The sequence below is a fragment of the Dermacentor variabilis genome, chromosome 8 (assembly GCF_050947875.1).
Source record: "Dermacentor variabilis isolate Ectoservices chromosome 8, ASM5094787v1, whole genome shotgun sequence".
NCBI lineage: Eukaryota > Metazoa > Arthropoda > Arachnida > Ixodida > Ixodidae > Dermacentor > Dermacentor variabilis.
In genome coordinates, this window is record NC_134575.1 from 123,697,397 (window position 1) to 123,823,426 (window position 126,030).

The 126,030-nt window shown below is 46.7% G+C and overlaps 1 protein-coding gene across 1 annotated transcript; it reads right to left on the bottom strand.

Moving 5' to 3' along the window:
• Positions 1-48,620: 48,620 nt before the first annotated feature.
• Positions 48,621-110,663, bottom strand: LOC142591257 (angiotensin-converting enzyme-like). Its single transcript, XM_075703596.1, has 13 exons — positions 110,414-110,663; positions 78,027-78,185; positions 76,620-76,722; positions 76,351-76,494; positions 75,699-75,890; positions 66,583-66,680; positions 63,786-63,955; positions 59,198-59,322; positions 56,731-56,829; positions 56,402-56,546; positions 49,897-49,995; positions 49,705-49,827; positions 48,621-48,928 (listed from the first exon to the last, which is right to left on the bottom strand). The coding sequence occupies exons 1-13, from the start codon at positions 110,636-110,638 to the stop codon at positions 48,676-48,678; spliced, it is 1,935 nt and encodes a 644-aa protein (XP_075559711.1). The 5' UTR covers positions 110,639-110,663; the 3' UTR covers positions 48,621-48,675.
• Positions 110,664-126,030: the final 15,367 nt, after the last annotated feature.

The window sequence follows — 126,030 nt, forward strand, 5'->3', positions numbered from 1 at the left end:
GAGAGTTAAACCACAGCCCTTCAAAGCTGTACAGTAAATGGGTAGCCGTAGCAAAAATAGGAAAACAGCCAGGAAGTACAAAATAATGGAAATGTCAAAAGCGGCACAAAAATGTGCAATTGTACTACTGGCCGAATTAAACATAATAATTTAGGAATGCCATGAAATCGTTCTTAGTTTTCAGGAATGTGGCCACACAGAAAGTGTTGCAACAGTGGGTATGTTTAATACATATTCAATTTAAGTAACTTCAGTCTAGTGTGAAGGTTCAAATAGAGTGTAAATTGTGTTTGTGAAATATGTCTAATTATTGTCCACTGGAGTAAACGAGGCTTTAATACCATATTGCAAGTTAAGTTGTGAGATTTTTACAAGGTGCTTGTGTGACAGAGACCGCCGAGCTAGACTTTGCCGCTTACAATTTATTGTTGTAGGCGGAGCAGTTACAGTTTGTGTGCAACAAGGCAATGTGAACGCTGTTAGCTGCCCTCAAGTTTCTTTGTGGGGGATATAGTATAGGTATAGTATAGTGGTGCAGCGGTGGCGTAGAGGTAGAACACCCGCCTCGCGTCCATGAGGTCCGTGGTTCGAATCCCGGTGCCGCGCAATTTTCCACCGGATTAAAAAAAGAAATCCGCGTGTTGATAGAATTGCATAAACAGGCCTGGAGTATGGCCTGAACTCGGTGACCAAAACCCGCAACGCACTCCCTCACCAGAGCAGGACTGGCCACCCTGGTGCAGTACTTGGCCACAACCTCATATATAAATACAACAATCAAACCGCGGCCCTCAGTCCCCAGCAGCTGCGAAGCAACTGACCACGGCGTCTGCCAGACATGTGGCGGAGCAGAGGGTGCCAAGAATCTCTGGTTCCGGACAGGCCGTCATTGGAATCTGATCTTGGCAACGTTTAACGCTAGAACATTATCTAGTAAGGCGAGTCTAGCAATGCTATTGGAGGAACTAGAGGGCAGTGAATGGGATATAATAGCGCTCAGTGAAGTTAGGAGGACAAAAGTAGCATATACAGCGCTAAAACGCGAGAACGTCCTGTGCTACCGGAGCTCAGCGGAGAGACGAGACCTAGGAGTCGGATACCTGATTAATAAGGATATAGCTAGTAACATACAGGAATTTTATAGCATTAATGAGAGGTTGGGAAGTCCTCTTGTGAAACTTAATAAGAGGTACAAATTCAAGGTCGTACAGGTCTCCGCCCCTACATCGAGTGATAATGACCAGGTAGTCTAAAGCTTCTATGACGACGTGGAATCGGCGAAGGGTAAATTCAAAAGAAAATACACTATACTAATGGGCGACTGCACTGTCACGGTAGGCAAGAAGCAGCCTGGGGAAGAATAAGTGGGGGAATATGGCATAGGCTCTAGGAATAGCAGGGGAGAGTTATTAGTAGAGTTCGCAAAATAATATGCGGATAATGAATACCTTCTTCCGCAAGCGGGATAGCCGAAAGTGGACGTGGAGGAGCCCGAGTGGTGAGACTAGAAATGAAATTGACTTCATACTCTGCGCGAACCCTGGCATCATACAAGATGTAGACGTGCTCCGTCAGGTGCGCTGCAGTGACCTTATGATGGTAAGAACTCGGAATAGCCTATACTTGAGGAGGGAACGGGATAAGCTGGTACATAAGAAGCCAATAAATGCGTTAGCGGTAAAAGGGAAACTAGAGGAATTCCGGATCAAGCTACAGAACAGGTATTCGGCTTTAACTCAGGAAGAGGACCTTAGTGTTGAAGATATGAACGGCAATCATATAAGAATCATTAAGGAGTGCGCAATAGAAGTCGGTGGTAACTCCGTTAGACAGGAGACCAGTAAGCTATCGCAGGAAGCGAAAGATCTGATCAAGAAACGCCAATGTATGAAAACCTCAAACCCTACAGCTAGAATATAACTGGCAGAACTTTCGAAGTTAATCAACAAGCGTAAGACAGCTGACATAAGGAAGTATAACATGGATAGGAATTTTACATGCTGTCAGGAACGGAGGAAGCCCAAAAGCAGTCAAGAAGAAACTAGAAAGTGGCAAGAATCAGATGTATGCGTTAAGAGACAAAGCCGGCAATATCATTACTAATATGGATGAGATAGTTCACGTGGCTGAGGAGTTCTATAGAGATTTATACAGTAGCAGTGGCACAAACGACGATAGTGGAAGACAGAATAGTCTAGAGGAATTCGAAATCCCACAGGTAACGCCGGAATAAGTAAAGAAAGCCTTAGGAGCTATGCAAAGGGGGAAGGCAGCAGGGTCAGATCAGGTAACAGCAGATTTGTTGAAGGATGGTGGGCAGATTGTTCTAGAAAAACTGGCCACCCTGTATACGCAAGGCCTCATCACCTCGAGCGTACCGGAATCTTGGAAGAATGCTAACATAATCCTAATCCATAAGAAAGGGGACGCCAAAGACTTGACAAATTATAGACCGATCAGCTTACTGTCAGTTGCTTACAAACTATTTATTAAGGTAATCGCATATAGAATCTGGAACACCTTAGACTTCTCTCAACCAAAGGACCAGGCAGGATTCCGTAAAGGCTACTCAACAATAGACGATATTCACACTATCAATGAGGTGATAGAAAAATGTGCGGAATATGACCAACCCTTATATCTAGCTTTAATTGGTTACGAGAAAGCGTTCGATTCAGCCGAAACCTCAGCAGTCATGGAGGCATTGCGGAATCAGGGTGTAGACGAGCCGTATGTAAGAATACTGAAAGATATCTATAGCGGCTCCACAGCCACCGTAGTCCTCCGTAAAGAAAGCAAGAAAATCCCAATAAAGAAAGGCGTCAGGCAGGGAGATACGATCTCTCCAATGCTGTTCACTGCGTGTTTACAGGAGGTATTCAGAGACTTGGATTGGGAATAATTGGGGAGAAATATTAATGGAGAATACCTTAGTAACTTGCGATTCGCTGATAATATTGCCTTACTTAGTAACTGAGGAAACCAATTGCAATGCATGCTCACTGATCTGGAGAGGCAACGCAGAAGAGTGGGTCTAAAAATTAATGTGCGGAAAACTAAAGTAATGTTTAACAGTCTCGGAATGGAACAGCAATTTACAATAAGTAGCGAGGCACTGGAAGTGGAAAGGGAATACATCTACTTCAGGCAGGTAGTGACGGCGGATCCAGATCATGAGACGGAAATAATCAGAAGAATTAGAATGGGCTGGGGGTGCATTTGGCAAGAATTCTCAGATCATGAACAGGAGGTTACCATTATCCCTCAAGAGAAAAGTGTATAATAGCTGTGTATTATCAGTACTCACCTACGTGGCAGAAACCTGGAGGCTTACGAAAAGGGTTCTACTTAAATTGAGGAGGAAGCAACGTGCTATGGAAAGAAGAATGATGGGTGTAACGTTAAGGGATAACAAAAGAGCAGATTGGGTGAGGGAACAAACGCGTGTTAATGACATCTTAGTTAAAATCAAGAAAAAGAAGTGGGCATGGGCAGGACATGTAATGAGGAGGGAAGATAACCGATGGTCATTAAGGGTTACGGACTGGATTCCAAGGGAAGGGAAGCGTAGCAGGGGCGGCAGAAAGTTAGGTGGCCGGATGAGATTAAGAAGTTTGCAGGGAAGACATGGCCACAATTAGTACATGACCGGGGCTTTTTCGAGAAGTATGGAGGGGCCTTTGCCCTGCAGTAGGCATAACCAGGCTGATGACGACAGTAAGTGAAGTCAAGTGATATGGAAATGTGCACAGCTGCGCACTATCTGAATATTTGGTGGATATATTTCATAGCCTGTTGCAACACAAGTGATGAGGAGTTATTTATTTTAAACCCCTTAGAGAGGAGGCCTATGCCCACGAAAGTCCCAGATGCGTCGTGCATCCTTTTATCTGTTGTCATGAGTAATATACGACCCACGTGCTCCTGGTGTGAAGAAGATAACGATGCCGGTCGGCAAAAAGAAGGAATGTGAAAAGATGACAAAAATTAAGTCACCTGAAGAGAAAGCACGTGAAGCGCGAGGAAAGGGGGAAAAGAAGAAAAGGGCGAAGACAGATCAGCGGGCATTGCTGACGTGGGCATTGACTGGTGGAATCACATCACGAGCTGTGCTCTGTTAACGTGATTGGGATTCGTTGGGGACCTGGACTGGGGTGCGGATGTCTGAGAGCTGCCCGGCAACAGCTCCAGCTCATGAGACCCGGCTGCGGTGCCGTGGCAGTGCTCCTCGGCTTCGGTCCAGCCGCGTGAGGCTGTCAACTGCCACCGTCCAGTGTCACGTGGTCGACCGCCTGGCCACGTTATCGATTAGGCACATTACCGAATACAACGTCGTCCTGTGCCACGCTTGTCACGGAGGCCTTACTGCCACTGCGGGAACAAGCCCCGTGAAGCAACAGCAACGGAGGCGGACGCCTGCGTTTTGGCGGAGTTGCTACAGCCGCGTCTTGTGACAGGTCCGACCACATATTGCCTTGTCGTGACTGTCAGACAGTTTTTTGCTTTATTAGGAACTGAGAAACTACAGCTTAAGCGTTGGTTTTTTGCGCATAAGTAGCGAGGGTATGGATTGAGCATGCGTTTGTAGAGTTATTCTCTGTTGTATTCTTTCTTCATTTTCTGTTACTCGTTTCAGTGTTATAAATGTTTTTCTAACATTAGTGAGTTGTATCCTCTCTGGTTCTCGATCGCCTAAATTCGTTACATCGGTATCCATAGACAAAGTTACTCAGTATTGCGCATAGGTAGCTGCTCGTAGGGCGGCCTCCCGCGTGGCCCGTAATTCGTTGCGCTATCGTGGTTGCCATATCACCTGAAGATAATGGCGCCCAAGATGGCCGACAGACACTTTTAAACCATGCTGGGGTGCATCCCGAGACAAACTTGGCTAATTCTCATGTGGCCGGCAGTGAGACACACACATACAAACACTTGCGCGCTCGCGCCGAGAGAGTAATGGTTTTGAAGCAACGAACATATCAGTTAAGGGAAATGAAGGGTAAAAGTTATCTGTTATGAGTATTTTGGTAACATATCACTATGCCTTCATGATTACGGATAACATTTTTTGTTTTAATTTTTCGCAGGAAGAGACATGAAAAGAAAGCAAGGGCGGTGTATAAAAAATCAGGATGTACCGAATGGTTCGATGTAGTTTGCTACATCTGCATTCAAAGAGCCGCTAGCCAGGTTCCTTCTGAATTTTCTGTTCTATACTAGACCTGGCAAAGTCCTATTTATAGGGAGCGTTTTATCGCAAGAATATTTGTAATTTCTTCACAATTAGAAGAAATACGCAGTACATTACAAGACAAATGTCGCGTCCTCATGCTGACAAACGGCGAGCTTCACTGCCAACAAATGCACAATTTCCCTTTACGTAGACCAGCGTCTTCGAGCGACATTTCGTCTATGCCTTCTCTCGTTCAAGCTTCGAGGGACCGTTTTACGTTTGCGCACGAGCACCACCAAATATATTTTTTTGTCACGAGATGTTGTTCAAGGGAATTTCGCAGACTGTTTCTTTTTTTGCGGTAGTGAAGGCCGGGGGGCGGCGCTACGTAGTGTCAAGCTATGAACGGAACGTGGCTTGGAGTCCGATATTTTGATGTAATTACATAATTTGCCAAGTTCAGGCGTTTGTGCCTATCTATCTATCTATCTATCTATCTATCTATCTATCTATCTATCTATCTATCTATCTATCTATCTATCTATCTGTCTGTCTGTCTGTCTGTCTGTCTGTCTGTCTGTCTGTCTGTCTGTCTGTCTGTCTGTCTGCCTGTCTGCCTGTCTGTCTGTCTGTCTGTCTGTCTGTCTGTCTGTCTGTCTGTCTGTCTGTCTGTCTGTCTGTCTATCTATCTATCTATCTATCTATCTATCTATCTATCTATCTATCTATCTATCTATCTATCCCCTTACGCACAACCCGTCGGCCAAGTTGTCTACTAGCATCAACCACTAAGTATGTACTCTTCGTCGAGACGAAGTGGTCGTTCCATCACCGTCATTCAATCTTTTCTATTTTCTTTTCATCATTCGGTCATCATCATGCCTTCTTCGCCAGTCCAGCGACCCAAGTTGTTTAATAACTGAGCCACTAGGTATGCGAACATGGTCAGGATGCCTTCGTGGTTACTGAACCTTCGTGATTTGAAAATTTGCCGTGCGAATCTTGTCATTATATCTTCCTGACACCGTCATCGTCATAGAGTCAATGTGCATTTATTCTCATGTAGTAATCGTGAACGCATCGTGGTCGTTAGATCGTCATCATTCCAGCTTCGTCTTTCGGCTTTCACCATGCCGTTGTCATCACGCTATAATTGTCACAGTTTTCACAATACGTCGTCGTCACGCCATCATTGTTCTACGCTCGTTGTTGTCCCATCGTCCACATACCATTGTTGTGTAATCGCCATTGTTGCCTCATCGTCGCAGGGTCATTGTCGAGCATTCGTTGTCATGCCACCTGGCAATGTATCGGGGTCGTTTCATCGTGGTCATTGTAACTTCGTCATCTGACACCCGTCATGCCGTCGTCATCACACACTCATCGTTATTCCATTGTCCTCATGACGTCTTCGTTATTCTGTGTCGTCGCTATACCGTCGTCATCATTAGAGAATCGTCATTTCATTTTTGTCCTACCGCTTTTATGATTCCATCAAGGTCATTCCACCGTCGTCGCGGCTTTGTCTTCATACAGTGGCCATCATGCTCATGGGGGACCTTGGTAAGCGAGTGTCAACAAACTGAACCGATACCGGAGAGTGTGTAGGTCGCATATAGCTTAAGCAATGGAAGACCCAAAGTGGCCAGTAGACAATTTAAATAAACGGGATCTTAGCAATACAATGTGTCGCTGGATTGCTTGAACGTTTCTCATGTTACCATCGACAGTAATCTTGAGGGGGGTTCTGCCCTAATTTTCTGCTTTGAAAGGTAATTATGCCTGACAATTAAATAGAATTTACCCTGAGTATACCTCACTCGAATCCAGAACGAAATGTTTGCGCGTTTTTAGACCGAAACTTTCTCTACCTCTTCGTTCGGTTTTCCTGCTGCTGTAGCTGCTTCTGCGGGCTGCTGTCTTGCCGAATATTACTTGGGTAATACTGAAAACAGTGTTATCAGGACGTCGTCGTAGTGCAGTTGTGATCCTCGGTGCTTCCTGGCTGCAGTCTTTGCGATTGGCCTGCACCATACACTGCGCATACAAGCAACGCATATTGTGCGACTCAAGGCAGTTCTTGCCTAGTGCGTATGTCATATGTATGCCATACATATATGCCAGCACTGCGCTGTCGACGTAATGTCATTGTCATTGCGGCTGGCTCCTGGCTACAGCCTCCAACGATTGGCTAGTGCCGGTCATAGCTCAGACACCGGATATAATGGAAATCAAGGCAGCCCGCCGCTGCAGGTGATGGACGTAAACGTAAAGGTGAGCTGGAACAGGAACACGCAGTCGTTATGCCATCGTCAAGATGCCGCCGTCGTAGTTCCACCATCGTCAATTTTTGTAGGGACTCTAATGACGTCATAACACTGTCGTCATTCGTCATTATTTTGTCGTCACACCATCGTCATCATATCACTTATGCAATTTGTCTTTGGCATCGTGTTGTCGTGATGCTGTCGCGGTCATTAGTTGCCTAATTTGATTTGTCATCCCATCGACTTCATGCCGTCGTCGTCATCCAATCGGCATCATTTCAGCGTAGCATCAGGCTGTCGTAACGCTGTCGTCGCGATGTTATCCAAAGTTGGCATGCCAACGTCATCAATTGTCGTCATGCTAGGCCTTCGTAATGTCATTGTCCTCATTACATCATCGTCATGCGGTCGTCATAACGCCGTTGTGGTCATTCCATTGTCGTCATTTTGTTGTAGGGAGCGCTATTGTCATGATGCAATCTTCTTTCCAGCATTGTCGTAACCATTTCTGTCATGTTGTCGTCATCATATTGTCATAATTTTATTTTCGTGATCATTTATGTTACCATGGCGCCATCTTCATACCAACCGTATCATTCCAGCAAGCGCAACAATTTGCCGTCGTCGTCATAAAATCGTCGTCCCTTCGATGTCGTCATCCCGTGGTTGTCATACCATTGTCGTCACATTGTCATCGTGCCATTATCATTGCACTGTTTTCATGCATTTTCAGTCATGCAGTTATTGTCAAGACGTTGTGGTATTCCCTAGCGTAGTCATTTTGTCGCCGTGATTCACACTGTCATAATGCCGTCGTCGTCATACAACGTTATCACTCAAGCAACATCATGCAATTGTTTTCGTGCCGTTTTCATACTGTCACAGCTTCTCGGTTATATTGCGTGGCATGCATTAGCCAATGTTAGATCTCAAGATTGTTTGTAGTGTGCCATTGCAACTGCTTGCTGCACTGTTGGAAAGCGTGATTAGGATTAGTCTTGAATGCAGGCCCATGGATCAGATGCACCACAAAACACGTCAAATTCGAATTCAATTTTGTTTTTGTCTTAAGAAATTGAGCCAGCTGCTTACGATACGTTCGCATACTCAGGCAGCACGGTTCCAGCTACGTTATCTGCAGTGTGGATATCATAAACGCCCTTAGCGCGTTAATAATTTCCGCCCGCGAAATAAATTGTACCGAGTTGGCAAGGAGATGAACATATCGGACGGCCGCCGCCAACAGCTCAGATTGCGTGTTTGCATACAGCCGGCGTCACAGCACGTCCAGTCATCCTGCCGAAGCGATCATTTCTGTTCCCGCTCACGGCGACATGAAAATCCGCTACAGCTTTTTTTAGATGAAAAAAATGTTCGACCATTACGATACTGCGTTATGCGATATTTCGTCGCAGCTCCACACGTGTTTTCATTTCGCAATATATTGGCTGGTGCAGACAATCTCTCTCGTTCGGGGCATTGCAAACGGTGTGAAGTGTGGCGCGACTGCCTCGCTCATCGAGAGATCGCGAGAGACAGCGCGTGGGTGGAGCGTGAGAGCGATTCATAGCAGCCATCGCAGAAAGACCTCCCGATGGCGTCACTGGTGAACAGACGACGCGGGCTATTCTGCCGCAATCTCGTAGCGAGTTTCGCCGCAGAACATGTCTCGCGCGGCACTACGCTTTTGTTCTCACGCTGCAGCCATACCCTCTTCCTCCGCTTTCCCCCCGCTCTCTTCGCTATAGCCTACTGGGACCAATTGGGGCTTGACTGGAACCGAGTGGTCCCAGCTGGGGGCTGACTGGGATCACGTAGGCTTCAACTGGGACCACACATGCTCCAACTGGCAGCCCAGTGGGGCCAGTTGGAGGCCATAATATATACAGGACCAATCAGAGGCCAATTTGGAAGAGCCAATGTACATGCATGCCACTTTGATGAGACACGGAAATTGACTCAAGAAGCCAGGCTGTATATAGCATTTGCATATATTTGCTTCAATGCTTAGTTGTTCATGACGCTACACGAGCATGCCGACAGTATTATATTCTACGCAGGGAAAATTAACCACTTCCTGCTCATACAGTGTAATATGCATCTACAACTAGCTTTAGCGGCAATTTTTGTGAAGGCAGCATGCGAAAATATGTATGGAATATGTCATCTCCCAACTGATTTATGACGATGCTAACTTCTCAAAGCAACAAATGCCTAGTTCTGGTTATCTGGGGTTCTTTATAATGTGCATCCCAAGTTCAGTACGACTATTTTCACCTCCTACCCTGTAAACATGTAGCTACCACGGCCAGTAATCGAACTTACAACAACAAACATTCAGTAACAGAGGACTCTGTGGCAATTAATAGCCACAGAGCCTCCATGGCAGGTCTGTTATAGTTTTCAGCTGTTTGACATTGCAGCCAATCTTCAGGCTTTTTGACTCTCCTGGTAAAAAAGAGCACACGTCCTTCGCATTATGATTAAATGGTGTAACTAAGAGCTATCCCAATGAAATATCTACAATACACAAGTACAAATCAAGAGTAATATTTCACTGTAATTATTGTTTATTAGAACAAGTTCTATATAAAAACAGAACAGAAAGATGTGGGCATTTATTTTATTTATTTTTATTTATTTACAAATACTGCTATCACATGTCACCGGGACATTGCAGGAGTGGTACAGGTTTCACATAGAACTATATTATTGGGAACCTACATGATTACAAATGTGAGTGAACAAATTAACACAGAAAACAGCACAGTATCATTCGGAAAATATATGATTAGGTAATTCTTGCACAAAGTGATCAACAGACAACATATGCAATGTACCATCTAAATTGTTCCATAGTTCAACTGTGAAAGGAAAGAAATTGTGAAGCAGTCTAAAAACGGCATAAATGGCATGATAGGCTTGTTTGTACGGCGAGTGACACGTGCTGAAGAACTGGCAACAATAAAGAGGGTGTTAACATAAATATGCCTGCTGATGATCTCGTGTAGAATAATGCGATCGCATGTGCGTCTGTGTTGAAGTGTGTCAAGTGATAAGGTGCGGGGGTGAAATGTGGGCATCATTAAAAGCTCCCAATTTTGTGAGTTAGATATTGGGGAGCATTTTAGTTACCACACTCAAAGATTAAACTTGTTCTCTTGAGCATCTAGATGATTACAATCAATGGTGTTTAATGGCACAAAGGCTACTATGACCATACAGAGCCAGAGTAGGCGAGTATCCAGAGAATTTGCACATATACAAGCACATACACCAGAGTTCCATATCATAAAGGTGTTCTAAAGCACTTAACACGCATGGTGGATAAATCCGCACACACACGCACATTATATATATATATATATATATATATATATATATATATATATATATATATATATATATCGAAACTAGGAATGCTGTGGCAAGTGCTCTGGTGTACAACTCCAAGAATTTGTATAAATGTACTAGTCAACTACACTGGCCTGTTTCCATAATGTCGATGCAGAGGCGACTTCATACAATAACAGTGCCTGTCGGGAACTATGTTTCAGTATGCAAAGGCGCAGAGGGCAGTTGCCATGGGGTTTGGTACCCGGAGCTCATACTGAACACTCAAGTTGTCACTGAGAATAGGTTTAGGCAACAATGATGCCACGAATTCCTGAGATAAATTTTATTTGCTGTCAAAGCTTTGTGTGGTAATGCCTTTTAATTCCAAAAATATTTGACAACTTTAATAAAGGGTGTTTCAAGGTCTCTGCAGAAATAAGTGTTCCTTTGAAGTCATGTTTTATAATTCATCGCCTGTTTTTAAAAAGGGCTTTAAAAGAAAGTGGTGCAAAAAAATTGATTGCTCAATCTCTATGTATAAACATGGAAAGATGCCAGTCTTTACCTCACTTACATGGCTGGACTGCACATTTCGGGCCTTGTGAATGTGGAAAGCTTTAGTCGGACTTGTGTGAAATTTTTCACATACTGCAAAAACTCTATCTTTGCCAGCGATGTCTTTAAACCCAAGGATCTGAGAAAATATTACACATTCCCCTGAAGGAAGCTTTGCAGCAGCTCAGTCTGTTTTGGTTGGTCTTTTATACTGTTTGCTGTGGAAAACATATCGAGACACTGCAACTTTGTCATATTCCACAATGGGACCGACTATCTTGCAGCCAATATGATTCATTACCAAATTTATTACTGGCTGCAGTACTTTTTGTGGCTTGCCAATCAATAAAACAACTGCCCCAGATTTTGCAGCATTACCTTTGGTTAAAAATTCTCTAGTCTGAGGGAGAGTCGATGCTTCAAGACTAGCGAAAGAGCTAGCCATCAACAGCCGTTCTATAATTTGGATTGGCACGCCTTTTGCAGATGTGACTAGCTCCTTCACATGCCCAATGTTTGATTCAAATACAAAGCAGGAATGTGACCAAAGTGGTCCCTGTAGTGTCACACTATTGGGCAATTGCAAAAGTTGGTGCACATTAAATGTCATTTCTTTTTCTCCATAAAGAAATAGCACACCTACTACAAACATCACTAGTAGGCTAGCGCTCTCACTGACATCACTGCGGCTAACATTGTCCATTAGCAGTAGGGATACTCCTCTAAAAGCAAGGTGAAGTGCCTAAGATATTCGATAGGCAAAATGCCATCTAAACAAGGCAGTGAAAACAGCAACAGTCACTGCTGCCACTGTGAAGAATTCCAATACTTCCGCAAGGAAAGGGTACGCTGCAGTCTGAAACACAATGGTGGCTTGATGTTGCAGAGCCGCCTGTCTACAGCACTCAGCTGTGCTGGGCTCCGAATGTCGTAGGGCTGGCCCACACTGGAGAGCCACCGTTCTGTAAACTGGCGTGCAACTCCCATCAACACACAATGCATGTAATCCGGCGTGAATCCCCAGACTATATCAAAGTGTGGCATATTCATTAATGGAGTGGGACCCTTTATGCCTTGAACAATTGTCCCTGTGCGTGCTGCTGTCTTCATGGCGTCAATGATTTCTTCCATTGTTCTGTCTGGCACTGGCTCATCGATTGTATACTTGATGGTTCCTATTCCAAACCAAACAACCCAGAGCAAAAATCAGCAGGTCAATCCTACATGCTAATAACAAATTCTCGATGGTGTTTCAATATTCAAGCTGATGTACATAGCAGCTTTTATGCGGCTGCTCCTCCCTTATCCATGAAGAAAAGTAAACTTGACTTCAAAATGGCTACAGCTAAGACTGCGATACTTTATTGGAAGCAGCAGGTGAGAAATAAGATTGTGAAGCACCACATTACGCACTGCTATACAAACAATAAATATTTCTGGAAGTATTATACTGTAAATATGTCATCATCAGCATCATCGTCATCATCATCAGCCTGCATACGCCCACTGCAGGGCAAAGGCCTCTCCCATACTTCTCCATCTACCCCGGTCATGTACTAATTGTGGCCATGTTGTCCCTGCAAACTTCTTAATCTCATCCGCCCACCTAACTTTCTGCCGCCCCCTGCTGCACTTCCCTTCCCTTGGAATCCAGTCCGTAACCCTCAATGACCATCGGTTATCTTCGCTCCTCATTACATGTCCAGCCCATGCCCATTTCCTTTTCTTGATTACAACTAAGATGTCATTTACCCGCGTTTGTTCCCTCACCCAATCTGCTCTTTTCTTATACCTTAAAGTTACACCCATCATTCTTCTTTCCATAGCTCGTTGCGTCGTCCTCAATTTCAGCAGAACCCTTTTCGTAAGCCTCCAGGCTTCTACCCCATACGTGAGTACTGGTAAGACACAGCTGTTATACACTTTTCCCTTGAGGGATAGTGGCAACCTGCTGTTCATGATTTGAGAATTCCTTCCAAACGCCCACAGCCCATTCTTATTCTTCTGGTTATTTCAGTCTCATGATCCGGATCCGTGGTCACTACCTACCCTAAGTAGATGTATTCCCTTACCACTTCCAGTGCCTCGCTACCTATCGCAAACTGCTGTTCCCTTCCGAGACTGTTAAACATTATTTTAGTTTTCTGCAGATTAATTTTCAGACCCACCCTTCTGCTTTGCCTCTCCAAGTCAGTGAGCATGCATTCCATTTGGTCTCCTGAGTTACTGAGCAAGGCGATATCATCAGCGAATCTCAAGTTGTTAAGATATTCTCCATCAACTTTTATCCCCAATTCTTCCCACTCCCGGTCTCTGAATACCTCCCGTAAACATGCTGTGAATAGCATTGGAGAGATCGTATCTCCCTGTCTGACGCCTTTCTTTATTGGGATTTTGTTGCTTTCTTTATGGAGGACTACGGTGGCTGTGGAGCCGCTATCGATATCTTCCAGCATTTTTACACATGGCTGATCTACACCCTGATGCCGTAAAATGCCTCCATGACTGCTGAGGTTTCGAATGAATCAAACGGTTTTTCGTAATGAATGAAGGTTACATTGACTCGTGTACTTGTCTTTATCGGGCGACACGTTTTGCCGCCTAACAAATGTTATCGCACAGCGCGGGACGCTCCTGCATGTATCCGAAGTTTCTGGAAAGTTATCGATGCTTCTATCCGCTGTCTGTTGCCGCCGAACCTTGTGTTATGTGATTTCATCGCTTGACACGAATGGTGTAGAACTTTGTAGAAGGCATGCGGGTCCCAACGGTTAATCTGGAACATTCGATGACTGATCTATAAAAGCCGACGCGCTTGACCCGCTGATCAGATTTTCGACGATCGCCGAGCGTGTTCGCCGCTATCGTTGTGCTATAAGTGTAGCCTGTTTTGTGGGCACAGGTTCGCCCAATAAAAGTTAGTTTTGTCGTTCACAGTATTGCTACTGTGTTATTCAACGTCACCACCACGGGACAACATATAAGGGTTCGTTATATTCTGCACATTTGTCTATCACCTGATTGATAGTGTGAATATGGTCTATTGTTGAGTGGCCTTTACGGAATCCTGCCTGGTCCTTTGGTTGACAGAGGTCCAAGGTGTTCCTGATTCTATTTGCGATTACCTTAATAAATACTTTGTAGGCAACGGACAGTAAGCTGATCGGTCTATAATTCTTCAAGTCTTTGGCGTCCCCTTTCTTATGGATTAGGATTATGTTAGCGTTCTTCGAAGATTCCAGTACGTTCGAGGTCATGAGGCATTCTGTATATAGGGTGACCGGTCCTTCTAGGACAATATTCCCACCATCCTTCAACAAATCTGCTGTTACCTGATCCTCCCGAGCTGCCTTCCCCCTTTGCATAGCTCCCAAGACATTCTTTACTTCTTCCGGCGTTACTTGTGCGATTTCAAGTTCCTCTAGACTATTCTCTCTCACATTATCGTCGTAGGTGTTACTGGTACTGTATAAATCTCTATAGAACTCCTCAGCCACGTGAACTATCTCATCCACATTAGTAATGATAGTGCCGGCTTTGTCTGTTAACGCATACATCTGATTCTTGACGCTTCCTAGTTTCTTCTTCACTGCTTTTAGGCTTCCTCCGTTCCTGAGAGCATGTTCAATTCTATCCATATTATAGTTCCTTATGTCAGCTGTCCTACGCTTGTTGATTAACTTCGAAAGTTCTGCTAGTTCTTTGCTAGCTTTAGGGTTAGAGGCTTTCATACATTGGCGGTTCTTGATCAGATCTTTCGTCTCCTGCGATAGCTTACTGGTCTCCTGTCTAACGGAGTTACCACCGACTTCTATTACGCACCCCTTAATGATGCTTATATGATTGTCGTTCATATCTTCAACACTAAGGTCCTCTTCCTGAGTTCAAGCCGAATGCCTGTTCTGTAGCTTGATACGGAATTCCTTTAGTTTCCCTCTTACCGCTAACTAATTTATTGGCTTCTTATGTACCAGTTTCTTCCGTTCCCTCCTCAAGTCTATGCTAATTCGAGTTCTTACCATCCTATGGTCACTGCAGCGCACCTGGCCGAGCACGTCTACATCTTGTATGATGCCAGGGTTCGCGCAGAGTATGAAGTCGATTATATTTTCTAGTCTCACCATTCGGGCTTCTCCACGTCCACTTTTGGCTAACCCGCTTGCCGAAAAAGGTATTCATTATCCGCATATTATTCTGTTCTGCAAACTCTACTAATAACTCTCCCCTGCTATTCCTAGAGCCTATGCTATATTCCCCCACTGACTTGTCTCCAGCCTGCTTCTTGTCTACCCTGGCATTGAAGTCGCCCATCAGTATAGCGTGTTTTGTTTTTACTTTACCCATCGCCGATTCCACGTCTTCATAAAAGCTTTCGACTTCCTGGTCATCATGACTGGATGTAGGGGCGTAGACTTGTACTACCTTCAATTTGTAGCTCTTATTAAGTTTCACAACAACACCTGCCACCCTCTTGTTAATGCTATAGAATTCCTGTATGTTACCAGCTATATCTTTATTAATCAGGAATGCGGCTCCTAGTTCTCGTCTCTCCGCTAAGCCCCGGTAGCACAGTACGTGCCCGCTTTTTAGCACTGTGTATTGCCGCCTGGTGTTTTGAGCCAGCGAACATTCAGCATTGCGTGCCCAGCAAAATGGTGAACAAGACGACGAAGTCGAAGATCCCGCGCCAGCTGGAGAACCGTCGCTCAGTGCTTGGCATTTTTGTTTCTGGCTGATCGTACTGTCACTTACTCTTGTGTTAGCGCGTGACAAACTGATGGAGGTGCGGGGTAATCTATGCACCACACCACCCCCCCTCAGCAGCAGGAGCTCCAGCCCCGTACCGGTGGTTACGCCTGTACACCGCGCCAGCAGAAGGATCCGTGGACAAGCCCCTGAGTTTGGTCTCCTCCCAGAGAAAATGGCAGCTCCGACCACGCCAACAGGTATGGAAGGCCCAACGCCGATTCATTGTACGCTACTGAATCCGCGAACGCCAAATCCCTTCCACGGCGCCATACATGAGGATGTTGAAGATTGGCTGGTCCACTATGAACGTGTTGCCGTGTTCAACAAGTGGGATGACGCAGAGAAACTGAAAAACGTATATTTCAGCCTTAACGATGGTGCACGTGTTTGGTACGAGAACCGTGCAGATGCCCTAAATTCATGGGGAGAAATCAAACGCCGGATTCTTGAGACGTATGCGAGCGCTGATCGCCGGGAGCGCGCTGAGCGTGATCTCCAGTCCCATATACAAATGCCGAACGAAGGTGTCGCAATGTATGTCGAAGACATGACGCGTCTCTTTCGACGAGCCAACCCCAGCATGTCGGAAGAAAAAAGGTGCGGTACCTGATGCGTGGAGTTAAAGAGCAGCTGTTCGGCGGTCTCGTGCGCAGTCCTCCCAAGACTGTGTCAACATTTCTTTCCGAGGCCGCACCATGGAACAGACGCTTCGGCAGCGGGCACCATCATACGAACGCCAAGTGAACGCTGCCTCACCTACGGACTTCTTCGGAGCTCTCGGGGACCACGTCGATTTCTTTCGAGAGCTCATTCGCTCCGTAATCCGCGAAGAACTCTAAAAGCTGTCGGTACTCTCACAGCCGACGCTCAACTCCTTGTCCAGCGTTCTCCGGGACGAAGTCCAGCAAGCGCTAAGAGAACCACCCTGCAACACAGAAGCTCGACCGCTAAGAACTGACAGCTGCCGTATGTCGTATGCGCAAGCTTTGAGGCAACCTGCCCCACCTCCCTCCCCGCTTCGCACCGCGTGCCCGGTCATACTAGATCCCGTCCAAGCTGCCTCGTATTACCAGGACCACCGAAAGTCCCCCAGGAAATCAGACGTGTGGCGGTCACCTGATCGCCGTCCCCTTTGCTTTCACTGTGACGAAGCTAGGCACGTCTACCGACAGTGCTCCTATCGAGAGCTCGGACTACGCGGATTTTCAGCAAACTCGCCGCGACCTAGGTTCGGCCAGCGTCCTCCTGAAATTGAACAATACGTGGCCCAGCAGTGCGGATCCCCATCAACTCGACACCAGTCACGCTCCCCTTCGCCGCGGCGGTTTTCTCCGACTCGCCGTACGTATTCGAGCGTGGTGCGGGGTCGGTCGCCCAGCCCGCGCCGGGAAAACTAACAACAGCGGCCTTCGGGGGCGAGGCCGCTCAGTCTGGACGTGCTCAAGGACCCCCACTGACGCGTACGCGGACCGACGATACATCGACGACGACAGTACCTGCTGATTACAGAAAAAGAATTTCCTTGGACATTCCTGTACTGCTCGACGGTCGTGAATTGACTGCTTTAGTGGACACTGGAGCGGATTATTCTATAATCAGCGAAAAACTGGCCACCCTTCTGAAGAAAGTGACGACGCCTTGGAATCAAACGCCAGTTCGTACAGCTGGCAGGCACATCGTCACCCCACTCGGCATGTGCACGGCAAGAATACAGATTCGCGGCTCTACGTTTGTTGCCAGCTTGAGCATTCTCCCTCAGTGTTCTCGAGACCTAATCATCGGCATGAACTTTCTCAGGGAGCACGGAGCTCTCATCGACATTCGACAACGCCTCGTCACTTTCTCGACAAAGAGCGCCGCAGCGACGACCAACACCATCCACCCTCGAGCACCTCTTCGTGTCATCGACGACGCTGTCACGTTACCACCAGCTGCAAGTATCGTGGTTCAGGTGGCATGTGACATACTCTTACACGGTGAAGCGGTCGCAGAAAGCAATCGCTCTCTCCTGCTTTCTCAAGGTGTTTGCGTAGCAAGAAGCCTTATTGATCTCCATGATGGCCACCGTGAGGTTCTTGTCACGAACTTCAGCTACGAACACCGGCACCTTTTCCCCAGTACTGCCATCGCCTACGCCTACCCGATCGCCGATGTCACTGAGTGACATCGGCGATCCGAGGCAATCCGAGTTTCCGAGGCAATCGACAATGCTGAACCATCTATACGCAACGTCGACATTAGTCCAACGCTTCCTGAAGAGAACAAACAACACCTACGCGAGCTGTTGCTCCAGTTCGACTCTTGCTTTGCACGGTCGTCGAAGATACGTCAAACGTCGATTACGAAACACCGTATCATCACCTATGTCGACGTGTCCCCCATACGGCAACAGCATTATCGTGTTTCCCCGACCGAACGACATGTGATTCAAACGCAGGTGAAGGAAATGCTTCAAGACGGTGTAGAACACCCTTCATGCAGTCCCTGGTCATCGCCAGTCGTTCTTGTTAAAAAGAAAGATGGCACGCTTCGGTTTTGTTTTGACTACCGGAAGCTAAACAATGTCACAAAGAAAGACGTGTACCCGTTGCCTCGTGTCGATGATTCTCTGGATAGACTGAGGCGCGCGAAGTATTTCTCCTCTATCGATCTGAAAAGTGGCTACTGGCAAATTGAAGTAGATGAGCGGGACCGCGAGAAAACTGCGTTTGTGACTCCGGACGGCTTTTACGAATTTAGAGTACCCCCTTTCGGCCTCTGTTCCCCGCCAGCCATATTCCAGCGAATGATGGATACAGTTCTCGCTGACCTCAAATGGAAAAGCTGCCTCGTCTATCTCGATGATGTCGTTATCTTTTCGGAGACTCTTGACGAGCACCTTCGACGCCTTCGGAATGTACTCGAAGCCATTCGATCGGTTGACCTTACACACAAGCCAGAGAAATGCCATTTGGGTTACGAGGAACTTAAGTTCCTTGGTCACTTCGTGAGTGCGGCAGGTGTTCGGCCCGATCCCAAGAAGACTGATGCCGTAGCTGCTTTTCCCACTCCAACCGACAAGAAAAGTGGCCGACGGCTTTTGGGCTTGTGTGCCTATTATCGACGCTTCATTGAAAATTTTTCGAAGATTGCAGAGCCGCTATTTCGCCCTACACGTGACGACGTGCCATTCCTCTGGACGGATGAACAACAGACTGCCTTTGCGGAGCTACAACGTCGATTGTCTTCTCCTGCCGTGCTGGGTCATTTTGATGATGATGCTGACACAGAAGTACGCACTGACGCCAGCAATATAGGTCTCGGAGCTATCCTGGTGCAACGGCAAGACGGAACTGAACGAGTTATCGCCTACGCGAGCCGCACTCTGTCACGGGCAGAGTCCAATTATTCCACCACAGAGAAGGAGTGCCTCGCGGTTATTTGGGCTACTACAAAGTTTAGGCCGTGTCTCTACGGGCGGCCATTTAAAGTTGTGACCGATCATCACGCTTTGGGCTGGTTGACCAACCTCCGCGACCCTTCTGGACGATTGGCACGTTGGAGTCTGCGATTGCAGGAATTTGACATCACCATCGTATACAAGTCCGGTAGGAAACATGAAGATGCTGACACACTATCAAGAGCACCTGTTGAATCTCAGAATCCTGACGAGGAAGACGACAGCGCCTTCCTGGGAGCCCTCAGCAGACCGGACCTTCTCGCTAAACAACGATCGAACGCTGAGTTGAGGCCCATCATTGATCACTTAGAAGGCGGCATCGCGCCCATTCTTCGCCCACTTTCGCGACGGTTGTAGCCATTTTGCCTTTGAGAGGGCATCTTATACAAAAGAAACACAGGTGCCGGCGACAAACCACATCTTCTAGTAGTACCTCAAGCCCTTCGCGACGACATACTATTAGCCTGGCAACGACGAGCCGACATCTGATCACTTGGGCTGCTCAAGGACTCTGGAGAGGGTACGGCAACTGTACTACTGGCCTAGACTGACTGCTTGCGTCAAACGCTACGTGAAAAATGCCAGCGCCGAAAGTCACCACCCTTCAAGCCTGCAGGCCTTCTACGACCCATCGACCCTCCGCGTACGCAGTTTGATCAAGTTGGAATGGACCTTCTTGGATCATTTCCCTTGTCTTCCTCCGGCAATAAATGGATCATTGTCGCAACTGATTACTTGAAGCGTTACGCTGAGACGAAGGCACTACCACGCGGGACAGCGTCTGAAGTTGCCCAGTTTTTTATGCATCACATTGTGCTTCGCCATGGCGCACCATCATTCATCATCACTGACCGAGGGACGGCATTGGCGGCGAAGCTTCTGGACGACAACTTGAAGTTGATTTACACGAGTCATCGAAAGACCACTGCATACCACCCTCAGACTAACGGCTTGGCAGAAAGACTAAACAAAACACTGGCAGACATGCTCTCTATGTACGTCGATGTGCAGCACAAGATGTGGGACGAAATCCTGCCGTACGTAACGTTTGCGTACAACACTGCCACACAGAAAACTGCACGATTTACGCCGTTTCGCCTCGTTTACGGTCGAGATGTTCAAACTATGCTAGACGCCATGATTCCATATGAAGACATCGATCAGCTCGACCAGTTAGCTCCTGACGTCGAGGAGTACATTCAACGTGCCGAGGAAGCACGTCAACTGGCCCGTGTTAATATAAGACAGCAGCAGTGTACAGATGCCGTAAGGTACAATCTTCAACATCGACAAGTTACCTATGAGCCTGGTGACCAAGTTTGGGTTCGGACCCCCATTAGATGGCGAGGCCTCAGCGAGAAACTCCTGAGCAAGTACTTCGAACCATACACAGTACTAAGGTGTGTAAACGACGTGAACTATGAAGCGGTTCCAGACGGAGACCTACCATCGCCCAAGCGCCATTTACCACGCGCAGAGACTGTACATGTCGTCCGCCTCAAGCCGTATTTTGCACGGTAATGGTACGTCTACTGGTGAAACAAACTTTTGTTTTTTGCTGTCGTCGCGTCGTCCTCCAATGAACTGCGAAGTGCTTCTTTTTCTTTTTTTTTCCCGACGACAGAACCCATTTTTTTGCCTCGTGTGCATGCCCGTATGTGTGCTAGCGCGCTTCCCCCCTTTTTTTATGTCTTACCTAATGTGTGTACATTCCGTGTACGTCTTGTATTTGAGCATCGAGTCGATGCTTCATAGGGAGGGGGAATAATGACACCTGGTGTTTTGAGCCAGCGAACGTTCAGCATTGCGTGCCCAGCAAAACGGCGAAGAAGACGACGAAGTCGAAGATCCCGCGCCAGCTGGAGAACCGTCGCTCAGTGCTTGGCATTTTTCGTCTCTGCCTGATCGTACTGTCACTTACTTATGTGTTAGCGCGTGACAATATGCTTCTTTTGTCCTCCTAACCTCACTGAGCCCTATTATATTCCATTTACTAACCTCTAATTCCTCCAATAACACTACTAGACTCGCCTCACTAGATAACGTTCTAACGTTAAACGTTGCCAGGTTCAGATTCTAATGGCGGCCTATCCCGTGCCAGGTATTCTTAACACCCTCTGCTGCGTCACAGATCTGACCGCCGCCTTTGTCAGTTGCTTCGTGGCTGCTGGGGACTGAGGGCCGGGGTTCGATTGTTGTATTCATATAGGAGGTTGTGGCCAAGTACTGCACCAAGGTGGCCAGTCCTGCTCTGGCGAGAGAGTGCGTTGCCAGTTCTGGTCACCGGGATCAGGCCGCACTTCAGGCCTGTTTGTGCAATTTTCTCAACACAAGTTTTTTTTTTGTCCGGTGGAGAATCGCGCGGCACCGGGATTCGAACCACGGTCCTCTTGCACGCGAGGCGGATACTCTACCGCCCGCGCAGGAGTTGTACGCCTCATTTAACCGAGAGTGGGGCCTTATTTGATCAGTCAAGGTGGACCAACCTGAGCTCTGTTATACCGCACGGATGGCACTCAACTAGAGAACGTGGTATTTATGACCTGAACATGGGTGGCCACACATAATAGAGAAGATTTTTTAGGACGGTCCCTGTACAGTGATAATTTAAAGGAAAGGACATAATTAAAAAGTTCGAAAGGAAAACAAAAAAGAAGGAAGACCGCAGGTGATTTGAACTCGTGACCCTTGGATGTTGCCCGGAAAGATAGCTCAGTCGGTTTTGTCCGTCAGGCTCCAGGTTACTTTGAAGCGCCACAGCTCCTGTCCAGAGCCTCATACTTACGTGGAAAGGGACTGGTGTCCGCGATGGTCGATTTTGGAGTGGTTGGAAGGCATACTTTCTTGGAAAAATGGCCGCCCGTGGATAAGAGCGAACTCGAGCGGCTTTAGAGACTTTAAAAAGCTTGATCACGTGCTATGCGAGCGCGGCACTCTTAGCTTGGGAAGCTAGCCCGAGTAACTATCTCAAGCACTGCTACTCACGAGGGCGAAATACCTTCGTGTAATTAATATAACCCTAATAAGACTACTTTCGAAAAAGAGAACGGCCAAGAGGGCTCTACTACGAGTGCTATGACTGACAATTTTCTCTCTCTTTTTCTCTCTCTCTCTCTCTATATATATATAGACAAAGCAACAGCGCTCGCATTCGATCCTATATATGAGATGAATATATATATATATATATATATATATATATATATATATATATATATATATATATATATATATATATATATATATATATATATATATATATATATATTCATCTCATATATAGGATCGAATGCGAGCGCTGTTGCTTTGTCTCTGCGTGTAGTAGTTAAGAGAACGAATTTAAGGGAGGAGAAAAAAAAAGGAAAGTTTCTGAAGCATAACTGCAGCGCCGTGGTTTTAAAGCGAACCCGCGGTAGAGAAACGGAAGGAGATGTAAGCGTGCGTAGTCATGATACGCACACGACAAACTGCCTTAAAATATTTAGAGACTTGAGGGAAAGCTTCGTGAACAACCGATAACAGGGCAATCAGCACTGTAATACGACGCGAGAAATTATTGAGACGTGGAAAATTCCCTTGAACTTATTATGGTTTGCGAGACAAATGCTTGGAAATATTGAACTTTTTAAAATATGAGGAGAATATGCGCTCACCGAGAGGACAGCGTCCACACATGACCACACCAGGCATCTTACTGAAACATGGAGCGCTTTGTGGCCAGAACAAAGCCCCCTTCTCTGCCGGCCATGCGCAGAAAACGTACGTTCCGATTTCTCAAGGCTTCGCGAGCATAGTATAGCTCTAGAGTCTAGGAAAAGCTGAAACAGGTGCGAGCACACCTGTTTCAGCGCACCTGTTTCAATTATGTACTGTTCTATTAAACACATCGAAATTAAGAGCTTACATTCCATTGGAAGGTAAGTTCTTCCATCTAGCAATCAAGTTGAAAGGCTAAAGCCTACATTCCTTATCAGATACACGCCTTATTGGTGACTTGTTTTAGTGGTTTTAATGATTAACTGTGTGTTATGTGTTATGCTAATATTTAAACCTGTCTGTTATAGTGGAAGGCATTCATGCCAAGCACGAGCATATTGCCAAAGGCCATGGCAGGATGGGTGAGCTGTTTCATGTCTTCTATACTTCTGGGACAATTTCTGGAATACATGTATTATTTCTAAGCAACTCTGTTTTCTTTAGTGCTTTACTAAGTGTTTTACTGTACTTCATTCCAGAACAAGCCATTTGCACCAGACAAGGTTAGTCCATGGAGAGTTGTGGTTTGGCAGAAAATATCCTATGCTTCTCTTGTGTGATTATAGCCTTAATTACTGAGCAGATAATCTTTTCATAATGACCTAAAGTTTTAATATCTAACCACAATAATTTGATGCTTTTTCTGCAGAAGCAGATCACGTAGGACAAAGTCCTATGATAGAAGGCAAGTGCTTTCAGTTCCTCTTACATTCAGCTATAAGCATTTTAAGGCAAATAAATTTTCCGTAAACTATTTGCAGAGATGTGTGCCTGTGTAATATGGGCACTATTGAGCCAAAAGCCTTTGAAAAATTATTCTGAAGAAAGGTAGACAGCATATAAACACATTACCCGTTGCAGAGGCTCAGTGGATATGGAATTCTGCTGCTGAGCACAAGTTCACAACTTCGACTCCTGGCCATAGTGGTCGCACTCCAGTTCGGACAGTAAAAATGCTCGTGTGCCGTGCTTCGGGTACATGCTAAATAATGGCCATGTGACCAAAATTAATCCAGAGCCCTCCACTACTACAGCATCCCTCATTACCCATTTTACATTTAGGGGCCCTGACACTTGCGTCCCCCTAATGTAAAGCTCCCTGTTAAATACTGCAATTTTAGGTATTTTTAACACATAAGTTTAATAGTGTGATTCTTAATTAACTAGCATGCACTCTAGGATTACAGATGACGACTGACATCTTCCTAACGACAACGCCCAGGGGGGGTGACACATCTGGCATACAGAGTACGTTTTTTATTCCCATTCTCTCTGAACAATGCTTTCGTGAATGCGAAAATATTAGTATGCTTTAAGCTGTCCTAGCGAATTCCATCAGACTCATTTAATCCTGCTTCTGCTGCTACTTGCTGTGTGACAAGTACATTTGCTTTACTCTTACCTGAGTGCTCACATGCACTTTGTATCTAACAAATAAATGTAAATGCCTGGAGACACCCGTACCACCATTCATAAAGCAACTGATCAAATGTTTAGTTTTTATGCCGAATTAATCGCCAGAATTTTTTTCTCTGCTCTCTAAATGTTGTATAGCTCAGCTTGTTTCTTATAGCAGCCATGCAATTTTCTTGCGTCGAATGTAATGTAATTGTGTCTAGATAGCATTACTTCAATGCTAAGCTTCTTTCAAAACACTTCTTTGCACACACAGTGACATTAAAGGAGTCGCAAAGATTTGATTGTTTTTATTCTTATCTAGTGCCTGAGAAAGACTTCGTACACGTCCCTGATGGATCAGTGAGTACCATTGCACACTATTTTCACATTCTTTTCAGGTTTAGTGCTTCAAAAGGTAATATTGGCATGCTAGCCTTTCAAACAGCCCATAAGGTTGTCACTGTCCTAACGAGATGGGGAAAATTGATGCTGCCGAAACCGTATTCACCCATTTTGTATGGCAGTAGTTTTAACCTTACTTATCATTATATTGAAGTTTATTCCCTGATGTTTCAGTCACTGAAACGACCCACCGCCGTTGCTGAGTGGCTATGGTGTTGGGCTGCCAAGCACGAGGTTGTGGGATTGAATCCCGGCCACGGCGGTCGCGTTTCAGTGGGGGCAAAGTGCGAAAACATCCATGTACTTAGATTTGGGTGCACGTTAAAGAGCCGCAGGTGGTCCAAGTTATTCCGTAGTCCCCCACTAAATCGTGGTTTTGAAATGTAAAGCCCCATAATTAGTTTTTTAGTCACTTGAAACTGAAGGTTGGTGGGCATGTTGAAGAACATAATTTCTGATGAGCAAACCCTGCTTTCCTTTTTCAGTCAATGAAAGCACACACAACCCAGCTGCATTTCACATCCTTCCTTTCAGAATTTTTATTTCTGTTCTCTCAGTGCTCTAAAAATTACATAACTGGAGAAATTTAGATAGGACAGCTGGTTGCAGATTTCATTTAGGGAGATCCTTCTTTTCGAACAATGTGACTATGGATGTTTCTTGTTCCTTTCAGTTTCATCTGGCAGAAGGTGTGGTCATCTCTGCAACCCAAGCAGCAAAAATATTGAACAACAAAAAACCAACCCTTGTATGCAAGGATACTGCTCAAGCGATATGGGGCACAGACGGGCTTGTCAACAGGAGCGTGAGTGGCATTGCTGCACCCAAGCAAAGAGCTGCTGGGGAGCTGCCGAAGGAGCCACTTACGCCTAAAAAAGTGAACATTGTGATAGGTATAATGGAAATATTTACTTTTTATATATAGATTCAAGTAACCTTGAAATGTCTATAATGGCATATCATGTGTCCAGATTATGGCTTTGTCTATAAAAATCTTAATTTTCTTGACATTTTCCTAACATGGAACCTAATGCACTGCTGCGCCTTATTTTTTTTGCAGCCACAGTCCGCTACCGGGGCCAGCTGAAAGGTGAAGACACCACTGCAACTGTGGCCTCACTAACAAAACTCCTTTCCGAAAAAATTCAAGACGTCAGAAAATCTCACAAGCGACTGGCGCAATCGAAAGGAATGGAAAAGCTCGATCTGTAGGGTGTCAATAAATCAACTTTATCAATGAAGTGGCCTAATTGCCCTTGTTTAGCAGCAGCTCTGAATGCAAGAGTACCAATGGGCACCTTGAATGTATGGGGCTGCTGCAAATAATAGTGCCCACTGGTTCCAACTGGTCCCAGCTGAACTGGTTCCAGCTGGGACCACAGCCAACTGGGAATTTCACCATAAGCCTGTTCAATGGGGACCAGTTGGGAATAAAGTGGGACCACTTGAGATATTTTCACCTGGGAGACGAAAAGCAAATGTCGACCGTCTCAGCGACGCGGCTCGGGCGGCTTGCAAGTACTACGTTTCGTTTGCTATTCGCATGGAGGACACCGAGAAAACAAATTGATTTAATCCTACATTAATCATCTTGCCTGAGAATAAGCGCACTATGGGCACGTTGCAAGTGCTAGGCGGCGCCCTGTCTTTCCGACCCCTAGCGCCATCAGACGAATAGTTGCGCGAATGCAGTAGGATTACTCACGGCGTCATCAGCTCGCGCTGCGTGTTTGGCGCCCGGTCAAACGGTAGCGATGGCGCGAAACAGCGTGCCAATATTATTTTAACCGGGTTTCGGGAATTGCAGGATCTTGACAGCTTTTTTCGGGATAAGAATTTAGAGAAAGGAAGTCGTCTATTTGAAGTGGGGCACGTCTACGACGTGAGGAAAGTGTTGAACTCGCACTGATCGGAAGTGACTGCTAGGAGTATTCCGCAAACGAAAAATAACGCACCAGCGAGATGCGTGAAGCTCAGCGTAAATTACTTCGTTATCTACGGTGTGGACGCATGAAATTATAGGTGACTGATTCTTGAAGATCGGCGACAGCAGACAAATTCTAGCGGGGAGCTGCGATTGCCGTGCTGGCATCGCAGGGAAGTGCAAGGACACCGCGGTAGTTTCCCTGTACATACAGGACGGCAAATGCGAATCCAAAACATCTCATCCAAGAACGTGGGGCGTACGAACGACTGGTAAGACCTACCCAAGGTATTGTAACGTTGCTCTCCCCAAACACAAATAAAGGTGAGGAACTTACCAGTTGTGTTAGGCTACGCTGGGAAAATATTTTCGCCGAAGTTAGTGGAAGTGCGATACATTTATGTTGCGATTTTTCAGTGCGTGGAAAGGAGGCTGCAATAAACCACGTCGTCAAAAATTTTGATGACCTCAACTGCCCTTTAGTTTATATGCTGGGCGCAAAAGGGTGTACGCCAGGTCAGCCAGCTGCAACCCCTCCCCAAATCTCTCAGCAAGCCCTAGCGCTGTTTGAATGGGACAGGATTGGGAAAGAGTTCCACAGCTTTACTGCGGTACAGTGTGGAAACAAACTACTTTGTTTGCTGCATATCCTGGTACGCACTGCAGGTGTCCCGTTGCTGCCATCATTGCTGTAAAAGCAAAGAATTCAGCGTTACCGCACTTGGCATAACGCCGGAACATAAAACAGCTGATGCCGTCGGACGAGCGCTATCCAGCGGTGACGCCGTTCTGCTTCATACGGTCGGCTTGGAAACCTTAAAACTTTGTTGCTCGTGAGTTGGTGTACGTACTGTAGCAGCCCACTACGCAACAGCTCGGGTTCCACTTCGGCATTGCTCAGCAGTCATGGAGGCATTGCGGAATCAGGGTGTAGATGAGCCGTATGTAAAAATACTGAAATATATCTATAGCGGCTCCACAGCCACCGTAGTCCTCCATAAAGCAAGCAACAAAATCCCAATAAAGACAGGCGTCAGGCAGGGAGATACGATATCTCCAATGCTATTCACAGCGTGTTTACAGGAGGTATTCAGAGACCTGGATTGGGAAGAATTGGGGATAAAAGTTAATGGAGAATACTTTAGTAACTTGCGATTCGCTGATGATATTGCCTTGCTTAGTAACTCAGGGGACCAATTGCAATGCATGCTCACTGACCTGGAGAGGCAAAGCAGAAGAGTGCGTATAAAAATTAATCTGCAGAAAACTAAAGTAATGCTTAACAGTCTCGGAAGAGAACACCAATTTGCAATAGGCAGCGAGGCACTGGAAGTCGTAAGGGAATACATCTACTTAGGGCAGGTAGTGACGGCGGATCCGGATCATGAGACGGAAATAATCAGAAGAATAAGAATGGCCTGGTGTGCGTTTGACAGGCATTCTCAGATCATCAACAGCAGGTTGCCATTATCCCTCAAGAGAAAATTATATAATAGCTGTGTCTTACCAGTACTCACCTACGGGGCAGAAACCTGGAGGCTTACGAAAAGGGTTCTACTCAAATTGAGGACGACGCAACGAGCTATGGAAAGAAGAATGATAGGTGTAACGTTAAGGGATAAGAAAAGAGCAGATTGGGTGAGGGAACAAACGCGAGGTAATGACATCTTAGTTGAAATCAAGAAAAAGAAATAGACATGGGCAGGACATGTAATGAGCAGGGAAGATAACCGATGGTCATTAAGGGTTACGGACTGGATCCTAAGGGAAGGGAAGCGTAGCAGGGGGCGGCAGAAAGTTAGGTGGGCGGATGAGATTAAGAAGTTTGCAGGCATGGCATGACCACAATTAGTACATGACCGGGGTTGTTGGAGAAGTATGGGAAAGGTCTTTGCCCTGCAGTGGGCGTAACCAGGCTGATGATGATTGCTCAGAAAAGGCAACAGCTACGCGCGAAACAGTGCACAAACAGGCTTTCCGAACGCAAGGGGGCCGGTAGTATCCTGCCGGTTCCGCGCTCGCCGCTGCGAGGGGGGCCTAGTAGGCGCGGGAACTATGTTCGCAATAAGACCAGAACACGATAGCCTCGCACCCAGACTAACCGAACGCATACTCTCGCACTCGGGTTGCCCGGTCGAACGGCGCCATTTTGTCCTGGGCTGCCAAAGTGTGCTCGCCGGCGACCGGTAGACATGGCAAGCGTTAGCTCTAGGACTCTAAAGGGCGGAAATGTGCCCGTTCACGCGAATCCAAAGTACAAGAAGTCATCTGGGCATCATTGCGTCGTGTTTGGATGCCAAAATAACCAGCGCAAAAGGCGCAGGCTGCTTAGCGCTGTTTGCAAAGAGCACAACACACGTAGGGAATCGTGCCGGTGCGGTGTTTTCAGCCTGCACCGATTTCCATCCGCAACGAAGAATGCCAAGCTGCGGCACCGGTGGATAGCTGCAGTGAATAGGAAGAACTACCAACCCAGTGAAAATACACGAGTGACTATTCGATCTGTGTATATTTTGGTGCCACGTTCAACTTCGCGCTTTACGAACGTAATATGTGCAACACGCAGGTTTGCTCCGAGCACTATCTGAACAACAAGCCTAAAGAGAAGAATCCCGTGCCGGTGCTTCGCCTTGGCTATTACACAAAGGCAAGCCTTTTCGTGTTTTCAGTAATGCAGAGCACTCGATAGTTAAGCGGAACAGTTGAGTTTGCGGTTAGCGATACTTGCAGCTGGTGCACGGCATGACCATTAAGCGTGAACGACAAGTTGTAGGCAATAGAATGTTGCCCTGCTGGTGAGCGTTATTGCTATGAAAGTAAAATGAAGTCTGGTCGTCACGTAGCACGCGTCCCCAAAAACGTAAACGACGACTGCTCGTCGCCGAAGGTGTTCTTGCAGTGGAACTGTCTTTACGAGCTGGCGTTGCAGGTGTCATTCGTAACGAATTCATATGAGCCTCCTGAGCTCTAAACTGCGTGCGGGCTGTTATGCGGGGCAAAGCGCAAGATTTTTCCGTTCTTATAGCGAGGAAAATAAGGTGTATTGTTGTATTTTGTAACAAAATTTTCCTCGTTCTCGCCAGTTTTTTTCTAAGGGAGCGCCAACAATCCGATATGGCTTCGCACAAGCGAAACAGGTCTCATACCAGGTAGCTGCAGTTGGTGGGGCTAATTTCTTGGAATGCAGGTGCGGTTGTTGTCTTGTACCAAAGGGGTCCCTGATGATGCAGCTTTAAAAGTAGGTATGGTAATTTTATGTGCCCTGTCATGGTTTGTGCAACAACTGTACAACACCTGCAGCTGTCATGCTCACCCTGTTACAGGGGCTTTGACTGAACACGTAGTTTAACATTATAACTACTGTAGTTCCTCATTTTCCAATGAGTGCAGGTTTAGCATCATATATGCTGCTTGTTCGAGTGCTGTAGGCTTGTGTTCTGAACGTTGTACGATAAATTGCACGATACAATTGGCCTGGTGTATTTTCTATTTCATTTTGAGAGGACTTTAAATCTTCGCAACAGTGATGCCATGGGAAAGAACTACAGCCCTTCTTACCATAACATATATATTGTTGTCAATGTGCAGGTGGTGAAGGGCAGGCGTCTGCTAATGAGGCAGGCTATAAGCCCAGTCAAACGACCTCGCCAGTTGGTTGCCAAACGCGGCCAACCCACTAGTGACCATGACAAACAAGACCAAACTGAAAGTGCAGAGGACAATGTTCTGCGTGCTTTAATAATATATGGCACCAACACAGTGCTGTATATTCCTTCAAAGGTTACGTGCCAAAAATGCGGAGATATTACAGCTCACACGTGTTCTAGCATATAGCGCGCGGTTTGTACAAACGTAATAGCGTACTTGCCCGATGTATTCGCTTCTGCAGTCTGCACAGCACTCAGTGTGGCCATTGCGGACTTGCATGAGGTTGTGAAGTTTGATTGGATCGAGACAGCGAAAATGACAGGTTAGAAAAAACGCGAAACACGCCTTCCACTCAGCTAAAAAGCCGAAGTTTCGCTTTTGCGCCGGGTCGCATCTCCCGGCGTGGCAGCCCAGACCTGCTACTTCGCGGCGCTTAGGATAGATGGCGCGACCGGCACTCATCATTATGGCGGCGCGCTTTGAATTCACGGTGTTCAGATGTATAGCGAGCTGCAGCCAGAACGCAAACGCCGTCGGCTGTCCTTGCTGCGGTCAGTGAGCTGGGTCTACCGCCTCGTTCTGCTGTATTTCGTTGGGGCGCAAATATAAGAACGTGCACATAGTGAATCTTAAAAAAGCCTAGGTCGTCAAAATTAATATTCAGTCCCCCATTACCGCGTGTCTCACAATTAAATCATGGTTTTAGCGCCCCTACCCCCAAAAAATACGCCATGCTAGGCGTGCAAGCGTGGGCGTTGAATGTGGGTGGATTCTGCGCGAGAGCGCTATAGCACCGAGGATATATCTACAGTGCCTACCGTTGTTTGCGAACGTGGTGCAGGTCTATATAAAAGAGGTGATGAGATTCAATTTAGAAGGGTGCTAACTTTAATTTCTCCATGTTGCCGAAGCAACGGAAAAACACTAATTCGGAAATACCTAAAGGTTAAAATCTGAATGGCTTGGTTTTGTGTATGTTTATTTAGTGGAAGGTGAGAAGGGCAAATATTACCCTAAGTTGATTATATAACTCTAAATGAAAACGTAATAAAGGCTAAGTAGGGCTGACAATCAGAAGTGATTGCGTGTTATAAGTAGTGATATAATCTTATAAGCTATTTCTTGTTCTGGGTGTAAAATATGCTTTCTGTAATGCAGCTTAGCACCATGAATGACCCAAACAATAGTACGACGAATAGCCTACGAAATACAGTGACTGTCAAATGATACTTGGTTTGAAATGTGCATTCTTGCGGCTCGAAGCGATTCATTTTACTATTATGAGTAACCACTTGTTTTGTGACGCTTTAGCTAACATTGTTTAATCTGGACTTTTATTGTGTTACCGAGCTGTAAGCAGTGCTTTCTGTTAACTTGTATAGAAAACTGCTCTCCTCTGTAATGCCAGTTAATCTTCATGGTAAGATATTTCTGGCAGAATTCACCTTTCAGTGACTGTCGACATTCATGCTATTAGTGTTCATGCAATGCAGTGACACACCGTATTGCCACCTCCAAAACACGTCTTATATAATCTATGTACGTGGCTATGGTGTTGGGCTGCTGAGCACGAGGTCGCGGGATCGAATCCTGGCCACGGCGGCCGCATTTCGATGGGGGCGAAATGCGAAAACACCCGTGTGCTTAGATTTAGGTGCACGTTAAAGAACCCCAGGTGGTCAAAATTTCCGGAGTCCTCCACTACGGCGTGCCTCATAATCAGAAAGTGGTTTTCGCACGTAAAACCCCAAATATTATTATTATTATTATAAGCTATGTACTGCAGCCAAGCTCATCTCCCGCGCTTCCCTCTTGACAGGCTGCGACATCTAGCGGCCTAAATGCGAAGTCCGCGGGGAGTCCCTCTCTTTTTTGCGTGGCTTTCGAGATGTGCGACACGCAGTTCGTGCTAACACTGAGAATAAATCTCGACCTGCATGCTATCAATCGTTGCGCAGTGCGAAGGAGTCAGGGTACTGTGCTTGAGGAAGCCACGTAGCATGGGTGTGATTTCGCTTAGCACGGGCTTAATTTTATGTTTTTTTTTTCATTGAATAGCGGTGGCAAGAGCTCATACAAATAGATTTAAGGTTACCGAAGACGACTAAGAATGGTATTCGCACTGGAAATAATATCATCGCAACTAACTGATCTGTATTGTATGTTATGACTACTGCACAATCACGAGGCAGAATCACGGAGCAAGGTAACTCAGGAAGAGAAACTTGCCCCTCCACCGCAGTCAGATAATGCACAGCTTTAGTTAAGTGTAATAGCGTGCATGGCGACATAGCAGGATCGAAAAGGGAATGCGCAGAACGCTAACGACCAATACCGCTTAGATGGAGCACGCTATTTCCAAGATTTAAAGATATGGGTTTCCGTAGTTTACGTAGTTTAGGTAAAACATAGCGGCGGTCCCGGCCGCCCACATATAAATGAATTTGGCGTTCTTTATGTAGAATTCAGTCCGTTCGTAGCAAATGACTGTGTAAACGGCTTTCGTTTATCCTCAGGTCGCTTCGACGACAGAGTATTAAGAGTATTATGAATAACGTTGAGGAGATTTCAAGATGGCTTCTCATTTCGAATGCATCCATGCCTAACGAGAGAAATTATCATAATTCATCGACATACCCTTTGAAATGCAGTGTTGACAGATAACCACCTAGCCTACTTGAATTACTCAGGTGTGCTATACATGCTTTTAGTTTTAGCATTTTTGTATACTACTCTATAATATTTTTTCCCTTCCTCAATACTTTTCTATCTACCTTGTACCGATAGCTACGCTTGTAACGGATCCGGTCCGTATAATCTCCCCGTCTTTTTCTTCACCAATACTTGTTGCCAATACTCCAAACGTGTCTTACTTATTTGTATCGACTGCTGACTGGTTGATGCTCTCATTCACTTTAAATCCGTACCCTCCTGGAAGATGTAGATTACGTGCGAGTTTCACTGAGTCAATAGATACATGTGCCTCATCTAGTCGCGAATATTTGTTCCCGTATGTTTTTCTCCATAGGCAACCAGTTCGAGCCTCAAATAACAAGGCACTTCTCTTGGTGTTATCGTACAGATTTTCCTTTCTAATATTTTAATACGTGGTTTACGATGTACTTTCTAGAAAATCAAATGAGGAACAAATCGTGCATCCAGTAAAAATAACATTTTATGACAGTAGCCAGCGTGCTCAGCGTAATCCAGTTATTGCCTAAGTTTAAAGCTATTGCAGCGCATGCTCTCCTGAGCAGAAATATTTTAGCATCCTGATGGCAGTTCAAATCGGCTTTAACTTTGCTGTGAAGCGGACCGTCAACTATGTTTCCTGTCTATAATTAACCCTGACCTGCATTGCGCTTTCAATTACGGTTGCAGAGATACGAAAAAAAATCACGATATGTTTGTTTCGTTAGTGTAGTTTCAAGTTGACTGAAAAGTTTGATTGAACCTTTATCAATACACATCTCTAACCTGACAAAATGGGCCAACAGTAAATTATCTCAGGAACTTGAGCTCTGCGATCACTCGCTCCGACATCTTCAGCATAGACAGTTATAAGTTACGCTAATTAGAAGTCACCACGGACTAAAGGTCAGCCTCTTCTGTGGAGAGCTAAGAAAAATTTAAGCATTTACCATGTTCAATTGCCTTGTTTACACTTTGCGACTGCATTCGATGGCGGCGAAATGCGAAAACATTCGTGTACTTAGATTTAGGTGCACGTTAAAGAACCCTAGGTGGTCCAAATTTTCGTTGTCCGCCACTGCGGCGTGCATATAACCAGAAATTCGTTTGGGCCCGTAAAATCCCATAATTTCGTTCATTAACTTTGTGTTTACATTTCATTGAGGGAACTACGTGCTAGCGAAATTACGATTGCAAGCCGTAAAACAAGATCAGAACGAAAAACCACGCAGGTTGATGAACCTTTCTAGTGGCGGGTAGCACTACGCGTGCATGAAATAAAACACATGTTATGGTTATTTTTCTCGTATGCCTTCGTCTGCTTAGTGCAGGCATACCCCAACGAACGTTACTGTCTCTACGGTTCAATCATCAGCGGACCGCTTGCTTCCCAATTGTCTTTTAGGTCGCGATCGCTACAGAAGCAGGCCGCGGTGGCCTGCACTTCGCTATTTTCCGAGAACGCGCGTTTCGCTAGTTTAATTAGGCGAAACACAGATGGCGCTATTTGTCCGTCTAGAAGTTAGAGCAAGCGGACTCGCGTAAAGCGCGTGAGAGGAATGGAGGGGGGGGGATGCGGGTTTTCCGTCGTGGACGATAGGCGGGTGATAATTTTCCTGATTGCTTGGTGCGTAATATAAGGGAATGAAGCAAGTCCAAAGTCGATTGATTCGCAGGTTGAGCTCAATGAAAGCAGCTGCACATTAGTGCGCAAATGTGCCGTTTCTTCTTGTTTTGCTTGCTACTTAAATTTTGATTACTTGAAAACTTGGAAAGACAAAGCGAAAAACTGGCGGCAGAAGGGCGTCAGGATAAGCTAACACGGACTTTAGACAAACCCATATGCTACCCATCGTAGCCATGGTAGGTCAATGATCGCAGCGCGAGGGTTCCCTATCGTTATATATTTGAACGAAAGTTCGTGGTCCTTGCACTGACATGTCGCCTTTGAAAAGCACAGCTGATGATGATGATCTATAGCCATCCCCTGTGAAACGGAGCGGCCAGAAAGTAGTCACTTAGGCTACTTGTGTAAATCAGGTATGCTATACATGTTTCTCCTAGCATTTTTGTCTACGTCTGTTTAACGTTTCCCTTCCGGAAAACTACTCTAACTTGTACCGCTGCCTATGCCTGTACCGGATACGGTCGCATCAATATCTTCCCTGCTTTTCTTCCAACAAGTGTTCTAAACGTATCTTGCTTATCTCGACTGCTGACCGGTTGGTGCTTCCGTCCACTTTAAATCCAAGCTCTTCTGGAATCCAAGGGCTTCTGGTCTAAGTCTTTTCGCGAGCATCATGATTCGACTTTATTGCGTTGTGGGCTGCAAACGTAGCGACTCGCAATATGTCAAGCTGCAACATCGTGTCCCTCTCCAAGGCAGCAGATGAGCGGACTTGCTGCAGCGCATCGGACTGCAGCTATCCGATCGACGCCAGTATTTGTGCGTTTGCGGCCGTCACTTTACACCTGAGGATTACTACCGCAATAGCATTTCTCAAATCCGGTATTCGGGTAAACGCAAGAGCAAGGGGACAGGGCCTGGCCATTTCACCGTGCCGTTCAACGGGATGAGCAGAAGCGCAAATGCGTATGATCTGCATGGTGCAGCCACCTGGTAGCACAGAGCTGAACCCCACAGAGTAGCAGTAACGAAATGTATTCTTCTTTGCTGCTGGTGTAAATTTTTCGCAGGAGTGTAATAATCAACACGTTGTTTTTGTAAATGTGTAAAATGTTTTACACTTGGTTACAGCAATATTAGCGCTTTGTATAGTTTGTTAAGCTCTGCCCCAACAGGTGGCTGGACCGTGCAGACTGATCAGGCCGCTCACGTACGTCTACGCTAAAGTTCCTTCATCAGCCTTAGTTTGTGCCTCCAGCCATCCTGCGAAACGCCCAGCTCACCTGTGGTTACCGGAATACCAGACACGTTCGGCGCTGCGACAGAATGCTCTCAACGCACGCTGCTTCGATAGCTCTCGATTGGAGTCGACTGCCAAGCACCCGGCGGAGAGTTTGGAGAGGCTTCGCGCACTCGCTTCTAGAGAAACGGAAGTCGACGACACGCGGTGCCATCATGACGCATAGCCAGTGAAGGCGGAGCTTAGCCCCGATCACTCGGCGAACGAGTTGAGAAGAAAATGCGTGACTATGGAGGAAGGTAACTTGTAATCGTCCATGGCTCTCTTAATATGACTGAGCACGAGGTCGCGGGATCGAATCCCGGCCACGGCGACCGAATTTCGATGGGGGCGAAATGCGAAAACACCCGTGAACTTAGATATAGGTGCACGTTAGGTGGTCGAAATTTCCGGAGTCCTCCAATACGGCGTGCCTCATAATCAGAAAGTGGTTTTGGAACGTTAAACCCCTTAATGTCATTTTTTTAATTCTCTTAATATGAAACATTTCACCCATATTGTGGGGCGAATGATGAACTTTAGCTGTACCCTACACGTCTACAAAATTTGTCCGAGCCGTTTCAGGGGCCCTTTAAGGTATATATACTTGTGCACTTTAGCCACGCATTTATTTTGATTCATGTTTCTGAGGCTTTTTTAGAAACTATTTTTGATCTCCGCTCCTCTTACATCCAATGAAGCCCAACCCATGTTACAGGACGCTCCCTTATTTGTAGTTTTACCGTTGCATCTCCAAGCCAACCGGCTTCCCGATCTTTCGTTATCCCATTAGGGCCCATTGTACTAGAACTAGTACACTTGGTTACACAACGCTACATCTTGAACAGCTGAATATTTCGTTTTGACTATTTCCGTTTCTTCTACTCATACGACGCGCACACACACCACAGCACAGGGTAGAATTTACGGCTTCATTTATATCTAAAATGTCGCAGCCAATTTCAGCAAAACTGCGGACTCCCGAAGAATGTGAATGTGTACTCACTTTTCATTTAGTTTCACTCGCCTGCTTTGTATATTTGTGTTGTGATTTTGCGGTGTTTAGTACATATGTTTAGTGTGATAGAAACAAACTGTCGAATATACGACTTCATCTTTAAGACTGGAACACATATTGAAGGTTAGGTTTACGTGATAAGGTACACAGGATGTTGGCAATGACAATTTAGTGCTTTGCTTTCTTGTATTTAGTTGTGTTCCAGCATGGATACGGAGTTTTTTTTCGGAAGAAAGACTTTTGTAGCTTGTGCGATGCTCTACACGCAGTTATAGTGCAGAAAACATAGAACAATGACATCGCGGTGGTGCCGCCACCAAGGACTGAAGATACGGGTGAAGAGGAAGGTGAAGACGACACCACTGGTGCTCTAGCCGTGAATGTCGTCTGCGGCTAGTGTAGGTTAGCAAAGCTTGCAACAATATCCGGCCAAAATGATTTCATTGCGATAGCATTATCAAGGCTAGCTTATCCACACTGGCGATGTCAGCATTGCCGTTGCCGTGCTTGCTGGGTGTCCCTTGTAAGGGTTGGGGTCGGGCATGAAATTGACGGTAGCTGGCCCTTGCCGTCGTCCGACTCATCCACGCTGAGGACGTCGTTGAAGGAAGAGACTAGTTTTCATCGAGAACGAGGAATATGGGATTTATTTACAGTAACTACTTGAGAAAGTTAGCGTTCATCAGTCTAGCATGACTGAAAGAAAATGCACACGGAACAGCTGACGACGGCTGCTTAAATAAATACACTGTGTCCCCCATAGATCCCTAGGTGAGGAAAAGCGGCCTTTCAACCATCGATCAAAGGGAGCGTCCAAAGTCATCGTGGCCGACCCGCCTTTGAGGGCGAGGGTTTACACACTCACTTCCGCACAGGTTTCAGTGACCACACCGATGTGAGAGGGTTCTCGCAGACAAGGCTCCTGCCTCGAGCAGGCCCCTCTAGATCCCAGTGTTGACTCCGCCGACAGTGGCCGCCGCATCTGTCCATTGACTGACGACTTCTAAGACCCATCAGACGGCGCCACAATACTTCTTACAGGAAGTCCCCCGCTCCAATCAAAACGTGAAGGCGACGGTGACTCCACCGACTGCGTCTAGAAATCCCGGCGCCGTTCGGTTGGGGATGCGGCGCATTGTGCTCCTTAAAAAGCGAGTCGTCGCAGCAGACATGGTGGCGCCGATGGGTTGTTGACTCGACGCATTGTTGTTTTCCCAAAGAAAGTCATCGCAGCGCGCCGGGCAGGTTTCGACGGTCGCTTCTCCTCTAGTTCGCGAGCCCCCGCAGGCCGTTCGTAACAGCTCCTCCATGGCCCGGAAAATCTCGACTGGCCTGTGCTGATAACCGCTGTGCAGGAAGAGAATGGCTGGTGGCAAGGGGGGAAGCGTTGGCTTGCAGTGACCAGCTGTGAAATGATGACACCGCCTCAAAACATCCAACAAGGACAGCAACTTCAAAGCGAACCCCACAACACGACTCTGCGCCGACTAGAAGTACCTTGGACCTCAATTTAGACGCGCTAGGCTTCAAAGGAAACATAAGTGCCGAAACAAAAAATTCTGCACTTCGCTATGCAAATTTAGAAGGAATTTCGTGCTTACAAATTGGGCATTTGTGCCGGGAGTCCTGCTGTATGAGAGGGGATTTTCTTGGCATAACAAAATTAACAGTCACAACCCCAAAATTTCAGCAGGATCCCTAAACGCTGAATTCAAATTAGCCTGCTGAAATCATCCGCATTGCTGTGCAACTTTCCCTTCTTATATCTAACGGAGAAGTACTCTTGGAGAGTGAGGTTCCATCGGAGCAAGCGGCCATTTTTGTGTGACATTTGATTGAGCCACGTCAGAGGACAGTGGTCGGTCTCGAAGATCAACCTCGTTCCGTACAAGTAACACAACTTGTGGGCGGCGCAAACTAAACACATACATTCCTTCTCTGACGCGCTGTAGGCTTCCTTTCTTACAGTTAGTTCACGGCTGGCATAAAGGATAGGATGTTCCTCCTTATCGTCGCCGACCTGACTAAGTACCACAGCCATACCCCTGTCGCTTGCGTCGCACTGAACTATGAATTCCTTTGTGTAGTCTGGCGCGCGAAACACAGGACGAGATACCAATAGCGTTTTCAAACTTTGGAAAGCGTTCTCTTTGTCCTTATCCCAGTGTACGCTACTTGGTGCTCCCTTTCGGAGGGCGTCCGTTAAAAGACTTGCTATTTGCGAGTAATTCAGAATGTACCATTGATAGTACCCCACATGTCCCAAAAATGAACGAATGTCTGTTTTCGTGTGCGGCTGAGAAAAATCTCCAATCGTAGCTATTTTCAGCTCGGCCGGCCGTCTCCTGCCCTGACCGACAACATGGCCCAGGTAAGTAACCTGCGACCAGCCAAACCTACCCTTCGCCTTCATCGTTAACCCGGCTTCCCTCAACTGTGAGAACACCTGTTTGGTGTGCGATACGTGCTGTTCCCAGCTGCACGAAAAATTGCTACATCATTAAGATATGGCAAGGCGAAGAACTCCTGCAAGTCCTTTAGGAGAATATCCTTTCAGTTAGAGGTGCTAAACAGCGTGTTCTTCTGCTCGAAGCTCAGGACGAGACGGCGGAAAGTGCGGGCAGGTGAGATAGATGCGGCATAGTGGGGCTGGCACTTTCTGAAAGGGGAACTTGCAGTATCCCCGCACGAGATCTGTAGTTGAAATGTATTTAGCGGCGCAAACTCTTTTGATCCGTTCCACAATGTTGTTTATCGGGTACAGTGACCCCTAGTGATTGAATTTAACTTCCTGTAATCAAGACATGGACGACGGTCCTTATTAGGGGTTTCTACAAGTATTAGCGGTGACGTGTAGTCACTCTCAGCGGGCTCAAGAACTCCCAACTCTAGCATGCGCTGTATCCCTGCCCCCATAATTTCTCTCTGTCGTGGAGATACCCTGTAAAGCTTTCATCTTACGGGTTCGGTTGATGTCAGCTCTATTTCATGCCTTAGTAGTTCGGTTCTACCTGGCCGATCGCTGACTCTGTCGGGTCTGTAGGCTGTAGGCTGCTCGGGTCTAAGAGCGTGCGAGCATACCGAATGTTTTCCCAATTCTTCCAGGCTGATTTACATACGAAGCCTCGCATTCTTGCCGTAATAGAACTTAGCGTTCTTTTGAGCTACTCCCATATTCTTTTTGACTAGTTCTTGGGTGGCGCTAAGCCGTTCCAGCAGATTTAGCGCGTATTCCACCACTGTTGGACTGCCTCCTCTTTCTTGCCACATCTCTTAACATTCCCAGTGGAGAACGGAGAGTCCTCCCATACACTAGTTCTGCTGGTGAGAACCCTGTAGCCTCATGAGTAACTGTTCGCAAAGCAAACAAAGTGACCGGAAGACAATTCTCCCAGTCCTCCTTGTGCTCGTAACAGAGCGCCCCCAAAACTCGCGTACTGAATTCCACCTGTCTACACTATTAGACTGAGGGTGACAGACGGAACTGTGCATAAACTTTACCCCGCACTTGTGTGAGAACGTAGTAGTCGGTGCGCTGGTGAATACTGTCTTTTGATCCACCTGAATTTCGGCTCAGATCCCAACTCGTGAGAATGCGGTCAAAAGCGAGTCTACTACTTCGGTGGAGCTGAGCTCTTTCAGGGGGATTGCTTATGGAAACATTTTGGCCAGACACAGCATGGTAAACAAGTACCTGTAACCAGATTTTGTCTTGGTGGAGGCCCTACCGTGTCTATCACAAGTCGTCTCAAAGTTCTGATATTAAGGGCGCAATCTTTAGTGGAGCTTTCCATGTTTCTCCTGGTTTACTCTAGCGCTGGCAGGCGTCGCATGACCTTACAAAGTTTTCTACGTCTTTGAAACAGCCAGGCCAGTAGCATTCCATAGGCAATCTTTCCTTTCATTTCTTTAGGCCTAGGTGGCCAGACCACCCATTTCCGTGACAGAGACTCAAAAGGTCCTCCCTGTACTTAGTAGGTATGACTAACTGATCTAGAATCTTGCAATTTCGGTCTCTGTAGTGCTGATTCAAGAATCCTCCTCTCTCTGGTATCGTCACGTTGCGCCTCGCAATGGGTTCTTTAACTGTGTGAAGCAATTCAGCTAAGATGTCATCATTCTTTTGCTCGGCGGCCAGTGACTCTCTGTCCACATGTAAGAGCTGATCAAAGTTCTGTGATGCCGGTGATAGTAACGACTGTCTCGCTTGCGAGTACGTCAGCGCGCTCTTCCTGCATGCGTGAACTTTGACATCATAGTGATCCGCTCTCATTGAGCTGGTGAGCTGGCAGGCTTTCTTCAACCATTTTTCTGGTCCCTCGAGCCTAGCTCGGATTCGGTTATCGAAGTTGCCTCTTTTGGTACTTCCGCAGGAGCAGCTTTTGCATCTTCAGCCGAAAGCGACGCGATTTTACGAACTTGGCCTCGCGTCAACGCCTGTACTACGCCCTCTCCCAGTTTAAGCCATTTGTCACGCAGTAACTGATCCAAAAGATTCGCAAAAATGTAAGGGTACTGCAGCGACAAAAATTTGGGAACTGCAGCCTCGGTCACGAGCTCCTCGAACGGTCCACAGATGTTGACTTTGGCCATGGGCAGACACACGCTGTGTTCTTCTATAACCTATTTTATCCATGCTGTTTCTCCAGTGAAGTCATCTACCATCACGTAAGACGGATGGACAATGTCCATAGTGGCGGCACAGTCTCGCAGCGCCCGGCACGGTTTGGCATCAACTTGTAGGTCGTGAAGATATCGGCTTAAAAGTTCCATATCCTCGCTTTTTCATCCACGTAGGAGAAAACTACGCTAGACATCCCGCAGTTTACTGCGATATGTCCCAGTTTGTGGCACATATAGCAGCGGATCGGTCTAAAATATTGGAACTTTCTTTTCTGCTCTTTTTCTACGGTTTCCTGGTTTCATTTCTCCTCGCTCTTTTCTGACGGCTTTTCCTCCGCGTCTACAGGCTCCGGTCGTCTAGTCTGTGCACCCTTTTAGAACAGAAATGGTTTCCGCGGTCCATTTCGACCGTCCCAATTTCCGTCCTCGGCGTCCAGCTTCGTACGCGTTGCGCACACTTCGGCTGATTCAGGCGCCCTTTCCACAGTGCTTACATTTCCTCAGTCTTGCACACACAGCTTCACAGATTGTGGGATGCTTTTGTAAAGCTGCTCTTGACACATGCATTCAACAATCATGTCTCTGCCCTAGTACGCTTCCGAGCTTTTCAACCACTCGACTAGGTTGGCCTTTAAGCTATATGTAAACTCCTGATATTGCTTGTTATCCTTCTTGCCTGTGCTTCTAAACCTTTCCCGAAATACTTCGGCTTAAAGGCGGTACTTCTTCAAAAGACTAGCCTTAACCTTTGCATAATCATATGCATCCTGCGCACTGAGTCTGAAGATTACTTCCGCAGCCTCACGCGGCAACGTAGACAGTAACCGCTGTGGCCATTTACTCGGACCGAAGTTCAACTTCTCGCAAGTCCTTTCAACATCTCCTCGGAACAAGCCTATGTAGTTCCCGACCTGAAATGGCGTTAACGGCCTTTCCGTGCGGTATGATTCTGCCTCACTTGATCGTCCCAGAGCCTCTTCACTTCCTTGAGACAACTCCAAACGTTTTCTGTCAAGCTCAAGTTGCATTTTTCTCGACTCGTGTTCCTCTCTCTCTGTCCCGTTTCTCTACTTTCCTAAGAATTTCTAGCTCAATTTTAGTCCTCCTCATTGGCCTTTTCGGAAATCAGCTTCAATAATTATCATCTTAGCATTTTCTTGCGTACCTCTAGGCCCGGTTCCTCACCAACAATCAATCAGTGTCCTTAATTCCATGATTGCTGCTTTACTGCCTTGGTCCTGCGCGCTAAACCCACCTAGGTAAACACAACCTAGCTAACAATCAAGAAACCAGCTTCCCTACTGTTCTGAACTGAACAACCACAAAACGAAGCCTAGAGAGTCAAAGCAAGAACCAAGCAGTCACCGCAGACACAGCACCACGTCGCAAAGTCCATCTCATCGCTGTCAGCCAGCTGTAAGGGTTGGGGTCGGGCATGAAATTGATGTAGCTGGCCCATGACGTCGTCCAACTCATCCACGCTGAACACGTTGTTGAAGGAAGAGACTTATTTCATCGAGAACTAGGAATAAGAGATTTATTTACAGCATCTACATGGAGAACGTTACTGTTCATCAGTCTAGCATGACTGAAAGAGAATGCACACTGAACAGCCGACGAAGGCTGCTTAAATTCAATCTGTCCTCCCCAGATCCTTAAGTCAGACAAAGCGGCCGTTCAAACATCGACCGATGGGAGCGTCCAAAGTCATCGTCGTCAACCCGCCTTTGAGGGGGAGGGTTTACGCACTCACTTCCGCACAGGTTTCAGTGACCACACCGAGGTGAGAGGGTTCTCGCAGACAAGGGTCCTACCCCGAGCAGGCGAATCTTGATCCCAATGTCCACTCCGCAGACAGTGGCCGCCGCGTCTTTCCACTGACTGACAGCTTCTAAGACCCGTGAGACGGTGCCACAAAACTTCATCTTCCAGTAGTTCCTCCACTCCAATTAAACCGTGAAGGCGACAGCGACTCCACTACTTGGTCGCCGACTGCGTCTAGACATCCCGGAGCCGTTCGGTTGGGGACGCGACGCATTGTGGTCCTTACAAAGTGAGTCGTCACAGCAGACATGGTGACGCCGATGGGCTGTTGACTCGACGCATTGTTATTTTCTCAAAGCAAGTCATCGCAGCAGGCCGGGCAGGTTTCAACGGTCGCTTCTCGTCTAGTTCACCAGCCTCCGCAGGCCGTTCGTAACACGCTATATGTGTGTTTGGATGCTCACTCACGGGGGATGGTCAAGGTCACTACACCTAAAAAATCGGAAACCAGCTGCGATACCGATTTTGTCAGACCTGAGCATCATGGAGATGAGAGAAGGGTACGACCACTTTGTGCCTCGAAAAAGAAGCTTGAAAAATTTCATATAACGAGATAGGAGTAGAATGACAAGTGCCTTGACCTTGAAACCCCATGCGCCCAGTGTACTAGATGTAGTACGCCATTGTAAATTGAGAACCAATAAATATACCTTGGCAAACTTCTGAAGAGGTGATATTTGTGTTATTTCATTATTCGCAGACTGACGAAAATCACAGCGCCAGTTCTATCGTTTAAAATCGGTTAAAATGTCCCTGAAACAGTTCGGAGAAATTTTTTAGGCTCGTAGAGTATAGTTGAAGTAAAACCGTTACACAATTTAAGTGAAGCGTCTCACACTAAGAGAGCTATGGACGATTAAAAGTTACTTTCTTCCCTAGCCACGCTTTTTCTCATCAACTTTTTTGCCGCGTAATCGGGGCTAAGCTACACCTTCACTGGCCCTGCGTCATGACGGGACGTCGTGCCGTCTACATCCGGTTCGCGCGCTGGCTTCAAGATATTGAAGCCAGCGCGCGAAGCCTCTCCAGCCCCTCCGCTAGCTGCCTGGCCGTCGATCCCCCGCGACAGCTATCCAAGACGCGCGCGCTGCGAGCATTTTCCCGTAGTGCACAGTGTGTCCGCTATTCCGGTAACTGCAGGCTAGCTGGGCGTTTTGAGAGGTGGGTTGAGGCGTAAACTAATGTTTCTCGATAATATGGCCGCTATGATAAAGAGCTTTTACCGTAAATGTCAGTGGCCCGCATTGCCTCCACGGTGCATCCACTTGGTGGCGCAGAGGTTAAGCAGCCAAACTGAGAACGAATATTGCTGTTATCGTGTGTAAAACATTCTATACATTTAAAATGGCAATGTGTTAACAATTACGCTCGTGATGAAAATTCAGAGTAGCAGCAAATAAGCTAACACTTGGTCACTTGTATATTATGTCTGTTTGTCTGGTTGCGCTCTGTGCCACCAAATGGCTGCACCGTGCAGGAAGTTCAAGTTAGCACCTCCGCTGATCCAGCAAGACGCCCTGGCCCAGCCCGATTGCGCTTGCGTTTACCCGAATACCAGATACGCTGAAACCCTCTATTATGATCGCATTCCTCCACCGGGAAGAGACGGCTGCAAACGCGTAGATGCTGGCGCCGATCGGATACCTTCAGCCCGATGCACGGCAGCCAAACCACTCGCGTGTTGCCTTGCAGTTGGACACAACGTCGCAGCTTGACATAATGCAGGTCGCTCGATTGCAGACCACAACGGTCTGCAAATCGCGAGGACCGCCAATGGTCCTCGCGAAAAGGACGCTCGAGACCGGAGCTGTCCGGGCAGATCCCGTCAACACAAAAGACGTTGTAACACAAGCAGAATGCACCTGCTGTGCGTCGGAAGTGTTTGAGTGCTGTGATAAATTGTCATTGTGTATGCTCTGTTACTTCTTTTGTAGGAACAAAGTAACGAACATTCGAACTATTAGCAACAACATTTGGTCACCATAAAGTTGGAAAAATTATCGATGACGCTACCTGGTTGGCGCTACCTGGTACCTGAGTACGTTTGTACAATATCGTCAAAATTATTTCAGGGCCCTTTAAATTACAACCTCGACAATGCATCCCGTTTCAAGCCCAGAATGCCATTTGCGAACGTTAGTGCTGTACCTTGATTGCAGCGCCAGCTGTGCAGAACTGCGGTGAACCGTGCAGAGATAGCGAACGAGGTATAGGCAAGCTGACTCAATGACGTCGTGGCAGAACGCGTGGTTTTGTCGCGAAGAGTTCTATTGCGTCTTGAAACAGCACGGAGGCCACGCGATGGAACCTGATTAAAGAAAAGAGGTGATAATACAAAATACTCGCACTCAATCTCAGTACTGCTGCCTCTGTCGAATCCTTTAAAACTATTATTATGCTCATCCATTCCACTACTCAAGTTGCCAAACCTTGCGCAGTAATCCAACATGGACGGGAACGGTAGGACATTGAGAAAAGTTCTAATAAAACACTGCCCATAAACAGCCATGGTGACAGAAGCAGCAGTTCGATTCACGATCAACGGAAAGTAAGGAAATTAGACGTGGACAGAAAAGACACTTGCACACTTGTGATTTACACAGGTGACATAAATGTGTGAAGGTGGAATAAAGTATAGCATTGGGGAGGCTAAGGAGTACTTATCTGGGCAAGTCGGTTTGCAAAGTCACTAAACGGACAGTGGTGATGGGAGCGAAAAAAATATTTTTGCTGGGATCAACCACAGACAAATAAATGTGATGTCTTCGGCAAACTGATAATGCAAATAAACATTGATGAAGGAACGAAGTTGAAGGGAACGTCAGGCAAAATAAAGCCAGCAATGTCGGCCCGACACATTATTTTGTCAAACCGAGTTTTAGCGTCTTCAACTACACTGCTCAGCGCACGTTGTTGCGAAAAGACAGCAACTGCAACAGCAACGTGAGGCCGTGCGCTCGCACGTTGATACGAAGACAATCAATGTATCCGTTACTATAAACGACCTAATGTTGCACGAGCATACACACCAAAAAAAGCAAGGGGACAGACTGGTTTGGAATGTATCCGTAGAAGTGCGCATAATTTAAAACTCCCGTGGAATCAAGAGCACTGGGTCAAGCCCACCGCATGCCGGCTCACGTGTTCGACTGACTTTTAGAGCGCAGCTCTTTGGCGTCCGTTCCTGGGTTTCGCGTCGGCGTCGTCGTCGGCGTCGTCGTCGGCCTCGTAACCAGCTCCGCCCCCCTTTCATCCCCCAAGCGCTAGCAGCGACCGACTGATACCGCTGGATGCCGCTGACGCCGCTAGAGAGTCAAGATAACGTGACTGCATAGAACACCGTCGCCGCCATGCAGAAAGAGGAGGAAAGGGTCCCCCCCCCCCTGTTCTTGTGTGGCGGATAGCTGGGGTTGACTCACTATCGCCGTCAGCGGCATCAGTCAGTCGCTGCTATCTCTTCCCTCCTCCCTTTATCGTGTTGTCCGCTTGCTGCGCGCGCTTCTGCCCCCATCGTTTGCCGCTGGGTGTACACGCCGCCCCCCTCCGCTTCCGCTTACTGCTGGTTGCTCTCGACGGCGGCGATGAGCCTCCGCTTCGGCGGCGCGAACTGCAGGGTCTTCTCGGCGGCGGCGATGAGCTTCTGCTTCAGCCTCGCTTACTGCTGGTTGCTCTCGACGGCGGCGATGAGCCTCCGCTTCGGCGGCGCGAACGGCAGGGTCTTCTCGGCGGCGGCGCTTAGCCTCTGCTTCCCCCACGGCTGTGACAACCTCGCGAGGCACTTGTATAGATCTCGTCTTTGAGAATCAAGCATTGGTGTACCAAGTCGAACATATATCAGTCTATTTCTCCGACCACAAAGCTTCCTTCATGACTGTCAAGAACTGTTAGTGGAGTCTTTGTTAAAGGAATACGTGTGAAAAATAAAAAAAAATTATGTGATAGCGCATACATGTGTTGCTCGATTTCTTTGCCTGAATCTATCCAAAAGGTGAAACAGCTTATTTGCTGCGCTCAAATTTCGCATTAGGAAGTAACGTAATCGTCGGTAATTTTTTTGTGAAAGCCAAATCGAAAAGAATGGCTAAACGGAGAGCTGGCTTGCGAAGTGCTCGTTGTGTAACACAACACTTATTCTTTTTTTCCCGCCTGCTCTACGCATAGCAGCAAGTGGACACAGCACCACAGAAGTCGAAGAGGAGGCAACAAAAGTACATCCAGCATCGTTATTTCTTAGAAACAAAGTCCAAGAACAACCTTCCTTATAAAGGAATCGTTTCCCAGCTGTACAATTAACTGAAATGCAGGTGTGAGTTACGACCTAATTTATACAGTTCGTACGTTGAAGGTATGCTGGCGAAATGGTTCGGATATTTTGAGCACGTACGCAATTCGCACAATGAACTTCACCGGCTGAAATGTATGTGCTCTGTAAAAAAATAACACTTTAGAATATTCATGAAAGGATATATATATATATATATATATATATACGAAGCAGCCTTCTTATTGGTTTCTTTGCTGTCCCAATTCTTTAAGGACCTTATGCGCTAGGCATAGTAACACACAGCAGCAAGCAAGCGCGTTTGGCTTGCTTTTACTGTCTGTGCTCGGGCATCTGGTTTTAACAATACATGCAATATTCATAGAATACGTGTGAAGTTATCGAGTGAGAATATTCCGTGCACTCTCTCTAATGACGCACGCCCTAAAGTAAATACCAGGACGCCATGAACACGACGCCTGGCACTCATTGTGTTTTTATACGAAACGAGTCATCATGCTCTTTCACAATTTATTTTTGCTCTCATTTCACCATCCTAACACAGAAACTTCACTTTCACTTCAAGCCGTACCTTCCATAGGGAAAGAAAACTTCGCACTATAAACGAATCACCAAAGTTTTCCGTGTTTCCAGAATATTATTCGGCAATGAATTTTATTAGCAATATGCGCAGACAATATTGAACTAATTTCCAGCTGCCCAGGGATTGTTGTAGTCGTACCAATTTCTTACTCGACAGGTGGTCACCCCTGGGCACGAAAGGGGATCCCAGCTTATCCAACCAATGAATTGACCTCTGTTGCGCGCTTGGAGCCATCTGTACAGTGGCCTGAAGTACTCCAGCAGTGGTCCAGCATCGAGGTCTCTCGTCTTCCCTCTTGTTAGGATAGCTAGCACTTCCGGCCAGGGCTTTGAAGACCCCAACTGCATCACGTGCCTGCGCAAAGAAATGAAGTGTTAAAGATTTCCTGCAGGTAGCCCAGTAACAAACAATACCAAGCGGAATCACAATGGAAGAAGGACTGTCAAATTGGCCGGCTCCCTAATTTCTGTGCTATACATAAATGGCTACGCGTACGCCCGTTTTCGTGGATTAAACACCATAGTGTTGAAAAAGTGGGGTGCTTCGTAAGTTGAAACTGAGCGCTGCAAGCAGGCACGTTGTTCCGGAACCTATCCAGAAGTCTAGGCTTCGATTCTAGTCTTCAGCGCTTGTCTGAACACGTTGCCATTGCTTTAAAAATGGTTAGAAGCATCGATTCCTTTCTTATGTTCCACAGGAAACTGTATTGTGCAATTACTGCAATGGAATATACTTTCCTTAGGATAACATTGCAGCATAAGTCAGTTACTGCTCGCTGTTTCTTATTTCTAAATATTCGTTGCGGAAATACTGAAATTCTATTTCTGGTTGTTAACCGCGATGTTTGTTTGTTTTAATGTTTTATTACATAATCAGAAAGAATAACAAATTTAGCTTGCTTTTTATATCAAAACACTTACTCTCATAAAAAAGGAAAACAAGGTATCTGGTTAAACTTATTGCGGTACTCCTTATTTTAAGCGAAAAGAAATGTGTGAAATTATTAGAAATCGTCAGAGTTGCTTTCCAGATGGGCTAAGATATTTTGAAGAATGCTGATGTAAAGCAGAAAGAAACTCGAACCAATATTCTTCTCGTTTGATGGAAAGTTAGGTCCGCCGAAAACTTACCCGAACAGCTTCCCCGCTTCCTTTGAATGGTAAAAATCGCACTGGTGGAGCGGGCCAACATGATTCGCTTCGTCGCAAAGTGCTTTGTAGAATTGAAATTGCAAGACTGTGCTTACAAAATACCTGCATGAAACATGCACTGTGAGCTGAGCATCCTTCTCTTTGAGTGATAGAAATAGTGAGCGTGACTACCTGATATACGGCACGTCTGCCGAAATGTGGTACTTGGATGGCGGATCAAAGTCATCTGGTGAGCGACGTATTGCGGGACAAATGCCTTGGTAATGGAGCCTAAAACGAAAGTGAGTCCTTTAGAATGCAGTTTTTATGCCTCTTAGGCACGGAGTAAACTCCAGTCAGGCGGAGCGAGCGCGGGCGACCAGATAAAGTCACAATTGTTGCATGCGCCGACGCTACCGTATACAGTGGCGGCACCATGCGGCGCGTCGTAGAAGCCGCAGCGGAAAAAAAAAAAAGCAGCGCACGGCAGGCGGCTCGGCGGCTCCGGCAGCTCCGGCCGCTCCGTGGTAGAAGACAGGCGCGCGGCCGAACGGGAGCAACACGCCAAACCGGTTGCCCTGGCAACCGAAACGGCGGTAATTTCTTCCCATGCCGCCAGGTGCCCCCAGCATGAAAATATATCCGCGGGCTTGTGACCTTTACTGGTCGCCGCAAACAGCGGAGTTTCCACTCCTAAATATTTCTTGCTCCGTGCTCTTAGGTGATCGTAAAGCAAGTCAATAAAATTTGAGGTTAAGCTGCGGGGAACCTTTATTAGAAAAGGAGGGCAAAGAAAAAAATCGTGTCATATTAATCGACATGTTTGCCTACAAGAGAGCACGTGAGTCGGTTTACCATGATTGTACGGAGGAAGTGGTAGACTCACTTACGTAGGAAACTTGGTGATAATTTATCAAGCGATATCCGTAATGCGGAAATCGGTATAGCGTGTATCCGTCAGGACATACCGATCTGTCACCTTGCGGGACAGTTTTATACATTGCAATGAAGGTTTTATCTAAACATAAATAAATTTAAAATATAAGCATCACATTCCGGCATGACATATGCATCACAACCAGGTTGGTGCAAGGCTAACGCAACAAGCTTGGTACAGTTCATCGTCCTTTTCAGCAACTAAATTTATTTTTTGCTGCAAGCGTCTATCGTGTTGTTACGTCAGGATAGTCATAGGCATCGGCGCTCAACCATCATTTCATCACAGCCGATTCATACGGGTGTTTTGCGTGCAACACAATAAATTGCACAAATGTTGCGGCGCAGAAGTGCCTTCGATTACTCCACGTCCCACTGTGCGTGGGCTGTGCAAGTTTTCTGCTGTTCTTTCTGCAGTTTATAAGGGTGGCAACTATACGGACGCTCGAGGCGTGTTCAGGATGTCGGCGCCGCCGCCGCAGTTGTGCTGACCCGCAATCGATGGCGCATGTGTTCTTCCCACATGCAAGGCTAGATGATCTTCGGGACCGCGGGGCGCGTTTGGTTTCGAAAACGACAAAGATAAGTGGACCACCTGTCCACGCAGCGCTCAGTCAACTTAATGGTGCAACATGGCCAGCCTTCTGCCTTTGGCGGCTGCCATGAGCGTTGTGGGCATGTACTCTGTAGGCACACTGACATTCATGCTGAGGTGCTAGTGAAAAAAATGCCAGCGCGGCACACAGCTGGAAGAGCGGCTCCGTAGAAGTTCCCTTTTGGGCACCACGCACTACGGGGTCTTCCCGGCGAAGTCTCTCTGCGTCGTTTTCGCGAGAACGATCTGAACTGTCCGCCCGCAGTCGATGGCGAGCTGCGGCTTGTCCTGCTCTTTACACAACGGTCTGCCGAACCCGATGTTGCCTGGTTGCCGCCGAGCACGTAGCTCTACGATTCGCTTCTTCAGGTTCGTCGCTTGCGAGGAGTTGTATGGAACTGTTATATGCAACTGCTACTTGTCGGGACAGCTGGTGGAATATAACGGAACTGCAATGAAAAGTTCGTGCGTATCGACAGTACGCGCATGCTACGTGCCGCGCATGTTACATCGTGTGTCTCCTGGCGCACTAGGATGTGTTTATAGATCAGTTCTTCCCGCAAAACGTTCTATAAACGTGTCCTCGCGTGCGAGGAGACACGCGATGTCAAATCTGATCGTTTACCGAATAATTGCAGTGTTTTTCTGGGGCTCCTCGTAGGAGCGAACAAGCAGAACCAATTTGTTTAGGCGAGTCCGCGTTGGCGGGTTATCGTTAGGCCACTTGTATCTGCGCCAAATAGTTAATCGGTTTATGTTCTTGACAGGCGTAAAAGATCCGCTCCATTGAACATTGTGCCAGACGCGGTTCGGTAATTCCCTAACAAATCTTGTGGTCTCAACGGATCATGTGCATCGTTGTATTCGGGGTTACATTCGGGGAGCTTCGTATGTCCACCCGTTTTTTCGGTGTGACTTTTCCTCTAAACACTTTAAATGATGGAAGCCAAAAATTCTATATAGAGATCTGTGTGATGTGATGTTACTGTGCCGCTATACAGATCTTTGTACAATGCCACAAGAGGAAAGAATGTGCTTAAGCTTGTGAAAAAGATGATGGTACCAACAGGCAGGGGCGTAGCCGGCAGGGGGGGGGGGTCTTTTGGGGTTCAGCCCCTAATTCTTTTCGTGATGTCATGCACCGCCGAGCACAACAACCCCCGGCGCCGGAAGCCATTCTGGATTTTGTGTAGGATGTGTTTTTCACGCTCGAAAAGACATTTCAGCGCGAACATTGCAAACTCGGGCTGGATTTCGCGGCAACGCCCATGCCGCCGATAGTGACATAACTCAAGGAGCCCAATCCGAGCACAACTTTTCAAGGGCGTTTTGATGGCAAGCGGTCTCGTCACGGCATCTCGCGGAGTCTGCGTAACCTACTGATCGCATGGATTTCAATTCCGAAACCTTATGGGTAAAAATTTCTCCTACACTTTTGATGTGAAAGGTTCATGGACATTTCCGAAGGCGTGCTTTAGATTTTCAATTCCGGAACTTTGTGGATTTAATGTTCTTTTAGACATTTGATAACAGAGGTGCATTGACCTTTCTGAAGTTGTACATCGGACCATACAACAAGACAAGCAAATCAACACACTATCAGAGAAGCTGACGAAGCACGAAGTGAGGTCCGCTTAGAAGACGCGTCGTGGTGGTTCATTTGTGCCGTCATGCTACAGAAGAGAATATCAATATTTCTTTCACCTGCGCCGAAGTACCCATGTCAAGACACGAAAGCCAGCAAAGGTAACTACGTTACTATTTTTTTATCCTTTTATTTGCGAGGGCACATTGAGCCTCTTTAATTTTCTTGTTCTCGCTACCCGCGAGCTGCCAGAGCCAGCCAAAGCGCATGCGTTTTTCTCATCTTGCCCCGACCAACGCGCGGCGCACCCTGGTGCGCGTTCGTTTTCGTCTGGCCGAGTGGATTGTTGCCTGGCGGACTTTTCGACGTTTCCTGACTAGCAGATGAGTAAAAGAAACAATGATCGCTCGCCGCCATCCCAGTAGGAACTCGACAGATTGCAACGCGTTGGCTCGAGCGCAACCTCTCCGGAAAGTCTCGTCTCGCCGGTGTAGGATACCTAACAGTATGCATATGGTTCTCTTTGGGCCAAGCGTCTCACGTTTTATCCGGTATTACTTCGGTAGCGCCATTAGGTACCCAAACTAGACATTCTGGAAAACATGCTTTCCTTTGTGTGTTTCTGTTTCCCATTTCGGTGCTCTGGCCCCATAAAAGAAAAAAAGAAAACAGACGTTGTTGCGGCGCAGCAAATTGCCGCATGGTGAAAGTTCGATTTAGTTACCTCTTTTGCGGAAAGGAAAGGGCCATGCGAAGCTTCAGTTGCCGGATACTCTTATTATATTATTGCGATAGCAAATACGTGGAAGCTCCAGACACATTCCTGCCGTGGCGTCGCCCTCATGTTTCGTATAAAGTCCAATGGCGATAACATCGTTACCGCGTGCCGCATGCTGCATATGCGAGTGAAAGCGTGCGTAGGGGGGTTGGGGTGGCATGGGTGAGCCGACGATGGTGGCTAAGTCTTCAGTTCGCAAGAGAGAAAAGCGCGAAGGAAACGCAGCGTTTTCCGCCGCGCGCGTTACATGAGGGGGGGGGGGAGTGAAGGGAAGGGAGGGGGCCTTGGGATTCTGTGACTGCCGAACATATTTATTTGCCTTGTTTGATGCATTATATACAGTGAGTTTTTTTAGATATGTAGGTTTATTGGAGACTTATACATATATTTAAACATCTTGTAGCGAGGTTTTGTGTATACGTGCAGTGAACTTTGTTTCCAGTGACAGTTTCTTGCCCTTTATCAAGCTGTGTCTTGGCTTTTGCGTATTCCATTGTATATTCTCATTTATAATGTATGAGGGCGAGTCAAACGAAAGTTAGTTAACCCACCCCGCGCAATATTGGTTCGGTTCATTATCTGTGAGGCATGCGCGTAGCACACAGGCATCTCTCATTTAAAAAAGTGACACGCAGGTGAAAGGATAAATGTTCTTTAATGCTCTCATACACTGGGTTGAACATCCTTGCGTGACATAATGGACGCTCGAAAAGTTGAACAGCGTGGTGTCGTGAGGTTTGTGTTAGCTGAAGGTGTTTCTCAAGACGAAATTAGTCGCTGTGTGGCTGCCGCGTATATTGAACATTGCATTTCAATGGCCACTATGAAGCGTTGGAGCCACTGTTCAAAGGACGTGAAAGTTGCATATACGGTCCAAGACTGGGCCAAAGCGATCATGCAATCACCCCCAACGTAATTGCAAAGGTTAATCAGCTTATTAGACAAGAACGGAGGATAAGCGCCGATGAACTGGCAGAGCGTGTGAACATGAGTCATAGTTCGGTTCCCACCATAAATCATGAACATCTCGTCTGTCGGCTCCTGTGTTCGCAATGGATGACCAAGAGTTTGAACCACCGCCAGAAGACGCACATGTTCGGCGCTGCCTCGGCTCATAATCCGTTATCACAAAGAGGGTGACGACTTTTTTTCTGCAATTGTCACCGGGGACGAATCATCTGGCCACTATTTCGAGCCTGAAACATGACGGCAATGCTTATTGTGGAAACATTCGAATTCACCTCGCCCAAAGAAAGCACAGGCCGTAATTTCCGCCGGAAGTAGTTGTTGATTTTTTTTTTCAATCGTCAGGGGCCATTACTGATTGAATTTGCTAAACCTGGAGAGACTATCAATCGTTTCCGATAGTGTGAAACGTCGGATCGGCTGCATGTCGCAAGTCAAGAACAAGCGACGGGGAAATTGACGACTGGGGTGATCTTGCTCCACGACAATGCTCGTTCCCACGTCATTGACGTGGTTAACCCTAAACTGGCAAAGTTCAAGTGGGAAACGCTGCAATAGCGGCATAAAGCCCAGACTTGTCACCTTGCGACTTCCACAGTTTGGGGAAATCGAAAAAAACAGCTCTAGGGAACGAGATTCATGTCAGACGATGACCTGAAGGAGTCAGTTACAGACTTCTTGAAGCAGCAACCCAAGGAACCTTATGACACAGGAATCACGCGACTCGTTATTCAGTGGGCGAATGTCTTAGTGCTCATGGAGGCTACATTTAAATAAAGTGCCCCGTTTGTCATATATTCGCATTGGCTCACTTCCATTTGACTCGCCCTCGTATATTTTTCAGAACTACTGCTTTCTATATGTGCTCTCTGTTGCGACTATAATTTCGGTGCAATGACTCACAATACACGTCCGGTGACAGTTCCTTGTGGGCAATACATTGGAACGTAGGACAGCGTCAGTGAGTGAGACCATTGCATATGTACAAATATATAAACAAGGTTCTTGAAAGAAAGTTTCATTAGGATATTTGTCCTCAACTTCTTCATTTCACGGCGTTTACATTTTTTATATCAGCGGCACGCACTGCTTGGCTGCTTTCGAACTGATATAGTTCTAAAGTTCGCGTTATATTTTCTTTACTTACTAGGAAGACCAAAAACATGGAAGCATTGATATCAGTTATTTCGAGCACAATTATTCGGACATACGAGTATATTCTTCTATGAAAAAATACATATTTTACTTGTCTTGGCAGTGCGCAGCATTCAACAATTCGTTTGCAGGTTCTTTGGCAATTGCAATGTAGTTATTATTCATGCATTTGATCCCTCGACAAATTCTGTAAGGAGGAGGCCGAGCTGCAACGGCAGTTCAAAGGCACGTTACTGGGCCTCGAGCCCACAGGGGTACGTCGCATTGAGCTTCGACCCTTTCTGGACTTTCACCAGGATCGACCCACATGGTGATAGTTCTTGCACACAGACGCCACGAAACCCCGGATTTCAGGCCTATACAGCTTCGATGTAAAAATTCTTGCTTTGCGTGCCAAAACCACCACGTGATTAATAGGCACGCCTTAGTTGGAGACCCCTGATGCGTTTTGACCACCTGGGGTTTATGGAACTGGACACGACGCGCTGTACACGTAAGCGTTCTTCACGCACTTCTTGCACACACTTCCTGCGCACAGCGCGATCTGTGTCTTAACCGACTTAACTCGAACTGAATCTTATCAGTTTGAATTCCCTTCTAGTGATCTGCAAGAACAAGGGTAACAAATGTGATAAAATAATATCGAGTGATGAAGGAAGGGTCTGAAGGCTTGTACACTTACAGTAGCGTCCACCAGGCCGCGTTGTACTGGTGAGGCGCGTAAACGCCCTTAAATACATTCCACCTCCACATATCGTATGCGTATGCTGATGGCATAAGAGCAATCTTGTCTACAGCAACGCTGAATAAGTAGTTGATGTCAGTTTCTGCGAAGAAGCACAACGAAAATAATATGCGGCAGATCAAACTTTACCTATAGCGTTGATATTGGCATTCAGTTTCGTTCGTAATGAAAGCCATGCAGCATACGGCGTTATGCGGCGATATACAAAGCTCTTAATTTATTAGCAATCACTCCATGTATATAATAAAATTATAGTATTGGCTTACCGTAATCCTCCCGCATCTTTTTGAGAAGGCCAACTGCCTTCAAGTGCTTTGGTGTTGCCACAGATAAAGAAATTGTGTCTCCAATAGCCTCATGGAAACCTAATTGAAAAAAAAAGATGAATGCGGTATCATAGCATTTGGGGCGACGTTCCTTATTAGAAGTGTGTGAATATTCTAAATGTTGAATACGAGTCAAGCAGACTTCGATTAAAGGATTCACTGTAAAACGTGTTGGATATTTGTTTTTGTATAAATATAACAGATAAGAACACTTGTAGGAGTCTCGGGGAACTAACACTTATGCAAGGGGAAAACGTCAAGAATTGATCCTGCGACAGCAGATTCGGGCCTATTGCGCAGAGCTACCAGTTCCGGAATGAACGCACGGCGCAGATGCCTTCTAGTCAAATAATTGTAACGTCACATTTCTAATGTTTAATTCTAGGCAGCCAGCGCATCTGGCGCCGAGTTCACAAAGGTTTTCGTTCGTAAAGACTGGTTGCCCCTGACCGGCCGCGTTCGGTAGTATTTCCAACATCGCCATTGGCTAGCAGCTGCTTTCACGAAGAGATTTAGGGTGAAAAACTTGTTTTATGAATGCGTTGCTGTTTTCATGTGAATACTTTGTTGTGTCTTGTTCCAGTTGAGGTAAAGTCATTTATAATTTGTGCAGTTTCCACATGCTTGCATCCCAATTCAGCAATGTGTGGTGCTCATATCTCCTTAAAAGAACACTACACCCTACGTGGTGCTGTTGCGACTTGGTGTGTCCTTGTTTCTCTACTGTCATTGTCATGCAGCGACGCGTACGGAGGGCACGTTCACATCTAAAAGCCTCGAACTTGGCGTGACATGTTGTACCTAAAGCTTTATATGCAGGTAACAAATAGCGTGAACACGGTCTTTGTTGCCACACTGACTCGACCTAATATTTATATTTAGCTCCATTGAAAAATCGCAAGGTCATGCCTATTTGATTCGATATTAAGGAGTGCTTTTTTCAAGTATTCACACTTGGTTCGATTCCAACATCCAATTATTCAAACACATCTACTTACTCTACGTCTTTAGGGAGGCCGTCGTGATATCGGGTCCCCGAAAATTGAACGTGACCCCTCTTTCTCACCATGTAGGTATTTCATTTCGTTCAGCACCAGCCACCACAGAGAACCTTATAAAGCTCATACTATCGTTCCGAGGTGTAACTCCACGTGATATTGCCATGATGTACTTTTGAATGCACTGACACAAGAAAGAATCGCCGTTTGAAAAAATGACTGTCATCTTTAAAAATATTGGTCGTGGAACGGAAAACACAGCGAAAATTACATACCTTTTGCATGCTAACAAAGAAGACTTGCGATAGCACCAGCTCACAATCTGTGGCATTTAGTGCCTAAGAAATAACCCCACGGTAAAGTGCAATCGTATATACTTAAGCCGTGCTTCGAGAACATGTGGCTTATCACTCACGTGACGGTGCATTTACGTAGAAAATCCGGCAAGGCACCTTGAAGGACTTATTCTGTTTCTCTTTTGGCAGTTTTGCCTATAGATAGCCTCACCACTCATTTTGTCTTTAATACGTGCTCTTAGCTTGACTGCGCTTAGGAGAAGTCGCTAGGGCACCTCACTTGGTAGTTTTAAGGGAGCGCTTACTTGAGGACCGAGATCGCTGTCGGTATACAAATAAGCCCAATATGCTAAAATACTCCTATAAAGAAACGCTGCACTGATATCAACAAGATTTGCAGAACCTAAAAGAAGAAACTTCGTCCTACGGGTGTAGAAAGCGGAATATTTATGTACGACCTTAAATGTTGTAGAAAGTTTTCCAACAATTGATAAGTAAGATAAAAATAAAAACAGTAAAGCACAAGGTTTACGAATACATAACTGCAAATGTTGGAACATTCAGGGCTGGAATTGCGCAACACGAGATTACCGCTACGTAACGTACAATGTTTACGAAGATTTTGCAAGCTTCCTATAACAACTTAATGTATATATTTGATGTGATTCCATAAGAGATAAATTTTGTCTGCTTACGATACCTCAACAGGAGAAGCTTAAAAGTTGTGATATCCTGTTTTACCACTGCGATAAACAGCTGTAAACTCGATGTTGAATATATTTTTGAAGCTTCAATTTTTAAATAGATAAATGTATTGATTTCCTAAAATAAAGCTATGCTTACTCTAGTCGCTAGGCTCTCTTTTTATTTTTATGTTTCAAATGGCGCAAACCACATCAAAGTCGCTACCCTAGACGCCAAGCAAGACCATTTCTCTCTTTCAACGTGTTTGCTGCTGAGGTAAAGTTGCTCATAAACTCCCGATTTTTTGTGTTTATCTTCGTTTTGAAGCTCTGCAAAACAATACATTTATGCGCAGAAACCTGCCTGCGCAAAACAATCGCGTCGGCGTAATGGTGAAGGTTGCTCCGCTACAGGTTAACATGGTATTACCAAAGTTGGCTCCTTTTCTGAAGACGATGTGCTGATTCGCGTACTTGAGATAATACTCCACGTGACCCATTTCATGATGCGCCGTCAGGAAGTCATTCATGTTTACTTGGGTACACTGCTTGATCCTAAGGAGGTAATACAGATTAAATGCTGCTTTAACTTATATAGCAAATAACTGGATATTAACAGCAAAGACACATGGGCTTATATGAAGGGCGCAGTAAGTCACGAAAACTCAGGAAATAAAGTGCATTGCCACGTTATGACTAACGGGATCTCAAAAAAGAAATGCGATGTGCTAAGGGCAAATTTGTTCGACCTAGCATTTCACTTTTAAACTTACACGAAACGTTAAGTACGGTACAGCGCGTTGCATCCGGATATTGATTTCATTATTGTATTGTCATAAGCACCGTTGCTTGAAGAATACCACTGCTATGTCTCAAATAAAAAAAAAATTAAGAAAACGCAATGGCTAACACAAATGTTTTATGTGTAATGTTCCATAGCACCCCTGAACAGGTCAACGTAGCATAAGTCACGTTTCTGTGAAGAAATGTCATGCAGGACGTTTTACGTGTTTAAGCTTCTTAATTCCATTAATAAAATCGGGCCAATTTCGCATTCTGACAACTGCAGCTGCATTGTAGAATTTTCTTCAAGGAGACAGAACGCTTGCTTAAATGTTGTACTAGTTGTATTAGCAAACACAGCGTATTTTTTTAACTGAGCATTCAGAAGACGCATTTCAGTTACGTTAAAAATCTGAATGAGTCAATAATTAGGCAATTTTCTCGCTGCTATTTTTAGCACGGAAATACACAATTATTGACTATCTATAATGATTGGAGAAGCTATTAGAAAGCTCTCGACTCATTATCTTTTACCCGAAAGAGTGAAGCAACTGATATTAATGCTAGACATAAAGACAGTCAGCCAAGAAGATAATAACAGATTAAAGAAGACACGCCTAAAACTCACGCTCCTTATTTTAGCAGAATAATAAATGCCAGCCAAATTAATTCCGGGAGAACAAGCTCAACCGGCATCCGCCCACCAGTGTGGCTCATTGCTAGGCATCTTGAAAAAATTATTTCAAGCAGCGCGAAGCGATACCACAGGGAAAAAAATTAACAAGAGGGGACACTCAGCGAAAACTGGCAAGAGGAAACACGTCACGCCTAGTGTTAATTCCATCGGTTAGTTGACGCTAGCATCGGATAAAAAGAATGTGAAATGAACTTACAGACATTTTTATTCTTTCCCGCTAAAACTAAAAAAGTTGTGCGCATAAATGAACGTGTGCTTTGCGACTTATTTTTCTTGCGTTACCTACCGGCCAGCTAACGGTACGCCGGGCGCAACAGATGCATGCGTGATGAGCCAGTTAGGCCACCGAAGCCAGCGAGGCCGGTTGCGCATATGAAGTTCGCCTGTTCAGCGACCCATCTCTTTCAGAGGTAGCATGTTTGTTGGGCTCCCGGTGTATCTTTGCGTTGCTTCAGCACTCCGGCATGGCACCACTGCACTAATGGACTGCGGCAAGGTGAGAAATTTTGTTCGACAATCTGCGATGCAGTTCAAGCAATTTTGGCTTTTACGGCACGGAACCCAGACTTGGGACGCAGTTGGCGAAAAACAGGTCGGCCGTCTTGGTGGAATTAATTTCCGTTAATGACTCGTACTAAGATATGTTTGGGACGCTTTCTGTGAGCCCCAACATCATTATAACTCATTTCGCTAGATTTTGGGCATGCTCACCGTGCCCGACGTTGTAACGCAGTTAGCGAAAAGCAGCTCGGCTGTGTGCCGCAGTTACTTTTGCGTGTACTGAATCTTACTGGGACAAGTTGGTGACGCATTCTCTAACGTCCAAGATTATTGTAATTCGTAACTGTTGGTTATATTTCTTGAGGCACGCTCGCCGCACCTGGGGTTGTGACACAGCAAAAAAGCAAGCCGGCCATGGCAACAGTTAGTTTGGCGTGTACTGAATCTTAGTGAGACAAGCTTGTGACGCTTTCTATGGCCCCGTAACATAGACCTCAATTCGATGCTCACGCTTGTCGAAGACGCTGCGAGCGATTGGCAAGAGTGATAACACTGGAGTGTGTTGTTTGCGTTGCCAGAATGAGCAAAAGATGACGCCGAGGAGCTCAAAAACCTAGACCTCGAAAATTCTGTCTTCTGAAAACATGTTTTGCACCCATGCAGTTCTCTTGAGTACCCGCCGTGGTTGCTCAGTGGCTATGGTGTTCGACTGCGGAGCACGAGGTCGCGGGATCGAATCCTGGCCACGGCGGCAGCATTTCGATGGGGGCGAAAACACCCGTGCACTTAGATTTAGGTGCACGTTAAAGAACCCCAGGTGGTCAAAATTTCCGGAGTCCTCCACTACGGCGTGCCTCATAATCAGAAAGTGGTTTTGGCACGTAAAACCCGATAATTAAAGAAAGTTCTCTTGAGTGTGAGAAGAATACATTCTGCGAGCGCCTAGCATGGTCTGGCTGAGAGCCAGTGTTGTGGCCACCCTCTGTGTATATAGCCAAGTATCGCGTCGACTGAGGCCACGTTGTTTTGGAAACGCGCAGTAACCCGTGCATTTGTTCTCTTAAAGTGCAGAAAATAAAGCCCGAATGGGGGACTCCTTGGAAACCAGATGTTTTCTTCATAATTTATTGTACGGCTTGGAAAGAGTCCGGTATCTTCAACGCCATATATGTAAAAACGAATTGCTTTGTTTTGTAATGTCGCCAATTTGCCACCTTCGCACGTTTTTCCTCTACACGCAGTATTCCTATAAGGTCTAAATGAACGAATAAACAAATGAATAAAACATGAACGGTTAAACTCCGTTAAAGAACATTCTACCCATAGAGAACGAAATGATAAGCTCTTTAGTGTGCGAACGCGGGGATTTGCTACGATGCTTATCTGCTAGCGCACCGAGCGGCATGCCTATTTAGAGGAGCGCTCGAGCGGTTATCGCTGGGAATATGCCGGCCTGGGATACGCGCCGTTCCGGACCCCTGAGGAACGCACTAATTTTGACATTGTATGACGTCGGTTGTTTGGGATTGCCGACTTTCCCCTCGATTTGAAACCGGATAAAAAATATTTCGGTGTACCTCCGAAAAAAATAAATGAATAGCGTTTCGGTTACGTTATCGTTCTGGTCAACAATATTGTTCATTTTTTGTTTGTTGTTTTCGTTCCCTTCCGACACACTGGAACTGACGCGTTGTCTCTATTTTTGAAAACCTGCTGCGTGCAACAAAAAAAAAAAGAAAGAAAAGAAGGCTTGCGTAATTGGCTTCGTGCGTTCGTTAGAGATCCCCAGGTGGTGAAAGTGATTGATGCAACCGATTACGGCTCACCGTTGGATGAGTGGAAATCGAACATTCAATGTGGTATATGATCGGGGCCTCAGTTCGTCCGACTGGAATTTGTCGGACGAGCATTTTGTTAATCGGGGATTTTTTAATCTTGTGAAATTGGTAACGTCAGCTTTTTGCATGTCTGGAGCCAGTGATCGCTTTCCCGTATGGCTGGCTCAAATCATGCATTTGGATGGAATGTTGACATTACGGGATACATATTTAAATAGTGGTGTTTCCTTATTAACTCTACAGGATATCCGTGTAGTTAAATTCACACACACATGCACTCACGTATATATACGTGCGGGGTGTTTCATTGTATCGTAAACAGAATATTTCAAAATCACACGTGAGGTGTAGCACAAATCTACTGCTTGAAGTAGATGATTCTCAGAGGCGCACAACATTAAAAACAAAAAAAACTTAAGGTGACTAAATGACTACGATAAAATTTTGCTAATTAACTTTCACACCAATTACTCTACTTCACCTGTAGTAAATTACGAATTCTAGCATGAGACGTTTAAAGTAATAACTACATTAAGCAAATTCTGAGGGTAAAACGAGTTTCGAGATATGGGTTCCCAAAGTTTGCGACGAAATACACATGTGTTCCAGTAGCTTTTGAGCCTAAGTGCCTAAAAAAGCGCTGTGATAAATACGTAAGAGGTACGGCAATGAGTTTCTAGTTTAACTTTGACGGCGCTTACCTCAAAACTGGTGCTGGTTTCAACATTCATTCCAAGAGCATGTCCCTTATAAAATCCCTGGCTTCAATTCGTGTATTGCAATAGGTGAGGTAGGGTAATCAGCTGTCATATTAACTTGGGAAAGTTTGATAATTATTAAATCATGCTGAATGATTTCCTGTGTCAGTAATGTATACTCTCTTCAGGTATTCCTGATAAAGAAGTAGATTTGCGCTAAATTGAACGGGTGATATTTAGAGTTCAGTATACGTTACACGCACGCATGCCCGCACACATGCGCGCACACACACACACACCTATATGTGTGTGTTTGTGTGTGTTGCGTACACAAATAAATTGTTCTGTATTTTTCTAAAATTGCGAACAGGTGATATGACCTGCCCTATTTTTCTTTTATAAGTTTTTCTAAGACACAGTTCGTTAGGTCAAACAGGCATACAAACGACAGATGCGCTCAAAAGTAGAGTCAAGTGAAAAACATTGTTTACAGAAACACACCTGACGTCATTGTTGATGTAAAAGTCCCAAGCAGAAGGGTGGCAAACAACTTTCCTGTCCAGCGGCTTTTCCAGTAACGATCGCCTCCAAAATGTACTTGGCATTGCAGGAAGACCCATTGAGGTGAAAAACTCCTCCGCATACAAAAATATGCCGTGCACAGTCATGTTCTGTAAACGAAGCAACTCATTTCACATTATTTCGAATCAGGGATACATAATTGCACTGAGTAAATTGTGGCAATCTTAACCTCCAGTAACAACTGCTGTGCATTCGTTACACAAGTTAGATTCAGAACGTCTCTACAAATTGCTGCTTTCTATCACTTCTGTCTGTTTTTACAGCGAATCTTCATTTCCTAACCCTGCTCGGTTTTGCCACACTCTGACTGCTGTCTCTTACCGAGTTGCTCGTGCTTAAAGGAAAATTGAATTACGTGCCTGATGGCGAGATCCAGCCTTGGGGATCCCAGCACACCAAGTCCCATTCTCTGAACACTAGGCAACAATTGCATGTATGCTTCCAACGTGCACATGGCAACTAGCTCGTTCAGATATGATCCGCGTGAGTAGACGATTATGAAGATTTCCATACAATGGCACACACCAACAACGGCGGATTGGCTCATTAGAGGGGGGGTACATTTCAAATAAGTTAGAAGTTATGCAAGCGAATATCAGAGTTCTCATTCGTTGCACAGGTGCACATGTGTGCGCCTCTGAGCACGTGCCAGCTTTCCTTGCGCAATAGACGCAGAAATGAAATGGTTAAATTTATAGCATTCAATTAATCGCGGCACAAAAGCTTCGCCTTTCATAGATTCCGAAATGTGCATTAGACCTGCGCGCTTTATTTTGCTGTAAGAGAAGTAAGCTTGCCGGAATATTTGTAATTTTCAAATAAAATGAATACTGAAATAATAAAGGGAAAATCAGACATTCACTCTTACGTAGCAATTGCTACGAGGGAAACCCATAAAGGCCTCGCAGTTGAAGAAAAATTTGTCCTGGTCCTGGACACGAACCAGGGACCACCGTTTTTTCGGGGTAGCCGCTCTACCATGGGAGCTAGCCAGGCGGCTAGCAGGGCAAAGTCGAATTTGCCAACTCGAAGCAAAGGCAAGAGTTTCACGTAATTGCTCTGCGGAAACTCGCAAGATGGAGTGAAGTAAATAATAAAGGAGAAATCAGACATCCACCCTTTATTAATCACTTTAATAATTACTTAATTACATTAATATTTACTTCATTAATTACTATCATTTAATATTAATTACCTTGCGGGTTCCCGCAGAACTATTACGTGAAAACTAAAACGCATTGCTATTCGATTCGAATGCCATTAGGAAGCTTGCTATTCGACGATGCAGAAGTGTTCCGTTCGAATGGAATACTTACACAGAGAGAAATATGCACGCAAGTGGAAACTATTCCGATTAATTCTAGTGTGCGAAAAAAATGGCTGTGGCACAAGGTAACCCGGTTTTTTTTATCGAACACCTACAGCATACCATTTCTCCACATTTGTTTAAGTTTATAAATAAACATTCCTCGTCTTAGGCAGCCTACGAAGTTGTTCCAATTTAGGGCAAGCAATGTATTGCCTGACAAGACTCCCCACGCTTATAGTCATTTAAAACAATGTGCGACAGTGAATCATTCCTCTTAAGTTCTTCAAAGAGCACTACAATATACTATGTACTGGCGGCCTACGGTTTTCTTTGTTTCATAGAGATGTTTGTGGTGGCTGGATACTATCCCATTTTCTCTAATTCTGCAATAAAGCTTCTCAGTTCATCTGACAACACATTTTAACAGTAATATATTTATCAAATAGCATATATGATTCTTTTATTGCTCATTGCCTAGTTGGTTTTTGAGAAATAAATGTCGCAGATAACACAACCTTATTTGTTTGGGCGGGTTTACGCGAACAACAGGCGACCATTGCTAGTACGAGAAATCAAAACACTTATTCATCTAAGTGACACAATTTCACTCTTTAGCTTCTAAATATTGACAATATTACAGATATCAAAGTTCTCGAAAAGATTCCCACGATTTTGGAAGGGTCATCCAGTTTGAATGAATTTTGAGGATGACACCAGTTTTAACATATGCGTCGTAAAACTTGCAGTAAAAATGAAATGTTGTTTCGCTTCAATTTTTTGCAAAATGGCTTTTTATTCATTGAAGCATAAAATAATTGGAACGCTAATATATTTCAACGCGCACTTTGAGAAGGAACATCCAGAAGCTTTGTCATGCTGACAATTCATTCCGAGTACAGATGCCTCTAGAACTCGCCGGTTAGAATTCATTGATTTCAAGGTGGCCTATAAACAAATTAAGTCAAATAGCATTCAGTAAATGTTTGTCTACTGCCCGGTTAAGCACTTGGACTTGAAGTTCAAGTTATTCCCTCGTGTTGCAGTAAGCCAACTCAAAAACTATTATTCTGCTATCTGCCACAGCGGGTGTTTATAAATTTTGCATATTTAAAAAAACACCCAGCTCATATATTGAATTTGACTCGTATACCTCAATTACTCTTTGCATTACTGGTTGCAGTGCCAGATGCAGTGCTAAATGACTTTCATGAAACGAAATCTGCTATACATTTTGTGCCAGCGGTATTCAAGAGCCATCCTTCGAAAAATCTGTGCGATATGATATCATGATTTGCTACCGCATTCTGTGCCTCACTCCCGAAAGTGGCTGCCAAGTTTACGTGGGAAATAACACTACCGTTCAAGTTCCGATTTAGGGGCGAATTGATTTCAAGTTATCTTGCTCACCATTTGCAACATGGTATCTGTGACATTGATGGCAGGTTTATTTGGATATGGCGTAGTGATTTCCGTTATTCCAGACCAGTGCTGGGCGTGGATGTGACCTGCGTAAAGAGCGCAAATCTCGCGGCATAAGGGAAGACAGTCGCATTCGTTTGATGGTGCATTCGAATTATTATTACCATTATTCTATAAAATCTGCGGTCAACGTGTCACACGAGGAAAGGACGCACCATTCATGCAGCAGAATATGTTGTTCTCTCCAATCAGTTGTCGAGGAATAATGGTTGTGGTAATTACTAAATACATTATCCGCGGCTCCACTATCGCAAACGCTAGAGACCAGTGGAGCTGTGAGAAGTTAAGGCTTCAGAAAAATCTATGCCGCCTTCCTGCGTGGGGGGTTTCGGTTCGGACGGCGCGCCATTTGAGGCGCCCGCCCCAACAGAAGCCATTCGTGCGGACACCATATGCGTCGGAGTCGTGTGCCGGACGCTGCACCGACGTTGTGTACCTAGTAGCTTCTTGAAATCTGCCGAAGCGAGCGCGCGGGTTTTTTATCGGAGGTAATAGTGATCTAAAGAATGGAAGGACGTTTTATCGGAGAGCAATGAGGGTGCCACCACCTGTGTCCCGGCCGCGCCGCTCGTTCTCTCCCGCTAGGCTCCACCCACCCTCGCCATGTCGCTATATTGCTCGACGCTATTTTTATACTCTGCTTTCACTTTGTCTCGGCTCTCTCTACCCCGGCTCGGCGAAGCTGCGAAAGTCGAGGGGAACCCAGCGAGGTTCTAACAGCTCCACTGTAAAATGTGGAGAATGCTTAAACTTTGCCATTAAGAGGGGAACGCGATAGCATTCAAAGTCCCCTGACTGCTTTTCATGCTTCCCGGAAACTGCTGCTTTTGTAACCGTGAATTTTACAGGGAAACGCTGGCGGCGAACGCTATGCACGATGTCATGCTTTCTGGTAGAAATGCGGCCTCTTGCGTGGGTCTATCTCCTGTTACTGTTGGGCACTTTTATTATTTCAGTATGAGAAATGTTAACATAAAAGATATACGCTGTCGGTGTGTTTTTTTTATTACAGTAGTTTGTGTGCTGCCATCGTCAAAATTCCGAGCAGTACCGATGTAAAGAATGAAAGACAAGTTGTGAGCAACTTTGGTGTTACAAGCGTGGCTGGTTATGCATGGTTCTGAATTTGGTACGACATTGTTTTTTGCGGAGTGATGGCCGACGATGGACGCCGACGCCAGATTTTCTGCGACATGGGGTCTTTAGCGCTATCGCGTTAATCTGTAAAAATAACTCGCGTTCTCATGTAGATTATGACGCCGTTTTTAGGCGGCTTTCCTCTGGCAATCAAATATTCAGCTTCGGCCAAAAGGAAAAGTAAAAATAAAATATGTGTATACGTATATGGGCCAGTGATGTGCTCAATGTGAACAAATTTCTTAACTTGGTTGTGGTGGTATCGACACAGCCGACATTTATCCTCTCTTAAGAAACATTATTCCTGCAGAGCTCAAAAAATTTGGTGGACGCTTAAGTTCGCCTTTATGTGTGGAATGCGATAGTATTCAAAGATCCTTGACTGCTTCTCACGTATCCCGGCAACTGCCGCTTATGTAACCGTAATGTTTTGTAGGAAATACTGGCGGCGAACGCTCTGCACGAAGGCGGTCTTTCTGGTAGAAAACCGGTCTTTTGCCGGGCGTGGCGATCCCGCGGGTAGTGAATATCCGCGCCAACAAAATTACAACATTTTGAGGTTTGTGTTTTTGTCTCGCACTTTCAGTATTTCAGCCCGAAATGATTTACCATAAAAGGCGTGCGCTGTCGGTGTTCTGTTTCTTGACATTTGTTTGTGGGCTGTCATTCTCGAAATTAAGAGGAATAACTTTGTGAAGAATGTAAGACAAGGTATGGGCTACTTTAGCGATAGAGCGGTGTGACAATATAAGCAACATATACCACATCTCACATAGCAAAGCGTGGCATGTAGATGCACCTCAATATATACGGGAATTTCCGCTCACGGGGACGCCGGTGCCGGATGCCGACACCAGATTATCTGCGACACTGGGCCCTTAGCGCTATCCCATTAATATTGTTACGTGCAGCTGAAGCGCAAGCCTATTTACAATACAGTTTCACTTAGACCAATGGTCGCTAAAATGGCGACTCTATATCAATCGGGAACACGTCATCTTCTTTGTCTTTAATGTAGCTACACTATGGTGGCTGTTCCGTATTATCACCCTCGGCAGTACAAGCACCGTCCCGGTGCTTAAGCTACACATGCGTGGTGAAAGGTGTGCTGTAGAGGGCTTAAGCCTCGCTTGTTGAACGATGTCACTTGCAGCTGAAAACGTCGCTGAGGTTTCGGTGGGGACGATTTCAAATGTGACATCGATCACTTGTCGCACAACATAGTATGGACCAGTGTAACCCGACAGCAGCTTTTCGGAAAGGCCCACATGACGTACAGGTGACCAGGGAAGCACTAGAAAACCCGACAAAAAGTGCACGTTGCGATAGAGGCAATCATAGAGCCGTCTCTGATGCTCTAATGCCTCTAGACGGGTGCGGGCGAGCTGCCACGCGTAGACGGCGCGATCGTGTCGTGGGCGTATTCAGTAATAGAACGCGCGGGCGAGGGCAGCGAGGCGTCCAAGGGCAACGCGGGTTCTCGGCCGTACGACAGATAGAACGGTGAATAGCCGGCGGCGTAATGACACGATGAATTATGCGCGACCATCACATATGGTAAATGAAGATTCCAATCATGGTGGTCGGCCGCAACGTACTTCGAAAGCATGCCGCTGATCGTTCGGTTGAGGCGCTCCGTGAGGCCGTTGGTCTGCAGGTGGTAGGACGTGATGACTCTGCGCTTTGTCGAGCAGGAGCGGAGGATGTTTTCGACGACGGCCGAGAGAAAGCTATGGCCTCAGTTAGTAATTAGCGCGGAGCACCGTGCAATGAATTGATGTCGTAGAGAAAAAAGTCGGCGACGGCACTCGCTGACTTGTCGGTAGGGCTCTTGTAATGGTGTAGCGGGCTTTTGTAATATCGCGTAGCGCAATCGCTAGTGATGGCGACCTATTTATTTCCGGAGCGCGAGAGAGGAAACGGCCCAAGGTGGTCAGGACCAACTCGCAAAAAGGGTTCAGGCGGGACGTGGACTGGCTGGAGACATCCAGCTAGAATCGCGGATGGCATCTGGTGCTGAAAGGTCCCAGAAGTGCCAATGTAACGTCGGACAGAGCGGGCGAGACCTGGCCAAAAGAAGCGACAGCGTACAGGGTCATATGTGCGTGAGACGCCCAAGTGCCCTGCCAAGGGAGTGTCATGAAGTTTTACCTTAACGGCCCTTGCGACAGGGAATTTCACAAGATGTGGTCTAAGAACGGTAAAAAATTTGTGCGAACGTTTAATGAGAAGCGTTCTTCTCCTGGTGCGGCGACTTTTTCGCTAACATTTGGGCGGGCGGGCGGGCTGCAAGATTTGCCGTTTAAATGGGCCGAGACTGGTAATTGCACGGCCGATATCGACGTTAACGTCGACTGATCTCAGTGGTAGGGCCGATTGAAAAGTGTTACAGGGACGACTGGATACGCCCGCTGGATATGCCCATTGAGGCCACTGGGTCATAAGTAGTAGCGTTCGTTCATATTCATGTTCATGTTCAGAGACAGGTGTTTCGGTGATGTCGTGCCAATTCACCACGATTTTTTTGCTACACCAGTTAGGGTCATACTGACAATTGTCAACAATATCATCGTAACGGAATGTGTCATGTTTTGGGAGAAAAATGAGGTTAGAACACAGATCAAACACAATAAAACGCAATAGAACTGAGTGCAATTGGAAGGCATCGATGAACGTCATTTCGCAACGATAACAATAATAACACCTCAAAAATTAGCAGGGGCTTCTTCAAACAGATTTACTTGCGTGCGAGAATGGAAGTTTTCCTGGTACGGAAAGAAAGATCTTGACTCAACGCTCACTACTGAGCGGACATTGCAAGAAACGGCGCAAATGAAAAATCTCAGATCATTCTACGAAAATGAGTCATAAGCCTTATAAAATGAAAAGATCACTTTAACAGAAAGCTTCTTCTGCCTGTAGAGAATTGAAACATACATTTTCTTGGAATAAAAACAGGGATCTCGGCTGAGTGGATATTGCAATTAGCTGCTGACAAAAATTGTGTGTTTTTCGCGCTGCCGCTGCAGTTCTGTTCCCACGAGCCAGGGAAGTAAAACAAAATGGTAATTCCTCTCAAAGGTTTATTAAGGTCCTCTCAGCTATAGTAAGGTTTATTGTTGCCCTTGAATCTCTGGAACTATGTTCTCCATATACGTGGGTGTGGCATGATGCCGCGATTAACGACGCAACGCAACTCTTGCTCGGCAGGCGAAACAGCGTCCAGGCAGGCACCAGGCCTCTCTTTCACAACGCCGGAGTGATAAATAACGCCGGCCGTGCTATTGCAGGTGTTGCGCTTTGATGGTGCGCGAGATGACACCGGCGGAACATTGTAGGCGTTATTCAGTGCCCAGTGAAGAAAGCATGGCGGTCTTTCGCACTGTGGCAATCGATATAATGCAAAGTGTTTTAGAGACGGCTGATTATCTAGCATTCTTTCGGGTTCGCGAAAGCGCTAGCAGTTGAACCGATGTGTTTGTGTATAGTGAGCAACTGCGTACTACGACAGCAGCAAGGCGACGAAGATGGTGACAACGATTTTACGACGGCGACGGCATGACTTTTACTCCGGCCGTTTGACAGGTGTTTACAGCATGGCGATTGTTGGGTTCTACATAGCTACTGGATGGGTCTAAGCGGGGTAAGCATCTATTTTGACATCGTTTGTAACTAAGTATTATATATTCATACGTGCCTATGTGTACGCAATGCAGCTAGTCTTTACTAAAAAAGTGATAGCTTTAGCAATTGAGCGAACAAACGGTAAAATGTGTTCGACCTGTGCCCTCCATAAATGTGGTACGATGTCGGAATTGCTTCTGCCAGCGTAATTTGCTAAGATAACATAACCGGCGAATGAGGACCGGTCCCGAAGGCAGTGCCGCCTAGCGCAGCGTCCGAATCTGACTAAGCTGTCAAGCGGGATTGAATGCACGAAAGTTGCATTTAACGCACGCGCCAACGATTTCAGAAACGCTGCCGGATTTTGCATGAGCGAACTAGACTTTCGATAGTAACATAATAAATAATTTAAATATACTGGAGAAGAACGAGCAGCAGGCGCTGCTTCGAGAAAGACGAATACAACCAGTGGTTGGAAGCCTTGTGCCTGTGTTGCCTAAGCTTTGTGTCCTCTCGCTGTTGTGCTTTGCTGAGGGGTTCATCAATTAAACTATAACGCCTCTTGACATTTGGTGAACGTGCTGGGCCTTTTACAAACCTGGAACTCCGCTGCCGGACGCTCCCTACCAATTCTGCCATGCCTCAGGACGCCGCGCAGCCCGATCCTCCCCTGGCATCGCCTGTCGTCTGCTCCGGTGCTCTACGCCAACGAGATCATCCAGTCTTCAGCGGCAGCGACGACCATGACGTGGGCGATTGGCTCTCGTCATACGATCGCGTGAGTGAGCATAACAAATGGGATGACACAGCTAAACTGACCAACTTCATCTTCTATCTTTCTGGAGTTACTAATCTCTAGTTCCGGAGTCATTAAAGCAACCTTTCCTCCTGGACAGCGTTTACTGATAGTTTCAAAGAAGTCTTAGGCCGCCCTGGGGTACGCAAGCTTCACGCAGACAACACTTGTGCGGTCGCGCTCAGCAAAAGGGTGAAATCTTCACCAGCTACATTGATGACGTTGTTCACCTTTGCCGGCGCATTGATCCCGCTATGTCCGACTCTGAAAATATCAAGAATGTCATGAAGGGCATAGAGGAAGACGCCTTCCAAATGCTCTTGGCGAAAAATCTTCAAACGATTGACGAGGTCATTAACCTGTGTCAGAGCTACGACGAGCTCCGCAAACAACACTTTACTACGCGCTGAGCTGCCGCACCAGACGACACAGTTTCGGCTTTAACCGACAGTTCCAGTGCTGCTCCCGTCCACTCTTCGTTCCTGGACCAAATCAAGCAATTCGTTCACAAAGAAGTCGCGCGAATAATAATCGTGGTAATAATAATAATAATAATAATAATAATAATAATAATAATAATAATAATAATAATAATAATAATAATAATAATAATAACAATAATAATAAAATCGTGGTATAATTGTCGGAGTACCGCGCGATTGTGTTCGAAGTCAGAGGTTCTATACCAGAGTCGGCCAAGCCTTTCTTTATGAAGCCCCCGACGAGCCGCGAGAAGAACCTGCGTACCTTTCGCGAACAGCCTGGAATAAAGCGATGAATGCTTTACATTAAAAACAAATAACGATAATTTCGCATGAACTACTCAGACCATAGAGAATACGCGGGTCAGCCTAGCAGGAAGGCTAGTGTGCTTATAGTGCACATGTGCAAAGCGCTCATGTCAGCCGCGGAAGGGGGAACGCCGGCCTTGCTCCGCCACACTGGTTACTTCACGTCCACTTCGTTTCGTCGTTTTTATAGCCAAACTCAGTACGCGTTTCTGAAGAACCTATAACGTTCCATGTTCTAACCGTGCGTACGCTGTCATTGTGACAGCAGGACAATGGCGATGGGACCGACGGCGTTACTGCTCTTCATCTTAGAGCCAGCATAGCATACCAAATTGCGTTATTAGACTTCTTGCGCTTTCCCTAACAGGGTGAGTGAGAAAGATAGAAATAAAACAAAAGCAGAATAGGCAAAGCTCAAGCGCGTCCTGCTGGCTGCTCGGCAGAGGGAAAATGATGTTCACGAACTACCTGTAAGGGGAGAAAATAAAAAAAGTTTTTTTTTGTTTCCGCTCTTGAAAACACCTATGAAAGTACAATTTCGTGACAGTTGACAAAGTCAAGAAGTGTTGCACCAAGGCTCAGAAGGACGTTCCCAAGGCCTACCGTGACACCTTTGATGTCTGGAAATCTCGCTGGAAGCAATGTATCGACGCAGGAGGAGCCTACTATGAAACATGTTAATGTATTGTGCTGTTCTGATTGATAGAATTTTTAATCGACTCATTCGCATTACTTGGCGGACATACCCTGTAGATACACAGAACCCTGAAAGGGCGTGAAGTGAAGCATGAAGAATGCTAATCGCATTAATAAATGTTAGAACCATGGCAAGCCAAGATAGCCGCCATTTCATTTCGTCGGCGTAATAATTTCTACCTAGTGATGCGAAACACACCGTTCGCAAAGTGGCCCGCAGCGATGAATCTTTCGCGGCACTTTGCGCCACTTCCACCGTTTTGACTGGCAAAAGAGGAAGGCTCTCCCGGCTTCACGAGGTCCTGGAGCATAACGACGTCATAGCACAACCAGCAAAGCACGTCATCCTCCTTCGTCGCACCATCCACCAGCTCGCAGCCCTACGACCATTCCCCTTCCGCTGTGCTGGTGCACTGCGCAGTATGTTACCACCTGCTTCCACAGGTTCACCATGCGGTCCCGGTTCCCCATCTTTTGCACAACTTAGTGCCTCTGGTACAGCGACCAGCCAAAGACCTGTCACCCCAAGGGTCTTCTGACGTGCTCGAGAAGGTGGATGCACTACCGGCATCTCTCTGTACAATAACGACGGACAGCGACAGCGGTGGCAGCGCAGACTCTATGTCTGCAACAGCTACCTATGCGCCTGCTGCTTCAAACATCCATCTGCCAATCCTCCTAGCTCTCGATAACGGCTCGTCATACTGCTCCAAGGGCGGCAGCGGAAAGTCCCTACTGCAAGACTTTCGTTCACGCTTACCGGAGAGCTAGTCTTGAGGCCATCTAACAGGCGCCGTTCTGTGTAGACTCTGCTGCCAGTGACAGGCCCACGGCCATATCAGCGGACGCATGGCACAGCATCCTGCCACCATCGACGGCGATTGCATCGTTTATTCAGCGGCCAGTACGGTCCTGGGCGCCACCAGCATCAGTGGCTGCACCAATTGAGCCCCGCCTCTTACTTGTACCTCATCCGCTCCTCGCCGCCGACGACTTCATGACTTCTTCCCCAACCTGGAGTGCACGTTCTTCGACGCTCTTCGTCACCTTGCGCTTGGCTGCAGGTACACATCTTGAAGCGTTTTCGTGCACTGCACTGTGGAAATCTATGCCCCAAGCCCGTTGGCTTCGCAGAAAACGCCGGGTCGCGCGTGCCAGGAGGTTTGCCAAAAAGGCAGGACTTTCTTCACATGGACCACACACGGGAGTGCGAGTGGTGTCAGCAGTACCAGGCGAATCACGTGAGTTCTCGTCCAAATCGCTCTAGTGTGACCCGAGGCGCTTTGGATCTCCAGCAAGCGGCGAATTTTTCCTGGCGGCACGGAGAAAAGTTATGTATCGAGTGAACTCTTTGGTATTTATCTATTTATTATGATCAACCTCACTGTCACTTGTTCAATTAGTTCGTAGGGTTTGTTATTGTTTTTAGTTTATTTGCTGTTAGGGAATAAAACAAGAAGGCTGTAACAAAAGAGCTTTCCACCTCAATTTCTCCACACAAACCAATTGATGCCCGAATAGAAAGTGCAGGGTCTATGTACTGGGAAAATATTGTTTTATCAAGTTTCGCCTTGAGCAAAAACTAATCCTTCGTTGTGTTATATTTCAAACGTTTCATAATTATTCAGGCTGGGCCATGCACCAATTGTTCTGTCAATATTGTCAGAGATTTTACATTCTTTCGGCAAGCTTCTACATTTGACAAACCTAACTCTTGAGTCGGTGGCATTGAGTCTGAAGACTCGAAACTATTTTTATACCGGGCCCGTCGTGTTAGCCAAAAAATGTGTTATTTCAACGTCAGACCCCATTTAAAAAGCTGGAGAAAGAAGTGGATTATCGCTAGTGATGAAGTAGCAAAATTTTAGAACATTACCTTGTAGGCACCATTATCTCTATGGTTACGATACTCGAGCCGTTCCTATCCCGAGTTTCTTTCCCGGTTCATTAGATTTCGCCACGTCGCCTAACTTACTGTACAGAAAAAAAAGTACACTTACCAAGAAGGTGGGCAGGAATGGGTCCAAATTTTGATATTCTGTCATTGCCGTACACATTACGCAACTTCGAACGCACGTACGCATGCAGATGCATGTAGAGTGGCTTTATCTGTGCCCATATTTGTTCCAGTTTCCTCTCAAAATTATCGTCGTCATAGGCACCTAGCCACGAGACACTTGCGTCGTGCTGTCCTGTAGAGGAAAACATTAGGCACACAAATGTGCACAATTGGTGATATAAACTTTTAACTTGCTTAGATTAACCACTCTCCTCCTCCGCAACGCCCTCCCGACTAAGGAAGAAAATTATAACCTCGTGGCACTTCTTAGCACACGCCTAAAGACCATCCATGTGCACTTCCGCACTTCTAGTGTTCCTTTCAACCTGGTAAGTACATTGTGTACCAATGATTTAGAATTACGAAACTCAGACTTTGCTCCTTACAACTCAGAATGGAAATGCAAATAGGTAATTTCAGCTTCTCATGTTTCGCAGCAGCTGTGCCCCCAAATAAAATCAACAAATGGCACCCTGTGCTTGACAACATGCAGTCTCCTTTATGAAACAACTACTGGTGTAACACATGCCCATGCGTTTGAGTTGCAGTGTTGTGCTGTTGGGAACCGCTTACAAGAAAAAAAGGTGACTCACCGCCGAGTATCGCAGCTTCATTTTGGAGTTGAACGTAACGCAAGAACTTCTCTTTCATGGGCTTTCCTGCAACTTTACGCCACTCGTCCCAGACGTGCAAGAGTTCGCAGTAATTTCTCGACGTTCTCATAATATTTATGATTTCTGAAATGTAATTAAAGTAGAAAGAACACTTTATTTTCACAGGGTAGCACGGCATTGTAAAGCCAGGCGAAGTAATGAGCATTTATAATTGGTTGCACTTGTTACAACAAGGCTGCTGAGTTCACCTGGGTCGAGAGATAAGTGACATTGTTGAGAGGTGTTTTTTAACCATGGACAAACTTTCGCCGAAGCATGATGCCCCTGCATCTCAGAAATCAGCTTCGTCAACTGAAAAAAAAAGAAAACAGGTGAGAAAATATTTATACAAGGTGCCTTCAAATCACGCCTGCCATCCACCTGCTGCGCCAGTCCGGTTGTTTGCAGCAGTGAAGCGGGCAACACGGGCTCACAAGAAACGTGCGATCAGAGCAATGTGTCATCAGCGCGGGGCAGGAGGAAGAAGTGTGGAACTCTTGCGAAAAGATTGTGTATGTTTGATTGAGACCCTGGCTTAGCTCTTTGCCGGGCACAAGTTCACCCAATTTAAACCAATTAAAGTACCTTCACTCAACTGTGTGTTACGATATATTGTGCAGGGTGTGATACGCAGAATGATACGCAAGTTAGTGAAAAAACTGAGCTGTTTCGGAAAACAGTTATAAGCTACGCTGTAAATGTCCTTTATTTCTGTTCGCTTTTGCAACCTTTTGTTGCTGTACTGATAGCGAAGTCAATTTTCTTGCAACATCTGTCTTCATTTTTTCTACCTTCTAGAAATAGTCCATGTTTATTGAACGCCACTGTCGTCAATACTATAATAACTTGTCAATCAATTTCTATTTATTTTAGCTACTATATTTTATGCATTGCTAAACCGTTTTCTGCGCGTACTCATGCTATCGGCCGACTGCCCAGGCTGGCACAAAAAGTATTGATTTTGCGGGCTGCATATGCCACTAAGATATGAAGGTATGTGATAATAATTTGTGTTATTATTATCGCATAATTTTTAATAATATCTATGGAACTGAAACTATTGTCTACTTTTGCAAGTGACTGCTACGACATACCCATTGTACTATTGAATATGTCTTGTTCCCACACGTCAGCTTCGAAGTGCATAACCACATTGTGGGATTGGTAATAAATTAGGTGGGCAAGATAAACGGACCAGGACGAGGGGCCGCATTCACAAAGCATTTTGTTGGTAAGTGTTCCTCACCATTAGCCGGCTGCTTTCGCCAGTTCTATGTCCATTATCAGGATTGGCTGGAATGTTCCCTCACGAACAAAGCTTTCGTAGAAGCTTTTTTTTTGGGGATACGCGCCGACCGTAATTCACTATTCTAAAGTTGTGACCTACAGTAAACAATTCTAGTGCAGCAGAACTTGAAGTAAATGCGTAGTCAACACAATATCAATGTGGTCGGCTAGGCGATTAGATTCAGTGATTCCCGCTTTCGAAGGGAACAACTGTGTGATAACACAAAAAGATTAGTTCTTTAGACAGTATCATTGTAACAGGTAAGTCTATACGTAATTTTTTGTCTTACTGCAAAAAATTGTCTTATAAAATAATGCGTCCAAGTCACCTCGTCTTCCTTTTCATGTGGCAGAACGGAAGCACCAAGAGATGACAGTTCGTCAAAAATTCTTCTCGTCACGGGGTCTCTGAATTCGGTCCATCTGAAGTGTGCCACGTGCTCCGATATTTTCTTGTGCAACTTCCTCAAGGCAATAGACTCAGCCGCCTAGTTAGGATGGATAGAAGAAAAGTGCACAGCGGATAAGTGTAATAATTCAATAATGTTACAATACACGTTTTAAAATATATAATGCGAGATGCCGAGATGGTCTCGGTTGTAGTACATGGTGGCGTAGAGGAATAGTGCTGACTGGAACAGTCGAAAGCACAGCCAGAACGACACGGGATAGCACGTAAATTTGCTTGACCGTTTTCGTTCTTCCGCGAGATCATATACGCTATTGATCTAGGCCAGGAGTCTGCGAACGTTTTCGCCAGTGGGCCCCGCATTGGCCACCAGTAGAAAAGTTGGGGGCCGTACAATAAATAAATAAATATCCGTGAAATAATTTGGTAAACTTAAGCAAGCGCACGAGGTGTAGACTGAAGATATTCTACAAATCAATCAACGTACTTTCTTTAAATGCTCTGTAAAGAAGAAGAATGGCACTGGAAGTCCCATCGCGATAGCGCGTTTTGTAGCCACAAGGAGATCGGCACTCTAGGAAGTGCTGTCACCATCGCATGTTGCGCAGCCAGTTCGCCGATGTAGCTGATGCATCGTTCCTACTGCTTTGTTCTTTGCTGACGCTTTATGAGTCCAATAAACGTCGTGACATTTCACAATGACACACATTTACATTGACACAAACGTCGTGGAGGTGCTCCCTTGAAGCTTCAAACTCGGAAGCAGGACTTTGCCATTCATTCCATTCATGGCAGAAAAATCATCGACGCGTCTAACGGCCCCAGTGACCGCCGTGGTCTGCTCGGGCGCATTGCGTCAGCGTGACCCTGCCATTTTCATTGCGATAGGAGACCGCTGAAATAGGAGAGGGTGAGCAACGACAAATGGGACGATGCGACGAAACTGAAGAACGCCATAGCCTTTCTGAGTGATTTTGCGAACTTGTGTTACCACACCCACAAACGTGGCCTATAATCTTGGATACAGTTCAAGACTAACTTCACAGAGGTGTTTGGATGGCCTGGAGTCCGCAAGCTTCGCGCCCAGCAACGTCTGCGAGAACCAGTGCAGTTGAGCAGCGATACATTGACTAGTTACATCGAAGATGTCATAGGTCTGTGCTAGCCTATTGATGCAACGTCGATGGAAAGCGACAAGATCATGCATATCTTAAATGGGATTGATTACGGTCCCTTCCAAATGCTGTTGGCAAAGGGCCGCCGCACCGTTTCTCAAGCAGTGACGCTCTGTCACAGCTATGGTGAGTTGCAGAATCAGCGGCTCCGCACCCGCGTTTCACTGGTAGGATCTCCATCTGGCTTGACGATTGCCGTTGATGACTGTTCGCTGATGGTGCAGATGAAACTGTTTGTTCGCGAAGTGGCCCGCCAACATTAATTGATGCCTCTGAGACAAGAGACGCCCTCCTCTTCGTTGACGTCCACGCTGCAGCATAAAGTCTAGGATGAAGTCTTTGAGTGCATTCCCCTTGCTCTTAACAACACCCTTGCTGCTTCGTCACTCAGCTATGCGCAGGTCGCCACGATGATCGCAGCATCGACCGATGCCGTGTTTCATGCACGAATGCGGACATAAATGTCGCCTGCCCAATTAGTGGCACAGTGTCCCTGTATGCTAAACCTGCTGCTTACACCCGCCGCTTACATCGTTGCTTTAGACCTTGTGCCTTCGGGTCCTTCACCGCACCCTTTTTGTCAAGTCAGTCAAGTCAAGTATACCATGGATATCACAAACCATTCTATTTAAAAAGAATGGTTCCATCCGCTCTTGCGTCGATTATCGTCATTTGAATAAGGTCGCGTGAAAAGGTGTGTACCCTTTACCGCACATAGACGACGCACTTGACTGCCTACAAGGGGCCACACTTCTTTTCCATACATCTTCGTTCTGGATGCTAGGAAGTGCCGATGGCCGAGGCTGATCGCGGCAAGACCGCATTTGTTGCACCCGACGGCTTGCATGAAGTTAATGTCATGTCGTTCGGAGTTTGGAATGTGCCGGTCACAGCAGATGATGAACAGTATTTTGCGTGGCCTCAAGCGAGGTATTTCAACGACGTTGTGGTGTGTGCGCCCGGCATTCCGATACATCTTCAACGCTTGAGAGATGCTTTCACCGGGCTTACGTAGGGTAACCTGGAGCTTAATTTAAAGAAGTGTTTTTTTTTTGGTTCAAAACAATTAAATGTATTGGGCAATGTTGTTTCAAAACATGGAGTACTTCCTTATACCATTAAGCTGTACGTTGTTGCCGAATTTCCTAAGCCAAGGACACTTAATGCCCCGCGTAGCTTCATGGGCCTGTGCTCATATTTTTACCGTTTTGTGCGAAATTTCGCTAGCATCATTGCACACCTGACAGAGCTGCATGCGTGCGCCAGTGTGACCTTTCTGCCCAGTAAGGATAGTGTAAACGCCGCATTTATCACCTTGCGCGGTCTACTTACATCGCCACCAATTTTACGTAACTCCGATCCAATTGCTCCTACGGAAATTCAAACGGACGCCAGCGGCGTCGGCCTGGGCGCAGTGCTAGCACAACGAAAACCTGGCTTTGGCGAATAAGCCGTAGCCTACGCCAACCGAACTCTCGTGAAAGCTGAAGCGAACTTCGCTGGGACTGAAAACGAATACTTTGCCAATATGTGGGTTCTTGCTAAATTTCGGCCTTACCTTTACGCTCGACCTTTCGACATCGTCACAGACCATCATGCCCTTTGCTGGTTGTCGTCCCTCAAAGACCCCCCTGGCCGCATCGCGCGATGGGCCCTACGTCTACAGGAATAGAACAACAGTGTTGTCTACCATTCTGGGCGCAAACCTTCTGGCGCCGATGCTTTATTGGCTCTTTTCGCGAAGCAGTTTGCTCTAGAGAAACTAGATGGCGCTTTGGGCGGCGCGTAACACGTTGCCTCAATGATAGCGCACAAATAAGAAATCATAGATGGCGCACAAATCATTACAATCAGAAATGATTACCACTTATGCACTGCTTCTGTGCGATAAGTTGTCGGAAATGCAACTGCGTTTTCACTAACGCAGTGTGCTCCATTCATTCTACAAAATATGAAGCGGTGGAGCGAAGACATGTGCAGCAGCTGGCTGCAGAAATTGTGACTGGCATATTAAGGAACGGAATCAATCTATGTGCTCAAGTTCAGGGATCCCGGCTATATAAGTACTAGCTCTGTGGCCGGCTCTACGCGATACACGGCTTTCATCGAGGATAGAAAATCTCACTCACACACCAGCCTTGTAACGCTAACCTCCAAGGAAAGGACTTTAACACCGGAACGGCCGCACGAGTGAGTACCGCTCGTTATACAGTGACAAAGGAGTAGCGCTGCTTCTTGGCATACAGTATATTTCTCGTACGTTATCTACACACATTCACCCCAACTGGCACGCAAGCATACGCGCAATGTATCGCCAACGTGTCAAGTGTTAGTCTGCAGGTGCACAATTAAATCAATGCTCCGAAGCATGGGCTAACGTTCGAAGCTGAACGTTTCCCAGCGGTCGGCACCGTAAACGAGCGACTACGTATAATACATACTTGCTACAATCTATTACAACCTATAGAACATCTACGTTACAAGCCTTGTGAACCAGCAAGAACAACTGTATCGCAATTGAGCGCAGCCGCCAGCAATCCCGCAGAAAATAAACAATCCGATAGTGACTCCCCAGAGGAACATTATTGTGTGACAAACGTGACAAGCTGCTGCTTAAATGTATTTGATAACGGAATAACGAAGGAATAAACCCACTGATACTGATTGAATTCATAAGCGGTAAGTTAGGATCGATAGAATATATTTTAGTCCCATTTTTATTACAAGCTACGTATACGCTGCTAGCGCCGTTTGGAAAAAGCGCAATCAGTTCCGGATGCACTTGATCATCAGCTTACTTTATGTCCACTGCAGGACGAAGGCCTCTCCGTGCCATCTCCAATTACCCCTGTCCTGCGCCAAGGGAATCCCACTAGCACCCGGGAATTTCTTAATTTCATCGCCCCACCTAGTCTTCTGCCGTCCTAGACTGCACTGCCCTTTTCTTGGCACCAATACTGTAACGCTAATGGTCCATCGGTTATATAAACTTCACATTACGTGACCTGCCCAGCTCCATTTTTTCCCTTAACGTCAATTAAATACCGGCTATACCCGTTTGTGCTCTGATCCAAACCGCTGCCTTTCTGTTCTTAACTTTGTGTTTGGTATCCTTCCTTCCATCGCTCTATGCGCAGACCTTAACTCGTTCTCAACCTTTTTTGTCAGCCTCCAAAATTCTGCCCCATATGTAAGCACCGGGTAAAATGCACTGATTGTATACCTTCCTTATCAATGCTAATGGTACACATCTAGTCAGGACCTGACGACGCCTGCCGTATGCGATCCAGCCCAGTTTTATTCTTTTCTGAATTTTCTTTTCATGGTGAGAGTTCCCTGTGATAAAGCGACCTAGGTAAACGTACTCCTTCACAGACTCTAGAGGCTCACTGGCAATCCTGAACTCTCGTTTCCTTGCCCGCTATTCACCATTATCTGTGTCTACTGCATATTAATCTTCAACCCCTCTCTTACACTTTCTCTGTTAAGGTTCTCAGTCATTTGTTGTAACTCATCTCCAGTGTTGCTGAACAGGACAATGTCATCTGCGAACAGAAGGTTACTTAGATATTTGCCATTGATCCTTATTCTTAAGCCTTCCCAGTTTAATAGCTTCAATACTACTTCCAAGCACGCAGTGAATATCATTGCAGAGATTGTGTCTCCATATCGGACCCCTTGCTTTATAGGTATCTTCCCTTTTTTCTCTTGTTAAATTAAGGTAGCTGTGGAATTTTTGTAGGTATTTTCCGAGATATTTAGGCAAGTGGCCTGTACTACTTTACTAAGTAATGCGTTCATGATTGCTGGTACCTGTACTTAATCAAATGCATTTTCGTAATATCTGAAACCCATATGGAGAGGCTGATTGCACTCTGCGGATTTCTTGATTACCTGATTATTGAGATGGGCGTAATCCATTGTAGAGTATCCCTTCCTGAGGCCAGCATGTTCTCTTGGTTGACTTAAGTCCAGTGATGTCCTTATTGTATTGAAAGTTATCTTGGTCATTATCTTACATACTACTGGGAGTAAGTTAATGGTCCTGTAATTTTTCAGTTCATGAGCGTGTCTCTTATTGTTGATTGGTACAATGTTTGTATTCTTGCAGTTCTCTGCGGCTTTTTAAGTCAATAAATAACTCATATAGGGAGCCACTTGTTTTTGAAGCATTATGACTCCTCCATCTTTGATTAAATAAACTGTTATTCCTTCTTGTCCTTTCGCTTTTCCCCGTTTAATGTCATGCGAGGCCCTTCTAACCTCATCGCTAGTTATAGAAGGAGTCTCTGCGAGCTGTTCATTACTGCTTAGAATGGAGGTATTGTGGCTCCTCTGGATACTGTATAGGTTAGTATGAAATTCTTCCGCTGCTTTGACTATACCTTGCTGATTATATTGCCCTGCTTATCCTTAAGTTCATGGAACTTGGTTGGTCCTACGCCAATTTTCCTTTTTACTGATTTCATGCTGGGTCCATTTTTACCGCTTCATCAGTATTTCTGACGTTATAATTTCGAATATCCTTTATACTCTCCTTGTTGGTGTTTTTTTACAATTCCGCGTTTGAATCTGATCGCTTCAGTTGGACAGTTTCATTCTTTGTTGTTTCTTTATAAGGTCCTTTATTACTTAGGATAGCTTACCTATTGGCTGCCTTGGTGCCTTATCTGCCACTTCAATTGCAGCCTCTGAAGGCAGCCTAGTTACGGTTTCATTCATTACATCTATGTCATCTTCATCTCTCTGTTCTCTGACTGCATATTTGATTGCAAGTAGCAGCTTGAACTGGTCTGCTTTTTTCCTTACTGCATCTAGGTTGGCCTCTTTCTTCTTGACCAATTTTACTCTTTCTCTCTTCAAATTGAGGTGACTTCTAGACCTCATCAATCTATAATCAGTGTACTTAACTCTACCTAACACTCCAGCACCCTTGACTATGCTCGGATCGGCGGAAAGTATGAAACCTATTTCATTTCTTGTTTCTCCTTTATGGCTTTTCCACGCTCAGTGTCTGTCGCTACGCTTCCTGCAGAAGGTATTCATTATTCAGAGCTTATTGCCTTGCTGCGAATTCTGCCAACATCACTCCTCTAGTGTTCCCAGAATTGATGCCATAGTTTCCGACAGCTTGTTCTCTAGCCTACTCTTTTCCAACGTTTTGATTGAAGTCTCTCATGACTACAGTAAACTGAGCTTTCTTTTTTTTGTCATCGCTTATTCGACATCTTCATAAACAATTCTACTTTTCATCATCAAGGCTGGATGTTGGAGGTAGTACTAAAGTACTACCTTTAATCTATGCTCTTAAGTTTGCTACAACTACTGCTACCCTCTCATTAATACTGTAGAATTCGTCAATGTTGCCCGCTATGTGCTTATCGATTAGGAATCCTACCCCGTATTGCTTCTCATCTGGTAGACCTCTATAGCAGAAAACATGGCTGCTAGTCAGCACTGTGTACGCCTCACCCGTCCTTCTATTCTCACTAAGGCCAATCATATCCCAAACAATGCCTCATAGTTCCTCAAAGAGTCCTGCTGAGCTAGCCTCACTGGACAGAGTTCGGGTGTTAAAGGTTGTCAGGGTCAGTTTTCATTGACTGCCTGTCTAGGTACAGATATTCTTAGCACCCTCTGCGGCGTTACAGGTCTGACTGCTTCCATGGTCAGGTACTCCCCTGCTGCTAGTGACAGGGCGATTGGCTGATCGAAAGGGTCATTTGGGAGGGAGAGCCGAATATTGCACCCGGAAGGCCAGTTTCTGTTCTGGTGAGGGAGTATGTTTCGTCGATGCTTTGAGGGCCTTGTGCTTCTCTTTTGCAACGCATCTCGCCCGACTCTGTGGTTTTCTGGGCTTCTCACTGCACTTGCGGGGTCTACGGCCCCATACATCGCGGTTATGGATGTACAACACCTCGAGGACTCTCACGGTGCCCATTCACTCTCAGACATCAGTTCGAGGAAGCGAGGAAATACATCGAGTGATAGCGAGAACACAAAGCTGTACTCCGTATCAGGTGACGAGTGCTCGAAAGACAGCTTTCAACTTGTCCAGTAACGCTAGGCCAACCGGAAAATTCTTAAGACATCTTCGGGGTCTAGCTCAAACACCGCGAACACTGCGCCTCAACGACGGCCTCGGTCCATCCTGTTTGTGCCACAAAATGCTACTGACAACCTACGCGTCCCCAAGAGGCAAGCCCTTTCTGTATATCTAGAAACCACCGTGTTGAACGAAATCAAGGATGTCAGGATATACACAAGGCGAAACAGCCTGGCAATCGATGTGATGAACCCGAGTGTGCTGAGCATACTACAACATGTAACGCAGCTGGGTAACGTCAAGGTCTGCTCCAATGTGCGAGCGAATGGTGCCACAATAACAGGAGTTATCTATATATGACATTGACAACGAAATATCTAACGCGGAGCACAACGTCATTGTGCATATTGGCCGCCTCCGCAACACACGTTGTGTGAGGATAATGTTTATAGCCTTGCATCCTACGTGAAATTTGGTCACTTTCACCACCAAGTTCGACCATTTATTGCAACACCGATGCATTGCTTCAATTGTCAGAAGATTGGCAACATGAAGGGGGTTCGCCGAAATTGCGCCATGTGCCCTCGAGGCGGCGAACCACATTCAGAAGACTACTGCAGTACAAACACGTTGAAGTGTCCTAACTGTCAGGGTCAACACTGCGCTTCTTCCAAAGACTATCCCAAGGTCAAGAAAGAGATCACCATCCTTAAACAAATGGTTAGAGACAACTCTACTAACAAAGAGGCCGCGGTGAAAGTGCGGCGAAGAGGACGCCACCATCGAAGGACTTCACGACGGCGAATATTAACTTTACAAGACAAGTCAACTTGTCAAGCAACGCAATCAGCAGAAGCTTCCAGCAACCCAAACAGCGATGTGTGAAGGGAGAAAACTACCAGATCTCTCTCTAGAAAGGAATGACCACCACTTCCGCGTACGCGACCGGTAGAATAGCCACAAAAGAAGCCGCCCCCAGTACAGCAAGATGTTGTATCCGAGGAGTCGCGGAAAACAGATGAGCAAGGGATAGCTATTATTATGCCTTTCATGAATGCCATTCGCGTGTTGCTAAACCATATACACACACCATCTGCCAGAAGTGGTCCGGTGCTGGCAACCCTTTAGTAGATCATGGCTCACCAGCCACTGTCTATCAGGGATGAGGAACGACAAGCAGCTATTTTTCAGTGGAGTGTGCGCGGACTCAGAGCGCGCACTTCGGATTTCCGTCGCTTCCTGTATGCCAATATGTTTCCCATTATTGTCATTTGCGAGCCAAACTTATCGAACACGATGAGAGTTTCTGGATATGAATCGTGCAGGTCGTCAACTGCTGGTGAAAACAGTAAGGTTTTAGTGTTTATTCGCCGTGACTTCACTTACATTCATCAGCCTGTGCAACCTAATGACGATAATCAATATATGTGCCTAACAGTAAGGAAAAAGAATTTTGCCTTTACTTTTGGGGCGTCTACCTATTTCCGTCAAGTCGAGTTGGTCAAAAAAAACTAGGAGACATCCTTTCGTCAACTCCCGATCCCTGGGTCATTAGTGGAGATTTCGACGCCCGTCAGACAATCTGGGGAAATTCGAAGATTAAGATGAGAGGCAGAGCTTTGATCTATTTCTCCTCCAGTAGAGAACTTTGGCTGCTCAATGATTGAAGTCCTGCGTTTCTACGTGGCTCGTCATACAGTAGCTGTCCTGACTGGGCTTTTCTCTCACGAAGCGTTGTCAGGCATGCTGGCTGGTTTGCGGACATACAGACGCACGGAAGCGACCGTATATCCACGTAATTAAAGATCAGAGGATTATATCCTTCCAAAATACGGCATATGTTCCGAAAAGTGCACTGGGATAAATTTTACTCTCTCATGGAAGAACAGTGCGAAGCCAATCAATCTTTCGACAAGGAAAATGCAATCAAGAGCGCGGGGCAAGATATTGTGCGTACTGTCACATGCGCTTCGAAACTGCGATATTGCATGTGGAACTAGAACGACATCGAACAATCTGACGACGTGCTGAACAAAGGTGCCGAAGCGAGAAGGCAATGGACGATTTACGGACCACCAGACGCACGCAAAAGAAGATCCAGCGCTGGTTAGACAAGCTCCAATCGCAAAGTTGGACTACCTTTTGTGAGTCGTAAAATGCACGTAAGCCTTTATCACAACTATGGGGAACGGTGCAAGGTCTCTGGACGCCCCCCCTCCCCCCATACAACGTTTCCTATTCAAGGGTCGAGCCCTCTTTCAAAGTAGACAGGAGATTGACGTGGCAGAGGACTTCTGTGCGAGATTATCCGGCCAACTCACAGCTACCAACATTACAACGCTTTCGAGTAGTTGTCCGCCACCACGTGAACACCACCTGCATCTACCAGTTTCAAACCACGAACTTAAGGCAGCATTAGCTTTGGGTGGCCGTAATCAGCGCCAGGACCCGATGGAATGTGCTGCCGAGCTCTGTGTGACGTGGGTGAGTTAGCGAAAGTTATTTTTCTTGAGCTGTACATTGAATCTTCGCAAGATGGTGCGCTACCCATAAGCTGGAAGACAAGGTGCCAAGATCCACTGCTGAAGCCTGGCAAGTCGCCGTTGGAACTCTCATCATAATGTCCTGTCCCTTTGGGAAGTTAGGTGGGCAAACTAATGGAGAGGATGCTCCTAGAACGCCTGGAGTGGTACTTGGAGCACTACAACACCTACCCGGATGCCATGGGCTTTCGACGTGGTCGATCATCGATCGATAACGTCGTCGATCTGGTCACCTACGCTCAGCATGAGAAATGCCGTAAGAATATCTTCGCTTCTTTGTTCCTCGACGTCAGAGGGGCGTATGACAACGTTACGCATGAAGCCATTCTCTCTGCTCTCAAAAAGGCAGGAATGGGCGGTTGGATGTTTCAATGGACACGCAGCTACTTCTCCATACGATCCTTCTTTGTAAGCGCCGAGGAAGGATACACTTCTCTACATTATAGCTACCACGGCGCTCTTCAGGGTGGTGTACTTAGCCCTGTGTTATTTATTCTAACCCTAATCGCTCTCCTTGAGCACGTTCCAAGCACAGTCAGGCAATCAATGTACGCGGATGACATATGCATATAGACGTCTGCAGTAACGCCTACAGTTGCGAGCGAGAATTCAGGGAGCTGCCACCCAAACCGCTATCTACCTCCGTAATCGAGGCCTAGAAATTTCCTCTGAGAAATGCGCAGTAGTGCCATTTACGCGCAAACCAATGAAACTGCAGCGTAATGACAAGTGGCGAAAAAATGCGATATGTTCGATTTTACAAGGTTCTAGTTGTCATAATCGACACGGACTTGTCATGGAGGCCTCACGTATCATACGTGAAGAAAGGGTTGACAGCAATCTGCCACCTGCAAAAGTTTTTCACTGGAAATACTTGAGGAATGTCGACAAACGCTATGCTACAACTATACAAGGTGTTCTTTCTCGGCTTTCTGCGGCACAGCTTGCCAGCAATAACAAACACAGGCAAAACGAATCTACGCACAATACAAATTGTTTGGGGCTCAAGCGCTCCGGATCTGTATAGGCCTGCGTCAGAGTGCATTAACAGTGGCGACTATTGCATTCGCTAGAGTACACTTTGTGAAGACCCACATTGAAATTGAAGCGCTGAGGACCCATATAGGGCATCTTGCCAGGACTCCTCGCCACCACCTAGCCTCCCTACCAGCGGGCAGGCCACGCAACTTTTTCAGTCAAACGATTACGGCACATGGTGAACCATTGCCAGCTTGTTTCACTCCTATGGGAGACCTTCGAGTCCTCTTTGGTGTATCGCTCATCCTATCATTCATCCGAAAGAAGCTGACCTATCATCACCAGCACTTAAGCAGCTCACGCTACTATTATTGTACGAGAACTACCGTGACTCTACGCATATCTACACTGATGGATCTGTCCTGCCAAACAGCTCCGTGGCGGCAATCGTTATACCAGCGAAAGCTACAACAATCGACTTTAAGACGACTCACGCGACAACATCGACGGCAGCAGAGCTCGCAGTACTCTTTGCTTCCCTGCATTACATCGGTGATTAACTGCCACACAAGTGGACGATATTCTGCGATTGAAAGGCGGCACTGCAGACTCTACTGTCACCTTGACGACGAGGACCACACTAGAAGCTAATATTTCACGTTACAGAGACGCTACACCATATAATTGATGCAGGCCATAAAATAACTTTCGTATGGCTTCCAAGTCACTGCGGAATTATCGGCAATGAGCGGGCTGATCAAGCTGCCCGTTCAGCCCATACACAAGAGCACCACGTACGAATTCCACTTTCTGGAACTGACAAAGCGCGGAAGCTCCGCCTGCTATTTCGGCAGTGCACCACGTCGTACTGGAATGAGCCACATTTAAGAAATTTTTGACTGTACTCCCTTCATCCCACATCAAGTCTTCGAGCACCATCACAGCTTCGCCGTGGAGACGCCACGCTTCCGCATCAACTGTGGTTGGGAGGCCTTTACCAAAGCTTATGCGTTCCGCATAGTGATGACCGACACCGCAACCTGTGACGCGGCCATGACGAATCGATTTACTATATTTTGTGCGCCTGCCCGCAGTACAGTGCACAGAGGGAATGCCTTCGCCAGGAACTTGACCAGCTGGACGATGAACCGCTATCGAAAAAAAGTAATCTACACCATCGAATGGACTTAAAGTCACAGAAGATGGACATGCAAGCGCTATTGCGTTTTTTTGTGGTCTACCAGCCTTTGTGAACGTCTTTAATTGGAACGCCTTTTGTATGTGTGTGTCTTCGTGTGTACTTATTCCTTGCTTTCTTAACGCTTTTCTCTCTGTCCTCTTTCTAACCCTTATCTCCCATCCCCAGTGTAGGGTAGCAAACCGGAGGCTGATATCTGGTTAATCTCCCTGCCTTTCCTCTTCATGTCTCTCTCTCTCTCTTATGGGCCTTCCTAATTTGGTTGCACCTGGATTAGCGTAGCTCCACACGCTCTCGGCATGTTTTGTCGGTCTCAAGCGGCACTCTAAGCCAGGAGATGTAGTGCACTGGAGGAGGTGAACTTCGAGATTACCATCCAGGAATAAAGAAAATCTTTTTTCGTACGAGCATTCTGACTGTGGCAGGCGAGCAACCGACATAGCTCAGTCAGATAATCCTGTAGGCGGCGAGGCTACCTTAGCACGCAGAAATCCATCCAAGAGGACCTTATATGCCTCAATGATCCTTTGATTTATTCTCCCTTAGGTGGCGGAGTAGTGTAATTTCTCAATGATTCTAACATCGTGATTCCGGAATCTCACGCACGCATGAGGCCATGAACGCAGCTATGCACACGATATATTTTCAGCGAACTTGAACAGCACTTAGAATAGTGGGGGAAAAAAAGGAAGGAAAAGCAGAGATGTTTCAGCTCCTACCGGGAAGCCCCGCGTCACCTATATGCGGATACACCCGTCCGCTTATTGTCGCGGCTGCCTGGCTATGGTTGTGTTTTGCGGCCGTTTTCTGGCCATCGTTTGCATATATACCGAAACGTGCATCCCTGGGAAATACTAAGAGTGACAAGACGGGCCACCAGAACACTATGGTTCTGAGCCGCGCGTGAAATAGGCGACGTTGACAGCAGCTAAGTGTCTTCGACGTTTCTACAGGTTTATACAGCGCTTACACCAGGGCTAATGAGAAGAAACAAACGGTGGAACGGGCCCGTTAGCTTACCGAGAACGCTTCAGCCCCAGACGCTAGCAAGTCCGTAATATTATGCCTACATTAAGCTACAGTAAGGCCGTCTGCGATCAGTGAGAAGATGGTTTGCACACTTTGTGTGCAGAAGCAATTGACGACCCTGTCACCGCCGCACTCGCATATACAATCTACGGGAAGAGAAACAAAAACACGCAAGAACAAATAAGTGCAAATGTCGAAGGAAAAAATCGACGCAAATACGACGGTTCTGGCATGACGAAAACCTGTGTGTGAACTTTACAAGTGGTGTGGCTACGTGCTTGTTCCTAATTCTTTGCGCGAATACTGTGAAGCGTTCTCGTAATTTTTCTCCGTCCCTTTGTTCAGAAATCTTGCATCATATGATGATAATTTTGAAATATATCCTATGAAGCTCTAGATAAAGCTTCGCGAGTTGGCGACCTAGTCACCGTCAACTATATTCGCCGAAACAGAGATTTTCGGAGCCGCGTCGGTGTCATATACAGCCATTGTAAACATAGAGGCAACGGAGACAGCTGAGACAGCAATGCACGCGTGCTCACGTGATAAAACATGGCAACGCCCATGGGATTGTCGTGAAAAGTGTCAATAACGATCGCCGTTTCCACCGGACATCGACAGCGTTTCGCCTTTGATGTCCTCTCACTGTTACTTTTGCACATCACCGAGTAGGATTGAGAGCAGGAAAATAATCCATGGTTAGCCACTCTTTTGAACATTGTGTAGTGGGTAACATGCATGTGGCGCTGTGCGAACTGCCACCGCTGCGGCGCGAGACCCGAGCTCGGGCTGCTGATGCGAACGGCTAGGACTCGCGATCAAGAGCGACTTGCGATCCCTCGTACGAGCTGCAATAAACCCCCTTTCATTTGGTGGAGCTGCGGGGTAGACCTCGGAAACTGGAACTCCGAAGCCGGACGCTACCGACTGCTACGACCATGCCTGACGAAACCACCCAGGAAGATGCACCACAGCCTCCGGCGGTCATCGTTTCCGGTGTGTTGCGCCAGCGTGATCCTGCCATCTTTAGCGGCACCGATGATCATGACGTGGAGGATTGGTTGTCATCTTACGAACGGGTGAGCCAGCATAACAAGTGGGACGACGTCACCAAGTTGCACAACGTGTTGTTTTACTTAACCGGCGTCGCGAACCTCTGGTTCCGAAACCACGAACACGATTTCGGAACATGGAGCACATTCAAAACAAGTTTCGCTGAAGTGTTCGGGCGCCCCGCTGTGCGCAAGCTTCGCGCAGAGCAACGCTTACGGGGGCGTGCGCAACATCACGGTGAAACTTTCACAAGTTACATCGAAGATGTCATTGACCTGTGCAAGCGCGTGAATCCGTCAATGTCAGAACAGGACAAGATCAAACACATTATGAAAGGCATTGATGAGGACGCCTTTCAGATGTTGTTAGCGAAGGATCCGCGTACCGTGGCCGAAGTTATCAATTTGTGCCAAAGTTTTGACGAGCTACGGAAACAACGCATCTTAGCTCGGCGCCCACCGCCTACGGAAGATTCGCTAGCAGCATTAATTATTGGCGACAACCACACAACTTTGCTGACGCAAATAAAAGAATTTGTGCGCGAGGAGGTCGCACGACAGCTCTCGATTTTGCCGACCACGGAGAAGCCTTCTCAATGTTTGGCTCCAGCGCTCCGACAGATAATTCAAGAGCAAGTGACCGAAGCTCTTCCACCTCCGTGTCAGCCGGCTCCCGTGGCCGCGCCTCTGACGTATGCTGAAGCCGTTGCACGGGCGCCTCGTCTACAGGGGTTCTCTCCTCCGCCTTCAGCGCCTCGCCCGCCGGTGTTCTCTCCTCCGCCTTCGCCTCGCCAGCCGACGGATCCCTTTTTCAGTGCACAGCAGCAGGGTCCAAATCCTTGGCGCACTGCTGACAACCGCCCAATATGCTATGCCTGCGGTACTCCGGGTCATGTAGTGCGCTTCTGCCGCCGGCGCTTGCCGGCCTTCGTGGGCACCCCGCGACGACCCAGCTCCGACTTCCGACCTTTCCGTATGCCTTCACGACCACCACCGGAAGTCTACGCTGCTGATGACATACCGGCACCGCAGTCACAGCTCTACGGCACTCGTCGCTCGCCTTCCCCTCGTCGGCGCTCACTCTCACCCATGCGTCGTAGACCCAGTGCCAGTACTACTGAGGCGGAAAACTGATTTCCGCAGTTCCTGAGGCACGAACTGCGTCATCGTCGGAACATCAAAGTCCTCGTTTTTCCCCCGCTAACGTCATTGAAGTGTGCGTTGATGGCATCAAATCCCTTGCGCTCGTCGATACAGGTGCTGCTGTGTCCGTGATTAGTGAGAAGCTTTGTCGTGCATTGCGGAAAGTGACCATGAAGCCTTCGGTTCCATTGCTTAGAACAGCCAGTGCGCAACAAGTACAGCCAGTCGCTATGTGCACTGCCAGAGTGCTGATTCGAGACATTTTGTATTCCATTGATTTCTTTGTGTTAACTTGTTGCTCCCACGATGTCATTCTCGGTAGGGATTTTCTGTCGCGCCATCATGCCGTCATCGACTGTGCACGTGCTGAGGTTCAGTTCTCCGTTCTGTGCGATTTGCCATCTCGCGACTTTCCAGTTCACGATCTTACCAGGATCTGTGTAGCTTCAGATACTGACCTTCCTCCTCACAGTGCTGTATTTGTCCCTCTTTCATGCGCATCGCTTGCCGAAGCGACGGTCATGTTTACACCCGCTGCCGTCTTCATTCGCCGCCAGCCTATATTGTTGCCTTTCGCCCTCCTCACGGTTCACCATGGTGCTGCAGAAATACTGATTTCTAACCCAAATTCGTGCACTTTGGCTTTGCACTGTGGCGAGACTATTGGCACCATCGAGTCTGTGGACGCTGACGCTATTGTGCACTTCCCCATGGCCGACGACGTCGATACTGCCAACGTAACAGCACTGACGCCCCATGTGCCATCTAACCGAGTCCCACCGGATGTTTTTTGTCGCTCCATTGCCAATGACTACGAGCCGACACAACGTGAGCGGCTAATTACTCTTTTAAATGAGTTTAACGCGTCTTTTGACTGGAACCAAGCATCGTTAGGCCGCACAAGTACCGTCTCTCACCACATTGATACGGGACACCACGCACCAGTACGCCAGCGTCCGCACCGCGTGTCATCCACCGAGCGTCGTGTCATCACCGAGCAAGTTGAAGGCATGCTTGACCGTGGTGTTATCAAGCCGTCCTGCAGCCCTTGGTCATCGCCCGTAGTACTCGTTAAGAAAAAAGATGGCTCGATTCGTTTCTGTGTGGACTATCGTCGCCTCAACAAGATTACACGAAAGGATGTCTATCCTCTACCGCGCATAGATGACGCCCTGGATTGTCTACATGGTGCTGAATTCTTTTCTTCTTTGGACTTGCGATCGGGCTATTGGCAAGTGCCAGTGGATGAATCCGACCGCTCGAAAACAGCTTTCATTACGCCTGATGGCCTGTATGAGTTTACGGTAATGCCATTCGGCCTCTGCAATGCGCCAGCGACATTCGAAAGAATGATGGACAATATTCTGCGAGGCCTCAAATGGAAGACGTGCCTGTGTTATTTAGACGACGTGGTAGTTTTCTCCCCTGATTTCACCTCTCACCTCTCTCGTCTACGCGTCGTCCTTACTTGTCTTGCCACCGCCGGCCTTCAACTTAACTTGAAAAAGTGCCGCTTCGGCGCCCGCCAGCTGACCATACTTGGCCATGTCGTTTCCAAAGACGGCGTCCTTCCCGACCCTGACAAACGTCGTGCTGTCGCAGAATTTCCGCGGCCGACTACACTGAAAGAGCTCCGAAGTTTTATCGGCCTTTGCTCGTATTTTCGACGCTTTGTACGCAATTTCGCCTGCATCATCGCTCCTCTGACGAAGCTCCTGGCTGGCCCAGGTGACCTTCGCGATTGGACTCCGGCATGTGACCAAGCCTTCACCACTTTGCGTCGTCTGCTTACCTCACCACCTGTTCTACGCCACTATGACCCGACTGCACCGACCGAAGTTCATACGGACGCCAGTGGCGTTGGTCTTGGAGCCGTCCTTGCGCAACGCAAGCCTGGCTTTCCGGAATATGTGGTTGCATATGCGAGTCGGGCCCTCACGAAGGCAGAAACCAATTATTCTGTCACAGAAAAAGAATGTTTGGCTATAGTTTGGGCGTTACACAAATTTCGCCCTTACTTGTATGGCCACCCGTTCGATGTTGTGACAGACCACCACGCGCTCTGCTGGCTTGCGTCACTGAAGGACCCGTCAGGCCGTCTTGGACGTTGGGCTCTTCGGCTCCAAGAATTCGACATTCGCGTCATCTATCGATCCGGGCGCCAACATTCTGATGCCGATGCACTCTCCCGATCGCCCTTGAGGTCCGACGAAAAGCCACCCTCCCCCGTAGAGTGCCCGGTTGCTACACTTGCTGTTACTGACATGCCGTCTGAACAGAGGAAAGATCCGTGGATTGTGTCTCTCATTGACATTCTTCACAGTTCTTCGACGGCTACATGCCCTCGAGCCCTTCGTCGCCAAGCCACCCATTTCGTGCTACGGGACGCCATCTTGTACCGCCGGAACTATCAGCCGGATGGTCGCAAATGGCTGCTCGTCATCCCTCGCCATTTGCGCTCCGACATATGCACGTATTTCCACGCCGACCCCCAACAAGCTCATGCTGGCGTCCTGAAAACCTACGAGCGGCTCCGTCAGCGCTACTACTGGCGCGGCATGTATTCTTATGTCCGCAAATACATTCGGTCATGTGTAGCCTGTCAGCGACGCAAGACATCTCCTCATACGACTGGCCCTCTGCAACCTTTGCCGTGTCCTGCACGTCCTTTTGATCGGATTGGCATTGACCTCTATGGGCCTCTTCCATCCACTGCTAAAGGAAATCGTTGGATAATTGTTGCAGTAGACCACCTCACAAGATATGCCGAAACTGCTGCACTTGCTTCGGCTGCTGCTCGCGACGTCGCCGCATTCATGTTACGGCATTTCATCTTACGGCATGGCGCACCGCGAGAACTGCTCAGCGACCGAGGCCGTGTCTTCTTATCCGAAGTTATTAATGAGCTACTCGCCGCTTGCCGCACTATTCACCGCACCTCTACGGCGTATCACCCACAGACTAACGGTCTCACGGAACGGTTCAACCGCACTCTGGGTGACATGCTCACCATGTATGTTGCGTCTGATCATTCCAATTGGGACGATGTCCTCCCTTTTGTGACGTACGCGTATAACACCGCCGTTCAGGCTACCACAGGCTTCTCCCCATTTTTCCTTCTTTATGGACGTGAACCATCCACTACCCTCGACACCGTGCTACCATATCATCCGGATGCCTCTGAATTCACCCCTCTTTCCGAAGTTGCTCGCCATGCTGAAGAGTGCCGCCAACTGGCTCGCTCGTTTACGTCGGATACCCAAGGTATCCACAAAGATCGACGCGACAACGGGCAGCTCCCACAGTCCTTCGCCGTGGACTCTCACGTCTGGCTTCAGCTGCCCTTCCAATCCCCTGGCCTTAGCCCAAAGCTTGCTCCGAAATATCAGGGTCCGTACCGGATCGTCGCGTGTACATCGCCGGTGAATTATGTGGTCGAACCGGTGACGCCATCTTCGGACAAACGCCGCCGTGGCCGCGAGACGGTTCACGTCAGTCGCCTGAAGCCGTACCACGACCCCCTTATCGTGTCATCACCTTAGGTCGCCAGGATGGCTCCTCTTCGCCGTGGGGGCAATTGTAGTGGGTAACATGCATGTGGCGCTGTGCGAACTGCCACCGCTGCGGCGCGAGACCCGAGCTCGGGCTGCTGATGCGAACGGCTAGGACTCGCGATCAAGAGCGACTTGCGATCCCTCGTACGAGCTGCACTAAACCCCCTTTCAATTGTAATGAATCCTGTCTGGCTACCGGTGTCTCGCGTCCTCTGCCATCATCATCATTTTTCGCAATTCGAGATAAACTTCTTTACCACCGAAATTGTACCATCGAGTTGTTCCTAGTGGTCCCGCGACAACCCTGTAGCGATATCTGTGCTTTATTTCATGCCCATCCGCAGTTATGGCCATGGCGGTGTATCGAAGACACACGCACGACTTCAATTTTGATTTTTCTGGCGGGGCATATATAATTCCATCAGCAAATACGTCCGCTCGTGCCCTGATTACCACCGTCGCTAATTGGCTCCCCATCCACCCGCTCTCTTGCAATGACTACTTCCATGTCTGCCGGCCCCTTTTAACTTGTCGCGACTGATTTACATGGTCCTATCCCATCTACGGCTCCTGGCAACCATTGAGTCATAGTCGCGGTTGGTGACCTGACGCGACATTCGTAAACCACTGCCTTCCCAGTAGACACAGCGCACGACGTCGCTGCTTTCAACATCCATCACCTCATTTTATACGCCACGGCGCTCCTAGTAAAGTCTTCAGTGACCAAGGCGGCACGCTTCTTCATCAATTTGTGAAGTATCTCCTTTATCAAGTCAAGATTACACGTCGCAGCACCACCGTCTATCACCCCCAGACCAATGGTTTGACAGAATGGCTCAACGTACTCTTGGCTACATGCTATCTATGTCGCCTGTGATCATTCCAATTGGGACCTTGTTCCCCCCTCCGTGACGTACGTCACGGAAACCACAACCGGATTCTCTTCGTTTTTCCTTCTCTACGGCAGTGAACCTTCTCGTACCATCGAAACCATTTTTCCATATCATCCGGATGCTTCAGAGCGCGATCCGGCTTCTATCGTACGCTAAGCACTGACGAATGTCGGCAGCTCGCCCGCTCGCTCATTACCGCAGACTAATCCCGTCAAAAGCTTCCAACGTGACGCTAGCTGACCTGCTCCTACTTTCCCGCCTGAATCCCTTTTATGGCTCTGGGTCGCACCGACAGGTCCTGGATTCTCTTCCACAGTACTACAGAAATTTGATGGTCCTTATCGAAACAGTGCCCAAACTTCGCCCGTCAACTACTTCGTCGAGCCACTGATGCTCCCGAGTGACCACCATCGCCAGGGAAGTGAAATGGTTAATGTAGACGGGCTCAAGCCTTATTATAGGTCCATTGTTTTGTCGTCGCCATATGTCGCCAGTATGGATGTTTCCTGCCTCCGGGAGGCACTTGTAAGGAAGAGTGCCATTGGGAAGTCCCGTCGCTGTCGTGTGTCTCGAAGCCAAAAAAAAAGGTAATAACGCTAGAAAGCGCAGTCGCACTGGTGTGTGTCGCGCGGCCACTTCGCCGATCTAGCTGAAATATCTTTACGGCAGTTGTGTTTCTGGTTCACATTTGACGAGTCCAATAAACCTCGTCACTACTGTTTTACGTATTTGAAGTTTCTCTCCTTCAATAGCACTACAATAATCTCTACAGTTTCGCTTTTACCGCTGATTCTCCAGGGCTGCATCGATTTGAAGTAAACATTTACGTTATTCCTTGTTTTTGTCTGCAGTAGCTCTGGAGACCTGTTTCCCGTAGTTCGTGCAAAAGGGTTAATCTGGCCTAAGGTTGTCGAGTGCACGATGTCACGCTGCGCTTCGACTCTGTATCTTTTTCTGGCAACATTGGCGAATGGTGAATGTCCCCACATGACACACATGTGGGGACATTCATGCCATTACCTATCTCTTATGTTTACCATGCACCCTTGTCATACTATGCCAACGTTGGTACATACCAAGTTAACGACACGGCCATGAGGGCACCATGACGTAGGTGCCTAGGTAGATACTGTTAAAATGGCCAATGTTCGCTATGAACTGCTTCGAATAAAAAAAAATCAGCTACAGCTGTCTAGCCTATTGCAAAGACCTTCGGAACGAAACCCCTCAGCGGACAGGTATAGTTTTGAACGGTATGCACGCTTAAGAAATACGCACTCAAAATGCACCAAATACTCACAGAATGAACAGCCAGTCTTGAAGAAGGCCATCGCAGGGGCTTGAACCTGAGGTCGTATTCATCAGCAGAGATTCTGCATCGCTACTCGTTGTGTCCTCCCCGGGGTTCACCAAGAGTGGGTCCAGACTCTGCATCACCAATGATGTGATCCACTCTTTTATTCGAGTCTTTTTCGTCTAGACCATTCTTTTCGTATTCTTCCACTTCTCAGCACTCACTTTCTGCGTCCTCTTCGAAACAGTGGCTCCACGTCTTGCATCTTGAATGTCTTGTTTTACCTGGTCACGCCGCTTTTGACGTCGCCCCATGCGAGGTGTATCGGTTACAGTTGGCAGTGATAGGCTGGCAAGCGCACGACGAGGTGACCTGATGGTGCAGCAATACAGTCCACTCGGTATCGTTCTCCATGCGTGTTAGTGTGCTCGACGAGCTTCATGAGCTCAGCCTTTCCAAGTCCTGGCCATACGCAACACGCTTGGAGAAAGCCAGTCCTGTATTTACTTTTTGAGGCTGCTCGTTCGTGGCACATTTTCGATCTACACGGAATGATAAGGGGTAGATTCCTCGTTGGCGTTCCATGAATCTCCTCGCGTGGGCGTGGTAGCTCTGCAAGAGTCGTGAGGCGCCTGTTTCGTTGCGGGGTGTTTTCTCATAGTGACGATAGATGGCATTTTTTATCAGTGCTAATCTACGACGGCACATGTTACCGGCAAGCGGAGACCTTAGAAGGTCACCTGAGATTATATTAGAGCAGGCGGTGCAGGATCTCGAAGGCACCCAAGGGGTAGGGGGGGGGATCAAACCTGGAAGCAGGGCGGACCGTGGCTTGTGGCCGACGAGTCAGGAGCGTGCCAGGCCGTGTTCGCATAAAAAAATGTTTGTCCGCAAAAGTGGACAGCCGATGTTTTCCTCGCCTGGCCCGCTCCGACGTCGGCGAGCCCCAACCAGCGGACCGGCCTCATATCAAGCGTTGGTGTTCCCATCTTCGCCGACGTACCCAGGACACACCCTGTCAGAAAACTAGACGATGCAGCCCCCCGAGGTGGTGCCGCACTGTCTGAGCTACTGCGATATCTTTGAATGGCGCTGTCAACAAGGCACAATCTCCTATATGCTCAAAAAGATGACACACCTGTCACAGCACTGTTTAAAACCGGCGCACGCATCTCCATTATCAATGCTCACCTTCCCCACCCACTAAGCAAAGTTGCCACATCTGCCACCACTCGGGTCGTACGCATCGCTGACGACAGCACGGTTGGCGTAGCAGGAATATTTACTGCCCACGTAAGCAATCCGGCCACCATGGTATTGCTCTTTTCACCGTGTTTGTCCACTGCCCCCATGACCTGACACTTGGCCTAGGTTTTCTCTCTGATGATTCTGCGCTGATCAATTGTTCGGAAAGTACTGTCTGCCTTGACCTGCCTCTCCTCTCCGGTCCTCCTGATAATTCGACCAATTTTTTAAAGTGCCGCCGCAAGTCCTGACGTACATCGAACTTTCACCGTTGCCGCCAGTTACAGATGGCTATTACATCGCTACATCATCTACTGCCGTTGTTCTCATGCAGAACGTCAGCGTCACTCATACCGTACTAACTGTCGCCGACAACCGAACATGCCTTCTCTTGGTGAATGTCGGCTTCACAGAGCAAAAGCTACCTACGGAAATTTCACTGACCATGATCAGTACTTTACAGCATCGCTGCGTTGAGACTTTTGCAATCGACGTCTCATGTGAGCCGTGCAAGCCTGCCAGTTCTAACGAGGAAATTGGATAAATGATTGCCTCGGACCTCTTGCCTGAGCATGCTAAAGCTCTCCGTAATTCATTTTGTTTAAAGCATGAAATGCTTTAAGTTCCCATTTTCAGCGACCTTCAAGTCACCTTGAGCCAGCAGCTAGAGCCGTCATCCGGGCCCTCAAACAAGAACCTGAAACGAGAACCTGAAACGAGGACCAACTTACATACTCAAGTTACTCCCAAACAACTTACAAAAATATTGCTTCCGAGTTCTTCCTAAAGTACCTTCACAATGTCACTGAAGCTGTAACTTCCAGTACGCTGAAGTTTTGTCATTTCCAATACCGATATTTCAAAAGGCAGATAAAGCGCACTATACATCTGGTTGTCATCTTTTGGCTCTGAGACAGAGTTGCCTGTGCTCTTTTCAACGCCAGTGGTCCGTGAAGCCCGCGGCGTGTCTGGCATACCGGCAGCGTCGGTATCGTCCGGCAGCACCCGAGGTGGTAACATTAGGCGCACCGCCGATCGCTCTTTGATTGAGACCACACCTGCGATGATCTATCTTTGACAGGAAACTATAGCTCCCAGATGGGCCAATGCACAGTGGGGCGTGGAGCGGTGTGGTTTGGTGAGGTGTGCCGTTGCGAACATGTACTGCACCCATTATGAGATCGTGACCAGTTTCACCTCCACCTAGTCTGCTTTGCCGGTTGTCATTTCATGCTTACTTCTATTCAAAATTACAGGAGAGCCAGTGATTTTTATCGAGATATTTTTGACCTACATGGCCGTCTCTTGGACCAGAGTTGCCTTGTCAAAAACTGTATAAATACTAGAGGTGCTCATCAAATTCATCGACAAGCCTACAGAGCTTAAGTGTTGGTGCGCCAAGTCATCAAGACAGAAGTCGACCAGATGCTAGCAAAAGATATCGTTGAGCCGTAGTGAAGTCCCGGGGCGTCGCCTGTCGCGTTAATGAAAAAAAAAGACGGCACTTGGCCTTCCTGCGTTTACTATCTGCACCTCAATCTCATCACAAAGAAGGATGTCTATCCACTACCCAATATAGATGACACCCTTGATTGCCTCTATGGTGCACAGTATGTTTCATCCATCTCGATCGGTAAAACAGATTCTTCATAACATCGGGCGGACTTTATCAATTTAAGGTCATGCCCTTCGGCCTATGTAAGTGTCGATATGGTCACCTTTGAGCGCATAATGGACTCTTTGCTTCAAAGGCTTAAATGTCGACTTGTATTTGGTACCTGGATGACGTTATAGCGTTCTCACCTACGTTGGGCGCACACTTTGAGGGAGGTGGTGGTGGTGGTGGTGGTGATGTTGAAGCAGGCGGGGTAAGCCTGGCATACATAGCCGGCAATTGTTCCGCCTCACAATTTGAGGGACTCTCAGCGGTTCTTGGTATTTTTTACAAGGCTGGCGTGCACCTCAACTAAAAAAAGCCATTTTTGCCATCGTCAGATAACTGTACTAGGACACCTGGATCACGCTTCTGGAATCCGTGCTGAACCGGGGGAAATTCGCGTAGTCCAAACTTTTTTGTGCCGCTCTCAGAAAATGATGTCCACAGCTTCGTAGGACTTAGCTCTAACTTCCACCGCTTTGTTAAAGATTTTGTCACCATAGCACGGCATCCCACAGACATCCTAAAGAAAGTGTGGCTTTTTCATGGAGCTCCCCATAAGCTGCCGCTTTCTCTCGTCTCACGCCCCTACTCACCTCTCCACCTGTTCTGGGCCATTATGATGTTTCAGCCCCTATACGCCTCGTGCAACGCCTATAGAGACGCCACGGATAGCCACCTAGCGGGCGTTTCCAACAGTACGCGCGGGAGCAGTAGCAGACGACAACGCTTTGCAGCAAGGGTGGTTGAAGTTCGCGGCTGCGATTCGTCCTTTGTTCGGGCGCCAGACTGCTTCTTCTGCCGTGACAGCTGTAGGGAAGACGCAGACCTCTGTGGGAGCGGGTATGAACACGATGTTACCGGTGTTTGAGACAACATAGTCCACATACGGGCCAGGTGCGTCCCGCAGACAAACGCCATGAACTCCATTTACACGAAGTGGAGCTCATGTGAACTAGCCGACAAGTTTTGTTCACTAATGCGATGTCTCGACCATGTTTTTTTTTAATTCTAGCCTTGCCGCAATGCTCTGTACCTCTATAATAAGCACCCGTCGTTAGTGCAGACTTAGAAATCAAATCCGCACGGTGCGATGTCTGCATAAGCCGTTGTGATTTTTCTGCCGATGAATACATGTGACCTCGCCGAATGAGTGTAGTCAAAGTTGCCTGAAGAAGAGTAATTGCGAATTTATTGATAGACGCACGGTTTAATAAACGCGCGTGTTAGCGCTGTACAGCCGATGAATGCCGTTCGCGCTGCAGTTTTTGCAATTTTAAATTCCCCAGGGGAGCTGCTTGGAAATGTACAAAGCTAAAGTCTGACTAACTTTTCAGTACTTCTTTAATGTTACTAGAGAGAGGTGCCACATGATATATTTAAAGGCAGAGCAGCGCCAGTCAAAGTAGATGAGCTCTGGCGACATGGCCGGGTTTAGTCCTCAGCGGCGTAAGCATAATAAGATATAATTCAGGTGAGTACAAAATTCACTTGCAAGAAGCGACTACGTTGTGAAATAAACAAATCACTCGGCGTGTTAAGTTTGCTCAGGCAGCATCGAGGTGTGATGACTTCCAAAACGTGACGCGAACTATTAAGCGAGAAATGGAACAAAAATACTACATGCAGCAACTATTAGCAATTCTCGCCCGCAGCTACCTATTTTCTAAACACATATCCCAAAAGAACCAAAATATCTAAGATGCCCTCAGGCGAAATGAATAAAGCTGTTAAAGAAGCACTTGCTTGGTGTCATTCCGATAAGACACAGCGTGTATTATACCCTTTACAAACGAGGCAGGGTGAAAACCTCGCAGCTCAAAAGAATCGGCAAGAGTTATGCATGAAGCAACTAGCAACAGTTAAACATGGGCGAAGCCACGCTTAAAATAGATATAAAAACATGAAGCGCGCGACAGCTGGTGCGAGGATTTACCAGGCCACCAGCTGTCGGGACAAGCTAACAATTTCAGTTCTTACAAACTTCTGTAGCTTTAACATACAACAAAATGCGTTCGTGTAGTCGTGCTGCCTAGCTAGCCCAACGCGGCAAAGCGGGGGCAAACGGCATTCCGAACTTTAGCGAAATGCCTCTAAACCGCATGTTGCACTGCACTGCAGACTAACTTCGTCGCTTACGCGTCTAACTACGATCGAATAAAAAAAAAAACACCGAAGCGACAAAGGAAAGGATCAGAATGATAAATTTCCCGCCGAAGCGGCTATCCATTGCTACCGTTGCTCCTGCTGATGAGGCTTTGCGGGGAATGATTACAACCATATCGCCGGCATGTTTTCGCCGGTATTTGAGCCCCTCACCCAGCAACAATTCTTCTTCGACATTCCTTGAAGCGTTGGCCATCCCACACATGAGAAGGGTGTTGCCTATTTTGCTCTGAAAACACGAATAAGACGGAGAAGCACTATCGGCGACACAACAAACTACGGCGTGCTACGGCGCGCGGCTCGCTCCTCTCCCGTGCGTTCTGCGCAAGGCCGCCACCAGTGGCGCCTTGCGCAGGAGTGCGCACCGATGCAAGGGTCAACGGAGTCGATGCTGTCTAAGCGCAAGTTCCGCGTGGCCATGAGCGGATTCTTGCGTACGCCAGCCGCCATTTGTCTCTTTCTCAGTAAAACTACTCCATTACTGGGAAAAAGTGTCTGGCTCTTGTCTGGGTGGTTGCCAAATTCTGTCCCTACCCATCTGGACATACGTTTTGTGTTGTCACCGACCGTCACGCTCTCTGTTGGCTTTCGTCCTTGAAAGACCCCATAGGGGTCTGAGACGCTGAGAAGCCTGGAGGATGAGCTTTGCGGCCGCAGAAGCATTCCTATTCAATGGTCTACAAATGTATGCGACAGAACACCGATGCCGACTGCTTCGGCCTGCGTTCTCTCCATCTCCCAAGTTTTGGGCATAGCCAGTGATCAACGCTGTGACGCCACCTTGCGAACCCTCATTGAGCGAGTTAAATCTGCGCCTACTCACCCAACCATACAGTGGTTCGTCCTCCAGAATGGTGTTTTGTACCGCCTTAATTTTACGTCAACGCTTCTTCCCTTATTTGTCTGGTCCCTTGGCACCTTCGCTCAGCCTTTCTCCACAAATTTCATGAAGCACCAATTGTATGCCCTCTTGGTGTCATTCACACCTATGACTGTCTGTAGTCGCTTCTACTGCCCGGCCGTGCTCGCTCTGTAGGGCGATTCGCTGCGGCGTGAGAACCCAGTGAGCATAAAAAAAACTCCGGCCTTACTGCCGGGTATGCTGAACCTTTCGACATCCCAAATGAGCCATTCTTTCGAGTGGGTTCAGATCTTCTCGGCCCTTTTCCCGAGTCCAAGTCCGGCAACAGGTAGAGCGTTGTGGCTATAGATTACGCGACACGCTACGATATAACCCGAGCGCTTCCGGCCCACTTTGCAAAGGACATCGCGGATTTCCTCTTCTGCGGCATCATTTTAGGGCATGGTATCCTGCGACATCTGCTCTTGCACTGTGTGCGTACCTTCGTTTCGCCAGACATTGCCGACATTTTGCAGTCTTGCTCTACCAAGCACACGCTCGCTACGTCGTACAATCCTCGACCTGTCGAACTGGCCTGTCTGAGTGATTGGACCGGACCATGAACAGTATCTTGTCTCAGTACGTTTCGCCAGACCACCGTGGCTGGGACATTGCACTAACTTACGTTACATTGGCTTACAATTCTTCACGCCATAAAACTGCTGGTTATTCGGCGTTTTACACCTTGTTTAGTCGCGACCTGGCATTGCCCTTGGATGCTTTATTTCCCTCAATTAATGCCTGGATGAGCGAATATGCCCAGGGCACTATTGTCCATGCTGACCACGCGAGGTATCTTGCCAATACTCGTCTGTTGAATCATATGAAAATCAACAGCGCGTTTAGAATCAGCGGCACCGCGACGTGCACTTTTCACCAGGTTCCCTTCTGCTACTTTGGTCCCTTTTCCGTCGAGTGGGGCTCTCGAAGAAACTCCTTCCTTGCTACAAGGGCCCTTACCACGTCTTACGTCAAGTGACAGATGTCGCCTTTGAGATCGTCCCCGTCAGCTCTGCCATGTAATTTGGCCTCGCTTCAACTGATGTCTTTCATATCGCAAGGCCAGAACCTTGCCATGCACTTCCTGACGGTCCCGTTTGACGCAGCGAGACGGTGCTTCTTCCGCCGGGAATAGCGTTACGATGAGGCGAAGAAGAAAACAATGACAGTCCTGCAGACGATGAAAACTTGACACAGCCTGGCTTTGTTCTCTTCTGTCTCCGCGAACGTTCATTGTTTGTCAATATATTGTAAATAGATTTATACGCGCAACATTGATACACTATAGTTGCGCGACTGTCATATCTAGAGCCGGTGAAAAAGACGGCTCACGTTCATGTAGCGCGACATAAGAACACGTTAGTGCACTCGGTCTGAGCAGCCACGTGTATCTGCCGCGCCTGAGATCGATCGGCACCATGGCTGGTTGGCACAAATAAACCGTGACAACGTTGGCTGCCGCTTTGAGCCGCCTCCCACAAATTGTTGACAGAGGTCGACTGAGCCCATTCATGCCTGCGTCAATGTAGTGACTCTACCAGGAGGAGAGTGACGCGGCTTCATGCGATCTTTGTATGGTGTCCGAGAATTCTACATCGACCTTTCCGACACCTGGTTCAACCTGCTGGACAGCCACTTCTATATAATCAAGATGACCTACCGCTAATGTGATACTAAGAAATACAGCGGGAGCCACCAAAGGAACTGCGTTCGAAGCTGCGTCTGCCGCTTCGCGGCACCGACTTCTACGATGACTTGTTGGGAGCCATCCTTGTTCACTACGCCACCTCGAGTAATGAGCCTCCTCCAGTTCGCGCTCTGTCACATCAGCTCTCGCCATCTGAGCCTTCGCGTATTAGCGCGGCTTGTCGCATGTCGTCTACGTCCCGCCGGGCCGATGGTTAGCCCGCGCCGGCCTCAGAATTAAACTTCAACTTGTTCTTTGAGCCTCCTCCCTATTTCAAAGGCACCTACGTGACGACACTTATCAGGTGATTTGATGAGACAAATCCACGCATTTTCGCCAAATATACGGCGCGCCGTTTTCCATCCTTGGACGTTCGCGCAAGCTGTCCGCTTCCTTTGCGGGGGGGCCTCACTGATCACCGATTCTGAGGCTTTCGCAATGTCTCCGCTAGGCGGGAATTTCACTCTTGCAGACATGGCCACGCCGCAAGCACAGCCTTCGCGATGACTTCATCGACCGCCGCAACGGTGATGCTACCGCCATCCAAAATTTTGACACAAGCAGCAGCAGGCTAGCCTTAGTATGCGCTGTACTCGCACCTTCCGCTGATGCCTGGCCTAGTGAAGTTTCACAGGAGCAGCTCTGCCATCGGGTTTCTTCAGCTCGAGAATCACTCCTACGTCAACAACGTGAGTGACACACACTTGCGCTATCTTCACGCAAGTCGCGAGCAGTCAGATGGTCTTCTTTCGGAGTTCCCACTTCTACAAGGCCAGGGCAGCTACTAGAATCTGCGGCAAGTCTTGATTTCGTACTACAGTATCAATGTGGCTGCCCATCACTCCCAATCGACGTCGCTGATCCTGCCTGATACATCTTCTCGGATTGCGTGAACCTGGTACTACCAACGACCATAGAGTCGGCTTTTGTAGCGCTTCTGACGAAATCCTGAGCAAAATAGGCGACAAATCAGCAGCGGCTGGTCTGACCACGCTAGCTCGAGAATACCGCTTATCGCCATGATAAGCTGCACCGCAGAAGCGTACGTGCACCTGAAATGGCGAGGCAACATTGATTCTCAAAGGCAAGAGTTCATAGCGACATTCAGGGCAACTTCGGCAGGCCGTTTCGGAGCGCTCTAGAGAGCTCTCGCAAGAGGCGTTGTCTTCGGCTGGTTGAAATACGGTGCACGCTTTTCGTTAGGCTGGTGCTTTTCGATCGCTCTCCTCTATCTTCGCGTGCTCTCAGGCCCTTCGAACCCTGCAGTCGGAGCAGTAATCGACAATGAAACCTTTCCCGCAACATCATCATAGCACAGCGTCGCTGCTGTCGCTGGAGTGTCGCCACTGTTGGCGAGGGTTCAGCGTAACCTAGGCAACTTAGGCTACTGCATGGTGGCGTCTCGACAAATGTTTGTCCCAGCGGCGCGGCGCGTGCGCCGGTTTTCCCGGCACCGCCGGAAGTTTGGATAAACGAAATATCGCACGTTGCCAGTAGTCCCGTAGTCATGTATCTGCCATTTCTTCCTCCGAGAGCGACTCGCACGTTCGGCATGCGCGCTTGTCCTCTACCTCCGAATTCGTGGAACGCCGGATCTGCCCGACTCTGTCACGGGGAATGGAGGCATCCAGTCGAAGATACCAAACTTTCAGCGTGTCCGCTATTCCGGCAAACAGGGGCGGTTTGGGCGGATTACCGGATGGTCGGGGGCGTAAACGTGAGCGGCCGGAGCGGTGCAGCCGCCTGCTGTTGTAGAGCTCAATCAGACAAACACAGAGCTAAAATTGCAGTAACCTACTTTATTCTGCTTCGCTGCTGGTGCAAACACCACTCCCCAGCTCAAAAACTCACACCCCAGCTAAGAAGAATATAGTAATTGGCTCTGTGTTTAGGTGGTTGAGCTTTGCACCACCAGCTGGCGCCACCAATCTGACCGCTCACGTTTACGCCCCCGACCATCCGGTAATCCGCCCAAACCGGTTCGCCGGAATAGCGGACACGCTAAAGGTCCCTACCATCACAGTCCTCCGCCACTGCTCCCGCCGCACGCCATTCGACGCCGTCTTCGGCGTCGTTCCTCAACTGCCCGAACACTCGGCATGCGCCAAGTATTGACAAATACGCTCCAACTCTGCTTGCCTAGTTGTACCGCACCAGGTGCGCAGACGTCGACAACGTAAGATGACGTCATCTGCGCAGAATGCAAGGCGCCCCATGTCCAGACGTGGTGTGCCGGCGGCACCGTCTGCACTTAGGCGCGCAGCTCACCAGCGCATCTTCGTACTTCCACTGCAGAAATCCCGATGAAGCCATCTGTCTTGTAATGATACACATCTAATCTGTGACAGAGGCGGCTGTCTCCTTTCCACTCTTAGTGACACTTTTTTGTGCAACCCTTATCCTGTGCGACACTCTCAGCCATGACAACCAGAAAGCTATATCTGCCCTTCGCCGCCACACAGATTGTACCTAGACTTATTAACGGACGCTACCGATTGCCGCTCATATAATAGAATTGCAGCCTCTTGTTTTGCTAACGCACGCCTCTGTACGAATTTCAATCGCGCTGCGTGCTAGGGGGGAAGCCCTGTACTGGCGCTACTATCGCCTGCAGAGTCGGTGGGGAATAAGACGGCTTACGTGCATGCAGCGCGAGATGAGAAGACCCTAGCGCGTTCGGCGTGAGCGGTGGCGTGTAGCTGCAGTTGCCGAGGATCCATCGGCGCCATGGCTGACAGGCCTAAGTTAACCGTGTGCGTGGTGGCCAGTTCTTCGCGCCACCTCTTACAAACTTAACAACAGACACTAACAAAGTAAGTACTTAACCACGACGTATTTACAAGAGGAGCGCAGCCAGCGACCAAGGTGGTAACCAGCTCGTGCAAGGCCCAGATGCCCGTCTTTGTGTACTTTTGCGCCATATGTCGTAAGCGCCTATTGTATCGCAATAATATTGCACTATGGATTACTCCATAGACCCGGATTCCCCATAGCACATGATTACTCCACAGAACCTGGTTTTCGCAGCGTAGCAGCCCAATGTTCTGCATATTACACTTCTGACTTCCCAGTTACCCATGTTGCCGGGAAAACGTTTAGGAATTACGATCGGTCTGCAGACACCGGTAACCGCGTTAATAATTTTAAGGATGCTAAATCCTTTAAATGTGCGTATTGCCGGAATCGTCTTCAGATAAGCAAGATGGCAACGTAAATTATTGGAATTCGAAAACTAGCTTCGAAACAGCTTTGGTTTCAGAATGTTCAACTCGGGCCTAAATACATTCTCGGTTCATCTGTTGGGAAATTTGACAGTAATTATCACCTTTGTCGAAAAATTAGCTTCAGGAGTTCCATTGAGCGAACACTTTCATGATATAGAACAAGGTACACGTGTGAGTGGAGGCGGGTACGTTTCATATATTTAGGCATTCTCACCCCAGTGATTTCACACCAGAAGTTAGTGCGTGCATATATGGGCATTACCTTAGCGCTCTTAAGCGTTCGGAAAAATTAGCGCTCTAACTCAAAATTTCTGTAGTCGATTGTTGTAGCAATACACTTCTAATCCTGTTTGAGGCTTGTAAGCTTTCGTTACGTTTGCCCGCACTGACTATAATAAAGGCGCGGGATGTGCAAGCGTGTCCTATTTTACGGCAACTGACAGTGCTTGACTTGACACAGTAGCATCATAAACATGCCCATAGACTGCGTTTTATAAGATAGGTGAAAATGACTTAACTTACTTTTTTGTGCTTGTTGTACTCCGTGATGTTGGTTACGTAGTTCCACTCTGCTAGCCCCGCCCTATTCATCGCTCTTGTGAGTATGGAGTTCACATAGCCAGCGAACATCCTGCCCCTGGCTTCTTCATAGATGATGTTGGGATACCCCCACAGGTGACCTTGAGCTACGGGCATGTCATCGAGAGTGAAGTGGAGCCACAGGAGAAACCAAAAAGACGGTGCCATGTTTGCCTGAAGGGTACCTGCGGTGCCTGGCGTGTGCAAGTACAAAATGTAAAGCAGCTTCATCTTGCTGAAAAAGGGTTCAGGGTGAGTTCGCGATTTTCTACCTATTGAAAACGCTTTGTTAACCCGGATTGCTAACAGTCATATATGATGCATTTGTATTGTAAACAGTGCAGGTTAGTATTAGCTGAGAGCAACGTATAAACACAACCAAGTACGTAAAACATTGCGCTGGGGAGGGCCTACTCACCACATGGCAAAATATTGAGGGGTTAAAAGAAAATAATCATATCAGTAGGATTATAACAGTATAGCTCTGCAATTTGAATAAATAGGAAACGTAATGAGGGCTGCAAGTAAATTAGTGATTTCGACGGCAACCTTGTTTTATTTTCATTCGCTTGCCTTAAGCAGACTACACTATTGCGATTTATTTCTTAATGTAACTTTTTGCACTTTGTGGATGAAGATTCTTCCTTAGGAGCCAGCACAGCCGAGGCCAGCACAGGAATCCTAAGTTTGCTGACGTTCCCTATTAAGCTGTACCTGCATTCTCTTAATGATAAGTTTTATATTATAATTACAAAATACGAAAATACATTCTCGCGACCGGCAACCGGACGCTCCTTTGTCAAGGGTTTTTATGGCCCGTAGCTGATTACAGGCAGTTTTTAAAAGAACAGGATTTCGAACATGCCCGTATAAACAAACCTAAGAATTTTTGTAAGACACACATTGAAGAGAAATAACTGAGAACGCTGGAAGCTAGCGCCAAATGTCTGATTTCATTAGGAATTTTGGGCACCCGCTTTGGCTGAAGGCATTGAAAAGCAAACGCTTTTTCTGCTGATAATATATTTTGTTATATAGAATAATATTCATATCAAAGGAATAACGCAGTCATAGTGTTATGGCTCGACTTCAATAAAAATGCGATAGGTATTCTGCCTTAGTTTACCCATTTCAGAATTCATTCCCTGTGTTTTGTACATTAGGAGGTAATCATCATTTATGTATAACTCCTTCTTCCACGCACCTTTATTTTTCGATTTCCTTGTTTGTTTCTCTCCCTCAAATATTTTGTTAGCACTTTTATACTTTCTGTCTCGCTTACAACTTTTTAAGTGAACCGTTACAAAGGCTCCGTAGCTGTTCCTGCGGATTAAAATGAAGATGTGTTTCAATGTATGAATAGTTATTATTGAGAATTTGAAAGATTTTAAGATGTGCTTATCCACCAAGAATGTTCATTATGCTTCCAGAAGAAATTTTGAAGATGTTCGCAAAACGCAACTTGGAAATCGCAATGAAATCATTGAATATTTCCGCATTGACACCTTTCTGTTTATTGTATTTCACATTGCTTGTGCAGTGCTAACTTTCTTAAACCATGTGCTATTGATTAATAAAAAAAGTTGCTCTTTCTTCTTGCGTTTTCCTTCTAGCGGCCTAGTCGCCAAAACGTCCTAATCAACTTTGACAGGCATGACTTATGTATCTTCCCTGAAGTTGGCAAACATTTATTATTAATAATACATTAATACTCATCTATGTCATTGTTAAGTAGTGGCACTTCCCGCATTGCAGCAAAATCATACACTAAAGTTGAGATTCAAGCCTCTTGATTAGGTCAACAAAATTAGTCTTTCATGCATACCTATTTTACGTACACATACATATATGCGCAATCATAATTGCATTTGTCGAACAGAAAAGGGTGCGCATGCAGTAATTAATAACGGCCAATCATCTCAACTTGTTATAGGCAAATGAGAGAAAGACAATTGTGTATTTCATTAATGATCAGTAACACTTAGTAAGTAAAGCACCATTTACATTAACATACTACTGATTTCTTTTTCATCAAACCTAAGCAGCTGACTAGTCTGTTATATGAAAAGTAATGTTGATGAAATTACAAAATTTAAAGCTTGCGAACCTTAGGTGCTGCAAATACGCAGCATATTCGAGGTATGCAGTGCTAAAGTACGAAATATTTTTACAAGGCGGCCAAGACTAACATAAGAGTTTTCCTTTGTTATTCTTTGTTATAAATTGAACTTTTTGGTGAGTGAGCATACGGTATTCCTAAGTAGAAGTTCACTACATGATAAACTTTGCCAACAAGTAAGGAGAAGCTAATTGAAAGCGTACTATTACAACAGCTTATGATAAGAAAAAAATGTCATTCACCCAACTATAGCACGAAACTACAAGGAAAAAGTCATACTCGTTTAAACACCACACATTCACGATTGAAGAAAAATTAGCCTTCCTACAGCGACTGAACTCGGGAACAACGACTTTTCGGAGCAGCCTCTCCGCCATGAGACCTTACGGCTTGGCTAGCAAGTCGCGACGCCACGCTGAGTTGATCGACAACCTTAATCAGCCCATAAGACAAGTCAGTTCCGCGAAAGCCTCCAAGGGGGGGCGACGTTCATGAGACAGAAAAAAAAATATCATCTGCACAACTGCTGGGTGAATTATATTTTTCCCTTTTCATGGACCTTCCTACTTGTTGTGGGCTTCCACCGAACTTATTTGCTTTAATTACAGATGTCCCTTAGGCATCCTGCAAGACTAAAGCTCTGTATATTCTTAAAGGTTTATATCTCCATACTACGCAGTATATTATTTGAGAACATAATGAAGGAAAAAGACATGGTATATCCACTTCGGAGCCGATAACTCTCTATATCGTAAATTTACTGTCAGGATAGCTCTGCCATTTAAACATAAGAAAAAGCATGCAGGTACAGAAATGTTGAAAATCTTCCGGTCTTAAGTGGGGTCCTGAAATTTACGGATTCCGGACTACATGCTAGAATATTTTATGGAGCCACCTGACCAAATAACTTGAAGTATAACATGTATAGCATAATTTGTAACTACGTGTCGGGTCATTTCAGAAGTATCCTGATGATAAGCATTGTGGACAGAAAAAAAACTCAAGGAGACCCCCTACGTAACTACGCACTGGCTACGAAAACAAACACACAGCTGCCTGAAAAAGAGTTACGGAGGACTAGTTGCGCGGCACCTTTATATAAAAGCGACACCGCTAGGTGGCTAATATGCCGAAAAATCCCACGATCACCGAGCGTTGTGGCACCAACATTCAAATGCATGTGCCTATAAACCTTCAATTCCCTTATCAATAAATGAACTCGAGTCCGCGTTGAACGGACAGCCTTATAATCATTGTTGCCGCAAAAATGTCTGCGTGTCAGTTTCCAAGTTTTTGTCATATTTTCTGAGCAGTGTACACGTGTCTTATGATGTTTTGAGGAGTGTAAGTACGCCTGCGAGAACGCGGAATAAATATGTTATTGAAAGTTGGCGCTGTGTGTTTGTCTAATTTGCCTTTGCGTGTCCTTCTCATGGAGTGATCGTGCACTGATCCGAACACCCTTCTTGCTTGATGTCAGCTATCGGCCAATAATACTCGTCTAAGGGAATGTGGAAATAAAGCGCACGATGACGAAATAAAGTGTACAGAAAAAAATGAGGACCGGACCCTCTGTTGAAAAGAGAGCGTTTGAGAAAAGGTGAAGTCGCGCTCCGCTTGTGGACTTCGCTGAGATGTTCGCAGCAGCATGTGCCACCTTCGGAACGTGTTTTTTTTGCCAAGCCCGAGGAATGGCTCAGGGCCCCTTTAAGATTGATTTCGACATTGGAAATGAAAGCAAACGTTTTTTACCCCAAGTGTATGATCTAAAATTCAGCTATCTTACTCTTGTAATATCGCTGTGCTATTTCATGCGAAGAAGCCGTGCTCTCTATATGAGAACAGACTCGTGCCACCCATACAGACACAGGCTACGTGCAGAACATAGCGTTTTACGATTTCTATCAAGATGGGCGACAATTTTCCACAATGTATTTCAACAATCAAAGAGACGCACGACACGCGCAACCTGCCAGGATTGGCTCAAGGGAAGATAATGTAATACAAAACGCAAATGAGGCCACAATGCCAGGCATTGCTTCGTTCAACAGTGACAAGGGTTATAAGAAGCTTTTTCATTATGTGAAACAATGGTGAGCGGTGTTCAGCGGAGACTTCCTGAGCATGTGTTAGGCTTCATGACACACGTACTTACATAGGGTCTGCAAAAAAGATTTCATTAAAAACACACTACAAGATCCAAATATAGCGCATAAGCCGCTCGGTCACCAGGCCTCTGCCGACCGAGCCACGCAGTTTTTACGATGGAAGATTGCATGGTCTTCCTAAATATTTTGTTTATTTGAAGAGCTTGGCTAACGCTAGCTGGGACACACAATACAGTAGAGGCGGTAAAAAAAATTTCCCTAATCGCATTTTGTGGTAAATTAATCGATATACGCGAAGTTTAGTGAGCCTGCAGCACAGAATGGCGCATTACGAGAAGAGACGTGCTGCGGCTTTCAGTGACGAACGGGTGACTCGGCCAGAATTGTGCATCTCTCGGAGGAAGGCAACCTTTGATTCAGAATTACACAGAATGACAAGACAAGCTTCCTAGAAACGCGCTATAATGCCGAAGTAGGATGAAATACACACTGCGAATTTCGGCCACAAAGGTATTTCGTAACCTCTATCTTCGATGTTAACTAGAAGTTGCACACGCATAGCAGTGAATCATTGCTATGAGACGCGCCCAAGGCGCAAAGCGTCTCGGAGCACTGGCTTCTACAACGGCTCTTCGTAAAGCTGTTCCCCTAAACCTCTTCTTGAAGACAGGCTAGGAAACCATCCCTATCGCAATTACCATGTATCCTATGCTATTACGTTTCTTTAGGCATATGCCTGTGGTCTAATGTCTTGCGTATTGGGCTTCTGTGCCGGGGGAACCGGGTCGAAACGAACCATCGGAAAGGTAATCCTGATGGGAAAACATCAAATGGACCCTATCAGGGAAAAAGCCTGCGTCTGTCGTCTGTAGCAGCGAAAATGTACCTAATTTCCAATTGGCTGTGACGTCACGTCACCAGCGCGCCTTGACGAAGTAGAGCAGTCGAAAGGGTACACCAGCTCTTTCTTTGGCATGCCAGGTGTTTCGTGAGGAGAGAGGGCATCGCCGCGACACCACGTCACTCTTACTCTCGCTCTCGGAAGGCGGCGCGTGCTTCGTTGTCCGTATCCCCCTTTCGCTCACTCCCACTGGGTTTAGCTGGTGGGCGCACCTGCCAACCTCGGTGGCCGCAGCTGCTTCCTCGGTTTCTCGTCGTGCAGGCCGTCGGTGGCATGCGGTGTTGGCACCGCAGGCGGCGGCTGCTTGCCGGCTCCGACAGCACGTACCGCTATGGTACATTATTCGCAGCACAAAACCCGAAAGACCGCTCAGTAGCATTCAATTAGACACTGATGCTGTAATGTTCGCAACTCATAGGAAGTTGGCCGCCCACGTAATCACTCAAGTTTAAATCATCGCATGCAGAAATTGTGGCAAACGCTACTTTGTTTATTCGTGTGTAACATTTTTTTCTCAGAATAACATTTACCTAAGGCGGCTTTATAAAAAATTGCGATTTCGTCGCTTCCGGAAGATTACTCATGAAAAGGCGAAAGAAGACGCCTGTACTGCGACGATTGTATTCGGTTATCCTGGATTTCAAAGAGGAAGGTGCGACTAACATTTGTATTTATTTCATCTACTATCAACCTTCCATTTGTTCAATGTTTGGTGCTGTGCAGATCCGTAATTCATAGTTCTTTGACAACTTGAATATCGATTGTTGCGGGGCTTCGAATTGATAAAAAAGATACACATTTGGCATTGCGCATCATTATTAACAGACTGCACAGCAGCTATATTTCGCGTTTGGTTTGGCTTCTACATTTTGAAAATGACTTCAACCACTATAATTACGTTGTATTCTGTAGCGGTACAGCCAATGATATTGAGAATAGAATAATCATCTTGCTTTTATTCGAAGTCACTTCAGGATTTACTAGCGCCTGAACCACAATTCAGAGTGTGGCTACGTAGTGACATTCGTTCACGTTACTGGTACGGATATGGTGTAAACGACTGATAACGCTGCTTATGGCTTGCAGAATGCAAAAGACTTGGTCTTTCTTAAGTTGGATAAAATGCCAATGCAGTTGCAATTGGTAACCTGTTTAAGGTACAGCGCCCTAAAGAAGAGGTTGTTGTAATCACCATTCAAAATTTTCAGTACACAGAAAGCTTCAACATGCCGTAAAAGGAGGTTTGATCGGAAGGGAACCATATATTGTACTTGAGATTGCAGAAAACCAGCGGGTAGCAAACGCGCAGACAAAGCAAGCAAGGACAAATTACGGTCGACGAGATCAAGGGCGCATTTATTTAAATAAGCGAATGAATCAAAATAATGAAGTGAAGCATCGAAGCCTTGTTTTGGTAAACAGCTACTTTCGGTGTTTGTTCGTCATTTATTTCAGTTGTGATCGCTTTCACCATTGCTATTAATCCTCATGCACCACTGAGCCCACTCTGTTGCCAGTATCAACCTCTAGGTGCGGCGTTTTGTAATACAGGTAGGTATTTCATAAAAGGCGCCCATTCTCGCGTATGGGTCTGGCGCTGCATCACAGAGTTTAACACTAAGCCGATGATGAATGTGCAATAAGCTCATTTAGCGATTTACCATTTACGTTATTTTTCATGCATTAATCCTCAACTTGAGAGCCTTTCGCAGCCGTAGAAATGTAAATTTGCGCAGTACACATGTATTTCAGTAGGTGCAGTATTCAAAGTAAACATGAAATAAACTTATGGCGCCATCAAAGCAAGCATCATTCAATGAGACAAGAGTACCTAATTGTTACAGGAATAGTTTACTTAAGCATGATTTATGTGCACAATTTCAGATTGCCGCTATTGGACCTTCTTTAATTGTTTGAGTTAAAGTGCCTGGAAAAAGTCATGCCTTACTTACCTTGCAGAAAGTATTTCTTTTAGGCGCACCGTTTCGTGGCCCCAAAGCACTCAAATCTTTTCCTTTTTCATTGCCAACATGTGGCAACGTGTATATTAGAATACTCTCCTACCAGCAGGAGAGCTTCCCGACCCAGAGGGACCATTGTTCAAAGCAAGGCTTGCGCTGTATCCAACCTAACGATTGTTAGGACCCAACAATGAGAACCTGAGTTTACGTATTTTGCTCTCTGCGGGAAGCTGCGAGTGTCTTTGTATGTACTCGAGAATAATTTTGCAATGGAAGCTCGTAGGTCTTATGATAACCCGCAACAATAACTCAGTCCCTTACAAGTAACCTGCGTTTGGTATCAGAACATTACCTCTCAAAATTTGCCTGGATGCTTTAAGGTGAAAGTAATGAAGGAATGAAGTAATAAGGTGAAGTAATGAGAAACGAATAATGTGTAGTTCTACACGTAGTAACTTTTTTAAACTCAGAGCAATAAACTTTACAAGGAATCCGCGTAAGGAAAATGTAATGCTGCTACGAAAGATTGTCTTGTTTCTTCGTACTAATTTCTTGCGCGCCAATGTGACCACAAAGTTGAGGGTAAAATCTGTTCGATAATTTCTTTGGCAGAATATTGTCACGTAGTACTGACGGTGAAAAAAGAAAGCGCAACAGAAAAACTGTCAATAGCTTAACTTCTTATGGGGCGAACTTGTGTCCACGAAAGCAAGTTTCACCCAAAGGACAACGATAGCAGCGCACACAGTTTGCGATCGTCGAAAACCTGATCTGCGAGGCCAGCGCGTCGGCTTTTATGGATTAATCATCGAAGGTTCCCGAAATAATCGCTGGTGCCCGTGCATGCATGTGTATCGGTGTGTGTCTGCCAGAAAGAGCTGCACAATTCGCTTCGCGCATACAATTAGATTGCACAAGGTTCGATGTCGACGCACAATGGGTAGAGCTATCGATAACATTCGAAAAACTTCCGATACACGCAGGCGCGTCCTCCGATGAGCGATAACAATTGTTAGGTGGCGAAACGCGGTCACACGCTAAAGATAACCAAGTACGCGGGTCAACATGTTGCAATTAGCATTGTTAGGATATCTAAACCCCTTTGCAGTAATTATTTTCTCTGTTTATTTATACATATTTTGGCCCTCTTATACAGCTATAGCAGAAGTGGGGAAGGATAAAAGTAAGGTAGCAAAAGTTCGGCAAACTAAAGCAAAATAAATGTTATTGGAAACAGTTACCCGAGACAAGCCAACAAGCAGTAGGATAAAAGAAAAACGAAGTAAGCGAAGCTTTACCTGGCGTTTGATTCAAGTTACAATATTTTGTTGTGATGTGGACGGCGAATGTTTAATTTCATTGGCGTTCAGTGTAATACGAGAGTTGAGAGTCGCTGCTAAACCCTACCTTGCGTGAACCAATGCTGTTTGTCTGCGTTGTACACAGAACACACAACGAGATGGGCTTGCCTAAGGCACTGTCGCACTGCATTTTTCATACCCTCAGGGAAATTTGGCATTGTCGTTGCCTAATATGGCCCATCGCATGATGAGAGAAGTGTTAAACTTTATTTCCCTTATGGTGCTGCACCTGGCTTTAACCGCAAACAGATCATAACGCACAATGTACTGCGCGGACGGCGGATAAATTTTGACCCCCCGGGGTTCTTGAATATGCACCTAAATATAAGTACACGATTGTGTTTGTACTTCGACTGCATGGAAATGCGGCTGTCACAGAAGGGATGGAACCCGGGAGCTCAAGCAATGCAACAGCCTCAAGGCATTCGTGGTGGTGCATTCTATTGATTTGAAGGGTGGCCGATATTTTAGCGTCGCGTAGATGCTACGGTGCTTTAGTGAAGCTTTGCGCCTCCACGCCCTGTGTCAGGTTTGTTTGCACGGTTTTTATTTTTCAGAAATCGCAGAAACTTACCGTAACGCACTGTGAACATAAATTTGTCCCGCTTCTCCTTTACCGCTGTTGTATACTACGAGCAGCAGTAGCGTTTCATTGCCTTCTTACGTCACCTTTTTCCTCCCCGGCCTCCTCCTATGTATGTGAGGTGCGAGCGAAGAGTGTCACTCGTTTCGTGAATGCATCAGTTCTACCCGTTCTCTTCCTCCTCTCCCTACTTCGTCTCTACCATTCTCTATACCTCCCCCATGTACCGTTGAACGTTAAAACAAAGGTAAATGCTGCAGTTCCTGCAATATTTTAGCGGGGAGTCACTGAGAAATAGAACCGTGGGGAGGGTATTGTGGCGCTGTCCAGGGATCTCAAGAGGGCATAGTGGTGACTTTCGATGGCAAGGTCCAAATGAGTTTTTCGTGTCCCTTTTCCAATCTGTCACGTTCCTGAAATACACATGCGCGCTCAAAGAGAGCGATAATAGCAGCAGCAGCAGTCGAAAACTCGAACGGAGAGGAAAAAAAAACTTTCGCATTAAAGATATGGGCTATGCAAACTACCTATTGGAAAATCACCTCATATGGAGGCTAAAATGTCAAACTTAAAATGAATTATGGCGTTTTACGGGCCAAAACAACGGTTTCATTAGGAGGACCGCCATAGTGGGGGTCTCCGGAATAATTCAGAACACCATGGGTTCTTTAATGTGCACCTAAATCTAAGTGCATGGATGTTTTCGCACATCGCCCCATCGAAATGCATCCACCGTGGTGAAGATCCGATCCCGCGACCTCGTGCTTAGCAACTAAACACCATAGCCACTAGCGTTATTATTCATTTTACATACATTTCATCATGGGCAGAAAGACGCGATGAATTGAACAAGAGAAATATGACCATACGATGGACATAGTGATTTCATATAGGCCTCATTCACCGGCATTAAGGCGGATTTTAAGTACCCTTTAGGTGACAGATCAGTGATATTGATGGAAAACAGCAAATGGCCTAATACGGATCCTTCTACGGAGTAGAAGATGAATCAGCACTAGCAAAGGAAGCAATTTTTGAATGACAAAAAATAAAACTTATGATCCGCGAAACAAGAAGGCCGTAACTTCGCATGGCGCTCAATTTGACACGAAATGTGGAAACAGGCACAGAATCAGAAGCTTTAGAAGAGTCGATAAAGAAAGCATGTGCTTGATTAGATATGTATAGAACAGAACAAATATGGAGTACAACATCGACTAGAAGCATTTCAGTGTATCCACAAGGAAAAGCACGCTTAAGAGATACAGGCTGTTCGACTGAAGGAGTGATATGATGTGTTTATGAATAACATGTTCCGACATTTTAATTCAGTATGGTGTTATACGTATTGTGCGCGCGACGAATGATTGACTCTTCTTCATCTCTACACATTATCACAACTTGTACAAATTCCTCAGCTGGATGTAATAAACGGTTCCTTATAAGTGGTGGAGGTGCTGGGTGTTGGTCTGGAATAAGAGAAAAGCTGTTTATTGCCAAACATGTGTAATGGTAGAACCCTCTTTCCCCGAGCTTTGTACTTGCCAAGAGCTTTGAAATTTCTGGAAAAAGAGCGTAAGGTGCGCCAAGGTTCAGATTGAATAGCACACAAACAAGAAAAAGTTATGAATAGCATCAACAGGTGTAGAGTTCCGTGTGATGAGATTCAAGATTACACATAAGGCACCTTCAGAACAGATCTCGATGTCCACGATCCGCCTAAGAAAAGAATCATTTAAAAACTCTGGAACATTGTTGTTATTGTCCGTGAAGACGGACTGAAACAAAAGCAAACACGTTAGAAATTACAATGGGTTCAATATTTAAAAATTGGAGGACGCTTAGTCTTCGCTTTTAAGCCGCATTCTACTCTTAAACTGTAGCTCACGCTTCCTCGCAACTGCAGCTTACGCAGCAGTAATGTTTAGCGAACGCTATGTACGAAGGCGAGCTTTCTGGCAGAAACGCGTCTGTTGCATGGGCCGCAATGTCGTGGAGGTGAGCGTCTTCTGGAGGTTTTGCAAACAACTGGGCACGCCGCTCCGTAGCCGGTCCATGAATGGTAGTGTAGTGGACAGTACTCGTAAAGTCCCGCAGTGGAAGAAGAGGCTGGACCAGAGCCATCAGGCATATAGGCTCGACGATGGTAGCCGTGACATTAACGCAGTCACCTGATAAATAAATGGCAGTTCTGTGTGGGCCTTCTGTTCCTGCATGTTGGTGATGCGGGCATGATACCACATGATAGCTGTATACGTCTAACAAGTCTGCGGCATGGAACCGGCCGTTGAACAACGACGTCTCGAAGAAAACGGAACGTCTTCCGTCACCACATTGAAAGTTCCTGAATTCTGGCCCTTAGACTATGAACTCTGGTTCGCCCACATTGTGGCGCAGTGTCGCCGTCACCGAGTCCTATCTTAGGCGGCCAAGTACGACAACGTCGCGAGTGCGCTTCACCCGACCACTGCAGCTTTGGTCCACGATATTTCGCTAGCTCCTCCGCCCGCTGATCAGTACGATAGCCTTAAGCGGGAATTACTGCGGCGCACCACCGAATCAGAGTGGCGACCGGTTCACCAGCTTCTTTCATCGTAGGAACATGGTGACAGAAAACCGACTGAGCTGCTTCGCCGCAATACACAACTCCTGGGAACTAGTCCATCATCAGCATACCCGAAAATCCTTTGAGAGCTCTTTTTGCAGCTCCTACCGAACCAGGTACACACGGTTTTATGTACCTGACCTACTACGACATCTGTCGAAGCCTTAGTGACGATGGCAAACCAGGTTATGGATTCTTTCCATCCTGTGATATCCGCTGTTGACCGTTGTATAGCACCTGCAGCGACACGACCCCTATTACAGCAGCACTTTGAGGAACCCGACAGTTCAAGCACGCACCTTGCTGTGCAAGTAGAGGAACTAACCGACCAGTTGGCAACCTTACGCTTTAGTACGGGATCACCATCAGTAGCCGCATCGCTCTCATGAACAAGTTGTGTCACGCCCTCCGTCTCCATTTATTTGTTAGTATGACGCAGGATACGGCATTCGCGCACGTCAGTGCTTTCCGCCTTGTAACTTTCCAGGAAACGGTCGGGCCAGTCACTGATGATAGCTAGTGCTACTGACCCTACATGAAGCCGTCTCTTCTGCGTCAGTGACCATGTCACGAGATTTCGCTATTTTGTAGACACTGGTGTGCAAATTTGTGTCATGCCCCCTATTTTTCAAGACCGCAGAAGAAATCACCGTGGCACGTTTTCTCTCAACGCCGTCAACGATTACAACAAAAAAACGTATGGCAAGACATCTCTCCCTTTTGACTTTGCTCTGCGACGCCATTTTCGACGGCTATTCTCTGTCGCTGAACTCCGCAGGCCGACCATCCACGCTGAGTTTCCCTGGCAGTTTACCATTCTCGTCGATCTTCGCCACTGCCGCCTACTTGACTCCTCAACAAACCTGTCCGTACAAGGTATCACCACGTCCGCACCACTTTGCGTCTTGTACAAGCACACGCCCATGTACCGAAACCGTGGTCCACCATCCTGCTGCAATTTCCAGAGCTGTTCAAACCACTTTCGCCAGATTGTCCATTAGTACACAAGGTCACGCACCACACTGTGACTAAAGGACCATCAGTATACGTCAGACCTAGCCGCTTAGCACCAGACCGTCTGAAAATTGCAAAGCAAGAATTCAAATACACGCTCCAGTAGGGTTTCGTTCGTCCTTCCGCTAGCATTAGTGATCTGCATTATACATGGTGCCCCAGAAGAAGTAAGGAAGAAATTCATTTTCGTGCTATAGTGTCAGAGAAAAGGACGTGGCAGGTCTCTGTCGCTAGTTAGCTACAGAAATGCTTAGCTTCACTACTTTTTTCAGAGAGGAAAATCCTGGGGATTGTACAGCTTTTAGCATGGATATCGAAGACCTGTATTACTCTTTGCCGCATGACGAGTTGCTAAATTCCGTGAATGAGTGCATTAAAGAACAAGTGCAAGAGTCAGCTTTTATAGACAGATGCAGTGTTCCCACGGAAGCTTTTCTAGAAATTGTTTCAAAAGTTTCCCCTATCCTTAGCGATATTTACCAGAGGAATGTTGACAGCTGCTTAGAGAAAGCCTTAGGTGATTGCGTTATCAGGATAGTTCGTTGGGTTGATGATTACCTGATTTTCTGCAATAGGGAAGAATTCGATTCCACTGCTACCTCAGTAAATGAGCAATCTAATTTTTATGGTGGAGGATTAAAGTTTACCAAAAAATTTCCTCAGGGACGCGTGATTCAGTTTCTAGCATTTCCTTGGTCTTCGAACAAAATCACGTTTGTTGGGAGCACTCCCCAAGATCTTCGAAGCCGTCGTTAAATTTTCAATCCAAGCATTCCTTGTATATTAAAAAACTGAATTGACATGTCGTGCTTTAAATCTCCTCTCACCAGATCCTGCAAGCACAAAATGAGCGCCAGTTTTATTGCACAGGTCCGGTGCCTATTAGAAGCAGGTTATCCTAGCGTAGCAGTGACCGCTTTGGCTGACCGCCTAAAGAAGTCGGTTTCGAGGCGGACGGACATGATTACAGAAAGCAATAATTGCAAAAAAAGAGCAGTGGCTATTCGGTACATTCATTCACTATCGCACAGGCTTACAAATATTGCAAGTAGGTACGATGTTAATGTTGCTTTCACTGCTCCCAATAAGCCAAGTAAGATAAGCGCTGCCGTGCAGAGGAAGAAGGAGCAGTTAAAAGGCAGAAAATAACAGATATAAAGCACAATAAGAACAACAGTTTTACTGACTGTCGTATGGGTGTGGTTTATAATGTTCCCTTTAGCTGTGGCCAGTCCTACGTAGGGAAAACGGGCTGGTGTATGAATCAGAGGCTAATGGAACATAAAAGGTCGTTAACTGGTGGATCGCCTTATAAACCTTCCCTACATTGCCAAGATTGTAACTGCAAGCCAGAGTTAGAGGAATACGCATATTGTAGAGGCGCAAGGATGAAGCTACGCGTCTCATGGTAGAGGCACGGCATATCTGTAGTGGTGGAAGTGCGTGCGTGAGTCAGCCTTCGATTACTTTACACAAGGAAGAGATTAGGTGCCTTAACAGCCATATCTCATGTATGCCGGCCCATGTGGTGCCGGTCTACGGCACGACTGACACGTGGTGATACCATTCCTGAGCTTCCGCAGATGATTGTTGTGTATTCTTTCTTCTTTTCGCCTCAGTGCCCCCTTCAGTTGATAGTCGGCGTTCGCGTTGTCCACTTCTCTTCTCTTGGGTCCTGTCTGCACGCCTCACCTTTTTGCTTAATGGATCCTTACCAACTAGCTGAGCTTTCTGCCATTCTAAGCTTCGTAATAATTTTTGCCGAAACGACGATCGACGCTGCAGGCGGGAAGCCGGCGCCGGAATTTCTTCTACACAGTGCCCTTAACGATATCGCGTTATAATATTGTTATATAATAATAATATTGTTATAATAATAAGGGAAGGAAGAAGTTGGATTGGACGAGAGGAAGACGAAGTCTGGCAGTTGCCTGAACGCCATTAACCTCAGTTGTAAATATACGTTATTTTACACTCGTGGGCCTGCTTTCTTCCTGCAACATTTTGGTGGAAGGTGCGGGGTACAATCACGGAACTTCGCAGCGGACGTCATCTGCCTGCGCCACAATGGCAAATCAACCGACACAAGCGACAATGCCTCAGCAGCCCGTGCCAACGGTCATCCTCAGTCACCCGCGGGACCCAGGGACATCTCGTGGCACGGACAACGCTGACGTCGAGGACTGGCTTACGATGTACGAGCGAGTGTGCGACAACAACAGGTGGGATCCAACAATGATACTTGCAAACGTAATATTTTATCTGAGAGGAACTGCGAAGCAATGGTACGACACACACGAAGCTGACCTAACGAGCTGGGATGTCTGCAAAGAAAAAAATGCGAGACCTGTTTGACACACCTGTCGGTCGTCAGCTGGCACAAAAAAAGAACTTGCGTGCCGCGCTCAGACGTCCACAGAATCCTTTGTCATGTACATACAGGATGTGCTGGCCCTCTGTCGCAAGGCTGATAACAACATGACCGAGGCAGACAAGATTGGTCACACACTGAAAGGTATTGCAGACGATGCCTTCAATCTCCTAATGTGTAAGGATTGTGCCACTGTGGATGCAATTGTAAAGGAGTGCCGGCGCTTCGAACAAGCGAAGGGCCGCCGCGTCGCTCAAACTTTCGACCGGTTGCCCAATACCGCCGCGACATCTGCTTGCGAAGACCCGCCGCGGTTCGTTCAGCCCGCAGGACCAGAAGATATTACGTGCATCGTTCGCCGTGAGCTTGAGGCCATGGCTCCGGCTCCAGTTCGTCCCGACTGTCGGGAAAGCATGCCCGCTATCTCCCTTATACAAGCGGTCGTTCGGGAGGAAATAGCAAGTTTGGGCATTCCATCTCTGTGCTCGGTCCGCCATACAAACACCTACCAGATTTCTCCGGCCGCTGGCTTCCAGA

Coding starts and splice junctions, on each gene's coding strand:
- LOC142591257 (XM_075703596.1), bottom strand. CDS start 110,638: ATGGCACCGTCTTTTTGGTTTCTCCTGTGGCTCCACTTCACTCTCGAT. Junction 78,186..110,413: donor AGTACAACAAGCACAAAAAA/GTAAGTTAAGTC, acceptor CATCCTAACTAG/GCGGCTGAGTCTATTGCCTT. Junction 66,681..75,698: donor CATTCCTGCCCACCTTCTTG/GTAAGTGTACTT, acceptor CTCTTTACGCAG/GTCACATCCACGCCCAGCAC.